The sequence below is a fragment of the Glycine max genome, chromosome 1 (genome assembly GCF_000004515.6).
Source record: "Glycine max cultivar Williams 82 chromosome 1, Glycine_max_v4.0, whole genome shotgun sequence".
Taxonomy (NCBI): Eukaryota; Viridiplantae; Streptophyta; class Magnoliopsida; order Fabales; family Fabaceae; genus Glycine; species Glycine max.
Window position 1 is genome coordinate 3,274,044 of NC_016088.4, and position 144,179 is coordinate 3,418,222.

At 30.9% G+C, this 144,179-nt stretch overlaps 10 protein-coding genes and 1 non-coding gene across 15 annotated transcripts in view; 8 read left to right on the plus strand and 3 right to left on the minus strand.

The window, feature by feature from the left end:
• Positions 1–7,154: 7,154 nt before the first annotated feature.
• On the minus strand, positions 7,155–11,429 carry ALDH2B1 (aldehyde dehydrogenase family 2 member B1). The gene is made up of 11 exons (NM_001367176.1): positions 11,290–11,429; positions 10,510–10,644; positions 9,998–10,140; positions 9,733–9,886; positions 9,236–9,465; positions 9,025–9,114; positions 8,617–8,790; positions 8,390–8,527; positions 8,132–8,269; positions 7,855–7,916; positions 7,155–7,766 (listed from the first exon to the last, which is right to left on the minus strand). The coding sequence occupies exons 1-11, from the start codon at positions 11,366–11,368 to the stop codon at positions 7,493–7,495; spliced, it is 1,617 nt and encodes a 538-aa protein (NP_001354105.1). The 5' UTR covers positions 11,369–11,429; the 3' UTR covers positions 7,155–7,492.
• Positions 11,430–27,569: 16,140 nt separating this feature from the next.
• LOC100790506 (spermidine synthase 1-like) lies at positions 27,570–30,744 on the plus strand. The gene is given in 9 exon segments (NM_001254596.2): positions 27,570–27,773; positions 28,321–28,397; positions 28,483–28,605; positions 29,115–29,219; positions 29,488–29,560; positions 29,652–29,723; positions 29,817–30,012; positions 30,128–30,251; positions 30,353–30,744. Coding segments are annotated over 9 exon segments (1,017 nt in total). The 5' UTR covers positions 27,570–27,592; the 3' UTR covers positions 30,419–30,744.
• Positions 30,745–53,478: 22,734 nt separating this feature from the next.
• On the plus strand, positions 53,479–60,454 carry LOC100793141 (potassium transporter 6). The gene is made up of 8 exons (XM_003517717.5): positions 53,479–54,753; positions 54,891–55,380; positions 56,142–56,195; positions 57,821–58,081; positions 58,166–58,218; positions 58,509–58,632; positions 58,722–58,976; positions 59,272–60,454. Exons 1-8 carry the CDS (start codon positions 54,688–54,690, stop codon positions 60,333–60,335), a joined length of 2,367 nt encoding a protein of 788 aa, XP_003517765.1. The 5' UTR covers positions 53,479–54,687; the 3' UTR covers positions 60,336–60,454.
• On the plus strand, positions 55,496–55,588 carry MIR10405A (microRNA MIR10405a). Its single transcript, NR_161662.1, has one exon. It is a non-coding gene; the product is annotated as a microRNA MIR10405a (primary transcript).
• An 8,227-nt stretch (positions 60,455–68,681) lies between the features above and the next one.
• Positions 68,682–74,080, plus strand: LOC100795250 (probable alpha,alpha-trehalose-phosphate synthase [UDP-forming] 9). Of its 3 annotated transcripts, XM_041004961.1 has the most exons (5): positions 68,682–68,844; positions 69,066–69,132; positions 70,890–72,913; positions 73,018–73,291; positions 73,396–74,080. In XM_041004961.1, exons 3-5 carry the CDS (start codon positions 70,929–70,931, stop codon positions 73,717–73,719), a joined length of 2,583 nt encoding a protein of 860 aa, XP_040860895.1. In that variant the 5' UTR covers positions 68,682–68,844; positions 69,066–69,132; positions 70,890–70,928; the 3' UTR covers positions 73,720–74,080. The 3 variants fall into 3 exon arrangements, with proteins under 3 accessions (XP_040860895.1, XP_040860897.1, XP_006573047.1); XM_041004963.1 differs by lacking the exon at positions 69,066–69,132 and having other exon boundaries at positions 68,682–68,893; XM_006572984.4 differs by lacking the exon at positions 69,066–69,132.
• A 15,855-nt stretch (positions 74,081–89,935) lies between these two features.
• Positions 89,936–93,119, plus strand: LOC100799483 (uncharacterized). Its single transcript, XM_006572985.4, has 7 exons — positions 89,936–90,281; positions 90,355–90,435; positions 90,517–90,693; positions 91,073–91,243; positions 91,365–91,577; positions 91,664–91,752; positions 92,117–93,119. The coding sequence occupies exons 1-7, from the start codon at positions 90,194–90,196 to the stop codon at positions 92,819–92,821; spliced, it is 1,524 nt and encodes a 507-aa protein (XP_006573048.1). The 5' UTR covers positions 89,936–90,193; the 3' UTR covers positions 92,822–93,119.
• Positions 93,120–100,515: 7,396 nt separating this feature from the next.
• On the plus strand, positions 100,516–113,526 carry LOC100802164 (AP-1 complex subunit gamma-2). Of its 2 annotated transcripts, XR_412663.4 has the most exons (19): positions 100,516–100,828; positions 101,980–102,282; positions 102,443–102,584; positions 102,929–103,102; positions 103,728–103,907; positions 105,539–105,693; positions 107,017–107,107; positions 107,195–107,358; positions 107,838–107,892; positions 108,664–108,786; positions 108,876–108,971; positions 109,667–109,794; positions 110,445–110,549; positions 110,633–110,892; positions 111,305–111,541; positions 111,630–111,805; positions 112,202–112,300; positions 112,962–113,169; positions 113,262–113,526. XR_412663.4 is itself a non-coding variant. In XM_006572986.4 (18 exons), exons 1-18 carry the CDS (start codon positions 100,797–100,799, stop codon positions 113,055–113,057), a joined length of 2,616 nt encoding a protein of 871 aa, XP_006573049.1. In that variant the 5' UTR covers positions 100,516–100,796; the 3' UTR covers positions 113,058–113,526. The 2 variants fall into 2 exon arrangements, 1 of the variants encoding a protein (XP_006573049.1); XM_006572986.4 differs by having other exon boundaries at positions 112,962–113,526.
• Positions 113,527–119,193: 5,667 nt separating this feature from the next.
• LOC100805154 (RING-H2 finger protein ATL47) lies at positions 119,194–121,143 on the minus strand. Its single transcript, XM_003517734.5, has one exon. It carries the CDS (start codon positions 120,658–120,660, stop codon positions 119,530–119,532), a length of 1,131 nt encoding a protein of 376 aa, XP_003517782.1. The 5' UTR covers positions 120,661–121,143; the 3' UTR covers positions 119,194–119,529.
• Positions 121,144–123,007: 1,864 nt separating this feature from the next.
• LOC100807284 (uncharacterized) lies at positions 123,008–125,025 on the minus strand. The gene is made up of 2 exons (NM_001317555.2): positions 124,963–125,025; positions 123,008–124,088 (listed from the first exon to the last, which is right to left on the minus strand). Exon 2 carries the CDS (start codon positions 124,031–124,033, stop codon positions 123,212–123,214), a length of 822 nt encoding a protein of 273 aa, NP_001304484.2. The 5' UTR covers positions 124,034–124,088; positions 124,963–125,025; the 3' UTR covers positions 123,008–123,211.
• Positions 125,026–131,083: 6,058 nt separating this feature from the next.
• On the plus strand, positions 131,084–137,797 carry LOC100809963 (TMV resistance protein N). Of its 2 annotated transcripts, none has more exons than XM_006572987.4 (6): positions 131,084–131,925; positions 132,813–133,905; positions 134,011–134,313; positions 134,460–135,948; positions 136,425–136,498; positions 136,662–137,797. In XM_006572987.4, the coding sequence occupies exons 1-6, from the start codon at positions 131,420–131,422 to the stop codon at positions 137,556–137,558; spliced, it is 4,362 nt and encodes a 1,453-aa protein (XP_006573050.1). In that variant the 5' UTR covers positions 131,084–131,419; the 3' UTR covers positions 137,559–137,797. The 2 variants fall into 2 exon arrangements, with proteins under 2 accessions (XP_006573050.1, XP_003517729.2); XM_003517681.5 differs by having other exon boundaries at positions 136,428–136,498.
• A 3,696-nt stretch (positions 137,798–141,493) lies between these two features.
• The window catches only part of LOC100812652 (threonine--tRNA ligase, mitochondrial 1), a 10,342-nt gene continuing 7,656 nt past the window's right edge, over positions 141,494–144,179 (plus strand). The window contains exons 1-6 of the mRNA XM_003517740.5: positions 141,494–142,054; positions 142,194–142,253; positions 142,360–142,449; positions 143,296–143,370; positions 143,568–143,696; positions 143,805–143,894. Of these exons, the coding sequence (XP_003517788.1) occupies positions 141,566–142,054; positions 142,194–142,253; positions 142,360–142,449; positions 143,296–143,370; positions 143,568–143,696; positions 143,805–143,894 (933 nt within the window). The 5' untranslated portion in view covers positions 141,494–141,565. The remainder of the gene's footprint in view (positions 142,055–142,193; positions 142,254–142,359; positions 142,450–143,295; positions 143,371–143,567; positions 143,697–143,804; positions 143,895–144,179) is intronic.

Here is a 144,179-nt window from a genome sequence, read left to right on the forward strand (position 1 = left end):
TTTAAACTTATTTTTCATTAAACTTTGATATCAAGAATAAAAAAAAATCATTAAAATTAAAATCTTAATTAAATAAAAGATATTTTAAAAATAATAACCTTAAAAGAAATATAACTAATTAAAATTTTCTTATATTTCAAATCAAGAGAAAAATGTTTTTTCTTCTTGTATTTGAAAATTATATACTGATTTTCCTTTTTGGTCTTAAACCCAAAACACAAGTTGGTTTCTAGGCTTATTTTGGGCTAGTGTCCAAATGGCCCTATTCTCTTTGTAGGGCTGTTGGCCCATCTCTAACCAAGGACCAAAAAGGCAAAAACACTTGTAAGTCATTGTTTGCAAGAAGTGGATGTTGCGGCAGTTATTTCATGCACCTTCAATTTTGCTTCCCGCACATTTTTAAGCTTCCAGAACACTTAATCTGAAATGTAAAATTACATTCTGAAAACACCTTTCCCAAATGTAATTTTACCTTTCAGATTAGGTGGAAGAAGCAACTAGGGAGGTACAGGAAGTAATTGCCGGATGTTGCTTGCTATTAGTATTAGATTTAGGGGGAAAGTGGATAGACAGATTGATAGACCAAATATTAGGCAAAAGGGAATATAAATAGATTTGTTTATGTTTCAAAAGAAGCATTTTTACTTACTATAGAGTTGGAAGAATGGAAATTAGAAGAATAATAGAGTAAATACAGGAGGTTTGGAGATATTCTCCCTAGTACATGATCTAAGTGGGTTTTGATAATGTGCCTAAATATAACACTACGTACAAAATAAGAATCTCGCAAGACATATGAGTGATGGCTTTGTTCCACTAGAATCTAATTTTACATAAATCTCTATTATTAAATATTGTACTCTACCTGCGTCATACTAATTTTATCATTTTTAGGATTTGTTTCAATGTGTTTGTATTATATTTTTACATCCTCAACTCTCTTGTTTGTCTCTTACTCTACATCCCCCACTTGTCCATATATTGTAATATGGGTCACCATTATTTTCTTTTTTATTTAATTGTTTTGTGATACATTCTTTCCTTTAATGTTCTTACCATTTTTATACTAGGAGCGAGGCCGAATTCATTAAGAACATTGTTAAAAATGCTTTACACAAACTGAAACTCATATACCCAATTGAATTGAAAGAACTTATTAGATTTAGGGAAACTATGACTGGATTGAATCATTATTGGAAATTAGCCCAATAGATATTCGAGAGATTGGAATGTGTATGGGGCATGTGAGTCATAAGTAAGACTACCCTGGCAATTGCTTTACATGCCAAACTGTTTTCTCAATTTGAAGGTCAGCTTTCTTGTGCAACAAACTTTTCTGAGTTGTTTCCAGGAATTTCTCAATACAAATCAACCTGATAGTGGACAGCAAGTTTGTTTTTTCAAAAGAAGTATCAAGACATCCAAATAAAGTATCAAAACATTTACAATAATAAGTAACTATCTTGATAACTATTTATCAATAATACATCAATAGTATGATGCATAACAAGTTTGCTTTATAGAATATATGAAAACAAGTATCAAGACTCATCCAAACTAAGTATCAAAACATTTACAAAAAAGCATTAAGTAACCTGCAGTTATCCAGATAACTACACAAAATGTCTATCACTTCAGATGCTTTGAGTCACGTGAATACCAAGTAGGTGCTTGATTTTAGCTGAGATTAGTACCTGCAATTAAACAAGTGAATACCACATCAGGCACTGTTTTTCTTACCAGAAAAAATTAAAAACAATTTTCTGAAAATTACAAAATCCAAAGAACCTTCGATCCTAAATCTTCGTTTTCAGCCATTGAATGGTGACCATTAAAAATACAATTGTGAATCCACAAAATCTCAAATGCAACAAAACTTCAATTTTTAAAACAAAAAGGAAATAAAAATTACAACAGCTTTAAACAAAGTTTGTAGTTGATAGATTTGAGATTGGAAATGAACCTTGAACATCCACCAACAGATTGATAACAAACCATGCACAGAAAACACCGAAACTGATCAATAATGGCTTTTATCTAGATAGTTTGTAATTTGTCCAGTAGTTTTTTGTGACTATTGCAAGTCTTACATCTTTAACAAGTGAATTATTTAGAATTTTATTTGTTTTGTTTTGGCCAGTAGAATTCCTATTCAATTCCCTTTTGTTTTGGTCAGCAGTTTGCACCTGCTAGAAGGAATGATTGTATAACCCTGCCCCCTCCCTCCACAAAGCATTATCTAATCTAACGTAGGAAGGCAAATAACCCAGTCTAAAAATGTTTACCAGGAGGTTCTTCCTTTACATGACTTCTCCCAAGAGTAAAAAAACATCTCAATCATAATCCTGTCACTCACTTTCTTATCTGTTATAGACCAACTAGTCTATATTAGTATATTTATATCATTTGGGTAACAGTGAGATTGTGATTTTGGCCATGTTGCCAAAACTGTGAAGGAATGAAGAAAACAGTGTTATAACTAATCATTATTTTCCATTTTATTACTTTCTGACCTATAGCACTACATTTATGTTTATGTTCCACTAATTCCTTCTTTAAGTGTCTTTTCTTGTCAATCATTTTTTGAACTTTGCACAAATAAGTATTCTTGGTGATAGAGACTATCTAGATATTCGTCTGTGTAACTACAGAGTTCTTTGGTTTGTGTGTTTATTACTATTTCACATGGGGTTCAATTGGTGAAATGTTTTTCATGTGCAAGACAGCTAGAGGAAGTGATGAATCCATAAGTGAGTTCAGGGGTATACCAAGATACTCAGAAAAATGTGATGAACTAACCACTCCTTCTCATAGTCTCATTTGAGTAAGAGTAGACTGCAAAACAACACAATACAACCATAAGAACTTGAATTTCAATCACTAACAGACAGAAATTACGTTGCATTAACCAAAGAAAAAAGAGAAAAAGGTTACCATGCTTGAAGTATAACATGGCAATGATATCATCTAAACCACACCATTTTAGTTAATTTCTCAACCTTTATATATTCTTTTTCAGCCAAATCATAGAGGACACATAATTTAAAATTCCTCATGCTTCAGTTAAGCATGTTTCGTCTCATTTTTTCTCTAAACTGCCTCAAGACCCACATCAGAAGTTGCCAGGCTCTAAACAACCATTTTTTCTTGCTTTAGTTTCTTAGTAACGTCAAAAGGATTCCAAATATTACTATTTTCTTAAAACTTTTCTTTTACGAACATTTCTTTCTTGCTCTACTTATAAACACAATTTCTAAGCATACTTTGTGAAATGGGGCTGAGAGATTTGGAAGGGGAAGGTGAGAGAGAGAAGAGTCCGTAAATAATTTAGAGGGGAAAAGGAAAGATAAAAAGATAGAGACTCGCAAGCTTTTAATTTCTAGTGAGCAGAGCGAATCGTAACCTGCGAGTTGTGACCATAAGGTAATATTATTATATGTAGTCTTTACAAAAGTAGGAAACTTTTTCAAAGAGAATAAGGATAGTATACTTCAATCTCTCTTTCTCTATATCTGTGCCATTTTCAATTCAATTAAAACCACCAAAAGGATAAATTTGAGAAAGTCTATGTTATTCCCTGGATCAAAATAAGTAACTAAAACTTGGGCAAATACAAGATGTATATTCCACTACCAATAAGATACTTAAAGTCAAAGGTATATTTTACCCAACTACCAAGCAACAAATCTAACAAACATAAATCTATCAGAAAGTTTTTTTTTTTTTGAAAAGGAACTATCAGAAAGTGTAATTGCCTACTGCAAAGGCAATCCTTTGCCTTTAAAAGTTTTGGGAACAAGTCTTTATTCAAGAAGTAAAGAAGCATGCAAAAGTGAATCTAGAAAGCTCCAAAAGACTTCAAATGTGAAAATTCTAGTGTTAAAAATGAGTTTTGATCACTTATATCGATCCTACTGAGCAGGACATAATTCTAGACATTGCATGCTTCCTCAAAGGAGAATTTAGAGATCACATAATAAGTCTACTGGAAACTTGAAATTTCTTTCCAGCCATTTGGGATAGAAAGTCCTTATAGAAAAGTCTCTTAATAACTATTTCACGTAAACATGTACAATAGAAATGCATGACATGATACAAGAAATGGGTTGGAATATTGTTTATCAAGAATCTATCAAAGACTTGGAAGACGAAGTCGATTGTGGATCAATCCAGAGGAAGCGTACGATGTATTGAAATACAAAAGGGTTAGAATGAGTTTAAGTTAAACGAATTTGAAAATTACACATGTTTGTGGTATCCAACTAATATACGATAACATTTACTAACTATTGTATTGTAAATCTTATATCAGTTAATTGAAGCAATAAAAGGCATAATTACAAAAGGCAAAATTGTATTTTTGGTCCCCAATTTATCTTTAATTTCGATTTTGGTTTCTCTTTAAAATTATTGATGAATTTTGTCCTTCTATTTTATCCAATCACGCAATCTTGGTCTCCCAATTCAGAATTGGACGTTAACTGTCACAAAGAAATATTGATCACCACGTGTTACATTCTTATTGAATAATGACTGCCACGTGTCATGTTCTGATTGGTCAATGACAACAACAATGCATTTCATTTTTCATAGATTCGACATTCAATCAGAATATCACACATGACAGTTATCATCCAATAAAAACATGACACGTGAAAGTCAATATTTCTTTGTGACAGTCAATGTCCAATTCTGGATTTGAGGACCAAGATTGCGTGATTGGATAAAATAGGAGAATAAAATTCGTCAATAATTTTAAAGGGAGACCAAAATTGAAATTGAAAACAAATTGAAGGATCAAAAATACAATTTTGCCTAAATAGGTGAAGTGTGTGATGCTCCTAACATGTCATTTGAATACTTGGTGGAAGATGAGGATGGAGAATGGTCAGTGGAGAGTGTAAAGGGAGTGGGTTCTACCCAATATATGCCTTTGAACATGGCTACTAGCCTACTACTCTAAACAAAAAGGATTGGAGTTAGAGTTTGGGGATACAAGAGAGAGGTATTGCTGAGTTAGAACCCAACAATGCTAATGATATTAATAAGTTGCAAATCAATGGATCTAATTACAACAATGAAGATGACGAGACTAAGAAATTGCATATGCTCCCAAAAAGAAGACTAGGATTGGAAGGAAAAATTAATGATTAATATTTTACTTTGTTTCCTTCAGTTTCAACAGCAGGTAGTACAAAGAGAAAACAACGAAATTTCAAGCATAAGGATTACTATATAAGTTCAATACCTGAAAATCAAGTGAGTGACTAAATTAAGAAATTATTTTCTCTTGTTTCTTACTACTTTATATATGTCAAATTAATTTGAGTATCTATAATAAACATTGCTCGTTAACACTCTTTTTTCTGAATTTGAAATACGTTATATTTATCAGATTATCCCCTTTGATACTCCAAGTGCATGCTTCCAACATCAATTCAAATCAGACTGTATAAGTGTTAGAAGAATAAGACTTGACCAACAATCAAGTTGACAAATGTTCTGAGTCAGTCATGTTTGATGAGAAGGCTCATGCTCATGTGGAGAATGACAATCCACATCTTCAACAAGATTAGGATCCATTGCTGAGCCGGGAGCATGTTAGTGTTTTGTTGAATTAGAACAAAAGATAAGTGCTTTGGTTTAGACTAGAGACAAGCTAAAGCGAGTCTTGGACTATTGTGATGTTGAATATAACAAGCTAAAGGCTCAGGTTGCAAAAAAACAAAGGGTGCCAGAATGCAAGACTATATCATCACAAACTTTGAAGGACTCAGAGAGTACATCTTATTTACAAAGTGGCCCTGACCAATAAGAAGAAACCAGAAAAAAAAAAAAAAACTTTTTAGCCAAACGATTATTTTAATTGTCGTGAATTTATGCACATGTTGATTAGGTCTTAGCAATATGCTCTTCTTTTACTGTTTTCATTATTTTGTCACCTTTTTACGTTGACAATGGACCATTTGGTTATTTTGATGTTGGGTCTTTATTCTTTCTGCTTTTTGTTGACTGTTTTATGTTCACACTGAACAATTTATTTTGCCATTTTAATTTCATTTTGGTCTTGGCAAAGTTAACATGTTGGTGTTATCGGATTTTGGTGGTCCTCACAAGTTGTCAATACAATAGTTTTAATTTTTTTTTTATAAAGATTTTTCATACTTGTGCTCATTTTAAGAGGGCACTGTTGAAGATTAATCTAGAAAAGTGTAGATATATAATTGGTGGTCCATTATCTAGAGAGTTCTTCATCTATGAAGATGTTGTAGTGTGTTAAAACTTCTTAATGAATGTAGAAAAATATCTTATTATCTAAAGTCATAGAAGCACCTAGAATATTATAAAGATGAATGATAGATGATAGATGAGTCTAGAAGATTTTAGGACTAAGTAGTATAAAAGTGTGTAGAAATCACCTATGTAACTTATATAAAGACATAAGTTGTAGCAGCCATGTAATGTATGTCAAGAAGTTAATAAGTACAATTCAAGTTAAGGTGTCAATTTTTTAAAAATTCATCCTCTTCCTACTCTCATCATTTTTACCATATTCTTCCATAAAAAAGACATAACAGCGTTCCATATCCTAACAGGCATCACAATAATATATTACTCATAACCTCTGATAAGTCATTGTTTGCAAAATCTGAAAGACAAAGGTTGATTTGTTTTAGGTTTTAGCATAATTTGTTTTAAAAGAATTGACGTTAAAATTTAATTTATAGTTAAAAAGTTGGTTTAAAAAATTAATTTGATTTTAATAATAAAATAAATTAATATAAACATATTTATGTGACATGTTCAAAATCAATTCTTGTTGGTGGTTATCTTATCCCAACCCGTGGTCTTCCTTTCTCTAGTGATGACTAGATTGATGATGGAGGTACATGATTGAGAGGTGGTAGATTTTCAACAAATATGAAATGAATTACTAAAATTTAATATAAGTTTAATGGTCATACACTAACCATGTAAAATATTTTTAAAATGTCATTTAACCATAACTTATCATTAATATGATTATAAATTGTAATTGGATGAAAGTGTAAAAAATAAAAATTTTACACGGTTAATTTATAGCCATTTTTTCTCATTTAATATATACAATGTGTTTTTGAATGAAATAACTACCAAAAATAACTCTTAGAATATGATACTGAATCGTTGTTAGTTGAATCACAGTTCAATCATAACACTGCCATTTACTAAAAACGAACAATGTCCTCTGAGAACAAGTAATATGAAGTTTACATCCATCATTATGCAAATTTGATTCCCATTCCAACCAGAAATTCACCTCTACGATGAATTTTACACCATAGTATATTTCGCGCTACCCATAAAATGCAGGGGCAAAAACAGAAAAAGAAAATAGATCATATTCATCATTATCAGATACTTTGAATGGAATAAACCCAATTTAATTATCTTTATTATTGGAGCCTATTTATTAATCTTTTTCATCAAATAAATCTAAAGCTAATGATGTTCAAAGCCAAGCAGGGTTCTTCAAGGATGTAACAACAGCCTTCACTTGCAAGTAGTTCTTGAGACTGTATTCTCCTTTTTCTCTTCCTTGGCCACTCATTTTGTACCCTCCAAAGGGAATTGCTGCATCAAATGTATCAAAGCAGTTAATCCACACTGTTCCAACTCGCAATGCTCTAGTCAAAGTGTTAGCTGTGTTAATGTTTTTTGTGAACACCCCTGCTGCAAGGCCATAGTGTGTGTTATTTGCTCTTTGAATCACATCATCAAGGTCCCTGTGATCAAACACAAAAGATAATTAGTGTTTGAAGCAAAAGTGCAAAGATAATGATATTATTTGCCAATAGGAGTCACTGTTCTCACTTGAATTTTAATATGGTTTGCACTGGACCAAAGATCTCTTCCTTTGCAATCAGCATGTCATCCTGGTTGTTTTTACAATTAGTAACACAAGAATTCACATTTTAAGCATCCTTGATACAATGAGTGCAATTAAAAATTATTATTATTAGAGAAATGCTAGCAAGAACTACATAACAATCTTTTAAACACACTTTATTATTCACTACAATATATCGAAAATTGCAAAAAGTTTCTAGTAGGGAGTGTGTTGCTAGCATTCCTCTTATTATAATTATACCTTAACATTTGAGAAGACAGTAGGCTGAATATAGAAGCCTGAGTTGCCAAATCTATCTCCTCCAGTTTCAAGAGTAGCTCCACTTTCAACACCGGACCTAATATACTTCAGTATTTTCTGAAATTGTTCTGAATCAATCTGATTTTTGGATCATACACAAAATCATCAATAGAGCAGACATTTTGAAACATGTAAGGAAATATCAAATTAGTGCAATATTTTCTCTGCATTTTGATACTAAACGTATGGGTATGTTACCTGAGGACCTTGCTCTATTCCCCCCTTGAATGGATCACCAACAGCACGCTTCAAAGCACGTGCCTTTGCTTTCTCAATAAATTCATCGTACACACGTTCGTGTACAAATGTTCTAGACCCAGCACAGCAGCATTGTCCCTGAATGTCACAAAAAACATCAATTAGCTTGTTTCTGAACCTTATGAAAGACAATTATTTTACAAGACAAACTTTATATTTGGATGTACCTGATTAAAGAATAATGCAAAGTGTGCTAGCTCAACAGCCTCATCTACATCAGCATCTTCGCATACTATAAAAGGAGATTTCCCACCAAGCTCCAGAGTAACAGGCTTAAGATTACTTCTAGCTGCCAATTCAAGGACAACTTTTCCAGTTTCGGTTGAACCAGTGAAAGCAAGCTGCAATAAAGTTCAACAAAGCAAAGACTTCAGTATATACACACACTTTCTAAGCTTCTATTTTGTGACTACACAAGAAACTTATTTCTTCCATGGTTCCACCATCAAAAAATCCTCACACTGTTTCACTAAAAGGGATTTGCCAATGTTGAGGAAACAAGTGAATAGCAGAGGGTAAAAAGGATCGACGAGGGGTGAAAATGAATACTAATGGAAAACTAAAAATCTCAATACCTTATCTATGTCCATGTGACTAGCAATGGCAGCACCAGCGGTAGGACCAAAGCCAGATATTACATTCAGAACGCCAGGAGGAAGTCCAGCCTGCCAGACATGATAAATTTGGTATGACCATTCAACATATATATACAAATCTTCCCATTTCTTTCAACAAAACAAACTAAAAGCAATCTCCTTTTAAAATAAAGCATGGAATGTGACAAACCTCATGAAGCAACTTTGATGCATACAAAGCAGATAATGGAGTCTGCTCAGCTGTTTTGAGAACAATGGTGTTACCACAGGCCAATGCTGGCCCAACCTTCCAGGCAAACATGACAAGAGGGAAGTTCCACGGAATGATCTGACCAGCAACACCAATGGGTTCATGCAATGTTTGCACATGATATGGCCCATCAGCTGGAACTGTGAGACCATGAATCTTATCTGCCCAACCTGAGCAATTCGGAATTAGAAGTGTTAGCACTAGTTTCATTGAACACCAAAGAGACAATCAGACAAGTTATTTCTGCATGAGTAACGTTAATTACACACTCTATAACACACTTGTTCTAACATACTATCTACAATTATAAAATTGAGTGGAACTCATTAAATGAGAAGTGAAACCTACAAAAAATTTGTGATTTTCAATAAATTTCAATCAATAACAAAGAATTTATTTATAAGAGTGTGTTGTTAGTGTTTCTCATTTCGACATACCAGCATAGTATCGAAATAGGCGAACCAGCATTGGAATTTCGATTTGAGCAGATTGTTCATATGGCTTCCCATTATCCCAAGTCTCAAGAGCAGCAAGCTCATCATTGTGCTTTTCAAACAGATCAGCAGCACGCAGCAATATCCTTTGTCTTTCCTACATGGTTACACAACAAGCAAACAAAACAAGGAATTAGTTGAGTGATCATGGGACCAAAGACCATGGATTTTGTACATTGTTCAAGAACAATTAGAAGGGTGAAAATACATAGGCTGTCATCTTTGGCCAAGGTCCATGGTCGAAGGCTTTGCGAGCAGCTGCAACTGCTCGATCAACATCTTCATGGTCACCCTCAGCAACATGAGAAATCACATCTCCTGTCCTGGGGTCCAACGTTGGAAAAGTTTTGCCTGATGTCAGGGGAATCACAACAGTAAGTTATGACCACCTTAAAATGCTTAATTTGTGTGCAAATGGTGTTTGGATTCGCATAGATTATCCAAAGTCATGTTGAAATACTAGCTAAAATGATCTTAGGCAAACAATTGAGGATCCAAAATTGATTTTTGCATTACATAACAAAAATGTATGTTGAATTTTTCTACTAACTTACTTTCAGAATAAAAACATTCAAATATAAATCATGTCCCATCAAACTCAATTTCAATCAAAGTCAATTTTGTAAAATCAACTTCATTCAAAATTAAATTTGCAAATGCTAACCCAACCACACACTTTATAGATGGGGATAAAACTAGGGTGAAAAAAAAAGGACTAACCAGTAGCAGCATCAACGAATTTTCCATCGATTAAGAGCTGGGTGTGTTCTACTTTAACTGGTGGTTTGATTGGTTCTTCAATTGCAGCAGCAGTGCTGAATTTACTGAGCCCTGCACCAAGAGCACCACTTCCACCTGAATATCAGAAGAAGAAAAAAGGGGCCAATTTATTAAAAATAAATAAGACCATTAATGAAAGCCCCAAAGCAAAACCAAGGCCTAAAAACACCAATCAAAAGGTATGATCATTCATCATCTTGGCATGTGACATAAATTGAAATGGTCCCAGGAAGTAGCCTCCAATTTATACACTAAAGTAATAACATGTACTTGAAGGGGCAGTGAAACTGTGAAAGAAACAGGTGGTAGCTGAAAAGGAACAGGGGCCAGACAAAAAAGGACAGTTCAGAATGCCTCACCACAAATAGCACTTTCACTTGTGGATCCTTTTAAAGTTTCAAACTTTTTATATCCTCTCTCCCCCACTTGGTCAATGATCATATAATTTTTTATAACACATTTCATTTTCTCTCTTTACAAAAAAAATAACAGCTGATCAATCCAACCATCTCCAAACAAATAGGTAACTATTATATCCTAAGGATCAGAAAATGATCCTATAATCCAAATCCCCCACAAACCCAGTTAATCAAATAAGAAAAATACAAAATTGAAAATCAATTCATTTTCATGCTCTACATGTTCTCAGAACCAAGCAGAAAAAGTAATCAAATCATCAATCACCCCAGGATCTTGGAAGTGATGATAAGCAATAAGTACCTCTAGAGAACAAAGGAGTAGTGGAAGCAGAAAGAAAAGAACGAGAGAGCAGCCTTGAGATCCTCATTGATGAAGCCATGGTCAATCTTCTTCTTTGGTTTCTCTCCCTCTCTCCACTACTGTTTATAGTCCAGTTTTATGAACTTTGTGAAATTCTTCCAAGATTATATAGTTACGGTCAAATGGGAAATCAACCCTCTAACCAATTGTGAACGTAATCGTAAATGTCGTTATCAATCACCCCAGAAATAATGCGACACTAACACGTGAGCCACCAAAATACGTTGACATCTCAGCTCACCACACCTTCCATAATGGGTATTTTTTCAATAAGGTTATCATTGAACTCAGACTAATTTTTAATTTTTTTTTTAAACGTAACTGATTATTTTTAATAGATTTTCTTCTTTTGTTTATATTTTTTAATCTAAAGACTTGAATGACACATCATGTACTCAGTTTTATTTAGACTAATATAATGTTGGTCTATTAATAGTTTTGAAAGATAATCCACATAATAGTCATGAGCTTTATATCTGATTTATCATTTTTAGTGAATAATTTATCTTTCTAATTAATTTTATTTTCATTAAGATTTAAATTAGATATTTTACTAAAGAAAATCAAATATAATATCAGCTACTTGTTAAGTATGTGTTTCTCTATATCAAATATTCTATTAATACTTATTATTCTGATCATCAGGTGTTAATGTTACATTTATAATTTTGTCCTTTTTTTTCTTGTGGGATATTAAATAATATTCAGTGTCGATTCTTTTATTTATTATTTTGTTACCGATGTCAAGAATTTATTAACTTTTCCAATACTTAATATTCGTACAAAAATATGTATTTTTCTGTAATAAAGTATTTATTCTTAATTATATTTTTCGATTTATAAAATTAAAATTTAAAATATCCAAATTCAATTTGACATGGATGAGCACACGTTGGTCGACCAGCCTTTATGATTGAACGTTGAATAAAGGGAAAGACTATTACGGTGGCAACCTCAGCCTTTATCTGTTTCCTTCGATTTCCATATTCCAAGGTTCCTTTTCTTGTTCAACTGTTCGCAGCTTTTATGTCTTATCCTTATACTGCCACACATTTTTATTCCTTTTTAATTGGGAAACCTTTTTATCTGTTATTTAATACAATCATCCTTTAAAGCTTTTATTTATTTATTTATTTATTTTTTTACTACTTTCTTGATTAACATTTAATGTAAATGAATGGGATCCAGGTTTTCAAAGATAAGTTTTGAATCATCCTAATTAATCAGTTTGAAATTTTGAAGATATTAAATTTAATGTACTTAATATTTTAAGACCAGAAACATTTTCTCTCTTTTTCATTTGATATTTTTTTTATTTAAATATTATTAATATTTTAAGAAGATATAGTATTTCTTTTGTACACGTCACTATGACTGTGATTCAAATTTCGCCGGAAATAGGTGGTTGTGATTGGCCAGCATTGTGTCTGACTGATTTGGCATAGCATGTTGTGATGACTAATCCAATTTTCCTTTTTCTTTTGTTATTTAACTTTTATTGGTTGGTTTTCTTTTATGTATGTAGATTGGATAGTGTGTATTTACACTTCATGCTAAATTATAAATTTAGTTCTTCTGTTTAATTAATTAGTTTAATTTAGTCTTTTTATTATTAAAAATTAATTTGATGTTTTAATTTTCAAAACTGATTAAATGTTCCTCTTCCACAAAAAATTGAAAGTTTTAATTTTCTGAGTCTTGGAGAAAATTTCACAAACTTAAATGAATCCATCATTGGACACCAATTAAAATTTTAGTGGTGCCATTAATATTAAAAACACTATTTAATAAAATTTTGAATAACTAAGATGAGTATTAAAAATAATAATGTGAGTGATTAATTAAATTAATTTGACTAATTGGTAATTAAATTGGGCTTGTATTATGCTTCTTTTGTTTTCTTTTCTTATTGGGCTGAAAGTAGTTCCTGAAGCACACATCACTATGTAGCTGGTTTTTGTTATATCCATTTTCCTTTTTTTTGTTAAGTACACTCTCCTCTTTTTTTTTTTATAAATTAAATTACTTAAATAATCTTCTCCTTTCAAACCTTCTCCTTTTCAGCAACAACATAATCCCTTTTTCATAACAATGCATTTTCTTCTCTTTCATCACACTCCCTCCTATCTTTCACTCTTTTCGTCCCCTTCTATGCTTGCTCAGGTCTCCTTTTGCTCTTCCCTTGCTCGGGCTCTTGTTCTATCATTAGGGTTTTTTCATCCTTCAAATTCCAAGTTGTTGTAGTGGAGTGAGTGCCTCTTAGATTTGTCTAAATTGAAGGACCAATATCAATTATGTCTTTCCACTTCAATGGTTTCACTATTGCACAATTTTTCCTTTTATGTGAGATTTTTAATGGTCCTAGTATTTTGCTTGACTTTTTTCTTCTTAACATTAAAAAATACTTTATGAACACAAAATAGTATTTTGGATTCCAGAATGTTAAGGAAATAAATTGTAAGACAATTTTATTTTTAAACATTATGAAAAGTATTTTTCGAACCACAATATAATATTTTGGAAAGTATTTTTTGGAATGTTAAAAATAAACTTTGTTCCAAAAATTACATTATGAAATAATTATCTTTTATCAATGTTATGGGTATATATGATAATAAATAAACAAAAGAATACTTGGAAAAAAAATGGATATGGCAAAAGCTTGATTTTTGTTTATTCTGGACTTTTTCCTCTTTTATTTTGGCGCATTGTTGCACTCAATCCATTTTTTTTTCTTACTGGGTTGTGGTTCTATAACTATTGCCTGAAAATCTGAGTGTGCGTTTTTCGTTTCTTCTTTGTTGGGGTTGTGACACCTTTTTAACCAAATTAATTAGTTTTTTTTTTTCGGGATCAGATATTACGTGTCTTTTAATTCAGGTCTTTTAATTTTGCTTGTAATATATGACTGTGGTTCACTTAAGAAAATTTTACATATAATAAAATAAGATTTAATTTGGACATAAATTAAATTTCAATTTATATAATAGAAAAGTATAATCCTACACTTGTTAAATGAAAATTGAATTACGTAAATTAATTGGATGGTATAAATTATATATATATATATATATATATATATAAGATTAAAATTTTATTTTAGCAATAAGAAGGATTATAAATCCTCTCTCCCCCACTTGGTCAATGATCATATAATTAAAATTTGATTTTAGCAATAAGAAGGATTATAAGAATGTTGTTTCGGTCCTTCGGATACCGAAGTGGGACATCAAACAGATTAACTTGATTTATAGTTATAAATTATAATGTGCATTAAAAAAACAATATAAATTATAATGCATTAGGTTTCGATGGAATGGTGGCTCAAATCTTGAGATAGACCATTGAGTAATTTATCATTTTCAAACTTGTCTTTATTACTCCTTTGATTGAGGATGTCGGCCTCTTTCCAAACAGTATTTTGACTTATTCCAAGATTCTTCATTCTAGGGCCAAATATAATATGCAGATATTTTACTACCAGTCATCTGATTTTGTTAATTAAAAACCTGTAAGGTTGTAAGAGTAACTTCAACCTTATTACTCTCTCTCTCTTCTCACGAGTCATGAGTCACGTGTTGGAAAGAAACAGTTGTTTCCACTTCTAATTGCATTTTACATTAGTTTCTCAAAATAAGAAAATCTAAAAATAAGTACTGAAAGTGTTTCAGTCACATTAGTTTAACTATATACTTTACATGTAAAGGGATAATATTAACATATTATTATGAATACAAAGATAGTAAGGGAGTGTTTGATTTGATTGTTTTTTATTTTTATTTTTACTGGAAATAGAAAATGGTGATGGAAATTTCAGTGAAAGCATTTAAATGCGTTTGGTTGAATTTTTAAAAAACATTTTCAGTGAACATATTTTTTCAAATGAATCAAAAATTAGAAACAATAAAATCTCATTTTTAGTGTTTTCAATTGAAATCAGGAATCTCATTTTGGGTAAAATGGGTAAAATGAAAACGTGGTGGTAAGAAATGTAATTTTAAGTAAAACTAAAAATACATTTTCTTTTGAAAGTGCATTTTCAATGTTTTTATTTTTTGAAAACAGAAACAAGAAGTCAAACCAAACATATTTTCAGAATTCTAATCTTTTGATTATGAAAATAGTTTTCAAAGAATGAAAACAAAAAATAAAAATACAAACCAAACACACTTTAAGTTTTTAAGTTTAGGAATTTAGATGATAAATTTAGGGATTTAGATGAAATAACTTGTACTTTTTAAAATCACCCGATAATAACGATTCATTATTCATGTGAAAGAACACATTAAAATTCTATGTTGCAGTGTATTTATTATTATAATTAGGTGCAAGTGGATAAGCATGTTAATCAAAAGTTTCTAGATCTAATAGATTAGTCTAGTCCTAATCCTCTTCATAGTCACTAACATCAAAACTAGTATACTCACTATTAGAATCATCTTTACCCTCTTAATCAAGATCTTCATTATCCCTATCATCAACTACCTCACCATCATCATGGACCTCAGCATCATCGGGCACCTCACCATCACTAGGCACCTTACCATCACCGGGGACCTCACCAACATTAATATGCTCCTCTTCACTAACCCTATAATCAATTACTACAACTTCAACCTCCTTAGTTTTAGTAAAAGTTTTATCTCTCTTTGTTGGTAGCCGATCATCAAGCATTGGTACATCAATTGAATGCTCCATATATATGTCAATCACGTCAAAAGTCTTTACAATTAAAGGCAAGTTGTAACACATTAGAGTCATTGTTTAATGGTTTCAACTCACAACTAAAAGCAAGCTTGGGATGTTGATACCAAAGACACTTGAACTGTTTGAACCCTATACTTTGAATAACCTTTGCCACGTCAATGTAGGACATCTCATCAACATCTCAACTCCATTTTCTTTGCTAATGCCCCTAACATACATGGTACAAGGCTTATAAATAAGCATTCCTAAGGGATGAATCCTCAACCTCACGATCTGCACATCACTGGGTGTATAAATAAATGACAAACACCACAAAACATGAATTTAATACACTTAAATGAATACAACAACACGTGATAAATAACCATCATTATTGACACCATAAAAAACACACACACCAAAGGACAAAACAAGGCAATAAAAAAATGCTAACAATTATTGACCAACAAAACAACAATTACAGTTTTCCCCAAACCATGTTATAGTAGTAGGGGTGGGAATAGGCCAGGTCAGGCCAGGCTTTGAAAGGCCTGAGCCTAACCTACGATGAATCTTTGAGGCCTAAGCCTGACCTATAGCCTATCAAAGGCTTTTATTTTGGCTCGGCCTGGCCTTTTTAAAAGTCTGACCTGGTCTGATAGCCTTTTTAAAAGCCTTCTTCACAATAAATATTTAATATTTTATGGAGTATGAACATAATAGGAAAGTTAAAGAAAAAGGAAAGTCAATCAAAATAATGAGAGCACATGACTCACACCTAAATTGTAATTAAAGTTCTTGATTATAGGAATAGAAGTTATGGAGCAGTAATGTGTAATCAAAGTCTGATAGTTTCAAAAAAAAATTAATTGTATCCAAAAAATAATATTATATATTGGTACCAAAAAAATAATATATATATATATATAGGCCGACCTATTAGGCTTTTTAATAAGCTTAAGTCTGATCTATTTAATTTAATAGACTTTTAAAAAAGTCTGAGCCTAACCTCTTAATTAAATAGGCCAGTTCGGGTCAGGCTTTATGTAGGTCAGGTCGTAGGTTTCTGTAGGCCGGCCTGACCTATTCCCACCCCTATATAATAGGGACTTATCTTGCAATTTTTGAAACTTCCATGGCTTAATTGTAATACACCAAACAAGAAACCCTAATCCACCATGAAACAATATCACACTCCTCATAATCACACACTACCAACACACTACATATACATAAAGAAATCATGAAAACCCACACCTTTCAATATTGTATGGCCTTAACCCTGGACCACACCAAATAAATAAACCCCGACACTTGCTCATGCTCAACAACCAAAAATTCCCTTTAGCATGTTAGGAATCTAACCTAGAACAATACACATGCTTGTGATTTTTGCTCGCCATCTTCCTTGCGTGAGATCCACAACCATGTCCACGTCGCTAGCCATCGATTTTAGAATAGGTCAATTTCAGAATAGGTATCTCAACGTCGAACAACAAACAATAACTCTAGCCTCAAGCATTATTTCCCTTGACATATCACGATATGACCACGAAAACTTCAAATAGGGATTTTTTGGAATATTAGGGTTCAACTTTGAAGTGTTATTATCCAACTCGAGAATAAATTTTACACACAAAACTCCACTTAAACTAATTGTTTAAAAAAATAGCACTACAAATATGCACATATTTACTAGGCATGATCAACGTTTGTGTTGACAGTCAAGACATCTTAATTAATTGTGTAACTAAAAGTGTGAATTTTATAAAGTAAAGGGATCAAATGCTCGTCACAAATCAAGAGGATCAAAATTATAATTTTCTGAAAATAGGAAAGTCAAATGTACAAATTTAGCCTTTTTTTTTAAGTATAATTTGTCCCTATATATAAGACCATTTACACTTTATTGTTTGTTTTTTCTATAAGACCCTCTTCTATAAGTTTAGTGTATTAATTATTTTTATCCTATATTACTCTTAATTAATTATAGTATTCTATCTCAAAATATTAATTATTCCGTTGTAAAAAGTAATTAAATGAAAAGAAAAATAAAAAATAATTTTGAAAAGGAGTATAAAGAATTGACAAATGATTAATTTATAAATTAATCACTTTTCTTAATGGATGTGAACTAATTAAAAGAAGAGTATATACAAGAACCATGATAGTATTTATTTATATATTATTTTCACAATTTTAATATAACTAATGATTCATGGTTTGATTAATTAATGAGCAACAACTCATTGTCATAACTTACTCAATAATGTGATGCTAGTCTTACAAAACTACCTGTAACACTTCTATTTGTTTGATCTACTTTCCACAAATAGGAAAAGTAAAGTACAATTAAAATACACCTTTGAGAATTAAATATTCAAAATATGTTGAAGTTCTTCAAATTTAAAACTTCTTATTTTGATTTCTCACTTTTAGTAATAAGAAATAACGTTATGTGTGAAAGTTGCGTTACGTTGACTTTAATTGGCCTAACAGCTCCATATTATATATGTTTGCGTAGAACTATTACTAAACTTATAAGTATATTGATAGACCAAAATATATTTTATCATATTATTTTATTTGGCATCATCAATATAAAATTTGAGTTATAGAATAGTTTGGCATTGTCCTAAAGAAAAGGTTAACATTGAAGGTAAATTTAGTAAAGTATAGTAAATTAATATTAAACTAATAGTCATAAGTTTTTCATCATATGTTTTAATGCCTACCGAAATTTAGCTTGTTCTCATCATATGTTTTGCCAACTGTGTAGATATGGTTTTTATGCAAATTTAAATTTTTTTCGAAGTTAATTACTTGAATTTGCTGCCTTATTTTTTGTGTTAACAACTGAATATTAATTGAGGAGCATTTAATAAGTTATATAAAGTATTTTTACTTACTTAAAAAAATATTACTACTAATTACTTGCTTAAAAAATTTAGCTAGTAACAATTTTTATTTTAATATGAAAATATTATTTTATACATATTTCTTTATTTTTTTAATTAATGCCAAAGGATGTCCATTAATATTTACATATAACATGGTATATAATATACTATGTAATAGTCACTAACAATAGTCTAGTGGTTAGAAACTTAAATAATTTGTATGAAATCATATCCCAATATCATTACAACTATATAATATAAAAAGCCAAAAGGGCGTGGTAGCATCGTTTTGTGATGTAAGGTCTGTGTGAGATTCTACCTCTCCACTACGTCGGTGACGAATGCAAATCAAAAAGCATGTTAGCCAAATATTCTAATAAGAAAGAAAGAAACCCTAATTGAAAGCCCTATCATTCCCACTTGTACTTTTCAAATTACTACCATGTATTGTAACACTAACATGTGCGGATCTTGGCATCTACTGCAGCCGAAAGCACATTCAAATGAGAACACACCCCAATGAAAAAAAAACAAAGCAGATTGCTTTTTACTTTCTTCTGGACCCCATTGGATTATCTTTCCTGAGGGAATTTATATCTTATGGTTTCAATAATTGAGCATATTTTTAACAAAATTAACTGAAATCAGAAAAATTAATTAATAGTAAAAAAAATGTAAGTTGAAAAATTAATTTATTAAAATATATGTGTCTAATAAAATTAACCGTTAAAAAATATAAAATTAAAAAATAATAAAATTATGATTTATTTAAAAGGTAATTAGAAAATTAGATAAATATATTAAGGACAAAAATGAAAGAAAATGTAAAAAACTAAAAGTTAACATTTTAAAAAAAATAATTCAAATAATATTTTTAAAAATATTAAATATTATTTATCGAATAATTAAACAAATTTTTTCATTAGTAAAAAAAAACTAAAAAATAATTAAAATATCTTAAAATTTACAAACACTTATGATGATATATCTCTTACTTGTTTTGTAGGTGTTTATGGTTAACTCACATTATATTATTAATCTTATTAATTATTTATTTCTTCTCCTTTTTTATCTTTCTCGTGATGTATACACTAATAATAACATATATATATATATATATATATATATATATATATATATATATATATATATATATATGAACAATTTTTTTAGATTTGAAGGTGTCTAATGTTTCGGTAGAATATTATTTTTTACTGTTCTTCCTAATTTTTTTAATTACTGTTTTTATTTTTATGATTAAATTTTAAATATCTATCATGAAATTATATACTTAGTATTAATATATAGGGATGAAGAATGTTTCAATCTCTTTATTGATTAGAAAGTTGTTGATACAAGTGGTGCATACTTGCATTCCTTCATCAAGGACTACTCAAATAGAAGTTTTCATATATTTATTGATTATACAAAAAATACAATAAAATTTAATCCGATTACGTTCAATATATATTCTGTTATTTCAAAAGTTAGATATATTTCACTTCTCTTGAAATTACATTATTATTATTATTATTATTATATTCAAGGTTATCAGACTCGCGATTCAATGTAGATTCGTAGAAGTTTTATAAACTCAACTCGTAAAATTAAATCATAAATTTATAAGAGTTTATTCAAATAAAAAAATATTTTAATATTCTTATATATAAAATCATAAGTAAATGATTCAACCCTAAAATAAATAAAAATAATAAACTTTAACAATAATTCAATAAATTAACATAGTCCAAAGTCCACACCCAATCAAACATAAATTCATACAATACAAAACATAAGTTTTTAAAATAAAAACACTTTTAAAACATAGAAATAGTTCAAATGTCCATCAATCTTTTAATAAAATCATCTCCAATATCACTACCACCACAATCATCTTCAAGTTCTTCCTAAGTTGAGAAGTGATCTTTCACATTGTCATTCAATACCAAATTGTTTATATCAAATGCATCCAAAGTTGGGTCAGTTAAACTTTCTCCAACCACGTCAATATTACTTCCACTACCACTTTCACCTAAAGGTTGCCCTTACTCAACTTGGAGATTGTCTTCATAAAAAATGTCATCTCCCTCTTCTGTTAACCACTCATCATAAGATCCCCTATCTTCAAAGAACAATAATTTTTCTTGTTTGTCTACTTTTCAGCTTCAAATTGTACATGACATATACTAAGTCATTCATTTTCTTTTTATGCAAACGATTTCTCCTTTTTGTATGAACCTATAAATAATAAAAAGTTGAAGTTGATAACTTAACTAAAGTCTAAAGTGTAAACTAAACAAAAATATTAAGAAACACAAATAAAGTCATGAAGTTCAATTACCATTTCAAATGAGCTCCAATTACGCTCACATCCATAAGAGCTACAAGTTAAGCTCAAAACACGAATAGCAAACTACTTTAATTTTGGACATTCGTCCTCAAACATTTCTCACCATTCTCCAGGTGGCATAGTCTTCCTAGAGTTTATTGCATTCTCTATAGAAAAAAGACCTTTGGCAAAATGAAATGCAGAAGTTGCCCATTAATTTTGTTCCTTACCCCAACATTCTTTACCAATCTCATCATACAAATAAACAATCATTCTTTCACTTCTCCATTATCTTTTTTAAAATCATCTTCAAAATGCAATTGAGGATTAAGATAATATGCAACTGCATGCAAATGTCTATAAAGTTGATTCTTCCACCTCTTATTAATAATTTTCCAAATAGGTTCATAACTACACAGATAAATAAAATAAAATAAATTTAAAATTAGACATAATCACATAGATAAATTAAGTAAACTATATTTTATAATTTAAAAACTTACTTTTTTCACATTATTGAAGTTGTTTTTAATCATTTCCTTTGCATGATCCATCTCAACATATATGAAACCCATGGCGGGTTGTTGATCAGAATCCACCAATCGAAGGACTACCATAAGAGGGGCAACAACTTTGAGACATATGGATACATTCTTCCAAAATCTACTATCCAAAACTGAATTTTCTACTTTTCCCTCCTCTTGTGAAGTTCCAAACTTACTTTTTTTCCACTCTTTAAAATTGAACAACCTCATCAAAGATGTTTTCATTTCATGGAGACAAGCTAAAGTCAAGTAAGCAATTTCAAATTTAGTCATACCAGGTCTAACCAAGTCCCTCCCATTTGTGTACTTCTTGAGCATGTTGATGAACATTGTTCTACCATATATATAAGTGGTTATCTTCCTTCCCTTCTTTATAGTAACTTCATGAATCTTTAAATGTTTCTCCAAGTCCTCAAGTATCAGACCAATGCAATGGACAACACATGGAGTCAAATACAAATTCAACCAAGTATGCATCAATAATTCTCTTACTACTTTGAAATTCGTAGCATTATCAGTAATCACCTGAACTACATTCTCTTCTCCAACAAATGTGACAACACCATCTAACATCTTAAAAACTTTGTCAGTTATTTTTGACATGTCAGAAGTATCTAAGGAATATAGGAATATTGTTCCTTTTGGACTATTCACCAAAAAAGTTACAAATTGGACGCTTTTTTTTATCCGTCCACCCATTAGATATTATTGAGCAATCAGTTCTCTTCCACTCATTCCTAAACTCTTGCAAACTGTCATCAGTTTTCTGCACTGCTAGTTTCAACAGCTTTTCTTTAACACCATGATAAGATGGAGGTTTATAGCTAGGTCTATATTTCCCGATCATTTCACACATCTTAAAAAATGCAAGATTTTTAATAGCATTGAATGGAATGACACTTGTGTAAAAAAATTCAGCAACTTGAGTATCAACTAAAGGTTTATCTTTTTTTTTTCATCAATTGATTCAAAGTTGCTTGAACACTGCCACTCCCATTACTTGCACTACCTTTTTTTCCTTTTGAACAAAAACCCCTTTGTTCCTGCAAGTTGGTTGCCTTCACCTTTCAGCACTTTCTTCATCTTCATCAATACTATTCAATCTCCTTTTCTTTTCTTTTCTTGCTTTAGATTCAACAACAATTTTCATCATCAGCAATTTGATCTCATCCGACACCGTAGCATAAGGCTCAGAATCTTTTCTAGTCCCAACAAGATGACGCTTGAATCTGAAAACTCCACCACTCGCAATCTTTGAACAATACTTGCATTTGACTTTCTTAACATTGCCGTCAACATCAATCCCATGTTCCCACCCAATATCAGTCTTATTCCCAGGGGCATTTTTGTATTTACTTCTAGCAACTGAAGAAGAGCCACTCGTAATTGTATCTCCACCGCTTGAATTAGACCCACTTCCACTCATTATAACAAACTAATAACAAATAACAACATGTTTAAGTCTATAACAATCAACATAAATTACAAACATAGAGTAAATAAACAAAAATTCCCATTCTGCCAAAATTTCAGCATCATTGTTGTTTATTTTACCAAAAAATAAATAAACAACAATTCCCTTTAAACAACCTTAAAAAAGTGTGATGGCTTTCAATGAAACAAAAAATTGGGAATAATTATGGAAATGGTGAACAACAAAACAAAAAGCGTGATCCACTTTCACTCATTATAACAAACTAATATAAATTATGAATATTATATCAGTCAAGCTTTCCAAAGGAATCCATAGAATTACGCAGGGATCACTTACATCGATGAAGTTCAATTATGTTGTATTTTGTGCTAGCAATTTGATTGCATAATGAATTCATTTTTGTTGACAACTGAGTTCAGTGAACATGAAATAGATCTTAAATCTTGATTAATTGGCCAAAATCAGAATGCAAGCAAAAAAACTAGTGCTACTACCATCAAACTCGACTAATTTTGCCTCAAAAAAACCAAACAAATGGGATTTTTATTAATGGTCATGTTAACACTTTTTTATTAATAACATAAATTTTATTCTAAATTTCATTCACTTTTATGCATCATTTTGCATAAGGTGCAATATAAAACACATTCAATGCTTCATATTTCTATCAAATTGAGGTTATTTATGACATATGATAGTAAATAGAAAATAAAATAGGTTTGACATCATTAAGGAGCTATGGATGCAAGAATTTGGAAATGACAATAGGTTATGAAATGATTTATTTTTTAAACATGATAGGAGGGAAAGAAAAAAGGACCCACTCCCCCAAATGTTGCCTATTAAATTAGAATCCCAATTTTTTCATTGGCTACTTGAAATTGAAGGAAAGCTTGAATTCTGCAATTTGTGGATCAAAATACTATTAATTTATCTTTTTTCACTCTTTAACTGATGGCAGGTGCTCAGTGCATGATGAACAGAGAGAAACTAATATCATAAATACAGTGCAACATGCCACAGTTACAAAGAGAAAGGAACGATGTGAATGTAAAACTACACAAGGATTAAAATTCATTCATGATGGATGAGCATATATTATTCACATAACTATAGTATGATCATCTCATCTCACTTCAACCATTCAACAAAGATAATCCTCCCACCACTTTAATTAATCCAAGAAAATGAGCATATTATGCTCCAAAATAATAGGAATTTCTCTAAATTTAGCATTTGCTATTGGATGAGTGAATTAATATTTTGGCAATTTGGTTCATATTCCATAAATAAATCATATCAAATACTCAATCCACAAACTGTATATAGCCAGTTGAAATGATAAACACCTAACTGAAATTTGTCACAAACTGGAGAAAGTCAATATATTTTAGCCACGTTAGAGAAAAATGCATAAATTGTAATGGGACAGGATAGTACTCAATCAAAGAACATCTATAATGCTGACAAAATAAAAGATTTTTGTACATAGAAAAGATTGTACCTTTGAAGTTGTGTCTTGACTCTTGATTATGTCAACAAGATCTTGAGTAGTTACACTAAAAATCAAGCAAACATTAGACACAAAATCCATACAAGGACATAAATTGACTTTTAATAATTGTGCAGGACAATCTTGCCTTCTAAAAATTTGTTTTCCTTTACCACCTTTATGTTTCACCTTGAAAGCCCCATCAATTTCAAAAGTTAGAGCAAGTTGTTGTGCCTCTTGCCCTCTTCTTTTACATACAAAAACGTAAACATGATTATCATGGAGCTTACATAATAGCATTCACATGGAGCTTAACAACATAACATTCATTTCCTAATCATATTCACTGATAACAACCTTATCTGCACATTACAAAGGATAAATTTTAATCGTTAATCATGATTCATGAGTAGAATCTTACATGCTCCAAAATAAAATATTAGAAGTAAAAGAACTAATGTTCATCTAACTCTCAACAATACTGTCATTGGAGCGAACTTGATTAGTGAAAAGGGAAAAACACTTGACAAAAATCAAAAAAGGAAAAAAAAAATGAAAAACACTTCACTGTCGCACACTCCCACTCCGGCATCGAACACGTCCCTTCACCATTGCACCCCACCATCGCACACTCATCCCTTCACCGTCGCACTCTGGCACTGACCGCGTCGCAACAAGAAGCACGAACCAAATAAGCACTGCAGACAGCAGTAGCACGAACTCGAACGAAGCAGAGAAAATGAAGCGCATACCAAATAAACAATGTTGTGTTGGGTTTTTGGTAAACCCGCAGACTCAGGGCAAACTCACGAGTCTACCTAAACTCTCCTGAGTCTGCGCTAACTCAGAAGAGTATACTCCGTTTTTTATTCTACTTCCTATTTAACTCGTTGAGGCTTAATGAAATCGTAAGATCGTACGATTCTATAATTTAAAATGTAATTTTGATAACCATGATTTTACTTACTATGATTTTTCTTCCGGAGAAGTAATTAAAATTACATTAACCTCTCTTAGAGGAGAGTGAAAGTACTTTTAAAATAAAAGGAATAATGCAACTCATATAATGGAGTTAAATTTAAGGAAATATTAGTATAACTTTTTCTTTTGTTTAGAAACTTTTGCATCAGTTGATTCTATCTTATTTAATAATAAAATATGAATGAGTTTATTTAAATTTTAAAATAAATATTTTTATACAATTTTTTTTATAAGTAATAACGATTTGTATTCTTTAATCAAATGGTCATAATTAATCTTTAGATATGAATTAAATTATATTAAAAAATTTCCTTTATATATGCTCGAAATCTCCAATGAAAATTTATTATTACGAGACAATTTCATAATGATTATAAAAATTAGATATAGCTTTTTGCACCAAAAATATGTATAACTGTTCCTTCTGGTGATATTCATGTTATACTGGGCACCATTATAAATTCAAGATAACTATATTTTCACGTCCGAGGACCCTAGCTAGAGAATTTAAAAAACCTTAATGTATGCCTGTGACCATTGATAATGATGGCAAAATAAGCACAGACAAAATAAGATAACACACGTGACAAAAAACTTTATAATTTTTTTACTAATAAGAGAAATATTATTTTAATTTTAAATGCGAAGTACATTATGGAATTTAAATTCAAAACACAACATAAATATTTATTTTATATCACTAAATTTATAATAAATAAATAATTTAAATAATTAAAAATTATTATAAAAATATTTTTGAATATAAATTATATTTTAGATTTAGGATAAATAATTTATATTGTGATATAAATTTTTTAACTATTAAGATTTTTTTTAAATTAGAATTAAATTTAAAAATAAAGATAAACATGATAGATGAAAGAGATAAAAAATCGAAAAATCTCTAGAATATGTTAATTAAAGAAAAAATTTCAAGAGTTCGTTTGATTTACTAAAATTTATCGTATCTGAGATAAATATTTTTGTTTTAGGTTTGATTTGAAAAAATATTATTGAAACTACACAAATTAATTAAAGCATGACAAAAACTTAACTTCTTGTTACTCATAAGACAACTTTTTGTCCTATATATAAAGTATTCAAAAGGCACATATATTTCTATCTCTCTCTTATTTCTCAAACATTATTTGCTAGCTACAATAATTATATCATATTTTGTATTTCAAATTTATATTATCTATTAGCTACATCATCTTATCTTATCATATGTTTTGAATATATATTATCTATTAGTTACAACAAACTTATCATATCATATATCAATTAGTTAATTTACTTATCTATATTTTATATTTTGAATTCTCATAAAATATAATAATAATATAAATTATATTAAAATAATTAATATTAAAAAATATATTTTAATAAATTTTATATTATTTTGATTGTGTCGTTGATTATTAATTAAATAATACTCAATAAAAAATTATCCAATAACTCAAATCTTTAACCTACACCGTAGTGCATAATAAACTTAATCTAAAGTCACTATCTGTGAAGATTAATTTAAAAAAAAAAACTGATTTAAAACAACTACTATTCCCTTAGTTAGTAAGTATATAAAAAGAATTTATATATTTAATGATATTTATTTATTCTATATAAAACAAATATCCGTGATTAATTGCATAGATTACACGTGTTGGAGCAGAAGAGAGAGAAAGGGCAAGGAGTGCGTGTGTCGTCGGTTGAAGATTAGGTTTCCTCAGCTAGCATGAAAGTAGCAGATAATAATAATAATAATAAAGATTAAAATTTGATTTTCACATAATCATTACTAATATCAAAATAACACCTATATAAGGGACTAGTAGTAGAAGAGTCCCTCCCCACTGAATTGAGTTCACAGAGAGAATGGCTGCGGAAAACGTTGTTGAGTTCACAGACTTACCCGTCAAGAGGCCAAGAGAAGAAGAAGAAGGAACCAATGGCGTCTCCAACGACGCCGTTTCAGCGCTCCCCAATGACCCTCAATACCCTGGCATCTCTGCGGTTATTCCCGGTTGGTTCTCCGAAATCAGCCCAATGTGGCCCGGTTAGTAAAAACCCTCTCTTTTTTCTCTTCCCTTGTTCACTCTCTACCTTCAATTTTTAAACTTTCTCAAACCCTTTTCAGGAACCGTGTGTAAAATAATCTCAAACCCTTTTGTTGATCGTTACCTGTTGGTTATTGTGTGAACGGAATGTTATATAATCTCTGTGTGTGCTTTAATGCTTTTTTTCATTGTGTTTTTCGGGTTCTGTTTTATTAGATTCTACAGTTGTTGGACCCTTGTGTCTTGGGATTTTAAGGATGCTCTTATGTCCTAATGTTCCTAAGTAGCTAGGTGGAAGAGTGATTTGGTACTAACTGATTGGTCGTAAGTTTGTATTTGTTAAAGATTTTACGAGGAGCGAATAAAAAATCAGTCAGAAATGTATATATTGGTTAAAGGGTGCATCTGTTATCGGTTACAGAAGTGAATCTTTGAGTTTTTTTTTTAAAGGCTCTTCGAGTTGTTGTATTATACTCTTGGCTTGTAATGTTTGTACTTGTATTTTGTAATGCCACTCATGAGTTGGAATCTGATTGTGATTTGCAGGGGAGGCACATTCCTTGAAGATGGAAAAGATTTTGTTTCAAGGGAAGTCTGACTATCAGAATGTCATGGTCTTCCAGGTATATGTTGTATATGTTTCTTCAGTCAATTTTTTTTTTATGGTTTTTGTTTTATTTATAATGTATTATGGATTTTGTTTTGCAGTCATCAACATATGGCAAAGTTCTTGTTTTGGATGGAGTCATTCAGCTTACAGAAAGGGATGAGTGTGCCTACCAAGAGATGATCACTCATCTTCCTCTTTGCTCTATTCCAAATCCCAAAAAGGTATTTTGATACTTTGACTCCCTCTAGCTTTAGGAATTTAGCATATGTCTAGTTTGCCCATTTTATCACCAAATTTTATGTAGTTAGAAAATACAATGATTGTGAAGTAGTGCTTAGTTTTTAATAATTGTATAGAGGTTGGCGAGAGGGGTAGAAGAATTTGTGAAATGATGTCTATATTGATTTGTTTACTCATATCATTGATGTGTCCATCATCATGCTGAATTGGGGTGCACTGTTGGTTTATATTTAGCATAGCATTATTTTTTCTGCAGTCTATTTGGTTGCTTTTACCTTTTATTAGAAGAGATCTGAATGGCATGTGTTGATGAGAGTAGGAATGATAGCACTCATGGAGTAAGGCATCTGAGATATGACCTGAACCATGAGAATGAAATGTTGGATAATTATGAGCAAGATTTTTTTTAGGAATATTAGCCTGTTATCCCTGCATAAAATTATGTGTATGGAATTAATTGATCTTTTCCTTGCTGCTTTCTTTCTGTTAGGTTTTGGTTATTGGTGGAGGAGATGGTGGAGTGCTGCGGGAAGTAGCTCGCCATGCCTCAGTAGAGAAGATAGACATCTGCGAAATAGACAAGATGGTTGTTGATGTGAGTAATGACACCCAGATTATTCTTTCCTATCTCTAATCAAAGCTAAATAATTATATTGACAAACTACTGTCCTGCATGTATATGGTTTCTCTTGCTCTCCATGTTTTTATAAGTTGAATGACTTTCTCTACTTAATGATATTGGTCATTCCATGTCTTTTCCCACTTGGCCTAAAAAAATTTAGTCTTTTTATGTTTAAGGAGTAAAGTGTTCTAGTATAACAATATAAGTCCAATATCAAAATTGAAGTTGTCACTCTTTGCAGGTCTCCAAACAATTTTTCCCCGATATAGCAGTAGGTTTTGAGGACCCTCGTGTAACACTTACTGTTGGTGATGGTATGATCAACTACTCTATATTTTTTATGTTCCTTAACCACTTACTGTTTAGGACAATTTTTCTCATGATAGATTATCTCTTAATATCCAGGAGTTGCATTTTTGAAGGATGTTCCAGAAGGAACTTACGATGCAGTTATAGTGGATTCATCTGACCCTATTGGTAGGGTATACTGTTGTTTCTTTTGTTTTCTGGTCTTTTGCAGTTAATATAATATATATTTTTTTAATTGAGGTTATATTTAATATCTTTAAGGTCCTGCTCAAGAGCTGTTTGAAAAGCCCTTTTTTGCGTCCGTTGCAAAGGCTCTCCGTCCAGGAGGTGTTGTGTGTACTCAAGCAGAAAGTATATGGCTTCATATGCACATCATTGAGGACATTGTGGCTAATTGTCGCCAAATATTCAAAGGTTCTGTCAACTATGCATGGACCACAGTTCCTACATATCCTAGGTATGCCCTTTCAAATTTTATTTTCCCATTTGCATGCTGTCTTCGAAACATACCCCTATGGGCTATGAATATGATTAAACCATATTTATGTTGTTTTTGCTTATTTTCATTTCAGTGGGATGATTGGTTTTATGCTTTGCTCAACTGAGGGTCCTCTTGTTGATTTCAAGCATCCAGTGAATCCTTTAAGTGAGAATGATAGTCAACAGTCAAGACCATTGAAATTTTACAATTCTGAGGTTTGATGCGCCAACATCTTCTTTCTTCCACTTCAACTCCCAACTGATTTTTCTTAACTATTATGTTTTGTCTCTTTTTTTTGTTTTTTTATGTATTTCAGATTCATACAGCGGCTTTCTGTTTGCCATCTTTTGCTAAGAGGAAGATTGGTTCTAAAACAAATTGAAAATATTTTTCCTGGGATTGAAGGAGCAAATGTGGCTGTAGGCATTCATCCTTTCACTGGATTGGTCCATCCATCAATGAACCTTGGAATAAGTTAATATCTTCAAGATGACATTGAAGAGCAACTTTACTTCTATTTCATGAAATGAGTTGAAGATGCTGGATTCAGTTGCTAGTAATTTACTTTATTGACATTATGGAACTTAATTAGCAGTTTAGCAAACTTTTTGTTTAATGCGTATGCTTGTTTTTTTATCTCTTTGAAATTAGTTGTTCGTAATTAGTATTTTAGTATTTTATATAATTAAAAGTTTAGATTTAAATATATTTTTCATACTTATTCGATTTTAGATTATTACCTCAAATTTACTTTTGGTTAATTATGTACTTATAATTTTTTTGTTTTGTTTTAACGTAGTACACGTTATTAGTCTCATTCATTCAATTAAGTGATGACGTGACAAATAAAATGTTATGTTATATTATTTTTTATTATTTTAAAAGTTAAATTATCTTTTTAAAAGAAAGATAATTGAATTTATTAAATAATTTAAATAATAAAAAATAATGTAGCACTTATATGTTAGTGATTAAGTTGGATTATATAACACTTTATTTGTCGTATTCATCACTTAATATAATGAAATTAATGATAAATATTTTGTTGAACCATAACAATTTATAATAAACAAATATATTTAAAAAGAATAGGATTAGAATATATTCAGAATACTTAAAAGGATTTTTAGGAGCTGCAAAATCATGAACATAGAAGGACAATAGAATTCAATTATAAAGCACGAGTGCTAAAAGTTCTTAAATTTCAGGTTGGCAATATTAAACTTTTCTTTTAATAAGAACCACATCTAAGATGAGTTCTTGTGATCTAGGAACATGAATCCCCACGTATTTGATAATATTAATTAGGTTTATTGGGCATGATTTGAATTTATCCAAGTAATGCCGTGATATCAAATGATAGAGGTTCAAAACTAAAAAAATAAAACACAAAAAGAACAGCTAATGCAGAAAACTTATAAATTGGACAGATAAATGACGTTATCCAATTAAGAGACCATCACCAGACAATTGCCAAAGAATATGGATCAGATATACTTCACTCATTTCATCTTATCATGCATAGGCTGCATTTGACACTTCAAAACATGGTTTTTTTTTTTTAATATACATCACTTTGGTTTTAAGATGAATGTGAATATATTCTCTCCTTTTTATTTTTTTAATTTAAAATATTATAAAATATAAATATTATATTATATAATTTTTTTTAATTGGTTTTAAAATTCTTTTTTTTAAAATTAAATTTTATAATTTTATTTTTTTATTTTTTTAAAGAAAATGATATTATTAAATGTAATTATTTTTGTTTTATTATTTAATTTGCTTAACATATTTTTTAGGTGAATATTTTTATTTAAAATCTAAATTTTGTAATATAATTATTTTTACAAACTAATTATATTTAGTAATATAATTAAAGTGGTGTGAATCAAAACACAAAGTCCAAAGTAGTACAAAGTAGTGGTTGTATATTGAAAAAAAAACAAGAGAGAGTCTATTCACAGAAAAAACCTCAAAACACCCCGAAATTTCAAAATTTGAGTTGGTTGTGTAAGTAATGACAAAAAAGTATTAATGTAACAAAGAGCCCAATAGTGTTAGACGCTCATGTAAACAATTTTGAAAAAACTAATCAAATTGAAAAAAAAGGTATAACCTTTTCCATTTATAACAATTAAATTCTTAATAAAATGGCTTATGGAAGTATGCTTGAAGTTTGAATTAAGCAAAGTTATACATTAATCCGTGGATAGGAAAAAAAAAGGGTCCTTAAGTATTCTTTTTTGGGAAATACTATCCAGTATTCTTAGGATATTGATTAATAAATTAAAAAAGGAGAAAATTTTTAATTGAGATGAGTAAAATTGTATTATTCTTAACTTTTTTTATGCTTTTCTCATGTTTTCATAATAAATACTTTTTTTAATTTCTTAAACAATTCTCTAAAGACACTAGTTAACAATATTTGTTTTGATAAATGCTAACTAGTATCCCTGGTTAATTTGCTAAAAAAGAATCCTGTAGGACTTTCTTTTTTTTAAGAACTAAATGACCCAAACCTACTGCAATGTCTAATAATACACTCAGATGTATACTATAATAATGGCTTAGAACTACACTTGAAAGCTCGATAGAAAAAAAATAAAATAAAGAACTACACTTGAAAGTGATAAATAATCAATGATATATTCAGATAGGATATTTTAGAACAATTGCAATCCAAAAAAATGGAAGGAAAAAACATAATAGTTGGTACCATAATAATAGGAAATGCAACAAAATAAAAATTAAAATAACTACAAAGGACATGAAAGAGCCAAAGATTACATCTGGTCCAACAACTTCTAGGGTTGCTCTTTTTCTGCAGCAAATAATACTCAATACTCCATACTTATATTTTCTCACCTTCTGTAAAATAAAAAATTAAAATTAAGAAAGAAGACTTTCTTACCTGTTATGTTGCTGCAAACAAATATACAATGTACAATAAGTATTAGCTATTATACAGATTGGTTGAAAGAATCAACCTCTTATCTTCTATCAAAGGTGCACACGTGTTCGGATTCTTCATTCTCGTTTTAAGGATGATATCAAAAAGTGCAAAGATAGATACGAGTTCACAAGGTACAGTACTGATCCTTGTTATCTTCGTGAATTTAAAAACCTTAGAGATGATCTTAATATTCTTCTTGCTCTAGAGGAATTCTTTTGGAAACAAAGGGCTAAAAGGTGACTGGATAAGAGATGGAGAAGCTAATACCAAAATTTTCCATGCCAATGCAAATTCCGGAAAGAAAAGGAGTTTTATTTCTAAGCTCTTTAATGAAAATGGTGTTGCTATTTCTAATCAGCAGGATATTTGTCTTCTAGCAAAGAAATACTTAGAAACCTTGTATGCTCACAGTGATGTAAATATTGAAGTCGAAAAATGGGAGTTCAAGGAAGCTGTCTTTCATGTGCATTCTGATAAATCACCGTGTTCGGATGGATTTAATCCTGCTTTCTACAAAAGATTTTGAAACTTACTTGGTGATGATATTTTCCAGAATATAGTAGCCAGGCTGAATCAAGGTTTTTACCCTCCAAACTTGAATGGTACAAATATTGTTTTGATTCCTAAAATTGATTACCCAACTTCTATGAAGGATTTGAGGCCTATATCATTGTGTAATGTTCTGTACAAAAATGTCTCTAAAGTGCTAACCAACAGACTTAGATATGTGCTTCCGAAGTGCATTTCAAGGGAGCAATCTACTTTTGTAGAAGACCCTTCTATTCTTGATAATGTGTTGGTTGTCATAGAGACCATTTATCACATGAAATTAAAATGTGGGCTAAGGAGGGTGAAATTGCTTTGAAAATTGATATAAGCAAGGTGTTTGATAAGGTGGACTGAAGATATTTACATGTTATCCTCCTCAAATTGGGTTTTGATAGCACATGGGTTAATTGGATGAGAATGTGTGTGGAATATGTGGAATTCAATGTTTTGGTAAATGGAGAGGGTGTTGGACCTATTCTACTGGGGAGATGACTTAGACAAGGCACCCACTGTACCCTTATCTTTCTTTGCAATGTATGGAGGGACTCACTTCCCTTCTACAAAATTTTGAGAGAAAAGGAGAGATCCATGGTGTGAAAGTGTGTAGAGGAGCCCTTCTCCTCACACTTGTTTTTTCTAACGATTGTTTTCTTTTTTCAAGACAACTAAATCAGAAGCTAGCACCCTTCACTCAATTATTAGTTCTTTTGAAGCCTCTTCAGGTCTCTATCAATTTTCAGAAACCGGAGATCTTCTTTAGCAGAAACACTCCAACTCAAATAAAGGAACATATCACAACTAAATTGGGAGTAACAGAGTGCCTAGGGACAAGAAAATAACTTGGCATTCCTTCTATGATTGGTAAGAAGAAAAAAAATCTATTTTTGTCTACTTGAGAGATAGAATTTGGAGGAAAAATCATCATTGGTTTGGAAAACATTTATCTAAAGAAGGAAGAGAGGTTCTAATCAAATTGGTAGCACAAGCTATACCTTCATATTGTATGAATGTTTTTCTTCTTCCTTCAACAGTACTGGACGAGATTTAGAGGATGATGAACTCATTTTGGTGAGAGAATAACAAAAATGCAAGAAGAGGCATAAATTGGCTTAGTTGGGATCGTTTAACCATCAGGAGGGAGAATGGAGGTATGGGATTTAGACATATTTATACTTTTAATTCGGCTGTTAGGAAAGTAAGGTTGAAAATTAGTTCCTGACCATGATGTTATAATATCACAAGTTTTCAAAGCTAAATATCATCCGAAGGGAGACTTCTTGGGTTCCTTTGTGGGTCACAACCCCAACTACTCATGGTGTAGCATTCACACTTCACAGACTTTGGTCAAAAGAGGCACAAGACAGAGATTGGGTGATGGGAATTCTGCAAAGGTTTGGTCCCATCCATGGTTTAGAAATCCTGGCAATTCTTTATTGCTTCTCTTGTGATTGATGGTATTTAGTAGGATGTTCAAAATTGAACCAAATCATTTGTAAAGGGTGAAATCAATCCAAAAAAATAAAAAATTGCAAAAATAAAAAATCGTATATTTTTTGTGATTTGATTTAATTTTTGAATCTTTTCTAAAAAATCAAATCAGATCGAACAAATTACATATTATAAATATATTAATTTTTATTGTGATAATTAATAATAAGTATTATATAATTTATTATTTTTCTTTTACATTATAATTTATATTTTACTTTTATATGTTAAAAAATGATATACTAATATTATTAAATATCAAGTTATGTACAAATTATTATTATGTTAAAAAAAGAGTTGATAATAACATTTTATATTAATGCTAAATAGAAGTAAAAATAATAATTTTTAATTAAAATATGATAAAAAAAATTAATAAAAATAAAATAATTTTTTCAAATAATATAGCATATATAATAATTATAATAATAAATTAAAAAAAGTCAAATCAAACTAAAAAAATTGATTTGATTTAAATTTAATGTATCTTTAAATTCTAAAAATTAGAACAAACCGCATGGTGAACACTCTTAGTCTTTAGGATCTAAGGGTAAGTTCTTTGGTAGAGTTTTCAAAGGGGTCTAGCAATGAAACCCTTTTTTATGATCTTTTTCAGCATCAAGATATTACTCGAATTCTCTTTATGCCTATTCATCTGTCAGCGGATCCGGATAAGCTTCTTTGGAAATTCAGAAGAGATGGCCTTTTCTCTGTAAAATCCGCTTACTTCCATGCATATTATGGAAAATATGTTAGATAGCTCCCACCTACGTGTTGCTCGTGGATGCACTATCCTTTCTTCCCAGATAGTAGAGAAAATGATTGGTACATCTTCATTGGATGTGATCAGCCAAAGAAAGCTAGGGCAGAAACATTACTTCAGCAGCCGGTGAATTGTTGGCGGAATCTTAACGATGAATGAACAACCACATAAAAGAATTTGACATTATACTTTAATTTATGAGTCTTCTCCTCACTTATATGATATGGTACTCAACTTTTTTATTTTTACTCGATGTGAAATTTCACCTCACACTTGTACTCAAGACAATCTTCTTTGTCATAGATTTGAAGGAGAATTCTAATTTCAATAACATCATTTTGGAGTCAGACTGCAAGTACCTTGTTGACTGCATCATTGCCAAGAAATTCCAAAACAATGAAGCTGGAGAAATCATTCGTAATTGTGTTCTAAAGTTATCATCTTTTCAAAACTGTTGTATTCGGTTTGTAAGCCGTCAAGCCAAAAGCGAATTTAGCTGCTGATTCCTTAGCAAGAGCATCTTAATTCTTTGATTGTCAGCAGTCCTTTGATCACTGCCCGTCTTGTATTGATTTTATTATTCTCAACGATTTGATATAAGTTTTTTTCCTTCAAAAAAAAGTTATTATATAGATTGTGCAAGCTTATGACAAATTCATCAACTTGCAATTAGTATTAACATCTGGTAAAATAACAACAAAATATAGAAACAACACCATATAAAAAAATTTAAAACTATAACGAAGAGGATTCAAACTTATTTTTCAAAATATTTCAATAAAGATGGACTTTTCTGAATAGTAACCTCATGCTTAACAAAAATAGAATGTTTGACTTGTACCAAAAACCACCAAAGGGGCAAAAGGTGAGCTTTTCTGCGAAATAAATTAGAAAGGCAAAGGAAACAAGGGAAAATGAAAAATTAAGGATTTTCTCACCTTAATCATTGCAAGACTGAAACAGTGCGTTAAGGAGACGCAAAAATAGAGGATTGGTGAGAGAGCTTACCTCAGTTCAAAAGATGTCACTACAATTGAAGAAGGGATCATGGTGAATATAGTTAAAATCAAAGGGTAAAATAATGTACTTGATATTGGGATCATTAGAGCCATTGCTGCAACTAAAACAAACATAGTAAGATGCTCCAAATAATGTTTTTTTACATAAGAAATTTTACGTAAAAAAACAATAAAAGAAACGAAGAGGATTGTGAAGAAGATCACTTGCTTGGTGATGATTGTCTTCTATGTGAATCTCGATTCATAATTGTGTCACATTACAAATCCAAACCCCACAATATAAAAATACAGTTCAAGAGGAAGAGAAATTTATGAGTGAAAAGAAGGGGAAATTTATGGGTTTCATGTTTTCGCATACTTGCTTTATGATTCGTTTATGTAGGTTTCATTGGAATTTAATTATATTATAGTTAAGCATGATATCATTGTTTTGAGAGCAATTAATCATGGTTATAATTACTATTCCATCCGTTCCAAAATAATGATTTTTAAGATTTTCACACACTGATTAAGAAGCATTCAATTGATACAAATTTAAATCAAAATACTTTCAATTTTTCAACTACTTTTATCATAAATTATCCTATTAACCACCAATAGCAATACTTTCTACTATTTATCAATTTTTTATGACAAATATCTCTTTTCAATGCAAGTATTAATTGATCTTCTTAATAATATTTAAGAGTATTGTTGAAAAAATAATTTAAAAAAAAAACCAAAAAGAATACTGTTTTGGAACAAAAACAAAAAGTTAGAAAATATCATTATTTTGAAAAACATGGAGTATTTTTTGGTGATAAAAAAAAGATTTTTTTTAACAAAACTGCAGGGTCAGATCTTGGTGGTTGTGTTGCGTAGTACAAATAAATCTTTTTATGACTTTCATGCCTTCGAATCTTGACTGCACTTGATTGGCATAATTAATGAAATATTTACTTGCAACAAAGATTTGAAGTTTCCTTCAACCCTCGCAAACATGTTCTTGGCTTCTTCACTCATGATTAGTCCATTTGCAATATTGTCCATATTTTTCATTTTTTTACAAGTTAGGATTGTTCTTGAAGTTAAGATTTGTGATCCCTTATATGAAATCATAGGCTTAGATGGTTCATTTAGCCCACACTGGTATGTTAATGATTTTGTCTCACGTCTATAAGGATAAGCACCGGTATAAAGGACATAGGTAAAAGTGTGAAACTCATTGAAATCCTAGCGATATATTATAGCAAGGTTAGTTACATGTTGTATGCCACCTAGCATATCAAGTTAGTAACAAAGTAATTATGTTAGAAAACTATATAAAAAAAAAAAACATTTCTCCTTTACTCCGTACCAATTTATAAGAATTACTTAATTTATAAAGATTAAGAAAATTGATTATTTTAGTTGATAGAAATATATTTCTCTTAAATTTATAATTTTTTTTAAAATTATTTTTATCGTTAATATTTTTCTCTTTTTTAATTGTTTGTCAATATATAATCTTTCTTCTTTTTAATCAGGAATAATTTTAGTCTAAAAATAATTAATACAATGAACAACATAGATTAGATTTTATAAAAAAGAATGAACATTATTTTAAATTTGGATCTTATAAATAAGAAAAAAAAATTATATAAAAGTTATTTAATCATGTAAAAGTAAGTAATGCATGTTTGGTCTATTGACTATCTAAGGTTATGTTGGACAAAATTAACTAAAAAGTTAATTGGACACTGAATACTGAAAATTAAAAAATTAACTTATTAAAATATTCAGTAAAATTAATCATTCAAATAGTTAAAAAGTATAAAATGATCAAAAAAATAAAATTTATTTAAAAAAGGTAATCGAAAAATTTGATAAATATATTAAAGATAAAAAGAAAAAAAATATAAAAAAATTAAAAACTAAAACTAATACTATAAAAAAATACTATTTTAAGTAACATTTCAAAAAATATTAGACTAAAAAATTATTAAAAAATATTTGTTTACCCAACCATCAAATAAACTTTTCAAATAAAAAAATTAAAAACTAACTAAAATATTTTGTCCAACCTAATTTGATTTTTTTAATTAAAAAAAACTTTATTAATATATAGCTAAAGAAGAACAAGATATATCTCAAAAGCTTCATACATCCAGCATACATAACAACCCAAGACACGAGAATACAGACACGGGGGAACTTTATCCAACATAGCCTAAATGAGAAATTTGTGATGCCTTGGCTTTCTGTACATGGTTTGTGAGACCTCAAATTGTTTTTTTTTTGTTAAGACAACCAGTAACTTTGCTTTATTAAGTCCTTTAGGCGTTTCTTGTAACAGTTGTGGCTTGGCTTTGGACCAAGAATAGGGTGTTGCTAGGTGCACCCAGCATTATTACGGTGCACCCAGCACTTAAAATGAAATGATAAAAATATCCTTAATTCATTATCCTTTTAAGTTGATCCGTAAAAGGTTTATGGATCAACTTGATCCGTAGAAACCTTACAGATCAATTTGATCTATAAAAGTTTTACGGATCAAGTTGATCCGTATGTTTAATATCAACATACAGATCAATTTGATACATATCAATCTTACGGATCAATTTAATCCGTACGATTTATGGACCACTCTCACACACACCCATCACAAATACGAAAAAAACACAAGGACAATTTTGATATTTTTAAAAAATACTGAATGCACCTAACAACACCTTTAGTGTTTTGTTCGTCTTCAAAATGGCGGCACATATTCTTTTGAGAGGGGTTTTTTGGTGTCTACATGATAGATTTCCATGGGCCAAGGAGGAAAAAACAAGACATTTTGATGGGCTGAAATCTACCCTGGCCCTGTTTGTCTTATTTGATTAATGAATAATATAAGCCCTCATAGTTTAAGAGATCTCTATATCATAATCATAATTATAACAAACATGCAAAAGATAACTTCGTAATTTACTTACCTCCTCAGATTAGGTCCATAAATGTCAGCATGAAGAAGTGTCATTTGGTGAGGATATCACAGCCGGAACTTATTCAACACGTATATATTATTTGCTATGCAATGGTAGGTTGCTTTGACAATATAAGTACGTGGAGTACACTGCATGATTTTATGCCATATTTAAAATATTAGTTAGTATTAATATATTTTTCCAAAAATAAATCAAGAATTGCAAAAATAAAGAAAATCTAACTTATACAACTTATATAGTCTTTGTCTGTCTCTCCTTGAATTTTTTTTTTGGGGATAACTGTACGCCATTAATTGTTTGTTTAGTTAGGTGTATCCGACCCATTTTTGTTTCTTTGGCATAGTTTTTAGATTAATTGAATGTGATAGAATAGAATAGAGTAATATAGTATTTTAAGCTATTTTATAGTTGGGATTATTTAAATTATAATGGAATGGGACTATATAAAATGATAAAATGGATTCTATTCCATTCCATTTAAAACTCTTGTTTCTTAATTTGACGGATATAAAATGGAATCATAATATATATTATTTTTACTTTTTCGCAATCACAATTTTATCCTTTTTAATTTAAACTCTCATTCATTTGTAATTTCTACATTGTATCTTTTTCGAGGCATTCGGCGGAAGGTAACTAATTTTTCACAAATTGCTAATTAAATTTCTTTTTATCTATCTTATCATGACATTTTTGTATTAATGCTTTGCACCTACCATTTTCTCGAGTTTCAAATTTTTTTTTCATTTTTTGTATATATATACCACTATCCTATCAACGATTTCTATTAAATAAGATGTAACCGAAAAAATAGGAAAAGAAAAAGAAAAAAAAAAGTTATATAGCAAGTTGTGGGTGTAATTTCCCAAGGCTTGACACATAAGAAATATAAGATAAAACCGACAATAGAACATTTTCAGAGTAATTAGATAAAAACAAAATGATGTATGCTATGCCAATATTTAGAAATGCTTAATAAAAAATGCATCATCTCAATTTCTTTTTTCTTTGGTTTGTACTTGAGCAAGTCAAGCTTTATTATATTCTTTTAAGTGGCACCTCAATTTTTTATTTTTCTTAGTTTCTAGATTTTTATCATTGGTTTTCTTTCGTTATGCTCTTTTTCTTTATCTCAACATGTCCTTTTGTTGTGTCACTACACACTAATGATTCTCATGACGAGCTGCAACAAAAATACGCAAAAGTGTCATAAATTTGAGATGCATGAATCAGTTCATATTAACGGATCAATTCCCAGAAATAATATTTTTAAATTTTTTTACAGTAAATTATAAAATTAGACAATTGTTTTTTTTTAATAAATCTAACTAAACGCACATTGGTTACCCTTCAACGTTGATTATTCGTTATCTGATACGCCCATGATACTCACACAATAAAATTACTAAATACAAAAAAGGAAAAATTAATCCTACTAGAACATGAAATTAGATGGTTGATGATAATTAAATCATCACTATTGTCTCGTCTGATTTTTTTAGCAGCTTTACGCGCTAACACAGCTTCAAATCACCGGAATATCTTGCAATTCAACGGCGTAGATGATTGAAAACATTGATTAAATTATATAAATAAATAAGTAGGGACTTTTCATATTAAGGGTGGTTGCAAATTTGTCTAGAATGATCATGCCCTTTTCATAACAGCTTAATGAGCAGCTCAACATCAAGCTACTCTGTCCTCTTTGTTGAATGGAGAAAATGAAAGCTCCCAATTAATTAAGATTAATGATTGTGTTATGATGGTAAATAATAAGAGAATTTATGAGCAGCTAGAAATTTATTCTCCAAAAACAGATACTAACTAATAATGCAATTGAGCAGCTATGGGTTGAGGGACAGCTTATGAAAAAGACATGATAACAATGTTTATCCATATTAGGGCTGCCCCCAAAATTGGATGAAACTTGAATCCATGCAATAAAACCCAACACTATACATTAGTCATGACAAGATTATAAGATAGACTGAGCATTTGATCCCTCGGTCTGGGGTGCATGATGAAACACGTGTATATTTTTCCTTCAAAATTGGGTTTGGTGTCCTATTCGAATAATAAGTTTGGAAAGAATAAATAATAATGAATGATGTTGAGAAGTTGAGATGCGTGTCACCCTACTTATAGAGGCTATTTTATTATCTATTAGATCGCATATATCATTTAAAAAATAATTCTGCTGCAATTATGTAAAATTATTATAAATGACAAGTTTTTCTTCAATATCTTTAATATAGCAGCATATTTATAGCTTAAAATTATAGATTATTAATTAAGTTACAACGCTAGTATAAAATGAAAGTATTGTTTCACATTTTATACTGAAATTATTTTACAAAATATTTCAAGGATATCTGCATAATTTATATATATATATATATATATATATATATAGTATCATAATTTATAAAAACATAGAGTCAAGTGCATATTACTAAAAAATAGATTTTCTACATCGATTATCACGCGTCATTGTAGTTGATGTCGTTGAAACACAATCGTCCTACAACGACAGTTGACCAACCGATGTAGAATTATGCTCATTCTAAGACGGGTTTGGATGCCAGATTTTTACATCGGTTTGAGAAGATTTGTAAGCTTATTACATAAAACTCATTGATGTTGCGTAGATATATTCAACACAAGTTTGAGAAGATTTGTAAGCTTATCCCTCTCCCCCCTATTTTCTCTTTAATTTTTCAACATGTTAATCTACTCCATTTCTCAGTTATGCTAATCACCTCCATATCAGTGTTCCTAAAGTACATAACAATGGCTCCTAAAGTACCTAAACACAACATCCATTGCCCTTCGACACAGATACATAACTATTTTTATTTTTTAAAAAAAGAGGTCGATTGTGACATAGCTCCAACACAATTACACAACAAGCATTTTTTAACTGTTCGTGATTGTCGTGAAAAGCACAACTACTTTTAGGTGGTGAAATTAAAATCAAAAAGCAAAAATTTCACGAAAAGCGAAGATACAAAAATCACTTACAACTAAAAACAGTTCCAACTCACGATTGAGAATTGGAATAACGGTATTTATATATAAAGAAAGAGATTGAATCGCGAAGTAGCTAACCTTGGAGATTGCAAAACAAGTTATCGCAAACATAGCGGGAGTAATCGGGGTCATTGTGGCCGTCGTAGACGCCGACAAAGGTGCCGAAGGTGCCAAAGGCGCCGAACTCGATCTAGCTTTGGTCCTCGATGACCTGGTTGGCCTGGATGATGGCCATGGAGAAATTGTCGGCTGTAAACTTTTCGATGTCGCGGAACCAGAGGAGGTCGTCCTTGCATTCTCTTCCAGCGACGACGTTACCGGCGTCGTCACCGTGCCCAAACGGCTTAAAACGGCGCACGATAAGGCTCATCAATGCATGGAGCATCCCACATCTCTCAAAAACCCTAACCCTAGGCCCCAGCACCGGAACCTCTTTTCCCAATAGGGGCACGTGCGGTGCTCCGAATCTGAGGAAAAAAATGGATAAAGAAGGGGTGCACGAGATAATCAGGGGGCATAGGTTAGCGCGAGGCGAGGAAGGAAGCAAAGAGCATGTGTGTGTTCGGTGGTGGAGAAACAAGAATGGGCTCATTCGATCTCTTGTTGGGAGAGGATGGCCTTAATGATAGCCGACGGCGAGACCATCTCGGCAAGACGTTCAAAATCCCAACGAGAAAGAAGCAGTCGCCACGCCTCAAACAAGAAGTGGAAACACTTTGAGAGATCCACTGGGCCAGCTCTTGAAGCTGGTTCTCGTACATTTCTACCAGCAGCAACAATAGCTTCTCTTTCTAGAGAAAACACTAACCAGAGGTGGATGGGCTTTTAGGGTTAGTGAGAGAAAACGAAGAGGTGTGCAGAAGAAGAAGAGAGTGATTTCTGGGAAATAATAATAATAAAATTGGGAGTTGAGGTTCTGCGCACGCGCTTGTTTTTTCCCCCCAATTATGTCGGTCTTCACCTCAAACCCATCGTAAACTTTATTGCATATAACATTCTAAGGCAATTTTTAATAATCGTCTTAGAATGTGCGTCGTAAAATGTAATTTTTTATAATAATTACAAAAATGTTACTACACCACTTTTTAAATCAGTTCTATAATAACCATCATAAATCACGCATCGTAAAAAGTATTTTTTTTAATAGTGACATATGTCATGATTATAGTCACATGCTAAGTGAATAATCTTAGCGTTGATGTTAATATATGATATCTCCTCCCAGTTTCATCTAAGGTATTATTTTGAACTTTCACCAAATGATTTTTTTTTCCTTTTGACCATCATGTAATATTGAGATTATACTATCAAGATTAATAGATTAATTGTTACAAGAAAATGTTGTTTGAGGGTTAAATAAAAAAGTATTTCAATTTTACATAATATGAAGTTTTAAAAGGAGTGATTAATTATGTATATTGACTTGCGAGTACTGAAGTTAATGATTCTTAATTAGAGGGAGTAGTGGAAGTCTTCTCTTTAGTTTTGCTCCATTTTACAAGCTAACACTTTTGGCAAATTATTTCAAGAAAATGGTGTTTGAGAGTTGGATAAGTATTTCAATTTTACTTAAATGAAGGTTTAAAAGGAGAAAATATATATGTATGACTTTCGAGTGCTGAATTTAATGATTCTTTTCATTAGAGTGAGTAGTACTGGAAGTTTCATCTTTAGTTTTGCTCCATTTTATAAGTTAACACATATGGTCAAACTACGCAAACTTCTGATATACTATAATTATTGTAGATTGATTTTGTGTGTGTGTGTGGCGTTATTTTTATTCTATCTTTGCTTTGTGTTTTGATATGTACTTCTTCTATCTTATTTTGTTTGACATTTTAGAAGGAAAAAATTGTCTCATTTTGATTGCCATTTTACATTATCAATCAAACATTAATTTTTTTATATTATATCTTTAACTATTTACTATGCAGTGAGCAAATAAAAAGAAATATACATGAGAAAGAATCTATTCATATGAAAGATAAGAGATATATTAAGAAATAAAAAAAATTAGGACAATCATTTCTTCATAATCTATCATATATATATATATATATATATATATATATATATATATATATATATATATATATATATATATATATATATTTTGTTTACTTTTAAAATAATTATTTTAAAGTAATTTAAGTGATAATTTATTATTGAATGATAAAATTAAATTATTTTATTCTATCAGTGTATATACATTAAACTCTAAAGAAATTACATAATATTTTTAGGAATTACTATTTTTTTAAGTCCTTAATATATTTTCAGATTTTTACTTTTAATCTTTAATCTAAATTTAAACTAATTAAAGTTCCCAAAGTTCTTTTTCCATTATCACATTTAGTGGTAACAAATGATGACATGACATCTACATTGAAAGTTTATTAACTTGTCATGTTATCAAAGAGTTTAATGAAATGATCAAGTTTTTTTTTTTTTTTTTGGTACAAACTGGTTTTAATCCTTCATTAACTATATTTTTTTATGACATGACAAATTATTGAATTGTTAATGTTATTATTACATCTTCAATTAATATTGTTAGTTGATAAGATAACTAAATGTGATAACAAATAAAAAGTTCAAGGACTTTAACAAGTTAAAATTTAAATTAGGGACTAAAATTAGAAATCCAAAAAAAGTTTATGGATCAAACAGATATTAAATCCATATATTTTGTGAAATCCAAAATATTAATTATATTTTTTAATTCCTAGACCAAAATCTTAAGCGCTCATTTGTTAGCCAAAATAATATAAGCTAAGGTATGATAATTATCCTATTATGTTGTAATTCATTGTTTAACTATTAGGATATAATTTACTTATTTGATTGCCTACCATATCCTTAGCATAGTGAGTTTCTTATTTTAAACAAGAATTTGGGTTAGAAATAACAAGATAGAGTAATTGTTATATGTTGTCTCTCTTTCTCACCACCCCCACTCTTGCCCTTGCACCACTATTGTTTCTATCATTTTCATCAACATCATCACCATTGTCTTTATTATTATCCCTATTATCATTATCATGCCACTACCTTAATTATCATCATTATCATTATCTAGTATGTGTTAAATACAGAATAGAATAACTCAATAATATTATTTTATATACATCAATCAAACTCAAATATGTATGATTAAAATTTATTTTATTCTTATCCTATCATGTTCTTATTATATTCTTATATTAAATTTTGGAAAGAAAAAAAAGCTTAAACATCAAACATAATGGAATAGTGTCATAGAAGGAGTATATAAATACTAACATAAAAAAATATGTATAGGATCAAAATAAAAAAGTATTTTTTTATGTATAAGGAAAAAAAATTAAAGCTTTCTCAGACATTAGAAGTTGTGTCAAAAATCCATTAGCTTTATTAAACATGCTCTATTAGTGTTATAATGTGAGGTGATAATAACAGGGACCATTATGAAGCTCTTTGCAATCTAGTTAAGACTTTACTTAATTTGAGTGTAAGTTTCCATAGTAGGAAAAATTCAGACTAAAAATCTATATTAATTAAAATTATATCTAAGTTATCAAAAAACTTTATTGCAATTTCTCATATTAATTAAAACTTTACTTAAATTACCTTTAAGTTCCCATAAGAAAAACTTACTTGAAAGTTTTCTTACTATGCCAAAATATTGTCGTATTATCAAATTTTTTCTTCTAAAAGGTTACACAGTTTTTAGACAAAAAAATCACTCGTGTTGAATACTATTAATTATGTTATATATATACGTCGGTGTGAATTAGCTACACAATGATTAAATTCCAAAATCCTCTTCTTCTTTTCTTTATTGGTCCAACGAGATCCTCTATTGAAATGAACACTGACCACTCAACAAGGTACTGCTAAACATAACTCGTGTAGCTGGTCAATATTTTTGTTGACCCATCTTGCTTTGAGACTTAAGAATATAAAAAGACAACATCATTTTCATACAACTTTTTATGTTAGTAATATACACCTTTCGTAAAATCCCCCCCCCCCCACCCCCCCAAAATGGGTAAAATAATCTCGATTAGCTGAACCTAAGTTATATTTTAGTGTACGTTAAGCTCCAAAAAATTGTAGCTAGGCTTGTAATTAGTTATAAACCTAATTAAACTATTATACTAAAGATAAATGTGTTGTTGCCATGAGGTACTTGCTTATGTGTATAGCTCCAAGCGTCTTGACCTAATAATTAATACGTATGCACTGACAACTAAGTTGTTTAATTGAATATTCATCATCTAATCTTTCCCCCGATAGGTTTTTACCTAATTAGGCACCCAATGAAGCATCTAGCTTAATTTCATATTAATAGTGGGCCTTCGTATAAGTTTTATATATTAATTGTGAATGAGAAGAATGATGTAAATTATTACGGTGTCATTTTCTTTGCAGAATTTTCTAAGTTTGATTAGGTTTGATAAACTCCAAAAGGCCTACCTTTTGGTAACATATGGAGACAGGGTAGAACATGAGATCAAATAATCCCATTAAAATAGTGTGGCACTTGTGTATGCGCACTTGAAACGGGAAGAAAATGATGTGCACAACAACAATCCATGAAAATTAATTGAGTAAGGATGCGTTGAGAACTTTGGTGAGTGGCTAAATTTATATTAGATATCCAATTAATTAAACATCTTGTTTGTTCAAGTTCAGGCCAAATAAACAAACTTTCATTCGTGACGGCTTAGCATCAAGTTTTATATGCGTTTTACATTTTTAAATTAATTAATTATTTCATGCATATGTGTCACATGATAAATTGTTTCGATGTATTTAGGGAAATTTGAAATTCCTTATAGGGCAATTTATTTACATCTTTATAGGCCAATTTTAAATTCCTTAATTTATATTTAGGTTATATTTGTTTAAAATAGTTAGAAAGTCAAAAAGTTAACTATATATATTTAAAATTGTGAAAATAGCTTATTTAGTTATAATTATTTATTAAAATAGTTTATAAATACAAAATTACATAAATGGACAAATGTTTAGTAAAATTATAAACAAGGTTATAAATTTAAAAGTTTAAGTAAACTCATGAGAACTTCATAAATTTGAATGTCAATTTGTAAGAGTTTAGTTAGTATAAAAATAATAATAAAATATTTATAAGTAACATATCAATTAAATATTTTTACATCATAATAAAATAAAATAGTAAATCATAAAATTCACAATATTTAAATAACAAAGTCTAATAATGAATCATTATTAGATAATAACTTACATAAGTGATAGTAGCAGGAGTATCCCAATCAAAGATTTGATATCGTTAAAAAGTAAGAATTTGATATTATTAGAGGCAAAAAAAAATTTCAATTCAGGAAAACACACAAAATAGAAATATATTGAAGTCTAAACGCATAGAAAATAATATGTAGTTTTTTATTATAATAAAACTATAATATTATGTTTTTAAATAATATTTTATTTGTTGCTATTATTATTATTTAATTAATAAAAGTTCGATCATGATTGTACTATTGAATCTTGAATGAGTTCTTTTACCAGTTGAAGGTTTTAAAAATATTAATTGAAATAATTTGTTTGATAGTGTATATGAGAGAGAAAGAGAGAGAAGATTTATATATGGAGCTAAGGGGTAGCCGGGCAGGGAAACTTATACTACATGTTTTCAATGAGGCTAATGCTTGTTGTGCGGGTTATCCCCGACACCTCATCCTCCATTATTCTATGTCTAGAATCCAATGTAAATGAATGAGGAGATAACCAAAACAAAAGTTTTTACAATTATAAGTAATAAACTGATAATCAGTTTAGCTCATTCAATTATAGTATTATTATTTTTAAAATTACTGAACGATAATTAGAATTTCAAAAATTATAAAAATTGATTAGAATATCAATTTTTAATATACTCATTACGCATTCTCTGCAACTTTTTCATGTATCAATTTATGAATCATCATCCTAGCCACTTTGTCTTAATTTTCTAAGGAGCCAGGTTTTGAACGACATTTTTGTTTGGCCAGGTTCGGGATTTGACGTTTGTACGTACGATAAATGTTTTAAGAATCTTCAGAAAATCAATTATGTGTAGATGACTAGATGCCGTCATATTTATTGAATTTCATGCACAAATTAAACTACTTTTTGTTAACCATTACTTTTAGAATTAAGAAGTTGATTAAAATAATGTAATAATAATAATAACATTTTTTGTCAAAAAAATATAATATTTAATGTGATTAATATAATTTAATTTTAATAAAAAGTATTTATATAAGATATATTAGTTATTTTCCTTTGTAAAATAAAGTTTGTCTTATAATTGATCAATTTAAAATTACTACAAATATATATTTAAGATAATCATTATAAAAAATTAACTATGATATTAGATTTCTTTTATAAGCTAATATTATCATAGTTTAATGGCAATGCATTATTAATATAATTTTTTTTTTACATTTCCTATCAACCAAAAAATATTTTATACTAATTTTTAAGGTGATTATTATAAAAGTTCATAAATTTATTATTATTATTATTATTATTATTATTATTATTATTATTATTATATATAATAATAATAATTTGTTAATAATAATTTTTCTTTACACTAATCTATTTTTGTATTCTATTATTCATTATAATTTATGATAGGACGATATTTACTTTTACTGTATTCATGGATGATAGTTAAATTCATCATAATAAACAGAAAATTAAGGAAAAACACTGTTTTGTGAATTCCGAAAACCAAGTCAACAGAAGGACATCAGAATTATTTATATATATAGCAAATCCCTTCTATGGCCGACCATAATGCTTTCAGAATGTTGTTTATCACCTTCTTCAGATTTTGGTAGACAAAATGTTCAGTCAAATGTCAAACCCTGCCCCCCTATGTGATCAAAACAAAGAAAAACTGGACTAGATATTTTCATGGATCCTGCAATTGGTTGGTTACTTTTCTAACCTAACTTTTTTTTCTTGTGAACCTTAATAAACTGAGGAAATTGAGAACCATTTAGAATGTTCTTCTGCCTTTGTTTTTGTTTTCTTCTCCTTCCCTAGTTTGTTTCATTTCAAGGCTTATATTTTATATTTGAATAAATTAAATATAAATTGATAAAGGCAAACTGCTAAAATTATGTTGGCTGATTTTATACCTAAGCGCATGGATGAATCACTATGAAATTGTTGTATATTTAGAGATTTTTTTTTGAATATATACATATTAAGTATTTAGAGAAAAAAATTGTTATTCATAATAATCTTAGGTAACTCAAGTTCTAAAGTAAGATTGTGTCTTATAAAAAAAAAAGTATTTGTGATTTGTAACAAATTAATGTTGGCTGAGTTATAAACTATTGGTAATTAGACAAATTGCATAGATCTATATATTGATAATAAATTGCTCGTAAATAGACTAATGAACAGGCGAATCTGTAGATTATAGAATTTATTTTAGTTTAACTTACAATTTTAAATTTGGATCTATCTAACCAACTCAAATAAAATATTCCTGTGAAAAAATACATTTGATCTCGTACTATTTTTTTTATCATAAATAATTAAATATTTTTATGGACGTTTTTTCCAATAAAGTTCCTGATTTTATCCAAGAAGACAAAATTGTTAATTTACATCAAAGTCGATTAGTATTTTTTATGAACGTTTGTTGAGTGTGAGTCTTAACTAGTAAACAACCTTTTTTAAATTTGAACCATTTCATCCTTTTCAAATAGTTTATTTACAATATTTGGACTGTTTTACGATATAAGTACTTCTATATGTAAGTGTTTCAAAAGATTTATGAAAATAGCTTATATATATTTATAAATTATAAGTTATTTTTAATTTATTTCAATAATTTTTTTAAAATAAATTACAATTTATATACAAATAATTTAGTCTTATTTTCTCTCCATTATAAAAATTTGTACATAAATATTTACATAATAAATAATATTTTGCAAACGTTTAATTACTTCAATTATTTATCCACACATACTCACTCTTTGTTCACAAAAGTAAATATAATTTTATAATAGATAACACCCAAAAGTTTATAATTAAGAAAAAAAAAATAGTTTTGCCGTACATGACTATGCATACAGATGCGTGTCGAAGCATAAATTTGTAATGATGTAACTATGCTTCATGATTGTTTGTGTTTAATAATAAAAAATTGATTGTTTTGTGTTTTCTCAAAAAAAATATATGATTGTTTTTTGTTGTTAGATATTATTTTTTATAAGGTTTTGAAAAGGAATATAATCAGAATATCAATAATACATATAAATATTTCTACATTATCATTTAATTATAAATTATTATATATAATAATATTATTAACTTATACATATTTTGATTAATTAAGTTAGATGTTCTTGATTATTATTAATACATATAATACATGCTACTACAAGAAACTTAATGAGAAGAAAAAATGGCATCATCACAAGGAAAATATTTTCTTTTTGGTACTACTGCTTTTTCTACTCTTTTTTTAAATGTAAATGACTAATTTAATCATTAAAATTATATCGTGTTGTCACATTAGTTCTTAAAATTAAGATTTTTTTTTATTCTGGTCTTTATATGTCGTTGTTATCATTTAATGAAAAATTTTAAGGATTTATTTAAGTTTTTATTAGTTTCAAAGATTAATATGAAAATGAAATACAACTTAAAAAACTAAATTGGACATTTTCTTTTTTTTTTTCCTTAAGGTTAGTATTTTTTTCTCTCCGTTTTTTTTTTGTCTAAAGGTGAAAATTGATTTTAAAAAAAGAGAGTGGTGGTTATTGTCAAATATTAGGTTCTGAAAAGACAAATAAAAAGAAAATAGTGTTAAAAAAGGGACATGTAGACTTTCCCAAACAACGAATGATGCTTTCTTTGAATGTAAGATTCCACTACGGCGAGCGCACATATATAGGAAATATGAGCGTCTGCTTATACAAAATCAGAATCAATTTGGTAATATACCTCTGATAGCCTATCACCTCTAATTTTGGGTCAACACCATATTATTCAAAACAAAACCATAATCATCTTCAATTATTTTTTTATTGTTGTCCTTGTTAGTATTAGCTTAAACACAAAGAAAATTAAAATGCCCTTTCATTAAATGTTTTAGCCTTATGAAACTGACAAAATATCTCATATCAAAGGCCAAAGGGTCTCATTCTTTGTACCCCATTTTTCTATATCTCTCTCCATCCTTTACTAGAAGATTATTGCATTTATTGCTGTTCTGCACATTTATATATTCATAACTGGATAGGACGAAACAGATTAGAGAGATTATTACTGGCCATGACAAGATGACGAGTTTATTACCAAAAGAAAGAAAACTACGTTAGGCACTATCAATTTGAATGAAGCATAAAATTATCTAAAAGAACTCTTTGTGATGTGTACCATACATAGCTGATAATATAATAGCATATGTGTGGTTACTGTTACCAAAACAATAGTATGTTGCCATCAATCCTCTTAATCATTTGGAGCAATAGAAAAAGTATTTTAATGAGGTCCAAAGATTAAATGATATAATTATTTTTTATGGGATTTAAACAATGTTGACATACAAATTAATATTTTCACTTGTAGAATGTATAGTTAATAAACTTTTTATGTGTCAACTCTGACATAGATCTTTTGTTTTTTGAAAAATCTGGCATAGATCCTTATCAGTATACTGTAGGAGCATTTTTTGCTTTTTAAAAAGAAAGTTTCACTAATTTTAGTCCCAAGGCATGCGTTTTTTGTATTTTATTTTTACTGCATTTTTTAGCAACAAAATCAAATGCTTTTCATTATTTTAATTGTGTAATTATAATTTTAAAATTAAATTTTATACAATTGTCTTAAAGTTGCTAAAGGATATAGAACTTAAAAATATGAAATAAAAACAAATGATTTTAACTTCCAATAATTCTTTATTTTTTTAGTAATAAGTAATAAGAAAATATTTTTCAAAAAATCCTAAGAGAAAACATGATTATTTTTTCATCCTTTGAACTATAAAGTAACGATTTTGTGATATATCAAAATGTGCCTGGTGTTTAAGAAACCTGTGAGTCGGTTTTAGTATGGGAATAATAAGAATAAATTTTAATTTCTTTTTTATTATCATTAATTGATAAAAAAAAAGTGTTCACCAATAACTAATTTTAATGAAAAAAATATATTCTGTCGTGATATTACAATAAATTTGTAATTTTACTTAAAAGAAACTAAATCTAATTTTATTCATACTAACATGTTGGTAGAATAAATTTTAATTTAATCAAGTCAAAAGCCTGGACTTTCAGAAAATACAATCCAGTTGCCAGTTTTTCCCCGACCAAATAACAGAGAAATTTTATAAAAAACGGAAGCAAAAGGAGAAAAGGGATGAGATAGATCCATCACAATAAACCATAAAATAAAATTATAAATTTTTTAGTAGAGATTATTAGTAAGATTAAGTTTTTTTTTATATATAAACGTACCTGTTATATTTGTTTTAGCATCTTGATATAGACATTTTTATATAAGGAAAACTTTTAATTTTCTCTATTCCGTTCATTATTTTATTATTTTGAATTTAATATATTTATATTTTTCCAAAAAAAAACTCTCAATTACAAAACTAAACGTAAACATACTAGAAATACTAGAAATATCTGAATTGCAAATTGCCAAATTCAACACACTCCACCTCGAGTTTGAGTTTTATCTTTATCTCCATCTCCACCTCTTGTCTATATCCTTATTTTCTATTCATTTTAAGTAATTTGCTGTTTTACAAATTTTAACCACTTACTTACTCTACTCTCTCTCTCTCTCTTAACTCTTTATGGGAAAATCTCAAATTCCCTTACCAAATTCCAAAAATTAACATATTCCGTGTCACTCTATTCCTCTCATGTAGAAAACATCATGCTCTTATCAGCTACCCCTAATTGCCCCAAAAGCAAAATAAGACTAGCCTATAAATTTTTTCTCTACCAACCCCACCACTAGCTTATAAGTTCTTCTCTCTCCCTCATAATAATCCTTCACTTTCTCTATTAAAATACACGCAAACCACGGTTTAGAAAAGAGAAACATACTTGTACAATAAAACTTGTAATAAAAAGAGAGAAAGAGACAAAAGTAAGAGGAGAAATAAAATTTCAAAATGTAATAAATGATATGACTGAGAAAAAACAAATACATAAATGTCATATTTCTTTTTTTAAAGAAAAAGCCTTTGAATTTTGATGCAAAGAATGTCTGGCTTTTCGTGTGATTGCTCCCAACCTCTTATTTGTTGTATAGGTTGTTCAACCGCTCTAGAGACGATAACTTCTCATATAAGAGAACTTGTTTTTTTTTCTTTTTTTTCTTTTTTCATTTACCTTATTTAAATTATTATATTTAATTAATCGAATAAAATAATAAAACCGATATTTCGTGTGCATCTTCGCATCCTATTTTCCAAAAAATAAACCTACTCTATTTGCAAGCTGAGGGGGTCGTTTTCCCAGAGTTGAATCTTCTTATTTTACTCAGAGAAATTGGATTCCTTGAATTTGTTTAATACCCCATCATCGATCTGAAAGTTACTTCATAGATATTATTATTATTATCAGTCTTACATAAACCATAATTATTATCATCATAATTACAATTAAATTAAATTTTAAAAGAGAAAAAAAACATGTTTAATTTATTTCTCTCTACTTTCTAATTAAACCATTTCCCACTCTAAATATATAGTTATATACTACTACACACACATGTCTTAAATTTGTGTTCATTCCAAGTGAGGAGGTAGTTTCCGCCATTTTCCGATCATCAAATCAAATCCTCTTTATTTATTTATTTTGGCTTAATTTACAAAAAAAAATAATAACAAATGGTTCTATGAGACTCACGAATACGCATGCGATGGATCTAGAAGGTGGAACAACTCGTCGAAACTCCGTTAAGGTAAGAGAACAGAGCCAAGCCTGCTCAATGTTTCAATTCCTATTTCGATTTAAACAACGTTGTTGTTGTTGGTGGTGGTGGTGGTGTCTGAGAATGTAGGCTTGTCTTTGTTTTAATTTTTGTTTTTGTTTTTGCAGAGAGAGTCGTGGAGAACGGTTGTGACTCTGGCGTACCAGAGTTTAGGAGTGGTGTACGGTGATTTGAGCATTTCGCCGTTGTACGTTTTCAGAAGCACGTTTGCGGAGGACATTAAGCACACGGAGAGCAACGAGGAGGTTTTCGGCGTTTTGTCGCTGGTTTTCTGGACCATAACGCTGGTCCCGCTGCTCAAGTACGTTTTCGTGGTGTTAAAAGCTGACGATAACGGCGAAGGAGGCACTTTCGCGCTTTATTCCTTGTTGTGCCGCCACGCCAGAGTGAGTTCTCTCCCGAATTGCCAGGTGGCGGACGAGGAGCTGTCGGAGTACAGAAAGGATTCCCGCGGCGCGGCTCCCGAGAGCAGCTTTGCGGCGCGGCTCAGAAGCACGTTTGAGAAGCACAAGGTTTTGCAGAGGGTTTTGCTGGTTTTGGCGCTGATTGGGACTTGCATGGTCATTGGAGATGGCATCTTCACCCCGGCTATTTCTGGTGAGATTAAAGAGTAATGACTTTGGAGAAGAAGAAGAAGAAGAAGCAGTTCTTTAAGTGCTTTTGGTTTTTTTTCTCTAATTAGAATTGGAGTTTTACCTCGACAATCAATGTAATACTCCCTCCTTTTCTTTTTTATGAGAAACAACTTTTTCAGTATAAGAAATACATTGAAACTTGTTTCTTATAAAAAGGACCGGAGGTAGTATATGTTTGCATTGAAGGTCAACACTGGTTCTTGAGGTGAAACTCTAATTCTGATTGGATTGGAGAACATAACCAAAAGCACTTAAGGAAGTGCATGTAAGTTTTGTTATTTGGCTTTCGAGAAAACTTGGATGGAGTTCTTTATGTGTTTCTGATGTTGTTTTCTAATTAGAATTGGAGTTTCACCTCGATGATTCGCCTAAATAAGTGTTTACATGGAAGGTCAACATGGGTTCTCGAGGTGAAACTATGATTCTGATGGAAGAATAGTGCCAAAAACAAATAAGGTGCTGCATGTAAGTTTTGTCCTTTGACTTTAGAGAAAACTAAGATGCAGTTCTTTATGTGTTTTTGGTGTTGTTTTCAGTTAGAATTGAAGTTTCATCTCAATATTTCGTTTAAAAAGATAAGCACAGGTTCTCAAGGTGAAACTTCGATTCTGATTGGAGAAAAGTACTAAAAGCATCTCAGAAACTGCATGTAAGTTTTGTTCTTTGAATTTTTGGGGGTTTTGTTGAGGAACTGTGTTGAGTTTTTTGGATGAGTGCATGCAGTTTTCTCGGCTGTGTCTGGACTGGAGCTTTCAATGTCCAAGGAGAAGCACGCATGTGAGTTGAACTTGATTTTTTTCTGTGTCTGAGTTTAGTTTGTTTAGAAGTTAGATATGAGTCATTTTTGGAGATTTCTGTTGACCTGAACATGTTTTATTCCATGAAAAAAAGAGAGTAGAAGAATAAGGTCTTTTCTTAGTTGTGTATACTATACTTTTCTCAGCTTGGTGGTGTTTCTTGATAGTTAAAAGTTGAAACTTAATAATACTCATCTTGTGAGTAACTGTGCATTAAGGACTGGTCATGGTGTTGCATTTGTCGGTGCACTTGTAGGTTGACCTATATTTGTATCCTTGTTGAAATCCTCATGAATCACATGTGAAGGCCTGCAATCAGAGAGAGGGCTTTAGGCAATGTAGTTAACATGTAACTTAAAAACAGTCTGATAAATTGGCTGGACTCTTAAATAATTTGCTGTAACTTCTAACTTTGGTAGTTTCCATACCGGTCTGTCTATATTCTGGCGTTAATTGAAACTTGAGTTATGTATCAAGCATCAATTCTGCATCATCAGCCTGATTTTGCAGCAATAACCTGCTATACTGTTGCTACAGTGAGGAACAATTCTTTCAATGTGACAGGGTGGGATTAAATATCAGATATTATTAAAATTATAAATGGATACAAATATATAGCTAACCTTTTTTTGTGATTTTGTTGATCCAACATTATGTGATATTGTATCCTATCTGTTTAAGCTTTTTCTTCAGAAGCTATTATTTTTAGCTTTTAAGAAAAACACTATTTTTTAAAAAGGTTTAATTACTCCCTATAATTTCATGATTTGTACCTTTTTGGTTCCTATACTTGATCTTTTTAGCCCCTATAATTTATATTTTAATTATCTTTTAGTTCCTATAGTATAAAGTGATATTTTTAGTCCCTATAATTTATATTTTAATTATCTTTTGGTCCTTGCTACAAAAAAAAAAATATAAAAATAATTAGCTACAAATTAGTTATAAATTATCAATTATTTTTTTTATTACAAATTATTTTGCGATAAATTATTTATGAATTACTTGCTAATATTTTTGTAGTTAATTGTAATTGATAATACTACTTATATTTTGATGATAAGGATTAAATGAGAATTAAAATATAAAATATAAAATTAAAAAGACCACTTTCAAACTATAAGGACTAAAAAGACCACTTTCAAACTACAAAGACTAAAAGAGAATTAAAATGTAAATTATATGGACTAAAAAAACCACTTTCAAACTAAAAAAGACAAATTATGAAACTATATAAATCAAATGAGTAATTAAATTTTTTAAAAAATATATGAGTATAATTATTTTAATCATTTATTTTAATTAAAAATGTTCAATAAAAACACAAACATTCCTCTTATCTGCTGAGGTAAGATTGCTTTTGCTATATAGCCAGGACTTCCATAAACTTGATGTCCATAACCAATTTTATTTTTTTTGACAAATTAGAGATTGGTTCTTGAGAATTAGAGAAGAAATGTCAACGAAAATGCTTTAATTTTTGTTTGTCCATCATATATCTTATTTGCTTTTATTTTCACTTAGAATTTTGATATCACTCTTCTCTATTACCTGAGAAATGCGGAACATTCCTTGCTGATATTACTTATGAAACTTGTTTGGCAGATGTCGAAGTTCCAGCTGCATGCATCATATTGATAGGCTTGTTTGCCCTTCAACATTATGGCACACACAGAGTTGGCTTCTTGTTTGCTCCTGTAATTATCACATGGCTTTTCTGCCTTAGTACCATTGGGATATACAATATATTTTACTGGAATCCTCATGTATACAAAGCACTCTCTCCATATTATGCTTTCCAACTTTTAAGGAAAACTCAGAAAGGAGGTTGGATGGCCCTTGGTGGAATTTTGCTGTGCATTACAGGTTGGTCTGTCTGCTTGATGATTAACTTGGATGTTATGCCAATTTGATGTTAATATTCATACCATTTCAATTTTACTTTTACAGGATCAGAAGCCATGTTTGCTGATCTTGGGCACTTTACACAATTATCAATCAAGGTATGCTATTTTAAATTCTGTCTCATTTGATATAAGATAAGTGAATCTACCTAATCTTGTATACTACAAACACAATACAGTACTATATTTGACAAAGTGACATCTTGAAATTTCACTCCTGTTGGGTTTGTTATCGTGATTGATTCACTCCACAAGTTGTAATTTATGTTCCTTGATAAGTGTTAGCATCTCTTCTGAGTCAGATTAATGCACTAAAAAGTCTTATCCGATTTAGTTATATAGTTAAATAGATTTTGGAAATGCTTATTTATTTAACCTCTCTTCTGCAGATTGCTTTTACTTCTGTGGTTTATCCATCTTTAATTTTTGCATATATGGGGCAAGCTGCTTATCTATCTAAACATCATAACATTGAGCAAGATTATCACTTTGGGTTTTACGAATCTGTACCAGGTAGGTGCTGTAACTCATTCTTTTTGAGGGAGAAAGTAGATGTGGAGAATTCTCAGCTAATTGACAGTTTTCATTCTTTTGCTTTCCAGAGAAATTGAGATGGCCTGTTCTCGTTATAGCGATACTTGCTGCAGTTGTGGGAAGTCAAGCCATTATCACTGGAACATTCTCAATCATCAAGCAATGCTCCGCATTAAGTTGTTTCCCAAGAGTTAAAGTGATTCACACATCATCCAAAATTCATGGACAAATATATATCCCCGAGATCAATTGGCTATTGATGATATTGTGTTTGGTAGTAACTATTTGTTTCAGAGACACAAAGCATCTGGGTAATGCCTCAGGTATGACACTGATTGCTATTTATGTATACATTAATTTTGCAGCAATATGATATGGAACTAGAAGCATCAAGAAGATGCATTTTTAAGAGGATGCAATCATAATTTTTCTGGGGAAGAATGCAAATCAAAGTAACCTGCGAACTTTTCTGAGTAGCATGGTTTTATGTACTTAGTAGGCATTTGATTCTCTTTTTGGGATGGAATCATAACTAGGAGGAGGGAGGATGTTAAAGTAGTTAGTATGTACTTTTTTCTGACAAGAATATGACATAATATACTTTACTTTTCACAACAGGTTTGGCAGTTATCACAGTGATGCTGGTGACCACTTGTTTGATGTCACTGGTTATTGTACTTTGCTGGCACCAGAATGTTCTCCTTGCACTTGGGTTTGTTTTCATATTTGGCTACATTGAGGTTCTCTTCTTCTCTGCTTCTCTTATCAAGTTCCTGCAAGGAGCATGGGTGCCTATAGCATTGGCACTTGTGTTTCTGACTTGCATGTGTGCTTGGCACTATGGCACACTCAAAAAGTATGAATATGATGTTCAAAACAAGGTTTCCACCAACTGGCTACTCAGCCTATGTCCCGGCTTAGGTATTGTCCGAGTGCGTGGGGTTGGCCTTATACACACCGAGCTAGTGTCTGGAATCCCAGTAATCTTCTCCCACTTTGTAACCAATCTCCCAGCCTTCCATCAGGTCCTAGTTTTTCTATGCATCAAGCACGTGCCGGTTCCACATGTTACACCTGAGGAACGGTTTCTAGTTGGTCGCGTTGGTCCAAAAGAGTTCAGACTCTACCGGTGCATAGTGCGATATGGATACCGTGATGTCCACAGAGATGATGTTGAGTTTGAGAATGATCTTCTGTGCTGCATAGCAGAGTTCATACGCACAGAAAGAACTGGGTCGAACTCTTCAAATGATGAGCCCGTAAAGGATGACAGAATGGCAGTTGTAGGGACATGTTCTACACATTCCCTTTTGATGACTGAGAATAAAGTAGATAATGTGGAGAATGTAGACTTGCCAGGACCATCAGAACTAAAGGAGATAAAGTCACCCAATGTGATCCAGCAGCAGAAGAAAAGGGTAAGGTTTTTGGTACCAGAGAGTCCAAAGATTGACACAAGTGTAATGGAAGAGTTGGAGGAGGTGATGGAAGCCTGGGAGGCTGGGGTAGCTTACATTATAGGACAGACACACATGAGAGCAAAATCAGGGTCTAGCATGTTGAAGAAAATAGGCATTAATTTAGTGTATGAATTCCTTAGAAGAAATAGCAGGGCACCCTCCTTTGTTACTGGTGTGCCTCATGCATCATCTCTGGAAGTTGGGATGATGTACCAAGTTTAATTTTTGGTTTGTCTTAGGATAGAGCTATAATGTACATATTGCATCTTATAGATAGTCAAAAGCCATCAGGTGTGAAGGAAAAATAGTATAAAAGTTTTGATCATTTTTGCCCTTGCAAACCTCCGTCTCCAAGAGAGAACATCTTGAAGGCCAATTTTCAATAATCACAATTTAACGACCACCAACAACATCTGAGGTATAATTGACTCAAAAATGAAATAACTAAAACTCAAACTTTAAGTGTATCAATAAAAAAATTATTTACTATTAATTTTTATAAAACAAAAATTTATTATATGCTGACAAAAAAAGTCACATACCAGTGACATATAACTCTTTCTTAAAATATAATAAGTATCTCTTCAAATTTACTTTGGACTTAGATATCCATCCCATTGGGCCTGCATAAGAGGGGGAGTACAAACAGTACAGATACCACAACTCAAGCACCTGACAAGAGAAAGAGGGGGAGTATAACTGGTGAAGGAAAAATGTTAAAAGAAAAAAAAAATACTGATACATGAACATTCATTAAGTTTAAAGACCTTATTAATATATTTTTTTTTATTTTTTTTCTCTTATCATATTACTTATCATGTTGATAATATTTTTTTTCTCTTTCGAGGAGCCAAATGACATTGTGGGTGTCTATCAACATTTTTTCTAAAAAAAAAGGATAAATATTCATTTTAATTTCTGAAGTGTGAGACAATGATAGATTCACTCCTAAAATATGAAAAATTATAATTTAATTTCCAAAAATAAAATAAAAAGTGACAAAACTAAATCTATTGTTAACTTTTTTTTTCATTAACATTGATAACGTGTGTGCCTATGTAACATATGACCTCAACAATCCCTGTGTGCTAATATGATGTTACGTGGTTGCCTTGCCTAATGTGTTAGACTAAATTGTCTGTTTTTAATGTTTTTACAACGGCCTCCTCCTTCTTTACCGTTTAAAGGCCAATAACAGTGACATTAATCTAGTCCTCACATCATTACGGTACACCCTACACACCATTTTTTTTTCTTTTTCCACTATTATCCCTTGCTTCGGTGTGTAACTCGTTGACTTTGTGCTCCAACTTCCGACGGCACCTTCGCCGACAAAAACATCTCTACTAGTTCAACGACAATACTCTATTCAAGACAACACCATCACAACAAAAATGTCAAACATATTATTGAAAATAATACCCCAGATTGATAGTTAACATTCAAGTATGCAACCTTTGAGAAAAAAGACCAGAAGAATCCCTGAGACACTGAAAGCATCATCTTCAGATTCCTTGGTCAATGTTTTTCACTCCTCAGGAGAAACATCCCCAAGTTCATCTCCTGGGTTTTTTAGCTCCAGAACAAGAACCCCATTCTGAAGTGAGTGATCAAAAGGGTGAGCTTGCAAACTCCAAAAGTTGATAAAAAAAATATAGCTTGGTGGAGTGGTCCATGGCTTTTGGGTGGACCTCGATTGTTTAGGATGACGAGCACGGCGGCGCCACCCAAAGGAGGAGCTGAGTCACGCTTTTGGACTCGGTGGTGTCGCTGGAGAAAAGAGGTTTCTAGGTGGTTTAAGTTACTTTAGGTGGAAGAGAACATGATTTAAGTTAATTTTTCAAAATGTGTTTGGTTATTGTTGATATGTTTTTTAGAATTAAATATTTATATAAAATATGTAATTACTTTTTTTCCACTAGACTTAGTAACTGAAAATAATAAAAAGTGAGTGGGTATTAAAAATAAATGATAATAAAAAAATAACAAGAAACATTAAAATAAAGCATCTCAATAGGAGTAATTTATTTATAAGTCTAATTCTTCATTTAGTGACTACTTTTTTTAAAAAACAAATCCTATGTTTTATCTTTGATTTCTAAACATTTTTATTATTATTTCTTGAAAATTGATAAAAATTTCATTTATTTTTCCGATTATAGAAAACTACATCCTATTATTCTATATAAATAACAAGAAGAAATGATAAAAATTAAATATGAATAAAACAATAAAATCGGATTAACAAAGAGTGAAAGTTGAATTTTTCTCCTTTCTTTGGGATTATTTTTGCATAATATGAAATAAAATTAATTCTTAGAAATCATAATTTCCTTATATTTTTTTATTAATTACATGTAAAACATAAAAATCATAATCTTTTACTTTAAAATTCCTGAAAAAAAATCATCTATCAAACACCTTCTAAGTGCCACATAAGTACATAAGAGAATTATTCTAAGCGTCACATAAGTACATACTTAACCGGATTAATTTGTCGGTCTTCTTTTACTTTTATGAACTAATTTTTTTTTCATATGTAACATTTTTCATGACCAAAATAAGTATTTGTCCAAAATTAGAATGAAAGTTGTTAATAGGAATTGGATCTCAGCCCTCAAAATTTTTAAATGCCACATGTCATGTGGAGGTGAAAAGAAACGAAGATGAATAATGTATAGGATCTGAAGTCCATTGTCACACTTTTTTTTTTATCATTTTCATTTTGCGGATAGGATAAGTCTCTCTCAGAAACTGAACTAACTTTCTTTCTTTTCCTTTTTCTTTATTTATTTTAAAACCATTTCCTTGTAACGCGGTGACCGGATAAGCCGGGCCCCGCATCCCCTTTCATCTACCAATAAACGCATCACATTCACGTGCTCGCCACGCGTTTCACACTAACGGATCCATCCACGCTGGCACGTGCCGGCCCCACCAAGATTGGTCATCTCGCACGTGCGAATCCTCCGTACAGTTCCACCCTGAGATGGCGCGTGTGATTCTGGCGATCTTGACGCGTGTGCTTTTGTGATTCTTGTACTTTCATGCGATGTGGAAAATGGTAAGAGTTGAAAGCATCTTGTTATTTTTTTTTTTTATCCCCACCTTGAAAATTTACCTTCACAAGTTATGAAGTGATGTGATGTGATATCATATTGAATGACCCTGTTTTTTTTTTTTTTTTTAAATTTATAGATGAATTAATTTATAAGTAGGTGATTCATTTTTTAGGTGGTGGTCAAACTAATTATTAGGGCAATTTTAGATTGAAAATGACAAATATATAATATTTGACCCTAAGATAAAATTTCTTAAATTACAACTAAAGCAAGCAACTCAAATTAAATTAATAAAAAAAATTAAATGGTTCGCATAAAACTATAAATTCAAATTCTAATGTCATCTTTGTAGAGATAAAATTGATTTTGATGTCAAGGTGAACTTCTATTATATAATCTTTTGTTATTCATTTGTGTTAGCCACCAACCTAATTACCTTTTGATATTTAACTAGTATTATGTTTAAGATGTTATCCATCCCGCTGGATTAGCTTTCTATTTAAATATTATGTTTAAAGTATCAATAAGATATAATATAATATAGTTAATAAATAATTGAATTTTTAAGTATGCTAATAGAGATTTGATTTCTTGATCATACATATAAAAAAAATTATTAGAAAAGACAAAATTTACTTTTTATAATATTTAGACCGTAAAGATTAATCTCATAATTTCTAACCGTAAAAATATCTTATTTAAAAAATTGTTATATTTAAGATTTGTTTTATTTTTTTGTTGCATACTTACTTCGCCCTTAATATCACTGGCTGCATGGTAATCCATCATCTTTTTTACCATTCTTCATTTATTTCAATCGTAATTTACTAAATTAGTCATTGTATGGTATTTTGGCAAGATTCTGCGTTGAATTTTTTAGGGTCCAAATAAAAGCAGATAACTATTTTTATTTCTCTTTTAAAAAAATAAAACATTGTATTTAACAAGTTAGGCGGGAATGTGATGTGATTTCCACCGTTTTATCATTCATGTGCTGACCAAAATTACTAATCTAAACAAAACATATGCAAAAGCTAACACTTCTTTTGGGGGTAAAAGGCCAAAAAAAATATAATAAAAAGAACTTCTTGTAAGACCCCTCTAATAGAAACTACAAAGAATAAAATGAGATTTTCATACATATATTAAAAAAACATTTTTTTAGATAATTATTTGAAAAATAAATAAATCTATATACATAATAGTTTATGATTGAACACACACAACATATATTTTTCAGTTTAATTAAGATTATATATATCTTTTATATGAGAAATAATTTTACTCTATTTAAATAATATCAATGTAGAAAAAACTTTTTTTTTGCAAAAAAAATTAGTGCAACTTTATATCATTCATCAAACTAAAACAATCCATCACGAGTTAATTCATGCACTAAGTGATAATGAACCGTACATATAAATATTTACTCATAAGGTAGAATGTTGACTTACATTAAAGAGTTGAAATTAAAACAATGGAGGAAGATGGAGGAATGGTGATTAGAAAAAAGTTGGCTGGGGAAGAAAGTGTAAGGATATTCTATTAAAGTTGAAAGTGGAAAAATATTAGTGGCTGTGTTAAATGGCGTATGGCATATGGGAATATGATAATTGATATGCTTATCCAAAAGGAAACTTAGACTCAGAAGTGCTGCATTTTTGGGGGGAGTGTCAAGCTCACTCATACCCTTTCTCTCCTTCCAAGAGCTTCCAGTTTGGTAATTTGGGATTTTTTTTTCTTTTTCTTTCAAATTTTATAATGTTAGCTTCCTTAAAAATATCAAATGAAAAATTTAAATTTATGATTCTTTTTCTTTTTTTATTTTTTTCATAATCATTTGATTTGCCTTACATTAGTATATTCAATTTGGGTTTAAATTTGTTCATTGTGTTTTAATTTATTTTAGATTTAATTTGAATCTTTAATTTTTTTGTTTAATTATGTTTTTTAATTTTAAAATTGATTCAATCTAAAGTGGACGTACGTCTACATAAAACTAAAGGTGTTAGAAATATGCTAGTATTATTATATTTTATATTTTATGATGATTTAAAATTATTATTATGTGAACATTTTGTAATATTCCTCGTTTAAATTAAATTAATTATAGAAATTAGAACACTAAATTAAACTTGAAAAATCGAAAAAACCCAAGTGGAACCTAAAAAAATATATTAACAGAAAAAAAAAACTAATTTTTGTACAGTACGTACGTGTTCAAATTAATTTGCAAGATCCAAACGCGTTATACTGTCTTTTTATTTTATGTTACTTTTACCTAGCTGGCATTTACTCGCTCACAGCTTATATCTATCACATTTCATTTTCACTTTCCAACTCCTCCTTCCCTACATCAATTTTGCCTTTTGCTCTTCCCTTTAATTAAATTGTTCACACTCTACACTTGCACTTACACTTCTACCCTTTTCCATGTGAAAGTTTTTATGTATGTATATATATATAAATTTGATGGATTTTATGTAAATATGTTATATGAGCTAGCAACCAATAACTTCGTATTGTCCCAATTTTACGCTTGTAATATGCATCCACAACTCAGGATGTTCTTGTGCGGTTAAGTTCCATGCCACCTAAAATGAATATGATAATGCGCATATTTGTATGGATTTTAATTTTAATGAATAACAATCATGTAAGATTATTAGTCGAAGTGAATGAGTTGTGACGTGTGGCTTCCATTCATCACACTATGGCGTTACCAACTTTATTAGTAGTTGTCAATTGGGTGAAGGAATTACTGATCAAACAAGTGAGTGATCAAATTTAATGATCCCACATATATTAAATTTTTTCAATAAATTCATAGTTTCAATACTTTGAATTTTTTTTAAAAAAAATTGCATAATACATCGTCTCATTCAAAATTTCGTTCGGTCACTTATCTTGTAACATTTAAAATCCAACAGTGATCGTGATGACACTGACAATATTAATGGTTGTGGCAACAATGTATTATTGGTAAGCAATATTGGTGATGACAATGTTGGTAGTACTGACAGTTTTGGTAACCGTGACAAAAATGGTATTGTTGGTAATAATAATAGTGGTGATGGATGTTGGTTGTGACAATGGTGATAGTTATGACAACATTAATGGTAATTGGAGTGGCAATTACAAAGATGGTGGTATTAGTGATGATAATAATGGTGACAGTAACAATAACATTGGTGGTGATAGCCATGCTTATAGTCATGGTGGTGATAGCTAATTATAACAATGACAATGATGATGGTGGTGTGACAATAGTGATAACAAACAATATCATTAAACATGAAAAATGTGTGTTTTTTTAAAAATTAAAAGTGAAATTCACAAATTTTTTGTCTTGATTTTAAAAATGAGTAAAAATATTTTAAAAATCATTTCAATTTCATTTTTACTAAATACATTTATTTTAAAAATTATATTCAAAAACCAAAACTAAAAACTTGAAATTAGTAACATAAATATTACATTAGTATTTTAACTTTATCATCTTTATAATCCTTGAAAAAAGTCATGTCCGTGCCTATTTAATTATGATTTAAATAATAGCTTAGCTCTTAAGAATTTTTGCTAGAACCATGATTTGGAGGTTTAATTAAAATCCGAACAAATTAACAACATCAGTAGTTATTTTTCCATATATAATGAAATTGAAAACAAATTATTAAGGTGGTCAATGGTTAAATGTTAGTTACTCTAGTACAATGATATTAATTTGCCAAAATAGATTGCTTATCTCTGTATCTAAATGATATAAGAGCTAACTTTTTTTTTTTTTACCGTAATTATATTCAAGAGTTAGTTAGCTAAAAACAATAGAAGGCTCGTTTTGTGGTTCATATTCGAAATTTCGAAAGGCCATTTCATGATGTGTGAAAAGTGAAATAGAATTTAAAACTCAGCATTGATACGATAATTAACCAGTAATGTAATGATAAAAATAATAACAGTAAAGAAGGACCACTACCGAGTGCAACCCTTCTATGAATTTGACAATTATTTTGAAATAGTTTAAGTAGGTTAAACAACACAATAATTGATTAAGAGGGCCAACACATGTTGCATAGTAAAGAGTATATCATATGGACGAATCATGGATAATGTTATAATATAAAATGTTTTGTATCCACTGGGGAGGAGTAGGTGATGTAGTTGATTTTTTTTCTTCTTATTTTTCTTATTTTTTTTTAAAAAAAAGAGATTAGTGTACTTAGAACACACTTATAGATAAGAATGCAGATAAACGATCAATAACTTGACAGATCATTGTATTATTGCAGGTCTTTCATTGTCAAAATATTTCAATTTCAATTACCATGTTAGCCGAGAAAAGATTAATATCATTACTTTTGTGACCAATAATAGATACAAAATTCTTTACATATATACCTACTCTAAGGTTGAAGAGTTCACGAAGATAAAAATTAAAGTCTATTCATGCCAATTGTAGTAGGCCAAATATTCGTTGTTTTTCCTCTTCTTCTTTTTTTTTTTTTATAAAAAAAATACAATCGAAGAAGCATTATAAAGATTAAAGTAACATTTGATTTAATTTTTGCATTCCATTTTTTTTTTTTAAATTTTTTCTTTCATTTAGAAAATGGATACAATTTTTTCATGTTATAAAATCATATATAAATTTAACAAAAGGTTCATTCTTTTCAGCGTACACACTTTACATGCCTAATTTTACCAAATTATTTACTGAATTTTTTAAATTGTTTTCTGTCTGAATTGACATATTAAATATTTCAAATTATTAAAAAAAAAACAAAAATAGGTTTTCATGTCCACAGTGTAATAAATATTCTTTCTAACAAAACATTCTCGTTTTAACTTTTTATCTTATATTTATAACTCGTAATAAAGGAACTTAAATCTCTTAATGTTAACAAATGTACGTACTTTTTTTATCAAGCAAATGTACATACATATTTAGAAACTTCTCCTTATAAGCATATGGACAGTTAATTTAAATCAGAAGATCCCATAATCTTACCTAATTTTAAAGTAACAATAAATTCTTACCTTTCCACATTATAATTTTTTCTTTAAAAAGGCAACATTGAGATTTGGCATTACACATTTATTCATAAACACATTCCTTCTACCACACATCTTAATATGAATTAAAATTTATTAAAAATAAAAAAAAGAATAATTCTGAAATTCATAAAAATTTATAATCTTTTAATAAATTTGAAGGCAATAATAAAAATGTTGTCAAGAGATTGTACTAATCCATTTACATGCAAGGGTAAAAGTGTAACTTCCATATCGTCAAAAAGGAAATCCATGTTATCCATTGAATTGAAAAGCTTGCAATTGTAAACTTTGACATGGACATCTATTATAGCTAGCTAGACACAAAACAAAACAAATGGAATTTTTTTAATTCCCCATTTATATTTTATTTTAAAAAGAAAAGAATAATTCTATCCACTCAAGTTGTAGTTGTACAGTGACCCTTGCTATATAATATTAGCTCTTCGCAATCTGCTTCTCCTTCACTCCCATCAAAACAACTCTCTTTCTCTCTCTCTCTCTCTCAGTTCTTTGTAACGAAACGCAACGCAACGCAACGCAACGCAACACAAACGCACCCTTCCTATACTCCGCAGATCACTCTGGCACCGTTAATTCGGCGTCGCCGTTTCAAGGTGATCGATCCTTCACTGCTAAACTTCGGTTTTCTTCTCTTCTTTATAGGTTTCTAATTTTTCTTATAAACTTTTATCACTTCCAATTACCTGCTCCTGAATCCTGATGGTTCGCGTTTTTAATGCTGTTATTTTTTATTTATGGAATATTTTGCTCTTCTTTTTTGTTTATTTTTATTTTGTGATTGATAGTTATTGTTACGAATTTGATTTTTCAACAGGAAATCGATTATTGAAGTCTGGTAATGTTGTGATTGAATATTTATTTAATGCTTGAATTTGCTTAAGGTGCGAGTTTCCATTTATTTTTTCAATTTTCAAACCTCTTTTCTCTATTTATTTATTTATTTATTTTTGTTAGTAATGTTGTTATTATTATTATTAACTTGTTATTTGATGGAATATATATATATATATATATATATATATATATATATATATATATATATATATATATATATATATATATATATATTGTATGATGATGAGCATATCTTTTTTTATTTTTTAATATTATTTATTTTTGGAACGCGTTGGAGTGATTTTTATTTTTACTTTGACTTGATTTGAGTTTCTTGGGCTTCATATGAATTTTTCAACGACGGGGTGCTATTGTCGATTCCATTTTGATTTGTCTCTTTGTTTCTATTTTAAGATATATGCTATTGTCCCCTACACCATAGAGTATTTTACCTTTCGGCTAAATAGAATCTCAACTCAACCAATGTATTTTTGGCTTTAATTTTTTTTGGACCGATGTGTATTAATTACTTGATTGTAGTTATCGAATTTCATCATTCTACAGAATCAATGGTTTCCCGGTTATTGTAAGTTTAGTAGTCTTTTTTTTTTTTTTTGTATTTCAAGCGTGTTTTGAACTCATCTGAAATCTCAAAATTCTTAACAGTTTCTACCTGTTATTTTGTTGATAATTGTACCGGTTTTGTTGTTTCAACTTTTGAGTCAATTCTCTGAAAATGGGTGCGTATGCAACCTGTGTGGAATAGAATTTGTGTGTATTGATATTTCTATTATTATTATTATTATTATTGGCATTGAAGGCATGGCTATGGAAAGTGGATCCATCTGATTCATGATATGAGATTTACATTTAAACAGTGTAGACAAGCTATTAACAGAATTGAATTTCCCGTTTAAAGCCACATCTTCTACCTATTCTTGTCGTTACATAATTCTTAATCTAGAGTCCAACAATTGTTTCTTATTTCTAGTGTCATTAAGGATGAGGTGCTACAATTATGTTTATATGGATGTGTAGTTTAGTTTGACTCTTGTGTCGTTGATGTTCCCTTTTGGTAGGAAGTGAAGTCAGCATGTTCCTTTATCTAGTGAAAATTACATCATATATCCAATTAATGTTGTCCATTGTTAAGTTTTTATTTTTTGGCCTTACTTTCCAGAGATCTCAAATATCGTTATTTGTTCATTTGCTTTTAGTTTTCTCTGGGTTTGGGGAGCCTAGATGTAAATAAATGTTACCTAGTTATTGCTAATTGCTTTCAGAATAATTGTGTTATCTTTACAGCAAATAGCAATCCTAATGACCCTTTTAATGTTGTCCTGACTGTTTATCATAAGATCCATTAATATTAGAGTTAGCATTCCTTGATGAATTATTGCAAGGCACCTTCTGCTGTTTATTAGTCAGTAGTCCACAATCTGAACTACCTTGATCATCAATTCATCATTGTTCTGTGGAGAATATCTTATTGTGTTATGTAGGAATACTTGTAGCCTGGAAATCTATGTTTTAAGTTGCAACTTATTATTGTGTGCATTAATGAATGGTTTGTTAACTATTTTTTTTAATAAAAAAGAAAATAAATGTTTTGCTAATTGCTATTGTTCAAGTAATCTGTCCAAGTTCCTTTATAAACTCTAAGAACGAAGCTGCCAAATGTGCCTGGAAAGAATCACAAGTGAGAATAACAGTAGATAAATCTGCATAATTATCTGTTAATATTTGGTAGGATACTGGTTAGAATTTGTGTTTTAACTATTTGTGTGTGTGTGTGAATTGATAGGAAAAAAGGCATTAAAGAAAAGATTCCCTTGGATCATTCATGGCATCAAGATCATATGTTAATCTACTAGACTTAGCTGGAGGTTTACTGGATATTCCTCACACGCCAAAAACTATTCCAAGGATTATGACAGTTCCTGGAGTTATTTCTGATCTGGATGTTTGTGGTAGATATGATGGGGATTCTGATGTTAGCTCTTCTGGTTATCGGGAGCGGAAAATCCTTGTGGCAAACATGTTGCCATTGCAGGCCAAAAGAGATATTCAAACTGGTAAATGGTGTTTCAGTTTAGATGAGGATTCTATTCTGTTACAATTAAAAGATGGTTTTTCTTGTGACACTGAGGTGATCTATGTGGGATCCCTCAAGGTTGAAATAGATGCTCATGAGCAGGAAGAAGTTGCTCAGAAATTACTGGAGGACTTTAATTGCATACCTACCTTTCTACCCCATGATGTCCAGAAGAAGTTTTATTATGGCTTTTGCAAACAGCAGCTTTGGCCTCTCTTTCATTACATGCTACCTATGTTCCCTGATCATGGTGATCGGTTTGACCGCTCGTTGTGGCAGGCTTATGTTTCTGCAAACAAAATATTTGCGGACAAGGTTATGGAAATAATCAATCCTGATGACGATTTTGTTTGGGTTCAAGACTATCACTTGATGGTCTTGCCGACATTTCTGAGGAAGCGGTATAATCGCGTGAAGCTTGGATTCTTTCTTCACAGTCCTTTCCCTTCATCTGAAATTTACCGAACTTTGCCAGTAAGGGATGAAATTCTGAGGGGATTGTTGAATTCTGATTTAATTGGTTTCCATACATTTGATTATGCTCGCCACTTCCTTTCTTGTTGCAAAAGAATGCTAGGTCTTGACTATGAATCTAAACGAGGACATATAGGACTTGATTACTTTGGCCGTACTATATTTATCAAAATTCTTCCTGTAGGCATTCATATGGGCAGGCTTGAATCTGTATTAAATCTTCAATCTACATCAGCTAAATTGAAAGAGATTCGGGAAGAGTTTAAGGGTAGGAAGGTGATTCTTGGTGTTGATGACATGGATATCTTTAAGGGCATCAGTCTGAAGCTTCTAGCTGTTGAGCAGCTACTGCAGCAGAATCAAGATTTGAAGGGCAAAGTTGTCCTAGTACAGATTGTGAATCCTGCTAGGAGTTCAGGCAAGGATGTTCAGGAAGCAAAGAAGGAAACAAATTTAATTGCCCAGAGGATTAATGATACTTTTGGTTCAAACAATTATCAGCCAGTTATTCTCATTGACCGTCCTGTTCCTCGTTTTGAGAAGAGTGCCTATTATGCTGTAGCAGAATGTTGCATTGTCAATGCTGTGAGGGATGGTATGAACTTAGTCCCCTACAAATACATTGTCTGTAGACAAGGAACTGCACTGATGGACAAAGCTTTGACTAGAAAAAGTGATTCTCCTCGTACAAGCATGCTTGTTGTGTCTGAGTTCATTGGTTGTTCTCCTTCTTTAAGTGGAGCAATCAGGGTCAATCCCTGGAACATAGATGCTGTGGCTGATGCTCTGTATTCAGCTGTTACTATGAATGATTCAGAGAAGCAATTGAGGCATGAGAAACACTACCGGTACATCAGTTCTCATGATGTGGCATATTGGGCACGCAGCTTTGTGCAGGATTTGGAGAGAGCATGCAAAGATCATTACACCAAAAGATGCTGGGGAATGGGTTTGGGCCTAGGGTTTAGAGTTGTTTCTCTTTCTCCTGGTTTCAGAAAATTGTCTGTTGATCACATTGTTTCAGCTTACAAAAGAACCGGTAGAAGAGCCATATTTCTTGATTATGATGGTACTATCGTACCAAAATCTTCCATAAATAAGACCCCCAGCCCTGAAGTCATATCCGTGCTAAATGATATGTGTAATGATCCTAAAAATACTGTGTTCATTGTGAGTGGAAGGGGAAGAGATTCTTTAAGTAAGTGGTTTACTTCATGCAAAATGATTGGACTTGCAGCCGAACATGGATACTTTCTAAGGTGTGTATTTAAGTGTTAGAAAGATTTGGGAACCATATGCCCTTTTCATTTTTTCTTCCTTCCAAAACAAAAAATAAAACTGGCTTTTCATTTTGTGGTTTTAGGTGGAGTAAAGATTCTGAATGGGAAACCAGTCCCTTGTCTCCTGATCTTGATTGGAAGAAGATTGTGGAACCTGTCATGCAGTTGTATACAGAGGCAACTGATGGATCTAATATTGAAACTAAGGAAAGTGCTTTGGTCTGGCATCATCAATATGCAGACCCCGACTTTGGCTCATGCCAAGCCAAAGAATTGTTAAATCATCTGGAAAGTGTCCTCGCTAATGAACCTGCAGTTGTTACCAGGGGCCGGCATATTGTTGAAGTCAAGCCACAGGTAAAGTTCGTTAAATATCTCTCTATCATCTTCCTCTCTCTCTATATATTCACTCCGAGCTCAAACTTATTGGACTTATCAAAGTCTTCTTCTATCCTCTGCAGGGGTTAAACAAGGGCTGGGTAGCTGAAAAGGTTCTTTCCAATATGGTTAATGATGGTAATCCACCAGATTTTGTGATGTGTGTGGGAGATGACATTTCCGATGAAGACATGTTTGAGAGCATATTAAGGACAGTTTCATGCCCTTCATTGCCAGTAGTTCCAGAGATCTTTGCCTGCACTGTAGGTCAGAAACCTAGCAAGGCCAAATATTATCTTGATGACCCTGCTGATGTCATGAAGTTGCTTCAAGGCCTTGGTGCTTCATCTAAGCCAAAGCCAAGGCATCTAGCACAATTCCAAGTTTCTTTTGAGAGCACGGTTTGAGTTATTGGTTCCTTGTGCTTCTTCTCTAGTTGGGAGGATTAATATTCTTCACATGTGAATCAGGGAATGTTAGGTTATTAATGGTTCCCCTGACATATATGGTGGGACCTTGCTGTTGCAGATAGGATTCTTTGCACCTGAACGGGTTTTTAATGGCTTGTTTTTTTGTGTTCAGTAGTGCGGTTCATGAATGAGCTTTGACAAATTCTTCTCACGTACATGGTTACATCAAATTGTTGTATTTGCTGGTGCCTAGAACTGTAGAACATGTAGTTGTTTGCATTGAACATGAGGCACCAAATAGCTTGTACAGTTACACTATTTTTCTTTACTATACATAATGGCGATCTGGTTTGAGATATCTTGCTTCGGCCTGATGGTAAAGGGTAATCCCTGACCTTGATAAAATAAATGAAATTGCTAGGAGTGGTTATGGATACATGAGAAGTGAGGGGTTACAGTCGTATTAAAAAAAAAAAACTATTAAGATAGACTTGACCCACTTTAGAAAATAAATAAAGGAGTTGCAATAGTTTGTTTTTTATTTTTTAACTCGAGTTGCAATCGTATTAAAAAAAGTAACTACGAGCTAAATAATTTTACACACCATATTTAGCTATCATTATCTTTTCCGAGAAGTAATTCTGTTTAAATTGGGTAAGATTATTTGATTTGATGAAGTTATTCTTTTAAATATTTAATTATTATTTTGTAGTTAATAATTACAATTCATCACTTTACCTTTTTGAAGTAAAACCCTAAGAATCAAATTCGATATATTCCATATTCTAGGTAATAAATGTAGTAATGAGTGGTTTGGACTTTGGAGTCTTCTCAGCGCATGTGCACCTATGGAAACGTTTGTGGAATATGGATATCCGTCTGAATACTAAGCATTTTGTGTGGAGGGTCATCAACTTGTTGGTTGTTATTGCCCAATTTTGACTAAGAACAAAAATTAATTAATATATGCAGTTATAAATTACATATATTCCATCAATAGAATATACTTAAAAAATAACAGGAAAAAAGTCAGTACGGCCCATAATTCAATGTGAAGCCCATTAAACTCTTTTTTCGGCGAATTCAATGAGTGGCTGATGCTGTGATTTTCTAACAATGGTAGTGCAAATACAGACATCGTGTGTAGTTAAAGCATGACATAATATCAAAGCTTTGTTGAACATCGCATATATGAAGATAATATTGTAAGAATCTTTCATCAATGGATACACCGTTAATATAAAAACTTACGCCGTAAACCAATAAAAAGTTACTGTTAATATGAATTTTAAAATAATTATTATAAAAAATAATAAATTTATCATATGTTATTATGTGTCATTGGATTATAATATAAAACTGTATGGTATTATCTCAATATCACTGCATAATCTATTTTTTTAATAACTAAATAATAACTAATAATGATATATTTAATTTTGAGAAAAAAATAAAAGATAATTTTTAAATTAAAATAAGTGTAATAGATGTAAATCTACAGAATAAAATACACAAATTATCTAATATATTATTTCTTTCCTGCCAAACAAACACATGCTAAAAGATCAAATTACAATTTAAATGAAATTGACAAACATTATACTTTTACTTTTTTCTTCTTCTCAATTTTAAAAGTAATTGGCATAGTAATAATGACAATTGACAAGGATGTTACGAGATATCTTGATAGACAAGGCTCACATCAAATCAAAATGAATAAATGTTGGTGATGGATGTACCTTTGTAATGCAGAGACAGAATCCGTGGAGGAATTGGCATGTCACTGCACTTATAATATGAATGAATAATGCTATGTTAAAGTTAAAGAAAGACATGGGCGGTTAGCAATGGCCATTGTTGATGGAGGCAAGTCGTGGGTTGATAGGATGCAAATGTGCCACAATATTAAAAGCAACACCATGACCAAAAAAGTGAGAGAAGGATGTGTCCCATATTTTAATATATTTTTACATAATTAAAAAGAAGAGAAAAATGTTAAATTGGGTTAGTAATCAATATTTTCACAAATAAAATTATTCATATTTATAAAGGACCATAAGAATATATACAAAGATTACATCCTAAAAAAATAATGACAAATACAATAATTTAACGTGGTTCGGCACCTCTTGTCTGCCTCCATGGAATTATCTCAAAAATATTTTCTTATCACAAAAATGATTACAAGATTATAATACTCCAAATAATGTATTACTCTACAAACCCGAGTACCTCACTCAATGGTTACAAGAAATGATAATACTCTCACATAAATACACTATTCTCTCAACAAACTAACTTTGTTTCACAATCTCTCTTCTCACACATTCTCTTTTTATGTGTTGTGTTTCTCCACTAATTTTCTTTTTTATTTATAGTGAAGATTGTCACCAATTATAATAAATAAGCTCTCTTGGAAGTTTAAACAAAAACAACTTTTAGTGCATCCATTCAAATAATCTTCATCCAATAAAATGTAATCTTCTACTTTGCATTTAAGTCACCTAAACTTTAGTGATAAAAATTTAATTCTCAATATGAATGCACTTTATCTTTTTGACTTGAAACTCTACAAATGAAATACTTATATGGTTGGAGATCAAGATAAAAAAATAAAATAATGTAGAAATAATATAGCCCACAAATAGAGAAGCCTGTTACTACCTGTCTTTGGGGAAAGGAGATCAAATGTGGATCATGCATTATTTTGATGATTCACTTCATTGTCATCATCAAAATGGGGGAGAATGTGAATGTATGTATACATGATTTTGATGATGCCAAAGATAAACGCTTCTCAAGTTTGATCCAAGTCAAGAATTTAGAAATTCAGAAAATAACTCCTAAGAGTCACAACTCTTTAGAAAATAACTCCTGAGAGTCACATCTGTTTAAGAGATTTTTGAATGGTCATTAAAGACCTATAAATAGGTGACTTGGGACACAAAATGTATGAGAGATATTCCAAGAGAACTTCATTATCAAATGCTCTCTCAAAAGAAACTCTTGAGCAAACACTTGCAAATCCATTAAGAGTTTATCCATGGACTTCAATTGTAATATTCTTCTCTTCAAGAGAGAATTCTTCTTTCTTTCTTCTCATTCAAAGAGATTGATTAAGGGATTGAGGGTTTCTTAAGTTGTAAGAATTATTGAACACAAGGGATGGATTGTCCCTGTGTGGTTCAGAAGTTGTAAAGGAATTTACAAAGAGAAAGGAAAATCTCAAGTGGGTTGCTTGAGTACTGGACGTAGGCACAGAATTTGTCGAACCAGTATAAAACTATGTTTGCATTCTCTCTTCCCTTATCTCATTTATTTTGTTGCAATCAATTTTGTCTTGCATGTTTAAAGAACATTATTAAGTTGATTGATGCTTCTTCTGCATTCTAAGTCTATCCCTCTTAAGTTATTGAGGTTGCTGGTCCAACAAGTGGTATCAGAGTAGGATTTTTGTATAAAGTTTAAAAACTTCAAGAATAGATATGACTTCATCTAACTTTTCATTTTCTGAGGGAAATTCTATTAGTAGGTCTCTGATGTTCAATGGTGAGGGTTATCATTATTGGAAAACCCGAATGCAAATCTTTAAAGAAGCCATAGATTTAAAGATATGGGAAGCCATTAAATTTGATTCTTTTATTCCTACAATGGTAGATTTTAATGCAACTACATAAAAAAAACTAGAGAAGAAATAAGATGATGATGAAAGAAGAAAGAAGAAGATTCCTCCTTAGCCCCAAAATGTTGAATGCGATCAATCTGGGCACATGAGATTCAATTGTCCTGTCTTCAAAAGAAGAATGAAAAGTCTGACAAGAGAAATTTCAAAGAGAAGAAAGAAAAGAAAGGATACATCACTTGGGAAGATAATGTCATAAATTCTTCGAGTGATTCAGAGAATAAAATCATAAGTCTGGGTATCATGATGAAAGACTATGAAAACGGAGAAAAACAAAGTCGGTACATTGATAGCAAATTCTCCAAACACATGGCATGCATCAAAGTTTATTCATATTTCTCCCCAAGATAAGTGGATATGTGATTTATGAAGACAACAAACAAAGGTCACATTTCTCCCCAAGAAAAGTGAATCTCAAGAAAGTGAATATGTGATTTATGGAGACAACAAAGGCCATTTGATCAACAAGTCCAACAAGTGATATCAAATGATACCAACAGGTCACTTGCCTTTGATTGATTACTTTTGATGCTTGTTTTCTACTTGAGTTTATACTGTTCTTGATGATTGTGATTGAATTTGATTGATTGTGTTTGATGATTGATTGATTGTGTTTTTTGAATGATGTGTTTGTCTTTGCTTGATTGATATTCAATGTTTGTTAGTTTGATTGATTGATTATATTTTATATTTGATTAATTGTGTTTGATGATTGTTCTTGATTGAGTTTTGATTGTCTTTGATGGTTGTTCCTGATTGAGTTTTTGATTGTCTTTAAAGAATCTATTAAACTTTTCAAATTAGTTTCATATTTTAAGAAAACTATTTCAAATTTAGAAAAGGAAATTTTGAAATTGAAATTTGAAATTTGAAATTTGAATTTGAAAAGTTAAATTTGAAATTAAAATTTGGAAGTTGGAAGTGGAAGTTACTGGAAGTTGAAGTTGAAAGTTGGAAGTTAGAAATGAAAGTTATTGAAAGTTGAAAGTTGGAAGTTAGAAATGAAAGTTATTGAAAGTTGAAAGTTAAAAATGGAAGTTGGAAGTTGGAAGGGAAATTACTGGAAGTTGAAGTTGGAAGTTGGAATTTGAAATTTAAAATTTAAAATTTGAATTTTTTTTGGATAGAAATTATTGTGCATAATTAGTTGATTGTTAATTAATTAATTTGATTTGAAATGTTTGATGATTGATTGTATTTGATTGATGTGTTATTGTAATTTTTTTTGCTTGACTAAAATTGAATGATTATTTTAATGCCTTTTGGTATCATTTGATTTTCATACATTGCAACAAGTGATAAAAATTTTCTCCTCTCTATTCATAATTTGTTTTTGATGTTGACAAAGGGGGAGATATAGATAAAAGATATATGAAATCTTTATGAGACAGTTTTTTATATATGAAATTTTCAACTGTCTCATATAAGCAATCATTGCAAAACAAATGGGGAGTAAAACTATATACAAATGGATATTTTTTTGTTCTTGTTGCTCCTAACCTACATGTGGTTGTCATCATAAAAAAGGGAGAGAATGTAAATCATGAAGATTTTGATGATGTCAAAAAGATCAAACTTTGGATAATGAGTGTCATCATCAAAAAGGGAGAGAATGTGGATCATGCATTGTTTTGATGATGTCGAAAAAAAATCACTTGATTGTAATCATCAAAAAGGGGGAGAATATGAATGTGTATATACATGATTTTGATTATGCCAAAGATAAGCGCTTCTCAAGTTTGATCCAAGTCAAGAATTCAGAAATTTAGAAAATAACTCCTAAGAATCACAACTCTTCAGAAAATAACTCTTGAGAGTCACATCTGTTCAAGAGATTTTTGAATGGTCATCAAAGGCCTATAAATAGGTGACTTGAGACACAAAATGTATGAGAGATAAGAGAACTTCATTGCCAAATGTTCTCTCAAAAGAAACTCTTGGGCAAACACTTGCAAATTCATTAAAAGTTTCTCCATGGACTTCAATTGTAATATCCTTCTCTTCAAGAGGGAATTCTTCTTTCTTTCTTCTCATTCAAAGAGATTGATTAAAGGACTGAGGGTCTTTTAAGTTGTAAGAATTCTTGAACACAAGGGATGGGTTGTCCCTGTGTGGTTCAGAAGTTGTAAAGGAATTTACAAAGAGAAAGGAAAATCTCAAGTGAGTTGCTTGAGTACTGAACGTAGACACGGAATTTGCCGAACCAGTATAAAACTGTGTTTGCATTCTCTCTTCCCTTATCTCATTTATTTTGTTGCAATCAATTTTGTCTTGCATGTTTAAAGAACATTATTAAATTGATTGCTGCTTCTTCTGCATTCTAAGCCTATCCCTCTTAAGTTATTGAGGTCGCTGGTCCAACATCAAAGACAAAATTGGCTTCTCTGCTATCCTTTTTCGTGTTGTCATCGTGTTGTTCCTTCAAAACGACGTTGTTTTGAAAGTTGTGTTTTTAAAACGGCGTCATTTGGAATCAAAACTACGTCGTTTTGGAGGGACAGCACGGGGACAACACGAAAAAGGACAACAGAGAAATTAGGTCTGTCAAAGATACATCTCATTGCTACTCAACATGAAGGTTGAAACCTTTTGGCAGGCCAGGCTTATCAGAGTTGTGAATGTGATGATGATATAACATAGCACTTTAATGTTCCTAGATGTGTGCTTTTGTTGTGACATTTTGAAACCTTGTATTTGACAACTATTTTCTCTTTAGGACAGATTAAGTTGTAAGTATGTAAAATTGAGAAAGGATAATTTGATGTTGAGGATGTGATTAAACTCCGATTTCTAACTATTCTTTTTTCCCGTTTTCTTTTCCTTCCTGGTAAAATGATTGTGAAACTTGTCATTCAATTGTATACTTATATCTCATAATGTAATCTAACGCATAACAAAATTCTTTGTGTAATTAATCCCTCCATCAATATTGTGGTATTAAGATTGATTCTTTTAAATAAGATTTTAAATTTGAATCTTATGAATGAAAAAAAAAAACGTGATTGAAAGAAAAAATTCTACTAAAGGTGATAAGTTAAATTTTTTAACAAAAATTAATCATTAAAAAAATTTGTGAATATTTCGTATGAATATTATAATGATCCAAAAAATATATAAATCAATAATTCTAAATTACAAAATATATATATATATATATATAATACAAAAGGATATAGAATTACCCGAATATGCATACAACATTGAATTCATTCGGTGCCTATGAGTAAGGAGAGAAAATATATATCTCTATTTTACAGTACCTTAATCTTCTGTGTACACGTAATCTCAATGGCGCCAACTATACTGCACAGTGGAAAGAAATAAAGACCTTTCTCTGTATTAAATTGCTATGGGTTTATTTACACAAGATCCGTCACATGATCTTATTACTAATATAAATTTTTTGCAATAATAAAAATATTAATTCCAATAAACATTAACATAATAATCACGTAATTGGGACTAATAACAATACGCTCTAAAATTTTGACATCTATTGATCTGGATTAGGAAAAATTAATGACACTAGCTATAATATGCAAATAATCCACCAATATGTACATGGAAGCAGGCAACTGATGGATCTATATACTAAAATTGTTGTCTATCTCCTTTATTATAAGTTTCTAGCAAAATTTATGAATACTTGTAGAAAAAAGAAATACAAACACAAATTTTCACGTAATAAAGTGTTATTATGAAATTTTAACACAAAATATTCCGCTTTGGGGTGCTGGTGGCACCATCAGTTTAGGCCTTGCCAAACAATTGTTGAATCACTTGGAAAGCTATCTTGCTAATGAACATACAGTTGAAGTCAAGCCACAAGTAATGTTCCTTTGTTTCCTTCTTCTTCTTTTTTATAGGCAAATGTTAATTTCGTTAGTAGGAGAAAATGAATTCTGCTCTTTTGTTTCCTCCATGTTGTCTTGCTCTATTTATCATATTATTCATGCAGAACTCATACGCTAATTGGACTCATCAGAGTCTTGTTTTACTCTCTGCAGGGAATAAGCACAGGCTTGGTAGCTAAAAAGATTCTTTCCAGAATGGTGGTACTCAAGCAGAGTTTGTGATGTGCATTGTTAATGATATTTATGATGAAGACATGCTTGAGGGCATATAACATATTAAGCACCAACAACATAGAATATCGGACCTGAGATTACTCTAACTTAACCAGATACTTTAAATGTATTAAATATTTGAAAAGAGAATTCAACAAAAGTCATGTAACATATATGTGGTTTTTTTTTTTTAAAAAAAAATGTAACATATTAAGCATAGTCTCATGCCCATCATTAAATGCAGTATTGATAATTGGTAAGAAGGCAAAAGCAAGTTATCTCAGTCAAGGCCTTGGAGCCTCTTATAATCCAAAAGGCCCGCAACTTAATTAGCCCAATTCCAATTCCAAGGCTTCTTTTGTGAGCAAAATTTGGGTCGGGCATCACTGTTAATTGCCATGATTCTTCTGCTAAGACTGAATTTGTAATGTTATACTCTTCATATTGACATGAGAGTCGAACCTAATTACATTGTCAGAACTCATGTTGTATATTTAAAACATGTTGACCTCCTTGTTTCTCTTGTGTTGCAATCCTTTTATCACTGAACTTCCTTTCTCATCGGTCCACGGAAACAAAATGTAAGACAAGTATCAACACTTCATCACGAAAGAAAGGACTAATTGAGTCGAGATCACTAACTAAACCGAATTTAATACTAATCGAAAATATTAGTAGAATATAAATAGAATTGTCTTTTCATATAGATATTCCTTTAACACAACATAGTTCATCAAAAGGATCTCGAAGACCCACCAACACATGAAAGTCGGGATCTTTCAAAAAATGAATTCATATTCAAAGAGTGCATAACCACATGGATAAGCTTACACTAACCCATCAATTTGGAATCTAATTAGATTCCTTACGAGGTATCAGAAAGAAATTTTGGAATGTAATAATATTGATTCATACATCTCTATCAAGATGACATATCCATTTTATGTTCTGTACCTTCGATAAGATCAATTAAAACAAGTCACACACTCATATTCTGAAAATATAGAAACAAAGAAATTCCACTATCAAACTACCAAATCAAAATGGAATAGGTTAACAAACAATAAGAAACAAAAATGCTTAATCTTCTTTTCTATTAAAAAACTAATTATCCGAATGTGAATTTAATTCATAGAAATTATGTCGAGTGAAATGGACAAATTATAAATCTCCAAAATAATGGATAGAAATATCACAATAGAGTCATTGTAACAATCATCAAAGGAATAGTTTTCCACCTAAGAGGTACTTTATCATATTTTGAATTTAATGATTTTAATAAATTCTTTCCAACAATCAAATCTAAAATTATCCTCAATGATTTATATAGCCATAAATACTAATTTTTATTCATTTAAATTTGTTGACTTTGTATATCATTTAAACATAAGGATCTTATCCTATAGATCTATTGTATTATAATAATGAAAATAGCAATCCTAATTACCATCTCTACATGTGGTTTACTTGTAAATTTTATTGGGTATGTCTTGTATACTTCGTGATTTTAACCTGACAGTGTGGGACCTAGCTGCTGTTATTCTTTGCACCTGAACTCGTTTCCATGCCTTCTGGAAGCTCTTTATCTACGAAGAATGCTCAAAGAATCAAAAGTATATTAACGAAAAAGGAAAAATTATGAGAAAAATATTATGGATTGAAAGTATAAATTTTACATGATGATTCAATCATAACTCATCCTGTAACGGTGAATTTATTGATAATAATTATTTTTAAGTAATTCAAGTAATAATTTATGATTAATATAAAACTATTTTACATTAATATTACATATATATTAAAATCATAAAAGAATTAAAAATATTTAATGAAATGTATTAGACAGAGTTTAACAAATAATACTTTTAAAAGTATTGTTAACCAGACTGCTTTTTAATATCCAGAAAAAAAATACTGCTTTTTAATAAAATAGCGCAATTTAGGCATTGGCAGATGACTATTCTTCCTGGAGTAATGCTATTTTTATAATACATTTTTACAATTTTTCTAAATTGATCTTATTCGATATTTTCTCTTCTCTTTTTTCTCCTTTTTTATACAGATGTGTTGTAAGATTAATAAGTATTACTGTTCTTCTCGTGTGCAAAGTAAACATCAACGTTTTGAATTTGCTGGTGCCTCCTAGAGCTGTAGTTCGGAGGAATAATCAAAAGAGAATAATTTCATTTGAATTAATACTCAAATTGAGGTAAATCATAAGGATTTTTATGATTTCTACCTGAAGTCATCAAACCTCCAACAACTTTAATTTTTTTTAAGAAAGTCGTAAACTTTACAATAAATTTAAAGTGTTCTAATTTTTTTATTTTTAAGTTAATATTATTTGTTTCAATGTTTTTAATATTTTTTTACAGATATTAACAAATAATATTAACTTAAAATTTTTCAAATAATATTAAATTTTTTAAAATATTTTTAGTTACTTTTTACATTTATCATTAAGTAAATTAATAATTTTGTACAGTATTATTAATTAATTTTATTTGATAAAGTTATTTTAATATTAACAATATAAAATAATTTTTAAAATAAAAATAACATAATACATTAATATAAAATAAACAATACAAATTAAACACAAATATAAAATTAAAAAGTAGAAATAATATGAACAATTACCTTACATAAACAATTATTATTATTATGTCATTCAGTTTTACACGATGAATTAAATTTAAGTCTTTTATATTATTTTTTAATTTACAAAACAAATAATAATCATTAACGTTAGTAATAAAAATATAGAAAATATAAAATAAAAAATAAAAAATATAAATTAAAACTAATTTAGAGTCCGTTCAAAATTAATTTAATTTTTTAAAAAAGTTTAGCACTTTGAAGTCGTTAAACATTTTATGACTTCACATAAATAATTAAAAAAATAGAATAATTTTAAAGTCATTTGTAAATTAACTTCATTTAAAAAAAGACCGAAATGTTAATTTTTTACGATTTTTATATTCGGACATCATAAAAATTCTTATCACTTACTCTTTTTAGATATTAATTAAAAAATTATCTTCATTTAATAAATTTCAAATTAATTACCTCCTTTTGGTCAATCCCCTGCCGTAGTTCAGTATTTGTGCTTGATTTGTGGACCCTATAGTTGTTTGCACTGAAGAAGGGGAACCCTGCAAACTGCATAACATGTTCCGTTAAAATTTTTTCTTTAACTGTTACATTTTTTTAATGTAATTGGATTAATAGTTTAAGGTTTAAGCATGTATATTTAATTGAGTAACACTTATTGAATTTTAACAATTACGTATTGTTAATTTGTTTTAAGATCTCTTTCAATCTGATGGGTTATCTGTGACCATGACCAAATTAAACTCAATTCCTAGTGAGTAATATAAATCCCATTGAGGAAGAATAATGTACATAACAAGGTAGTATTACTCAATAAATGATCTCAGACAAAATTGGAAAATGAGGGTGAAATAATGAAAATATCAAAATATTGCAATGGAGAGTTTCTGGCAGTATAGATAGAGTGGAGTTTTTGAAAGAAAAGAAAGTGAAAGAATTTGAGCGTTTTAATTAAGCTGAAAATTAATGGCTGGTTGGCTTGCATGATGACTGATGGTTACCATTTACCAACCTATGGCCTGTGGGTGGCCGGCAAAGAATTTTCAGCTGTTTGGCCTCTGGTAGGGAAGAATTAGCTGTGTTCCAATACAACTAGGGTAAGACATAGGCCATACTAAATTTATTAATAATATTAGATTTTTTTATAACTTTTTTTCATTTCTTTCTACCACATTAATTATTTTATTATATATGAGAAAGCATTCATATACTCATCATCTAAAATATTTTTACGTTGTTAACTTTTTTATCCGTCATAATAGTAATTAGGAATTGAATGATTTTGTAAAATAATTTTATAATACTAATGTATAATCATTAAACTTATTTTATATTTTCATTTTGTTACATCTTGTAAAAATTATAAAAAAATAGAATTAGTAAAAAATGTACATTAAAAATCCTATAAAAGTACAATTTAAAATCAGAAGATAATATTCTCTCTATCCCTAATTATAAGATATTATTGACTAATTTAAGTTTATTAAAAAAGTTTGTTAATTAATTTATTAACATTAATTTTTTTATAATTATTATTTTTATCAAAATTACCTTTAAGTAATTAATGTGTGGAGAGAGAATAATAATAATAAAATTCTAATTTTTAAAATTAAACTCTTTCATCTTCAATTCTCATAAGAGAGAAAAAGATAATTCATAGCACTTGTTTTTTATAAATTGAATTAATTAAGAATATTTTGATAAAAAATAATTACCGTTGGAGAATAAAAAATTATTTTAAAAAATAAATAAATTTTAAAACAATATCTTATAATAAAGGATGAGGAAGTACATTTTTATGTATCTTAATAAAAAGAAACTTATGGTTCTACTTCCTTTGGCCTTTGTCTAAATATATTTTATCATATCAACGTATTGTACTGTACTCTCCCCATTCTATTTTATAACTAAAGCAAACACAGTTTTTTATTCTCTTTTATAAATAAATTTTGATTATTTTTACTTCATTCAACGAGATTATGTTAAAAATATTATTCGTTTAATAAGAAACTTATACTTAATATCAAATTCTAATAATTTTTTTAAAAAAATTTGTTTTTAATTAAAAATAACACACTTTAATAAAATTAATTAACTTTTCAGTAAGTACGAAGTCATTTTTTTTCTTATAATAAAGAACTAATGGAGTACTTTTTATTCTTAGGCATTAGTAACTGTTACCATTAACCTATCACCACATTGTTGAAATCCAAGCTAGGCATAGGGAATCACAAAAAGTGTCCAATAGTAGTTTGTTCGGAATACTCATCACAGTTGACAAAAGGACACCACACTATAAGACAAATCACCCAAGCAAGGGACTCTGTAGATTATTGATTTCCGATTAGCAGTATATATATACTTTGTGCTTAGTGATAGATTCATAGTAAATTATTTAAACTAAAAATGAATTTCATGTAATACATTGTAGACTCATACACTCCTACCCTTTATTGGTTAGTTGCACTAACATATATATATATATATATATATATATTCATTCTATTATCACCTGCATGAGGGCTAGTTGAGGTGGCACGTGTTGATCTCCCTCAAAATGTTATATACTCTACGATGACCCTTTTATGTTTATTTGTTTTAATATAGTCTAACTTCTCTCCATTGATTAATAGCATTGGATATGCAAGACTATGATGCATATTGTTGTAATGTTTCTGTATTTTTATAATATATATATATATATATATATATATATATATATATATATATATATATATAAGATTTAAATTTAAAATGATATTTATTTTTTTATAATATTTTTTATAATGATTATTTTTAGATTAATAATAAGAAGAGAAAAAAATGTTTCATAAATTATTAGAAGAGAAAGAAATATTAATAATAAGAATAATTTTTAAAAAATTATAAATTTAAGATAAATTTATTATTATAAATTAAATTAATTGTTTTTTTAATGTTAATGAATTAGATAAGTAAGATTTGTACAAGTATCTTAATTGCTGATAAAAGCAATTGATAGCATTGGATCGGAGTGCAAGTGACCAGACTTTTTAAAACGACCTACTGCAGTAAAATTTGTGCATATTATACAACACGAATGTGAGTGCAAATGATGTGTGCCAATCATTGACCAAAATGCTACTGGCACATTGATTTATATTTTCACTCCTTACAAACTTGATTTTGGCAATGGGAAAAAACATCGATTATTTTTTGTTTTTTTTAATAAAAAGGTTCCGTATATTGAAAATATTCCATGTTTAATTTTCACAAAGAATATAGTACCCGAATAATGGAAAACATATGGGATGAGTGAATGGCCAAAAACAAAATAAAGGTTGCATATGTACTAACTAGAGATGATGAGTTAATGCTTCTTAATTGATTGGAATTGTACCATTGTATTTGAAGCTGCTTACAATGAGGAACTGACTAAATGTTTTAATTTCCTTTCTTTTTTTTTAACAAAATTATAGGTAAACTAGGTCATAGGGGCTCATTAGGACTAGAATAAGTCTTATTGATAATTGGAAATACACCAAAAAAACTGAGGATCAAAATGACCCAGCCTATGGCATTTTGGGAGAAGATAGTCACTGCAGCAACTAACCAGTTGCATAAATTTGTATACAAATTTCTTTTTTTTGTCTACCAGCTAGTTCAGTATGACATATCTCTGTTTAATTTGCTGATACAGCATTAGGAAAAGAAAAAGGAAGGAGACTGTTTTGTAATTTTGTTGTTTGTCTCGTGAAGGAATATAAAATTGTCCACATTTGTCTTGCACTGTCACAGTGTCACTATTTGCTTTCTCCTTTTGGGGGATTTTATATATATATATATATATATATATATATATATATATATATATATATAATGTTATATAAAATGTTCAATATGATCTTGATGAATTCAAGCATCACTTGAATTGGCAATAGCAATGCTACACAACAGTCTCATCACGTGGCATGACATAATTGCCAGCTATGTATACATACACAGCCAAAATTATTGGCTAATACAGCTTGGTCTTGAAAACCATCATGATCATGGTTTGTGTTAACTAGATCTGTCCCCATGATCATTAATTAATTGTATTTGCTGATTGCACCATAAGAAAAAGATGTAGTGGAATTTTGATAGTAATAACTAATTCTTGGTGTACAAATTCATCATAATACTAATCATTCCTTTGCCCTTGTGTGAGATTCTTAAGTTATCACTACTAGTCAAGACTAAAAACAGAAGAAAAAGTAATGATGGGTAGGGATGAAATTAACCTCATGTTCATTCGTTGCTCCATGCTGGTCTGGACCACAAAACAACTCATTTATGAAAAAAAGGGTAGCTATGATGATACAAATTGTTATAAGATATTATATGAAAAGAGAATGCCTATTAGTGAGGGCATCAACACTCATATGTGAGAATGCCTATTAGTGAGGGCATCGACACTCATATGTGATCTATGTTATTTCTTTCTTGTGTGTGGGTAGGAGAGGGGGTCCAGTATCTATTTTGATATACTAAAAATTCTAAATGCTATTATAGCTACAAATTTTACTGGGAAAAAGCATGTCGTATGTACAGCATAGTAAATTCATTGTTTCAGTTTCTATAATTTTAAGAAAGATGTTGTCAATATATATTATTCATTGTGCCACTTAATTAATGTATACTTGGATTTGTTTAAATTATAGAAAAAGGATTTTAAGTTCTTCACAAATATTATAAATTATTTTAAACAAGAAATAAGATCATTAAGGCACTCAATATTTTTACGTATTTTTATTTTTTAAAACATGTTAATATTTGCATGCAAGCCTAGCTACTAATTAATAAGCTCTTCTACACCATGAATAAAAAAAACAATAATGATTTAAGTATTTTCTTTTATAATCAGCGGGGCCCCCAAAAAACAGTAATTTTTATTTCCAATATACATGGTACAAATCATTTAATAAACCAACAAGAAAACACACTCATTAATCAATGCAATGTTGAGTGTTGACATTATCAATGTGAACCACTACCTTCTATATTTAACTATAATTTTTTAGGGGATATTTAGCTATAATATGAGAGATTGATATTCCTTGCAGAATATATAGCGGGGATTTTATGTTAAAAATGTAATTTGACAAGAGAAAAGAAACTAATGTGAAACCCTTTTACAGCCTTACCACATGCAAGCGGTATTAGCTAAATTTGGCAAGAGAGAATGTTTGTTTGCCACTAGTGCTTATTATTACCACAATGACATGTAATAGTAAGGTTTTGTTGGTTTTAAGGGAAGATCAAATTAATTTTTTAAAAATTATTTCTAAACCATTAAATATAATTAAAAATGTCTTCAAATCAATTTAATAAAAATAACTATGAAATTGTGTATAAGTTTTGTACAATTTTAATTAGTTAATAGTACAATAGTTACACTTATATAAATTAGTTGAATTAATCTAAGGATTAACACAATAATATAAAATGTTGATAGTTTATATGCGGAAAATTATCTATTTTTCAAGAAGAATTATATTCAATTTTTCTTCTGTGTATAAAATTACTTAAAATTAATTATGAATTAATATATGACACGTGAATTGAAAAATATAATAAGTTTTGACTTAAAAAAAACCTTAATTATATTGACATTGAGAATATACCAACAAGTGATTAATCTATGTGGTACTAGACCAAATTCCTTAAATAAGATTTTAGATTTCTTAACAAAGATTAATCATCGATAAAATTATAATTATTCATAATGACATTATTAAAAATAAAATACTGAGACCATGAGAAATGAAGGTAGACAATAATGGCGGTTCATGATTCTCTCCATTTACTATTAGTATGACTCTCTCTCTCTTGCTATGCTATGGTCCACTAGTCCCCATTTGCTTTTTCCGTTTCTTTTTCTTGTCTCTTTTGCCTTTCCCCTTCTCCTTTTCCATTCACACACCACACTCTCCAAACCCACTGTTTCAGTTTCTGCTAACACCCCTCTCTCAGTGCCCCCATTTCTTCAAGCTCAATGTGTTAGGGTTTCCCTCCTTTTCTCAGAGCTTGCATTTCCCAGCTACACAAGAAGAACCCTCTCTGGGTGCTTCATTACGCTCCAGGATCAATGGCAAAGCTCCATTTTGCGTTGAGTTTCACACTTTTGCTTCTACTCTGCAATGCCTCAGCTGCACCATCCACTACTTTACCCGCCAGTGGGTACCCCATTTTCTTCTTTCAATTCAGTTTCACTCATTCAAGTTCTTAAAAGTTTGTTCCTTTTTGCAGAGATTGTTAGTGGGTTTCTCTCAAATGCCGTGCCTGCATTCACCAAATGGGTGTGGTCACTCAAAGCACCCACCAAAACCGGTATGAAACTATGCAATGTAGATTGCATTCTTTTTTCTTTTTTTTGTTAGTTTTTGGTTATGTGGAATTGAAATGTTGCAGCGATTGGTGCGAAGTCGATGATGAAGTTCGAGAGTGGGTACACTGTGGAAACCGTGTTTGATGGAAGCAAGCTTGGAATTGAGCCTTATGCAGTTGAGGTGTTGCCTAATGGGGAGCTTCTCATTCTGGATTCGGCTAATAGTAACATTTATAGGATTTCGTCCTCGCTTTCTTTGAGTAAGTGTGTCTAATTGGTAGGATGGTAGCTTAAGTTTGTGATCTGATACATTTGATTTATTCTCTGTTTAATTTAATTTTGTAAAATCAGCATAACTAGGTTGTTAGACTTTTTGCATTATGGGATCACGAAAGATTTGAATTGATGTGCTATGTGCTAAGCATGATATCATGTCACTCTAGTTATTTCATATGAGACATATGAAAAAAGATGTATCACACTTTTATAAGGTAACTGTAATACATTTTGAACCTGTTGTGTCTGTGGGACTTCAGACTTCTCTTTTTAATGTAATTTTTATGCCTCACTTGAACCAATTTATTTGAATGTGTACATTTTCTTTACTTGAAAAATGGCATGTGCAATGCAATTTTGCAGATAGCAGACCGAAGCTGGTGGCAGGATCTGCTGAAGGATATTCTGGACATGTTGATGGAAGGTTTAGGGAGGCGAGGATGAATCACCCCAAAGGGATAACGGTTGATAACCGAGGAAATATCTATGTTGCAGATATAATGAACATGGCAATTAGGAAAATTAGTGATTCAGGCAAGCATTATGTTATACTCTGAGCAATCCTTTGTCCTCTTCTACCCCATAAGACTCCTTTTCTCTCACATTAGAATCAGAGGTGGGAGCTTTTTTATTGAGTTAAGGTTTCTGTTTTCAGGGGTGACAACAATTGCTGGAGGAAAATGGAGCCGGGGAGGGGGTCATGTTGATGGTCCAAGTGAAGAAGCTAAATTTTCTAATGATTTTGATGTTGTTTATGTTGGAAGTAGTTGCTCCCTACTTGTCATTGATAGGGGGAACCAAGCCATCAGGGAGATCCAACTACACTTTGATGATTGTGCTTATCAATACGAAAATGGATTTCCACTTGGTAGGCTATATCAGTCATTCAATCCAAATTCTTTCTCTTGAAAATATTCTAATTAAAAATGAAGATTGATTGCAATCAATTTGCAGGAATTGCAGTGCTCATTGGTGCTGGCTTCTTTGGTTATATGCTTGCATTATTACAGCGTAGACTTGGTACAATTGTGGCATCTCAGGATGTAAGTGCCCATTCTTGTCTTCTGCCTTCTGCCTTCTGATTCATTATAGTAAATCTGATATAGACATCAGAACGTAATTGGTCATAAATAAATATGATTGTCCGTTGATAAAACTTCAATCTATATGCAGTAGATATCTGGAGTTATTTTGGGAAGTTCAACTGTTCTCAACTTTCCAATATATGTTATGCTATAGTTTTCAAATTATCATTTTTTCTTTTTAACTCAAGATTACCTATATATACTAGCCACATAATTTAAAGTTGTCCTTTCTTCTCTAAAACTGCATAGTCTAATGTTGCTAAATTTGTTATGTGAATACATATGAAGTCTTGAGTCATTTATTCATCTGCTGCTTTTGTAGGCTGAGGGTGCAGCTATGTCTGGCATTTCACCAAGTCCATATCAAAAACCCTTGAATTCTGCCAGACCTCCTTTAATTCCATCAGAAGATGAATCGGATAAGCAAGAAGAAAGTTTCTTTGGATCCATTGGGAAGCTTCTTACTAATGCTGGGGCATCAGTAGTGGAAATAATGGGAGCCTTATTTCCTGGTTTCAGAAAAAACCCACCACAGAGCTATGAATTTCAAAGCCCACCACTGTTCCAGCAACCTCAAAAGCAAGTAAATGCTTGGCCTGTGCAAGAAAGCTTTGTGATTCCAGATGAAGATGAGCCTCCTTCAATTGACCCTAGAACACCAACACCACGGAAAACGTATGCTTTCATGTCGAAGGATGCAGAAAAGATGCAACAACTTTGGCAAAGTCGCGCATTCTATAGTGGATGGGACGGAGATCTTCAGCAGCAGCAACAACTAAAACACCAACAGCAACAGCAGCAACAACAACTAAAACATCATCGCCATCAGTACCATTCATCAGTCCCTCACACTTACTATGAGCAAAGCCATGAGGAAACCAATGAGATAGTATTTGGGGCAGTGCAAGAGCAGGATGGGAAGAAGGGCACTGTGGTTATTAAGCCTGTGGATTATGGTCAATCTGTCTATGATCATCACTATATTCGACCTCGAATCAGTTCTATGGGTCATATCAACAAGTACTAAGTATATACAACCACAAAGACTAGGATTTATGAATCCCCAATCCAGCTTTAATTAGAGAGGGGAGGATGAAATGAAGTACAGGAAGTATAATTAATTATTACTTTTAAAAAGTGTTATCCTTATAAGGAAAAGCTGGTCATCCGAATTGTTCAATCAGTTTTGCCAAATTGTAGGTCACTCTGGCCACATTTGAGGGTAAGATTAAGAAATTTTGGCATGCTATTTCTTATTGTGATGGTGTTTAATGCCCAGCAGAAGTTCTCTGCCATAAAATATAAGAAATATTATATGTAATATATATACTCCACTCTTTTTGTCCTTGTTCCGCTGAAAAGTTCTGACTCGTCTAGAGTTCTTCTTCTAGAAGTATAAACACCGTTTGATAACTTTACTTTGTACTTGTTATGTGGGTACCATACAAACATCTCATGTTTGTTATGATTCTAGACAAAGAAAAACTCTACCTAGTGGAGCATGTCATAACTTCTGTTTGATTTGACCAATTCTTCAACTACCGTTTTGCAGTTCTACCAATTTCCAAATACAAACAATTCCAACAAATGGAACTAAAACTAGGAGCATACTTGGTTTGCAGTTCCAAAATTACAATTAAGACAAAAATAATTGTCAACAAATCAGGATTTTTACTTTGGTGTTTATTTTAATCAGGATTTTTACTTCTGTGTTTATTTTACTTTTATCTAATAGATTTACATTAAAACACACATTGCAACATTTACAATTGTAAATTAAATGTGCACTACATTTTGAACATGCTAACGTAATTAAAAGTATGCTGCTGAATTGAATTTCTCAATATAGTTAGATTGACTGACAAGGGTTGTGAAGGTGATAGAAGATATTAATAGTGATGACAAATGAATGGAGAGAATTGAAGGTGGTAATAATTGAGATTTGAGAGTAATAATAATTGAAGGTGGAAGCTGATAAGGCGAGTGACCACAGGAGTGTGTCAACTCTAAAATTCCTCGCAAGTGGATGACATGACATGCTGGGAGCCCCCACAAGCCACTGCATGTGAGTGAATTATGACATTTTGCATTATTAAATTCTTAAAATTTTAACTCTGTATTAAACAATTAAAAAGTAATGATCGAATTAGATTATTTTATATGGAAAAAAATAATTAAAAAAAGTTATAATTTTAAAAATTAATTTTATATCATTAATTAATATATAAATTTTATTGTTTATCATTAATATTATAAGAAATATAAATAAAAAATAATTAATGTTACATTAAATAACTTAAATGATAGTTTTTTTATACAATAATTACAATGAGATGGAAGGAATAGTAGTTGATTAGTTAATTTTATTGGATCTAAAAGCAAAATACCTTTAAACTAATTATAAAAAAATTATCTAAATTCATTTTCAAATTAAGATGGAACTTATAGCTGAGTGTCAGTTATGAATTATGATACGTGTCTACTTTTCATTAAGATTTTAGATTTAAATTATATATATATATATATATATATATATATATATATTTTTTTTTTTTTTTTTTTTTTTTTTTTTTTTTTTGCTGTACTACTTTGACTATTGTATATTAAACACGTTAAGGTACAACAGCAACCTAATTTGTGGTTGTGCTGAGCATTTTTATGTTTATAGTTGACTCTTCTGAATATATTTTTTTCAAATCTATAATTTAGTTTATGAAGTAAATGCGACTTTTATATTCCAATTTTTATGTCGTAGGATTATTTTTATTTTATCTGGATATATCTACCAATCATTTACTTGGTCGCCAATAACCATTATATTAAAGGGATAAAGGAAAAGATGATAAGTAACTTAGTGCCCCGTTTCTGAAATGTTTTTTTTGGTCAAAAAATACAACTTTTGAAAAAATATGAAAAAATTAATTAAAACAGTAATGACCTCTTTAAAATATGTTAAATTAAGCATGCACTTAAAAATATTTCCATACTAGTTACCATTCGTAATAAGAATGGCTTGGGAGGATCTCCCATTTCAACACGTAGCAAACAGATGGATTATATAAATTTTAAATTTAATCAGTATAAAAATAAATCGTTAATTTATTTAATTCAAGGGCAGTAAAAAATGAATTAAAAAAATATAATTCATTAATGACTCATTTAATCATAAAAAATATAATCTATTAAGCATCTTTTATGGATGGATATTTGACCTATCTATTAGTTTTTCTAAAAAAATTATCAAATAATATATATATATATATATATATTATCTCAAACATTGTAAAATCTAGGACTAGGGATGAAAAGTATACTCAAATCTTATAGATATCCACACATATATATTATATATAATTTTTATAAAATAGTTATATTTTTTATGACTAATAATCTAAGTTTTTAATCTCTAATAGTATCACTATTAGAGAGTGGAAAATATTAAACCTTTAATTAGAGTTTTTGTTAAGCGATTATAACATCAACTTTAACAACTGCTATATTGAATGATCATTTTTATAATTTTATTTATTTACGATTTGAGGTTAGACAAACTAATGCTATGCTTATTTGTTTTAATTAAATTATTTTTATTGATTTATTATCATGAACCTTATACATAAGTAAAGTACAATTTACATGTGCATGTATATGTATATAGGAGAATGAAAATTAAAATTGTTACCTCCATAAGTATGAAACCAAATACGAATATTATTTTAAATGCAGGTGTGAAGATGAAAACTATTTGAACCCTACCTATTTTCAACCATATCTAGAATTTATACTCTTAAAATCCTATATATACTCATCTAATGAACTTTGGACTACTTCATCTACTCAATTACAAAATATTGTAAAATCTAGGATTAGGGATGAAAAAGTATAATCAAAACTTATGAATATCCACACATATATATTATATATAATTTTTTTAGAAAATAATTATATTTTTTTATGACTAATAGTCTAAGTGTTTAATCTCTAATAAGAGAGTGGAAAATACTAAACATTTAATTAGAATTTTTGTTAAGTAATTAAAAAATCAACTTTAACAACCACTATATTAAATTATTATCTTTATAATTTTATTTATTTACGATTTGAGGTTAGACAAACTAATGCTATGTTTGTTTGTTTTAATTAAATTATTTTTATTGATTTATTACCATGAACCTTATACATAAGTAAAGCGCAGATTACAGGTACATATATATGTATATAGGTATCAAGCTGGTATGAGAATGAGAATTAAAATTGTTGGCTCCACAAGTATGAAACCAAATACAAATATTATTTTAAATGCATGTATGAAGATGAAAACTACTGAACTCTACCCATTTTCATCCATATCTAGAATTCATACTCTTAAAATCCTATATATACTCATCTAATGAACTTTGGACTACTTGATCTAATCGATTACACATTATGTTGAATGACTCATTCTCTATCCAATAACAAATGGTCATCCAATTTATAAATTCATTCATTATTTATTGATCAAATTAGTTAAAGTTATACATAAATGGATTAAATAGTTAGTGAATAAATGATTTGAATTGGCCCCTTTATATTCCAACAGGAAAAGTATGAGATGAAATCAAATAGATAGAAAATCTCAAGTTTGAATTGTTATAACAATATTCATCAGCCAGAAGTTGTAGGGAGGCGTAAAAACTTAAAAGGAAGGAGGAATGTGGATTGGGTTAATACATCCTCCTAGCTGTTGGGCTTGTGGACATGTGACTTTTTTCAAGTGGGAAAGTTCGAACATTTTTCAGTTGACAAAAAGCATTGGGGGTGTTGCTAGATACACCCAGCATTATTGTTGGTACACCCAGCATTTTTAAAAAATATCAAAACTGTCCCTGTGTTTTTTTCGCATTAGTGATGGGTGTGCGTGAGGATGATCCGTAAATCGTATAAATCAAATTGATTCGTAAGGTTGATACGGATCAAGTTGATCCGTATGTTGATATTAAGCATACGAAATACTCTTGATCCGTAAGCCTTTTATGGATCAACTTAAAAGGCTTATGGATCAAGAGTATTTTGGTCATTTCATCTTAAGTAATGGGTGCATTAGCAATAATGTTGGGTGCACCTAACAACACCCAAGCATTGGTTGTAAGTAGGGATATTACTATTAGGACTATCACTTTTTCTATTGGCACTAGGTACCTTTTTGTTATATTTCTAAATTGTCCCTTGGGCAGAGATACAATAGAAACATGTTTTCATTATGTAAATGGAGGTAAAAAAAACAAAAAACAAAATAAAGACATGATACAATTGCATACTTTGATATTTACAAAATGAAATCATTGTTTTTGTTATAATATTTTCTGCTCAATCCTATTTACACAACAAAAATACGATTCCATGATTGACTTGTATAATTATCAAACAAAATCATTTTTTGTTATTTTGTTTCTTTGCATACATTTTATAAAATAAAAATATATTTCCGTTTGTTATTTTGTTTCTTTGCATACATTTTATAAAATAAAAATATATTTTCGTTGTACACTTGCACAACGGAAATATATTAGCATCTTATAAAATCTGTGAAAAAAAAAGTAACCACTTCTGTTGTTTGTTTCTTCCCGTCAGCCTCAAGATTTAAATGGCTTACAAACTTGGCCCATTATTTTTTTTCTTTGCACAAATTGGAGCACACGATATTTTATTAAAGAAATATCAATAAGTTGAATTTGTTATGTGAGAAATGGCAACAAGAAAAAGGTAAGCAGACAATTATATGTATATATATATCAGATAAAAATAATCAGTTGTGTCCAAATAGGCCTACACAATTTTTGACACAAAAAATCATATCAAATAGTTGAATTAATTTTGTGAGAGATGAGGCACCAAATAAAGGATACGAGACAATACATTTTCTAACACTTTCTGTACGTTTTATATTAGATAAATTTATATAGCTTTATTCAATAATAAATTTAAAGGAGAAAATAATATAATTTGATGAATTTCACGAATGATGGTTAATCATGTGTTTCTCCCTAAACTTTTTTGTAAATTTTAATTTTAGTTTCTAAACAAATTTTTTAGCATTTTGGTCTCTATATTTCCCAACCAAATTTTTGTCCATATCAATAACAGTCTTCCAACTTGTTTTTCAACTATGAAAATTCAACCTGAACTCCTAATAAATTGTTTTTCCATTGCCAACCTTTTCTCTTCTATTTTTTTTTTTTTGTTGTTGGTGGCAGAACAGGGTTTAATGTTGAAAATATAAATCAATTGTTAGACATAAAACCCAATCACAAACCACCATTAAACAACTTAAACTGGTGATTTGGTTCATGAGATGGTATCAAAACATGTATTACCAAGTGGGCAAGAGTTCAATCTTTGTTGACCCCATTCTTTCAAATAAAAATTGAATTTCAGCACAAGATATAGTGGGTGAATAAATTGTCATGCTTCAAGCTCAAAGGATTATTGCATCAAACAATTATATTTTAGTCCCCTGTAAAAAATAAGACATTTGCTCTCTTATTTTTTAAAATCAAGGATTTGGGTGTTGAACTGATGATTGTTAATAGAAAACCTTACTGCTAAATTGCTAACGTAACACTAATATATTTTTGGATTCTGTTCATATTCCTTATATATCTACAAATAATTTTGTATATTATGATCATCATGCTGTGGAGATTGACTTCTTTCACTAAACCCAACGCTTACTGGTAATTATAAATGTTGAGTTTGAAATATTTTGTGACTAAATTTTATTATTTGATTATGAATTATATTAGGTTGGTTTCATATTTTGGAGTCAAAATGAAGTTTTGGTTATATTGAGTAATTTTCTTCTTATATAGTGAGGAAAAAAATAATAGTTTTGAAAGGAAGTTATTACTTTGAACAATAAATTTTAATTTCTATTTTTTCAAAAGTGAGAAACAATTTTTTTTTATAGAATTTGTACAATTTTAACAAAACGATGTAAAATATTGTTAGTATATTCTTTTAACAAATTATGTCTTATCGAGCTTGTGATTGTAAAAATTTTATAGGGTGGGTCAAATTTATAGTTATTGGCTCATGAGTGAATATACCATTATGGGATTTAGATTTTTCAATTTTATGTATTAGAGATTTGAATTTGATTTGATATTTCTTTTTCTATATTTGCATATTATCATATATTTCTATTATCTTCTTTTTTTTGTATGAAAATTTGAAAACAAAGAATTTTTTATAGATAAATTCAAAATAAAAATACACACATATAATTTTATAAAATTAGTGCATCACATAAACTTGTATACACGTATATTTATTTATTTATTAATCTTCAATAATAATATTACTTTTTTTATCACAATATTTTTCTCTAAATTATATCTCATTATTTTAATACAATATGTATATTAATTTGAAATGATTTTTTTAAATTTTACGTTTTTTGTTACATAATTTTGTTAGTTATATTACAAATTTATTTTAATAAAAAGTATACATAATAAAAATTAGATTTATATGTTGTCCTTTAGTAAAATAATCATATAACTAAAAATAAGTTGCTTTTAGGGATGGATCGAGAAACCTGTTAAAGGGGAGATAATTTTTTTTCATTTATAGTTTAAATGTGTAACTTAATAATTTTTAAAAATATTAAACATTTTTATATATAAAATTAAAATTAAAATTTATTTTAAATGATAATAACCTGAGCCATTATTATAAAAAAAATAAGCACACTTTTTTTTACACAATTTTACTCTAATTATCACCTTAAACATTACAATAATAATAATAAATATAACTATTTTTACATAATTTTATACTAACTAATCTTAATTACCATTATAATCATTATAATAATAACATAAATAATTAATTTAAAAATACAATTATATATGAGAAGTGTCAAGGGCGCAGCCCTCTCCATCCCTCCTGGTTACTTTATAAACTAAGTTGAATTAGATTGAAATTTAAAATTAATCTAATTAAATAAAAAGACTAATAAAATTGAATTAGCATTTTTTAAAAACTACAAATCCAATTCATTCAATAAACACTTTTAATATTTTTCCCCAATTAAAAAATAAAAAAACCCAAGTTAAATAACGTCAATGCACCCCAATGACCACCAAAATAGGTGTACCAGGCACTCCTCTTTTCTAACGGTTGGTCTTTTTGTCTATTTCTAACAGTAGTTGAAAATGCACACATTTCAGAGTTTTTTTAAAAATTAATTATGAGTTTGCAAACTCTATCAACATGAAAAATACATCTCGCTTAAATAAGTTATTTATCTTAAATTTAAGTTTTATAATATCACCTAAATTTAAAAATTTTATATAAAAATTTATTTAAATATCAAAGTTGTTAGATTTAATAATTAACTTAAATCACATTAAATTTTAAATTAAAAAAATATTTTTAATAATTAATTATATAAGCAACTCACTTAAAAAAATACACTATTAAATCATTCATTCCAATAAAAAATTATAAAAAAATATTATTTAACTTTAAACAACCCTCTGATGGCAGATGCAGTAACAAAGTCTTCCTCCACAGAATTAAATTAATACTCAAAGTATCATCTTCCATCAGAAGATGAGAACAACCGAGGAACATTTTTTTTTTTTTAATTTCTACTATAATCAGCTTAAATTTACGAAACTGTCCCTAATTCACATTTTTAATTATTCGGCATTTTCTAATTAATTTTCCATTTCAGAAATTCCAGTGACTGAAACGTTAAAATTGTAAAATCGTTGCAAAGTGGAAAAGAAGAGAAAAAAGGTGCGGTGGTGTTGAGTTGTTTTGTTTCCTCTGAAAATTCACAGAACTCGCTCACACACAACGCAACGCAACGCAAACACTCTCTTGCTTCGCATCAGATCCAAATCTCTCTTCGTTTCGCCGATTCGGATCTCCGATTGATCTCCGCCTCCGATTCCTTCTCCTCGCAATTGGATCCGATTTGAGCTTCTCGCCGTACACAATCATCGTCAATCATGAACCCGTTCTCTTCAGGAACGCGTTTGAGGTAAGCAATTCAATCCTTCTCTTCTTTGCTTCTTCGAGAATTGGATCAACATCGAGTGCACAGACACGCGCACACGCACGAACACACTTTCGCATCATGTACAATGCGTTTGAATGCTTGTTATTCTTCGTGCTGGTTTTGTAGTTGAGTAGGGCTTTGCGTTTCGGAGAATCTTAAATCATATCTGCATTTTTATTTAATTGAATTTACTGCTCCTTTAGTTGTACGTTCACGATTTTGTGTTTTTCTTTTAGCTGAAATTAGTGATATATGTTGACAATTCGTTTGGTTGTTGTATTTTGTTTTGCTTAGCTGGTTGAGGTTTTCTCGTAGTATCTGAATCGGATGTTGAAATTGAACTCTAGATTCTAGCGCCAAACTTTAATAAACATTGCACATCTTCAGAGGTTCATTCGTGTATTTGTGAAAGCGTTGGAACAATTCATTAACAATATGTATTTCTGTATATTGTTAGGATAAGGTCTTATGCATAGAGACGTGTTGTTCCAACATTGTAAGCGACTGAGTGATATATTTTTATTAGTTTTTTGTCTCCCTCATCCATGGAATGTTACTGATGCTGTTCCTATTAAGTACTATGACCTACAAGATCGATCATGGATCTGAATGATTGAATCTGATGTCAACAGTCGTATAGGTTGTTCATGCTTATTTTATTTCATTATTCCCCTTGTGAAGCAATGAATTTGCATATTAGCATAGCATCCTATGGTTTTGGTTGCAATATGTGGCCAGTCTAGAGTCTCCCAATGAATTTGAAGCATTTTGTTTACACACTTATCTAGTTTTGGAAGGGGGCAGTATGCTATGCCTTAAGCACTCTTGTATTGATTTGCTTTGTTAATATTGAGAGAATCTCTTGTCCTCCCCTTCTATTTTGACTTTTTGAGATAAAACATTGCATAAAAGAATTGAAATTACAATCCTACTATATTTGTCACTGATAAAAAAATGTGATTTGTGATTGACTTTTTATTTCAAAATTTGTTTGGTTTGCAAAATCAAATACGCTTAATTTTTCCAGGTTTCTTTCAAGTTGCGAAGATAATACATGTATAATATATAGTTTCTGTTTGTGTTTAATTATAATCAATATCTTTTACATATCTGGTTCATATCCCAACTTGTAGGGACATGATTCGGGCCATACGTGCTTGTAAGACTGCAGCAGAAGAACGAGCTGTTGTAAGAAAAGAATGTGCTGCCATTCGTGCTGCAATAAATGAAAATGATAATGACTATAGGCATCGGAACCTGGCTAAGCTAATGTTCATCCACATGCTTGGTTACCCCACACATTTTGGTCAAATGGAATGCCTCAAGTTGATAGCATCTCCTGGATTTCCAGAGAAGAGAATAGGTTATCTTGGCCTCATGTTGCTTCTTGATGAAAGACAAGAAGTTCTAATGTTGGTCACCAATTCTTTGAAACAGTATCCAGTTTTTAGTCAAAGTTCTGTTTATTTTTTTTATTTATATTCCCTGATTTTTACATTGCATTTTACAAATGTGTTATTTTGATCTACTTACTGAAATAAAATGAGGGAACAAATATTAATAATGGGTTATAGCAGAGCCTTAACTGAATCACAGAGATCTTAATCACACAAATCAGTATATAGTGGGACTTGCTCTTTGTGCTTTAGGAAACATTTGTTCAGCAGAAATGGCTCGTGATCTTGCACCAGAGGTTGAGAGATTGCTTCAATTTCGAGATCCAAATATTCGGAAGAAGGTGAGTTTCATTGTACATTTGTACTTCATGCATTACATCACAGTTTTTATCTCTTCTGAAACATTTAAATTCATACATATAGTGGACGTCTACCTATTAACGTCCTTCTAAGTACTTAGCATGTCCTTCTAAGTACTTAGCATGCAACAATTGGTACCATAGCCTTGTCTATATTATCACGTGTCAGTGTTTTGTGATCTCCCTATTTTCATTTTCCTAATAATTATAACCTTATAATGTAGTTTAATGTTTGGGTTATTAATAAAACTGCTCCCATTTAACTGCATGAATGACGACTAATCATTATTTATTCTCATAAATTAACTGTGCTCACTGTTATATAGGCAGCATTATGCTCTATAAGGATCATAAAGAAAGTTCCCGACTTGGCAGAAAATTTTATCAACCCTGCTACTTCCTTACTCAGGGAGAAGCATCATGGGGTTCTGATCACTGGGGTTCAGCTTTGTACAGATCTGTGTAAAATTAGCACTGAAGCTCTTGAACATATTAGGAAGGTAGTTTTTCATCTCTCATAAATTATATTGTCAATCACGTAGATGTAGTGTATTTTCCTAGAACTCATTTTGGATATTGATTGAAGATTTGAAGTAAACTTATCTACTATAGACTTAGCATGACAGATTTGTGTTGCAAATCAAACAATCCATATATATGTGCATTCTTCTTGGTATTTGTGACTTGTAAGTTAAAACGTCCATGAATTCTTGACAATTTTACAACTTACAAGTAATTTAATGAAGTTATATTCCGCAATATGGAATTTGTAGATTATATTAATTTTGAAACTGCCTTGCAATATTTGAAATGCTTTAGTTATTTTTTTTTAGTGTTTGAGCATTTCTCATTAGCTAGTATTACGGGGTTTGTAAACTCATGGTTTAAAAAATTATCAGTTTTTTTAAGCTCACAGCACTGTGTCAAGTTTTTGCAAGCAAGTCTGTTGGGTATAAAATATCAAACATGTGAACTGTTAAGGGATAATAACAAGGTTCGTACATGCAACTTTATGGTGTAAAAGTTAACCTCTGATTGCATATTTTTATGAAGAACTCTGCACATTGAGCCATAATTTTGGACAGCTTTTGTTGTAACAAAACATTTTGTGAACAATTATTACAGAAATGCACAGATGGTTTGGTCAGAACTCTTAAGGATCTAGCCAATAGTCCATATTCACCAGAGTATGATATTGCCGGTATCACAGACCCATTTCTCCACATCAGATTGCTTAAACTTTTGCGAGTGTTGGGTGAAGGCAATGCTGATGCTAGTGACACCATGAATGACATACTTGCCCAGGTCAGTTGTGTGTTATGGTGCACTTTATGGTATTATATTATTATAGTGTTCATGCTGCGATGATTGGGTTATTTGCAATTTCTGCATGGCTCTGCTGTGCATGAACTTGTATGTTGAAAACCATTTAGAATATCTTGTCCACTTGCATGTGATTTGAATTTGATTAAGGCAAACCTTAGTACAAGCACAAATTGATATGGACATTCTAGGAAAGATTGAAAAGTTTTACTTGAGAGAAATTTTGTTTATAGAAGAAATTTTTTATTAGATCAAAGAGAAGTATCACTAGGGGTAGGATACAATATCCTCCAAATTGAAAGAAAAACCAGACACGTCAAAGAACAAGAAAAAATCAAGAATTGCAGCATGGCTTCCTAGTGTCTATACACATCTAAAATAGCAACTCCCTTGTAATTACCATAACTCCGGAAGCACGATTCCAAGAGAAGCCATGAACATAGTCCTGCCTGCAACAACAAATTTAGGGGCAAAGAGACATCCTTAATGCTACAAAGGGCTATACAATTTGATTCATATGGCATCAAACATTTATTGTGAGTTGGATGCTGGTGTGTTTGGGTGGCATTGGCCAGAAGATGTTTCATTACACGTTTATGTGCTGGAAAGCTATGGGCAAAAGGGGGCATGTTGAAGTTGTGGGAAAAGAAGGGTGTGTTGAAGTTCCACATTGTGGTGGGTAGCCGTGACCAAAATGGGACATGTTGAAGTCCCACATTGACTAAAGATAGTGCCGAGGTAAAGTATATAAGTGGGAAGCCATCCTCACCTTACAATCCGGTTTTGTAGGGTTGAGTTAGGCTCATAACCCACGTTTTTAACATGGTATCAGAGCCTATCCTAGATCTGTTAAAAAGTGCTAGGTGTGATTGAAAAAAATCCAAGTCCCACATTGGCTAGAGATAGAGCCAAAATAAAGTATATAAGTGGGAGACAATCCTTATCCTTTGAGCTAGTTTTAAGGGTTGAGTTAGGCCCAAACCCACATTCTAAAATTATGTAATGTATGGTTGTTCAGTTTGGTTTTGCACTAATGTTGATTACTTTGTAGAATATACTTAAAGTTGAAGATTTTTAAAAAAATTTTGTATTTTTTTTTTCTTTTGTGCATGTGCATGTATGTGTAATGGGGAGAGCCAGGGAGGGGTCTTGTATTGTAAGTAACTGTTGAAATAGAAACCCATTGAAAAGCAGGATTTTTTTCTATCTTTAAATGCACATTTAGCTGTATATTTATATCTAATTCTTTGAAGGATTATAAGGAGGGTTGAAAGAGAATGGAGGGGCTTTTGTTGTCGATGTATAATTGTATGCTATAAAAATGAGTTTTATTTTTGGTCAGGCACTAGAATTTATGCTGTAAGTTTACATGCATGATTTGGTCACTGTGAGATGCACCAATTAACTTGCCAAGCTAAGTTTTTTAATTGTGTTAACCACTTGCTGTAGTAATCAAGAGTTAGATAATTTGTTTCAATATTCTTAGGTTCTGTTTGCTGTTTACCAAATCTGTTATGTGAGTAAATGAATTTTAATCTACTATTGCTTATTATTGGTGGTCATCTCTTCGGAAATTCAAGACTGATAATTTTTACACTTGCTGCCTGGTTTAGGTGGCTACAAAGACTGAGTCAAATAAAGTTGCAGGGAATGCCATTTTATATGAATGTGTTCAAACAATAATGAGCATTGAAGATAATGGTGGCTTACGTGTACTTGCCATTAATATCCTGGGAAGATTTTTGTCAAATCGTGACAACAATATCAGGTTTATTTCTGGTCATGGCTTCTCTTTCATAAATAACTGAATTTTGATTAAGACCTACTAACACGAGCACGTTGAGTGTTCACATTGCAAAGTTCCACTATAAAAGCCAAAAGAAGCACAAAAACATAAGCACTGTAAGAGGTCTAAGATGTCTCCTCCAACTTGGGAATAATGTTTGTTACAGTCCAATGAATTGATACAAGAATCTAGGAAGTGCTCTTGATTATTAGGATTGATCTCTTGAGTCCTTCAAACATTCTCCTGTTATGCTCCAACTTACAACTATAACACTCATGGCAAGTGACTTAGATCTGTCAGATGCCTGCAAATCAGTATTTTGACTGATATTAACTGAATATGAAGAGAGTAATCACTTTTTAATGTTAGTCCTTGTAAGCTTATAACTTGAAATGGAACATCTAGGATTTTGTTTTTAACTGGTATAGAAATGATCCCATTTGTCTATTACTGATCATTAATCATTATGTCATGTTTCCCACTTTTCCTAATGCCTTTCTATAGTTGAATGCTTACTGGATATGGAAGTGTTTGTGTGTGTGTGAGGGTGAGTGAGAGAGAGAGTCTTGAATGAATGACAACAAAGTCTATAAAATCATTAGCATAATGATCTGGTGGATGTATTCTCTCTCCTATAATTCTGTGATTGATGGATGAGGTATGCAAAAAAAAATTATGATTTAAGAAAGACTAGAATCATTGGGAACTATGCTGCTCAAGCAATGAAATGATGTCTTTGCATTCTCTCTATTGCATATGTACAATGGTTTGGTGATTTTTGAGATGAGCTATAGTAAACTGGACGCAGTCAATCATTTAAGCAATCAAATTATTGTCTTACCAATTTTACTATCTTCACATTTAAAAAGAAATTAAAAAAGAATGGGATCCCCAATATATTAATTACAACATTTGCTTGATTATAACAAAGACTGGGTTTGTGGTTTGATTACATTTAATTAGCTGATACTTGCAGTTATTGGCTGTATTCTGAAATTTCTGTAGTTTGAATTTATTTTGGTCACAATTATGTTTGTAATATACTGTTTGAGAAATATATGCCAGGCTGTGACTAATATTGTGGCTTTGGCTGTTGACAGAAAAGACACCTCTAACTTAAATATTACTATAAAAGATGAAATTGTGTGCTCATTCAATCTTTAATTTAGCACGTTATGAAGGCTGATAAAATAATATCGCATCTAGTGCTCTTCAAGCTCTATATTCATCCCGTCCCTCTTTTTTTCTTTTTCTTTTGAGTTAAATTATTGAGGTGAATCTTACTATTCTACCTTCTTCCCTTAGATATGTGGCATTAAACATGCTAATGAAGGCTGTAACTGCTGATGCTCAGGCAGTACAGAGGCACCGTGCAACAATTATAGAATGTGTGAAGGTATTTGATTTGTCTTCCCTCATTCAGTGACAAAGATGAGCTTTGTTTTACAATCCAAGGAGTTGATCATTTGACTCTTAACTTCAGGATTCAGATGCTTCGATTCAGAAAAGAGCCCTTGAACTTGTTTATGTTTTGGTGAATGAAACTAATGTGAAGCCCTTGGCAAAAGAGCTTATAGATTATCTGGAAGTCAGTGATCTTGATTTCAGAGGGGACCTTACTGCCAAAATTTGCTCCATTGTAGCAAAGTGAGCCATAAGATTCTGAATGGAATTCCTTTTTCAGTATACTTCATTTGGTTTTAGTTCTATTATTATTATTTTTTTGTGCAAGGAGAGAAGGATACCAACTATATGCACTTCATCTCATTTTTTTCCAGTATCCAATAATTTCTGGACCACTTATGATATTCCATCAACATAAGACGTTTGATTTGTCACAGGAACTGAGTTTATTATTATTAGTTCTTTTAGAAGTATATGATTGTTTTCTCATGTTAGTGATAGTGAACATGTTACCTATGTTGGTCATGCAATTCATAGCATTTTGGACATTTCTTTTCTCGCTCCTTTCTTTGGTAAAATGAAAAAGAAGCCATTTGGCCCATTTTTCATTGTTCTTTAACTTTGTCACCTCCTGTCAATTTAGAACTGATAAGTAGAGATTTTATTTAAATTGCACAACTAAATATATTTGGTTGACTAACATTTATTTATTAATGCTTCAGGTATTCCCCAGAGAAGATCTGGTATATTGATCAGATGCTCAAGGTTCTGTCTCAGGTATAAATCCCAAAACATGTTTGCTTTTTATTTTAGGGTATTCATGATCAGTGATGTGTGTTTATATGTGGATTTAATTCCTCTAAAGTGAAAAGTGAGTCACTATAGAGAAAAAAGTGAGACATCTCACCATAAATGAGAAATTAAGAGAGTAGATTTTAACAAATCCATGATTTGTTATACATGTGCATTTTATACCAGTCATTGATGGCTTATACAAAAAAAATAACAGTCATTGATTTTCTTATCTATGGCTAAAATTTCTTGACTTTTTCTTCTAAAGTGAACTCTCCACTTTAGAGGAGCTTAATCATTGTATGTGAATGTGATAGTTCATTTGCTTCCCATTTGGCATGCAACATCCTATGAAATCATTTGGATGCTTAAAATCAGCTCTAAGGATAATGTTGATATTTTTCAACCTTCTATTATCATTTTATGATTTGGTGCTTCCATGTGTTGGTCACAAAATCTGCTGATGGTGTATTGTGATTATTGTTTGGAGGGTGTGCCTTGACACAATAGTAAGGTTGCTGCCTGATAACTTGGTGGTCACAAGTTCTAGTTGTGGAAATGACCTCTGTGGTCACAATTGTGGCTGCATTTTACCTATCAAGGCCCCCTCAATGTTGGGAGCTTCGTGCATTGGGCTGTCTTTTTATTGTGATTATTGTTTTGGTGCTTGCTGTCTCCACTCTCCACATTGAGCTATTCAATTTAGTTATATATGTATATTGGGTGCATGTACTGATCTCTATTCTATGTTAGTAGGCTGGAAATTTTGTAAAAGATGAAGTATGGTATGCCTTAATTGTTGTGATAACCAATGCTTCTGAGCTTCATGGATATACAGTAAGAGCATTATACAGAGCATTTCAAATGTCAGCTGAACAGGTGCTCACTTCTGCTTTGACCAAATCTAGGCACACTGTTAATTTGCTTTTGATGCCTTTCATATAATATTACCTAATTCTTTTCATCAGGAGACTCTAGTTCGAGTTACAGTGTGGTGCATTGGGGAGTATGGTGACATGTTAGTTAATAATGTTGGAATGCTTGACATAGAAGATCCAATAACAGTGAGTGCTACTGCTTGAAAAGTTTATACATTTGTCTAAACTGTTGCTTCAAGTTTCATGAATATGATATATCATTTGACCACAGGCAATAATTTAACAAGTTGATCTATGTATTGGTTGAAAAAGCTTCTAGTAAAAGATGTTCCAACAATCCCCTTCTTATGATGATCCTTTTTGTATGTCTCCTATTTGGATGATGGGTAATGACCATGATAGAAACTAAATCCCCTGGTCTCAATACTACTTACTCATTGTCTCTTTTGTTATTCTCCATTATTGTAATTTGGATGAGGTAAGACGGGATTTGGTTTACATGTTTGATTGGTATATTTAACATACTATCTGGCAGAAAATGCTCCAAATTATTTGCCAATTTAATGAATTCTGGACATGATATGTTCTTGGTGCTAAAACCATAGATGTTAGGATTGTGACTTGCCTTTTTCATTTTAATTCTTATTGCATAGGTTGATTGTTTTATACAGGGGAAAGAGTTTATACCCCTTCCTGTTGTGCCTTTTTATTCTTTGTTAGAGTTGCAGCTTTATTTAAGATTGAGAGGACTACTAATAACTGATGCCCAAGTCTGCTTGTATATTAGCAGCACATAGGAAAATCTAAAAACATGATCTTTCATTGGATATAATTTTTTTAAAAAAAATTAGTTTTTTCCTTATTTTTTTTCATGCTAACAGGTGACTGAGTTCGATGCAGTTGATGTCGTAGAGATTGCTATAAAACGCCATGCATCAGATCTTACCACAAAATCGATGGCTTTGGTTGCACTATTAAAGCTCTCTTCACGTTTCCCTTCATGTTCAGAGTATGATCTGTTTTTCAAATGGTTTATTATCTATTACACACACCACAACGTAAATTGGAGTTTGCCAAGAACCATTTGGCTCAAAAGCTTAAGTTTGGTGAAACCTCATGAATGGTTTTGTATCTAGCAGGCTGCCTCACAAAAGAGTCCTTTTGGGCTCTTAAGTGTAGGAAATGCATAGGCCAACCATACTTTGGGCTAAAATTCAGCATTTATTTAGAACAATGGAGGTGGAAAGGATTGAATTGATGACCACTTGGTCATAGAGGCTTTGACAGCATATCAAGAACCAACTATCCCAAAAGTTTAAACTATTAGGGGAACATTCATGAATGATTTTGATTCTATTAGTGTTGTTTCTTCTTTTCCTGCCTTTTTTTTATTTATTTTAGAGGCATTGAGAATGTAATTTTCTAGTAGAAATTCAGCAGACCAGGTTCAAGGTAGTTTTAAAATGTTTAATTTGTATCCATGCAATTTGATCTATATGAGAAATCAGGGGAAACTTTTTTCAGCCTTGGTTGTCCTCACTTCTTACTCCCCACGCATTAGACTTGTGCAACCAGTGCAAGTTTATTTATTTCCTCTTATATTTTGTATATTTGACATTTTGACCTGGAAGTTTTATTCTCTTTTGAATATGGATATAGGAGGATCAAAGAAATTATTGTTCAGTTCAAAGGGAGCTTTGTGCTAGAATTGCAGCAGAGAGCTATTGAATTCAATTCGATTATTGCAAAGCATCAAAATATTAGGTGAGGTTAATTAATCTGCTTATTATATTATATCAAGATCATGGAATTGTACCACACTTTCATAAGAAACTGTCATTGTGCAGGTCTACACTTGTAGAAAGGATGCCAGTTTTGGATGAGGCAACTTCCATTGGTAGGAGGGCTGGGTCTCTACCAGGTGCAGCTTCAACTCCAACTGCACCTTCATTTAATCTTCCAAATGGAACAGCCAAACCTGTGGCTCCTCTTGTAGATCTACTTGATCTAAGTTCAGATGATGCTCCTGCACCTAGCTCTTCTAGTGGAGGAGATATTCTTCAGGACCTTCTTGGTGTTGATCTTTCACCAGCATCACAACAATCTGGTTAGTATTTGTAGTGTATCTTATAAATTATTATGATTCCTGAAAACTAATTTTTTTTTGTATTTAATAATTACCATCTTTGTTTATGCATCTCTGCTTTTCTTCAAGATAATTGGTACTGTTTTATGAGGTCTTCTTTAGTTTTTGAGCCACTTGATCCATAGGAAAAACCATTATGAAGAACCCTTTTCCCAATGGTTTTATTGAAAATTTAGTTTTTGATAAAACCCAATGACATTGTTTGATCCATGTAACTTACCCCATCTAATGGGATAAGGCTTTGGCCGGGGTGCTTGTTTCCATTTTGATTTGTTAAAGAAACATGCAAACTTATTCATTTTTCCTTATTGTGAATACTGAATAATTCCATGAAACATATTTGTAGCATGTCTGACTTTATTTGCATTTTTAGTTGCTGGCCAAGCTTCAAAAAGTGGCAACGATGTTCTTTTGGATCTTTTGTCTATTGGATCACCTTCTGTCGAAAGCAGCTCATCTACAGTAGACATCTTATCCTCCAATTCGAGTAACAAAGCACCAGTTTCCTCGTTGGATGGTCTCTCATCTCTTTCACTTTCTACAAAAACAACTTCAAATGCTGCTCCTATGATGGATTTATTGGATGGATTTGCCCCCATCCCGCCAACAGGTTGTAAACTTTGTTTAGCATTTGGGCATTGTCATTGAATGAAATATAGTCAAAGTATTGAATTCTTGTCCTTTCTTATCTTGAGTAGAAAACAATGGACCGGTTTATCCATCTGTAACTGCATTTGAGAGCAGCTCCTTGAGGTTGACATTCAATTTCTCAAAACAACCAGGAAACCCACAAACAACAGTTATCCAGGCTACTTTTATGAATTTGTCCTCCAATACATATACAGATTTTGTTTTCCAGGCAGCAGTTCCTAAGGTATTCCAATCAGTATGCTATTAAGCTTTCTGCATGCAGTGCTAAGATCATCATGATTATTGTAATTATAAAGATATCATTTGAATTTACTGCTTTTAACAATATCATAATCTTCATTGTTATAATGGTAACTTAAAGTTCCATGCTGGCTGTTTGTTTCTCTCTAAATGGATTCTAGTGATAAAAATGTTTGTAGCTGTCAATAGCTTAATAATTTCCTTTATATTAGTCTAGTTAGTTATCTGACCTTTTGAGTGCTAAATAGTTACATCTATTCTTTAATATTCAATAATTGTGAGCCGTTCTACTGGGTGCTTTGTTGGAATTTCAAAATCTTTTGAACTGCTTTGTTACCTTCCATCATCTAGTACTTACATATTTTGTTTCAATTTTCAGTTTCTTCAGTTGCACTTAGATCCAGCTAGCAGCAATACTCTTCCCGCAAATGGGTCCATAACCCAAAGTTTGAAAATTACTAATAGCCAACATGGGAAGGTAGATGGTCTTTGTAACTATAGCTTTACTGTAAATATCTGTGTTCTACCATGTCCTTGTATGATTTAAATTCTAAACAGAATGTTGATCACTGGCATTTTGCTGCGAAACAGCTAGTTTATGCTTTATTTTTATATTTGATATTAAGTGCTGCAAAACTGCTTATTATTTGTGTCTGGGGGTTATTGAGTGATCACTACTTTTCTGATCGTTCATCAAAGCCAACAATGATATTTTAGTTAACTGCACAAACAGTGAAACTGTCATTAGGCATCACATTAAATCATATTTTTCTTTGTTTTTTATAGTCTGGACTTTAGATTATTAATGATGAATAATGTCTTTAATATTGGATTAATTTTTACTGTTGTGAAATTATGTAGCGTAAGGGATTTATCCTTGTATTTATAATCTTTACATAGTGGCTATCCTGCTATTTGCAATCTGCTATACCATTTTTGGGGTTTGCCACTTCATGGCATCATCTGGGATTGACAATCATGGATTAAACTCCCCCCACCCCCTCCTTTTCTCTGTTTGTGCTTTGTGAGTATGTATATGGTGTACACTTTCTGAGATGATTTTCCTGTATGTACATTTAAATGTAAATGTATAAGTGCTTCTTAGAGAAGACTTGATTGCTAGCAACTATTTTTTTCAGAAATCTCTTGTCATGCGTATAAGGATTGCATACAAGATAAATGGCAAGGATACACTGGAGGAAGGACAAGTTAATAATTTTCCTCGTGGTTTATGAAGCCCAATCAATGATCAGGGGTCAGTAAGGTGATGCACAAAACCCTTCGTTTTCCCCGGCACTCTATAGTTATTGGTGCGGTTTTCATGTTTCATTCCTTCAATTGAGGAAGGTATGGTTCGAGAATCTGGACCACTTTTTGGCTTAAATTTGAAGTCGATTTGGTGGCTTCACATCGTTGTTTTACCTTTTTCTTTTACTTAGGTGATTTATGTACATTAGTACAACATATTCCTGTATGAAAATGCCATAGTCAAATTTTGCCTCTCAAGGCGCTGAGAGTTGTGTCATGTTGAGTACTTGAGGTGCTTTCTTGCTATTTTTTCGGAGGTAGTTGCTCGGTCTTGCTGTCTAAAGTTATAGTGTTGTTGAATGCAATTTGGTATCTTTTAGACGATTGGTATATTTGATTTTTATGTAACTTTTCCCCCTCAAGATTAATGAAAATGTAATCTCAAAATAATGTCAACTTTCTTGTTCGGTTTTTGACTGTTTAATTGAAATTTGAAAGGGGATTATCCCACTGTGACGTATGTTATTCATTTTATCATCACATATATATTATACTTGACTAGTATTTTATGTTCTGAACACTAACGCTCCAGGAATGCTTTTATCTTATAAATATCATTTCAGTGTAGGGAAAAATTAAAGTTCCAACAAATATAATAGGTTAAAATGCATACAAGCCCTTCCATTTATAGGTCAATTGAAGAAATTTCCATGGTTCAAAATTCAACAACTCAACTCTGAACTTATCAAGTGTAAGTTTATCCCAAGTCAATTTGCAAGGATTGGTAAGTTTAAACAATTCCATTGAGTTTTGAACCGCAAACGGTTTTCTGCAACGCTGAAGAAAATTCGACGAATTTTAGCTAATAGTAATACTAATATTATCTAGCACCGTAGCCCTTTCACTTTGATTGGTTCTTGGAAAGTCCAACTTCAAGACCGTCACATGGTGATGTAAGTTCCGATCAAGTTGTTAAATTCATTTAAGAATTCCGTGGGTTCATTGTTCTGTAGTTATTTTTAAATATCATTGCAAGTGAGAGTACGAGACTTGTGACAATATCAACTATCAAAACCCCTAGAAACATTTTAGTTTCACGGATCCAAGGTAAATAATTAAAAGACTCATTTATTGCATTCAGCACTCATGCACCACACTAAAGTACTATGCTTTTTTGGGTGTAAGATCTTAAGATTATTTGTATTGGTACTATAACTTTATTTTATTAACATGTAGAGAGAGGATAATTTTTTTTAGTAAATTGCCAAGAGTGCATGGGATTGATTAACTTACGTTGAAAATATACAGGAAAACATAAGATGATTAAATTGTGTTTCAAAAGATTTTTGTAAAACGGAACTTTTGTCAAACAGAAAAATGTTCAAGACAGTTAAAAACAAATAGTCTAACATTATGAGTCTTTGGAATGATTGTCTAAGGTATGAGGAAATACTCTTGATTCTTGAATGAGTTTGATACAAATATTCTTGATATTGGTTTACAAAACTTGTTCACAAAATTAGCACACTAATTAGACAAAGAAAAACATAAATACCGAGAAATACAAGAGCACAGGAGATTTATCCTGATTTACTTTCAAAGTACCAAGTTATGTCTAGTTCCTGACACAGATTGGGGTTTTTGCACTATAACCCGTTTATAGATACAATAGATATCTAAGTATTCTCTCCACAACCTTCTCTAGACTCCATTTCTTGCTATCTTTTCTCACAAACCTCTTCGGGATCTTTCCCAAATATTCGTTTCTTATAAGTCTTGATCTTCAAGCTCTAAACACACTAACAATGTTTAAGATACTAGTGATTCCTTCCATTCTAGATTATATGATATTTAAGGCTTTGACACATCTATTTAGGAATGTAATTAATTTATTGAATTTTGAAGAAAATATTAGATAATTTTTTAATATATCTTTTATCTCTTTAATTAATGAGTCATTTACTATTCTTATACACTACTCTCATTAAATATTAATTAAGGATAACCTTGAAAAAAATATTTAATGCAACATTAATTTTCTAAAGCAGCGAAACATTTACAACTATAACAGCAAGGACAAACAAATGAATGGAGGGAGTATGTTTAATGCCATAGCAAATAATTCCTTTTTTTTCCCCATAAACGTTTCCTTTTATAATTTTTCAGAAAAAATAAATGTTGTGAAAGAAGTCTCTAAGGTTATATAAATATTCTACATCTTCACATAATGCATGGGAATATTTTGCCGTAGTTATCTTATTATAATGTCATAATAGTCTATTTTATTTCATTGTTCAAAAGGAGTGTATAAATACAATAGTCTAACAAGATGTACTTGTTTTTTTTTTTTGAGATAAAAATACTTATTTTATTTCATTCAAAAGGAGTGTATAAATACAATTTAATTCTTCTTAGCACTTTTTTTTTAATGCATTAGTATTTTTTTTTAATTTTGTGCAAGGCTAGTACATTTAATATTCTCCTTTTATTTTGTCACTTTTTCACTGAGTTGTGTAAAAGTCTTAAAATTTAATTTTGAACGACATGACACAGGTTCTAAAAATATATTTTAAACGATTTTACTCAAGTTGTAAATGGTTTCTGGACAATCCTTAAAAATTTTCATTAGAGACTTCATAGAGTTCAGATTCCAGACAATCACATTTATATCATCTGAACATGTACACTTACCAATTCTTTTAGATTTCATCCCATCTTTAAAGATATTATAAAACTTACGTTCTTAATTCTAAGATTGGTGATATTTGAACATTTTATTATTTTATATATCTAACTATCATTGTTTTTTATTATACATATCACCTATAATACACAATTTTTTCTTTCTTTCATATGTCTCTCTTTCACTAAGTTTTGAATAATATTGTGGTTGTCTATTAATTATTATTTTTTAATTCCAACTACGTCTTCTCATGGGAAACGCCTTCTAAATTCTAATTCATGCTTAACCACCTCGTTTCTTTTCTTTGCCCCACCTTAGACCCACCTCAAAAATTGCAAAAATTGTCCTCCATCACACTGAATCAATTTGAGAGAGACAAACATCATTAGCCGATATCTTTCTTGGCACAATATATATCTCTTAATAAATAACAAGTAGACTATGCAGAGTTGGTATATTTCTATATGAGATCCATCCTACCACCAATACTAAACTAATTTTCTTCTTTCTTTTTATCCCCCTTCTTAAATTTGGGGTCACATTGTGCCTCTCTGTCACTTTGCTAAGGTATAGTCGGTGATCATATATAACAGATGTACCCCATTATTATTATGGGTCAATAATGAGGAGGTGGACAACTTTACCTTTTCCCCCAGGCCCCAGCATCAAGGTGTGTGCACTGTTTCTTACTCTTTCATTTAGCCTTAAGAACTTAACCCAAAAGAATAATAAAAGCCTTGGCGTAACCAAGGTGGAGAATCCAGATATGTACTCCGGTTACTACGTGCTTTTGTCTGAAAAGAGCAAGCAAAATATCAAAATTTAATTTCCTAAAGTCTAATTCATAGATTATTGCTACTCCATCCGTCCGTTCGAAAATAAATATCGTTTTAGATTATTTTATCCCGATAAAATAAGTTAATAAATAGATAAAAAAGAATAATAATTTTATAAAATTAATCCTATTAAATAAATAGAAAAAAATAATATTAATATTAGATTAAAAAATTAGAGTTAAATTTATTAAAAGTATGGTATAAAAAATAATTAATGTTATATTAAAAAGATAAACGACGATACTTGTTTTCAAACAAAAGAAGTATATATATATATATATATATATATATATATATATATATATATATATATAATTGCTAGCATACTTTTCTTTCTTTTTTAGTTGAAGTAGGTTAGTAATCTACACCAAAATATTTGAAAAAAAAAAATCCAATTATCTCTTTATTATTGTAGTTACTTTATTTTAAGGATAAATAAGTAATTTAGTACTCAGTTTAAAAAAAAATTATCTTTCCTCCTCTACCGTTGAATCCATTTCTCTCATATCTCGATTTTCTCCTTCATTTATCTTTAAACATGTTGATCCTCCATACCTCCTCCACTTAAGGGATGTAGAAGCAAAAAAAGTCTTCCTCATATCTCATATTATCATTCAAATTAACATATATAAATCATAAAATCATATGAAAAATAATGTAGTGGCAAGAAATAAATCAATGATTCAATAAAGAGGCATATTGATGAAACTTGAGAGTACGGTGGTTTGGAGTCTGAAACAACAACATCCATGTCACCTGAAACTTAAGAAATCCAATTGAGACTTCAAATTCAACTTCAACATTTAAAGAGTCTTCCAAAGTTCCTCCAACAATGACGTTACACACTACACTGCTCAAGCCTCAAAGATGAATGCGCGAGAAGCAAAGAGATTAAGAGAGGAGAGAGAAGGTTTTTTTTTTTTTTTTTTCAAATTAAGGATCAAATTACTGTTTTATCCTTAAAATAAAGTAACTCAAACAAAGAGATGATTTAATTTTTTTATCCAAATATTTTGATATAAATTACTAACATACTCTAATTAAAAAAAATAAAAAAGAGGTGAGAGTATGTCAACAATCATATATATATGTATATATGATATTGGATCAGCAATGTAGTGAGAATTGGCTTTTAATGTAGGATTTTTCAAAGAATGAGCAAATGGTGAATATTATTTAGGATAGAAGGATTGTTATTTTGGTAGACAGTTGGAGAAAGGAAGTTTTCCCGTTCCAAAATTAGGATATACGACTAATCTCAATGAAAATTTACATGACAGCCTATAAATATCACCTGTTTATATTGGTGTACTCGTAGATCTGACTTGTTAACAAAATATTACTAAAATATGAAGTGAACCCAAGACTTTATAAGAGTTAAAGACAAAATTGAATGCTAGATCAGTAGAGGAAATAACAGAAATGCGTGTAATTAGCATTAATCAAGTTTTCAAAAAGAGAAATATAAAATATAAAGATGTGTTTGGCTTGCTTTTTGTTTTTAGTTAATATTTTTTTATTTATAATTATTTGAGTTTAATACAAATCAATGTAAAAAATTTTAATCTATCGAAATGCATAAATCATTCTTATTCTTATTATGATTTTAAGATAATTATTATAAAAATTAATAAATTTATTAGTAGTTTGTTATTGAATCACATTATATGCATTATTTAGACTTAAATTTATCAGACATATTAATTGATCACCGAGTAATTATGATTTTTTTAAAATAAGATGATCAAATATTTAATTTTAAAATAAAAGCAGCAATCGAGTAGAATAAATGAATCAAAATTACATTTAAGTCCATTATTTATTTTGGTTAAAAAACACATTTCATATTTTTCATATTTTAAAAATTCATGAAAAAACAATTAAAACAACTAAAATCTTCTTTCCTTAACTTTCTTCACAAATCCTAAAAGCTTGAGAATAATAAAACAGAAAACAAATAAAAAAAACATCTTTTAGATTGAGAGCACTCTACGAGTCTATAACCCCACCACAATCTTGATCTGAAAATCTCTTGCACCCATTTGGTCATCTTGGTGTGTCATGTGCTAAGCCATCCAAAAAGGATACACTTCCATAGAGAGTCGTCATACACAAGAATGAGCTAACAGAAGAAGGAATAGAATCCTTCCTTTGTAACACTTTCATTTCTTTTTAACCCAAAAGCGAAAAAAGCAAGCCCCTAGCGAAAACCACAGCATCCAAAAAGCAACCCCAATTTGACTTCACTTTCATCTCCCTGCTCCTTGAAAGAAATTGCTACTAAAAACCACTTTTGACACTTGAACAAATAATCACATGGCATTAGGGGCCACCTTCAAATATTATGTTCGAGACCATATGCTATGATTTTTTTCCTAGCACTAACAACTTTACTCTTTTTCCTTACAACCTCTACTAGCTTATAGCTTTTCATAAACTCTCTGTGAGCAAAACAGGTGCTTGATTCTGGTCATGGTAAGATAATCATTATAAAAATGATTAAACTTATTATATATGGTAATTTATGATTAGATATCCATATAATTTTTTTAACCCCATTAGCGCCTAGAATATGTAGATTTTGTGTCCTTTTGACTAAGGGTGTAGGGAATATTGCAAATTCAGTTTTCCTCCCTCCTTTTTACCATGTGTAAGGGTACTATAAAAAACGTGATGCGAAAAGCTATTTGCTGTGTGACAAAATAAATACATAATACAATACATGATAGAATTAAGAGTTATATTCCTTACACTCTCACTCAAGATTAATTCTCGTTCAAAGAGCATTGCCTGAAATTATGTTATGGTACAATTACAAGTTCTGTCACTACAAATAATAAAAAAGGGTAAAATCAAAGTGAGAGGAATTGCTGGTGCACAACAAATGGATTCCTTCAATGAAAATGTGAAATTAGTTAAAATACAAACTAGCTTCATGTGTCAAGTACCTCTGACTTTATTCATCCATGGCAAAGTCGAAGTGACAGTAGAGTTATGGAAATGAGCATCTGATGAGCCTGTCAACTTATCTTTCCTAGAGCATTGCCAGATCTTGGAAACAGAAAAGCTTTCACCTTTCCTTGCAATGTTGATTTTCTTGCCCTCAACAGCATCTCCATCAAGGAAAGAACTTCCATTTGTGGCTGCTCTTCCCTTCAGTAGTTGTCTCATGCTGCCACTGCTAGGGCCTAAAGCCACTCTCAGATCTGAATCAGCCACAATATACTGAAAAGACCCCATTGAATAGCATCTCCTCACATCCAAATTAACACTACTACTCTCTCCTTCACCTCTCTCCACCACCACATCTTGATTATTAGTGCTTCTAAAATTTCCAAGCCTAACAGAAAACACCCTTTTCCCATTCACTATGTAACTTTCTGTAGTTTTGTTAACAGAACCAACTCCACCACTTCCTGACACCCCATCTTCCTTAAGTTGACTTTCAAAGTCAAAAACTGAGTTCTCAAAGGCAAAGCCTGGCGAATAGAGAGTCCCTCTACAAAGAGGGCAAGTTGAATTGGACAGCAACCATGTGTCTATGCATTCAATATGAAAAGCATGGTTACACATGGGAAGCAATCTGAGCTTGTCTTGTTCCAAGAACTCACAGAGGCAAACAGCACAATCAAAAGGCTCCTTCAAGCCAATTATCTCTTTGTAAAAAAAGACTGGGAGAGCATCTATGAAAGCCTGATCCAGACCTGAGTCATGAAGATGGAAGAGCTGCTGTAACTGCCTCTGGTAAGCATCTGATTCAGACATGTCAGGGTATCTATTTGATTGGGAAATTGATGAATTGGAGGAAGACCTTTGCTTTATGAGAAATCTAACAAGCAAGTGAAGGAAACCCAAGATGAAAAACACCACTGCTAAAATTACTATGATGACAAGAATTGCAGGGCTTATTCTATTCCCAGATGAAGAAGTTGGGGATGGAGCTGTTTGTTTCTGGTAGTTAGAAACATAAGGCACTGAGGGTGAAGAAGAAGAAGAAGAATATCGAGCAAAAATAGGGGGGTTGGTGATAGCACCATTGCTTTTAAGGATTTTAGAGTGAACCCTATACATTTTGAGAGATATGGTATTCTAAATTCAAATTAGAGCATGTCTAGATTTTGAGGTTGGAATGAGAGAGAAAAAGAGAGTGGCAGTGTGGCACTACCCATGTGGTGGTTTTGAACAAAGTTATTATCTTTGCTTGTTTTGGGATTAAGGCCAACTCATGGATTGTGGAAAAACAAGCAAAGATAAGGAAAAAAAAAATAGCATTAAGGAAACATGACTGAGAGAAAATGTCAACGTTGAAGAAGCAGTTGACCAACCATTGTTGTTGAAAAATTTGAAATCTTAGCAGACACCTGACATAGGTTTCTCTTGTGTGTGAAAAAGAAAACCCTAATGATGATAATAACAAGGAGGAAGTGATGGTGGAGTTGGAGTGTGCATATCTAATAGTGTTGCTCCAAATCTAATGCTAATAGTGACCATGTGAAAACAAAGTCACTTCCAAAACCCAAGGTTTTTGGGTCCCCTACAACTGCAGACTATAGTACAGACCATAGACCTGACCTGACCAAAAAAGGCAAAATGTGAGGCAAAATTGTCATTTTCCTCGTTTGACAAGTTGAGAGAACCTTCATACACATGTCCCACATTTTGTTCATCTGAATGGATTGCATCCTAAAACATTTCATAAGGCCCCAGATGAAGTTCGTCCATTTAGCCCAAAGGTGCAAAGCTCTCCTCTGTTAGACGCAAGCAAGCAAGCCCAAATTGGGCTATGACTAATGACCATGATCACTGAAGCTAAGGAGAATATTTGAGTCTTTAAGACAAAATTATTTAAAGTTATTTTAACTTAGAATTAATTAAGACACATAGTAAATTTTTTAATATGAAACTAAATATATCAAAATTTACTTAAAATCACATTAATTAGTATTTTAATATAATTTTAACAAATTCAACCTGAAACCGAACAGGCACCAAGAGTCTCACACACATTATATTGGATAAAAAAGGAAGATACACACAGAGATTATAACACCACCATTCGCCCCAAAAAAATGTCTCAAGGTGCTGCACTACTAATCCCAGCAAACTTAAAAAAAAATTATAAGTATATGTTTGGATGAATGTTGACAAAATTGATTTTGAATGAAATTTTAAAGTAATGTGATTTATATTTTGATCTTTTATTATAAAATTAAGAGTAAAATTCAATACAAAATTTTGGATCCAATGCAAAAACTACTCAAAGTTACATTAAATCAGAATCAATTCTGGACCCAAAATCAATTATGAATTTTTTTCTAACATAAAATAAAATATATGGAAATATATCAAAAATCAATTCTGAAATCATAATTAATTCTTCAAAAAGTCAAACCAAACAAGCACTAAGTGGATGTTTTTTTTCATCTTAGGCATCAGCAGAACCTATATAAATTTAGAAAGAAAATGAAAAAGTAGGCATTATTATTGTTTTTGTCAAGGACTAGAAATAACCATAGATTGTGGGATGAACAATTATAAATTTCTAGTGTTTGACTTTGACTTGAGATTTTGTGTTTTTAAAATTTTTCAGACAGCTTGATACACCTATCATTTGATCATCGTCATATGCTTGTTCAACAAAATCATCTTCCTAGGCATTTTTCAAAAGATTTTTTTAAAAGAAAAGAAAATATAGTTCAACTCATTTGTTCTTTTTTAGAAAGTAATTCCAGCTTTGATTTGTAATATATGAAATTACCTATCATCATTTGTATGTATGAGTATTTAAAAAATGTTAAAGTGTAAGGAGTGAAATTTATAACTTAGAATGTAACATCAGATATCATTACTAAGACGTTAAAACAAAGTAATAACTGAGGGAGAAACTAACATATGTGCACCGTCCCTCTTTTTCTTTCTCGATTGTTTCCTCTTCACTTTCCTTTTCATCCTTTATTCAACAGCAACACCTACAATTCCCAAACATTCTTCACCTCTTTCACCTTATACACCCAAAGATATACCGATTTTGCTGCAATTTTTTGTGGTGTTGACTGTTGAGCTCTTAACAAGGGCTTTTGATGCCTAAATTTTCTGTCCAGGTCTCCTTAAGGCTTTTATTCCATGTTTCCATCATGTCACTTGTGTTTGGTTTCAGTTGTATCTTTTTGTTTATTGAAAAATCAGAAAACAAAAATCACATAATTTGAATCCGTTTAGTAAGTTAAATTAAAATTTTGAGATTTCAATTTCAATGAATTTTGGAAAACTTTAAAATGCAATCAAGTCAAGATTAATAGAAGAGTACAGTTCAGTTTGTTTTGTATTAGTTTGAGAGTCCAACCTAAATAGTAACTGCTAACTGATATTTTGTCAGATCAAAATAACTGAGAAGAAAGCATGTTCGATAGTCATAAAATTGTCAGAAATGAAAGTGAATTGGCAAAATAAATAATTTGATGTGAACTTAAACAGATTGACAGATAGCAAGGAAAATTGCAATGCAACATCAGAGAAACCAAATTTTCATTGTCAGCCTAGAAAGGTGACAAAATAATGAAAATGGTGAAACAAGAGCATATGGCTAAGACCTAATGTCAAGATATGCATAAATTGAGATGATTCAAATCTTATTAGCTACAAAGGTCTTCTTCAGATCAGCCCATTCATCTTCGGTTTTCCTCTTATCGGTTAGGGCCACTTTGTAAGAAGTCTCAGACTCCTTCAAAGCTGTGATGATACTCTTGCATTCTGGCACCCATTTTGCAACCTGAGTCTTTAGCTTGTTATTTTCAGCATCACAAGAGTCCAAGGCCCTCTTTAGCTTGTCTCTAGTCACAACCAAAGCACATAACTTGTGCTCTAGTTCATCAATCTCAGAATTGATCTTTTCAAATTGTGTCTTACCTTCTGAGACTTTCAAATTAATTTGGTCCTGTTGAGCTTTGGCACTTTCCAATTGCTTTGATAGAAGAGACCTTGACTCGAGCAGCTGATCATAATCTTGGATAGTTTTTTGGGCAGTCACATATCTGATATCAACATCTTCAATAAAACTTTTTAACTTGTAAATCACAGCATGAAGCCTGACAGGGACTTGATCTTTAAATTGGCTAAGTTGCTCCAAAACATGATGGAATTGTTGCTTGACTTCATCATCAGAAGAGAGAATTTCAAGGGAGGTCTCCAAAAGGGTCTCCAATTTTTCAAGGATAGCTGCCACATTTGGACCATGGACTTCAATTTCTGAAACAGTTGCTGAGTGAGTGGACATGGAAGACATATTATAACTATCAGATAAGATGCTATCAAGTTCAGCAATCGGATCCCAATCTGGTTCAAGATGCAGATTGTCAATCTCCATAAGTGTATGAAATCTCTCCAACATGACTGGCTCAGAAAATGTATCCACTTGATTGTCAGCTGAGTCCTTTTCTTTTGACATTTCACTAGTCTGATTTAATCAATGTTGGTAGTACTTGAAGTGTCAAAGGGATAATCTGAAGAATAATAAATATGAAATGTCATTTATAAAGTATTGACAAGAAAATTGACAAGAAGGGGATTAGTACTTATGGACAACAAATTAAAAATTATTATTTTTTTCATCAAAAACGTGTTTCCATTAAATTGCCAAACAAGGTTGAAGTCCAATAAGCTGGGTTCAACTTCAAAGATTGCACTAGAAGGGGTTTGGATAGTTAAAAATATCAAAGCAAAATAGTACGTGCTGCTAAAACATTAAATTATGCTTAAAAAACCTTGACTCTGACATCAACGTTGACAACAAATGAAAAAAATAACTTAAACGTGTAAACCACATGTGTTAGCTTTCTAAGGAGAGAAACCATACTTCAATTATTTCAAGTTTTGCAGCTCAAGATCATGTTAAAAACTTCACAGTCATACTCATACAGATGGCAGCAGGAAATGAAAACTCAAAGCGTTTGCATAGTCTCTACTTTCTAGCAATTTAACACTTGCTTAATACATAATTAGGCTAAAAATATTAAAACCAACATATTAATCACAATTCAGATGAGAGGTATATCTAGACTAGCTTAGATTTAAAGAAGAAAATTAGATGTACCAATTTGAAAGAATGGGAACATTTCGAAAGTCCACGTTCCATAATTTTTTTTACACAGACAAGACAACATTCACATGTACAAAACGGAGAAAACTCTTGACCCATTCTCTCTCAGCCAAAATGGGACAAAACAAGAAGCAATCAAATTAGCCAAGTACACAGATTCTTCACTGAAACAGGAGTTTCTAGGGCGCAACAGGGAAAAATTATACATGAGGTTATAATTAACGGAAAAAAGTGAGCTAAATAAAGGGAAGAAAAAGAAAAGGAAAAGCATATATTACCTTGTGGAGATCAAGCCATGTTGATCACGAGAGGCTGATCCCTCCAAAATCAAGCCCAAAAAAGATGAGAATTGATGATTAGTTCTCTTGGTGTTGCCATCTCCTCGAGTTTTTTAAGGAATAGTGAATAGGTATTCCTAGAATCCACATAGAAGTTTCATGAAAATTTCCTTCATCAATTTGGTCAAGGGGACTGATGCAAGGACATTTCTTGGCAATTACTTCATTCCAAAAGTATGTAATTAAGTGATTTTTTTATCCTAAAGTAAGAACAAGAAATGTTCCAACTAAGCATTAGCAATGTTTTTACATATTTTTGCTCACAACCTAAAGTATAAGATAGTGCAATTTAATTATTGTAGATCTAAAAAAATCATGAGTAGGAATTTCAATGATGTCTTGAGAGCCAATGGTGAATAGGTATTCCTAGAATCCACATAGAAGTTTCATGAAAATTTCCTTCATCAATTTGGTCAAGTGGACTGATGCAAGGACATTTCTCGGCAATTACTTCATTCCAAAAGTACATAATTAAGTGATTTTTTTATGCTAAAGTAAGAACAAGAAATGTTCCAACTAAGCATTAGCAATGTTTTTACATATTTTTACTCACAATCTAAAATATAAAATAGTACAATTTAATTATTGTAGATCTAAAAAAATCATGAGTAGGAATTTCAATGATGTCTTGAGAGCCAATGGTGAATAGGTATTCCTAGAATCCACATAGAAGTTTCATGAAAATTTCCTTCATCAATTTGGTCAAGTGAACTGATGCAAGGACATCTCTCGGCAATTACTTCATTCCAAAGTGCATAATTAAGTGAATTTTTTTTTACCTAAACAATAATACGTAGGCAAGGAAGCCTGAGACTTTTTTTACTAAATTGGTTATTTCAAAAAACTATAGTTTGTAAATTATTTACATGTCAGGGTGATTTTTGCTATTTTCATGTTTTGGTATTTTGCATGAGACGTCAGACTGAAATTTCACTCGCCTTTAGGTGTCCTGTCGGTGAAAGTGGCAAAATCACCCTTGACATTACAAACTATGCTACTTTGGTAATTAGTTTACAATTCACCTAAGGTGTCAGATCAATAAAAATATAAGCAAATCAATTTACTTCTTCGTATGGTTTGCCCCACAAAATCCTTTGTCTCCATTCCTATCTCCTCAAATAGAAATTTCATCAACTAAAAATTCCAAGTCACGTAATCTTCCTTGTCAATTTCTTATGACATAATTGACTTATTAGCTCAGTTGATTAAAGCGTCATCTTAATAATGTGAAAGTGACAAGTTTGATTCTTGCTATGCACAATTGCTAGTACACGAATTTCTGAGGTAGTTTTAATTAGTTGTGAGGTAGTTTTAATTAGTTGTGAGGGTTAGTATATAATAGCTACAACAAGTTTAGTTGTAACATTCACTTCTTATTTTTTAGGTTCTCACTTAGAGTACAAAGCAAGTTTCTCTCTTCTCTTCTTTCTTTTCATTTTTTGTTCATCCTTCCGTTGCAACTTGATGATTTTGGTAGTCTTTAATGTTGATTGTTATGAAAAGCTAAACCCCTCCATCAATTCAAGGTTCCAAGTGCGGTTAGGCTTTGAATTCCCAATTTCTTTCTTCACGAATTCTAATCGTTTCTTTTCTTTTCTTTTCAATTCTTTATGTGTTTCATGATATTGAATTCGTATTGAGGTTTGAATTGAAGTAGTTTTGGATTGGTTAATCCAATCTAATCAAGGTTACGTAATTGATTGAGCACCCAAATCAATTGTTAATTGAGTCTGAATTCACTTTAATTAGGCGTTGTGATTGTGATTTCAATTTTTGTTAATGAATGTTAGAAGATTTTCTAATCAAATTCAGTTTATATGAATTTGCATCTTTATGGAATCATGATAAGTCTACGCATGAAATTGGATCCTTCGGTTGATATTTCATAATTTTGTTGTTGTTCATTACAACTATGTCATAAGTTGGTGGCATTTTTCTTTGTCATGAACATTTTCTCTCTTTTGGGAGGTATGTTGATCTAAAATTGAGGTCAGCACCCGAAGATACTTTATTTGCCAACATGTCATTCTCCATCATGCACACACACAAGCATATCAAGAGAGAAAGGACATTAATTTTCTTTCCTCTCTAGGGCCACAATCCCAAACCCTTCAAATGGAATAATCCACTTTACAAAATTACACACCACCACATACATGATTATCAAATCATTACAAGATATTTAAAGTAAACAAAATTACACACCACCACATACATGATTATCAAATCATTACAAGACATTTAAAGTAAACTTTTGTTGAGGGTTGGACACCCCCGGACCCAATCCCAAAGCACAACAGTTCATAATTAACGTCATTAATAAACTCATATACATAACATGCAACATGTTCTACCAAGTGGTCACGTTCATTTGGTCTTACAACATATACCATAACAATTCTCATAATTCCACATTATAAAGTCTCCATCAAAGTAAACAATACATTCTAAAATTCACATCATTAATTTCATGCATTTCATATGCATTCATGACTAATTCTCTTAATTTCACATTATAAAGTTTCCAGCAAAGTAAACAATACATTCTACAATAGACATCATCAATTTCATGCATTTCATACACATTCATGACCAATTATCACAATTTCACATTATAAAGTCTGCATCAAATAAACAATACATTCTACAATTCACATCATTAATTTCATGCATTTCATACACATTCATAACCAAATCTCATTTGGAGTCACACATCATTACTCATTTTAAAATCAATTTTCCCACCTATATAGAAATTTATTTAGGACAAACCATATATACATGTCAAGGCTTTTAAATACGAGGAACTCAATTTTCAATTCAAAATTTCCTAAAACTACTACCATATATGGCCCTAAACCAAATTGTCATGCACCTAGTAATAAAATTTCATAAAACTTATTTTCTAATTTCTAAGAGTTGTAGAAATCCTTTTTGTGCAAAATTTATATCAAACACTATGTTTTCAAAAATGAAGAATTGTTTTCCAATGATCAAAGTCTATAGAAATGAAGCCCACAAGTACAGTTTGAGCAAAACAAAGTAGACTTTACTAAAAGAACAAAACTTGAAATTATGATTCCAAGAGTTATACTAACTCAAATGGGGTGTATTTTATGTCTAACCCTAGGTTTTTGGACCTAGTGAGTTCAATTTTATGGTCTATAATCACATATTCCAATCCCAACTTTAAAGTTTTTGAAAAAGGAGGTATATGCATACATAATTTGCCCTAACAACTCCAAATGAGACATGTCATTTATGGTTTCCTAGGTTTTTGGGGTCAAGGAACTCATTTTGTAGTCCAAATCACCATATTCTAACAGAATAATTCGCACTGCACCAAACAAAACCAAATACAAAATTTATCACAAACTAACAACACCATTTGGGAAACTTAGCTTCACCAATTCAACCAATAGGTTCCAAGAGTATGGAAAGACTCCCCCATACCTTGTAAGCTTCTATGAAAATGAGATCCAAAGTTAAAATGAAAAACATCCCCGTATAGCTCTTGATGCCCTCTACAACATAATTGAATTTGGTTGGATGGGGCTTAGTGGTTGTGAAGATAGTCTAGAGAAAAGATTAAGTTTTTTAGAGAGAAGGAAGAGAGAAATAGAAACTTGGAGAAAGAGGCTAGGTTGTTTGTAACATGAATGAATAAGAGAGAGTAACATAACTTTTATAGGGACTCCAAATTAGGTCTAGGAGCTCTTCAGTCATTCCCAAAATGTGATTTAAAAAAATATTTGTCATCTCTAATTATTCTATTTTAATGAATTTGATTCCAAATAAATACAACATATTATCATAAATAAATTTATGTGTTCAAGGCTTATGGAATCCCTCAAAATGAATTTTCTATGATTAAAACACTAATTATGCTCAATGAATTAATTATTAATGCATAATAAAATATTTCCTTGAATGAAAATCATGAAAATTATTAATTAAAACTAATTTTATCAAGGCGCTTGATAATTTTTAGCCTCAAAAGTCACATAATTACAAAAATATCATTAATGAGGTGATTCTCTTACTTTAACTTTTCTTTGAATGGTTGACAAGATGTTGACCAAGGCTTCTCAAGTCTAAAACACAGTTTTTTAAGCCTAAGGATGAAAATTCTAGAGCACTTATCCATTTAAGGATATCACACACAAAACAATTATTTCACTACTTAAAATGATATAACATTAACTATCATTCAAACGTTATTTGTTTCTACTATAAATTTTCCATGGTACAAAAATCGGGATGTTACGATACAACGTGTAATGTCTTAAAATTTTGATAACTGAAAATAGATGTTTGATGTATTTCTTGTATTATTTAATTACTTGATTAATTTGGATTAGTTGAAGTGTTGTGTGAATCATCCCTGTGCAACTGCGTTGTGTGAATGTTAGGGGTTATGTGGAGTTTGATTTATCTGCATTGGAACAGTTTGCTTAGCGACACCAGCTCGCTAAGCGCACTTCCATCAATAAAAAATAATTCTCTTAAAGACACCAGCTCGCTAATCGCAATTCCAATTAGACGAGAAATTATACTTAGCACGAATGTTTCACTTAGTGGCAACCTTCTGCGAATTTAAGTTAAATTTTTCTTAGCGACACCAGCTCTCTAAGCGACTCTTACATGTAATAAATACGTCCAACAATGTGAAAAATATGATTTTCTACCCCCTCTTTTCCCCAAACCCTAAACCCACCTCCTCCTCCACCCACTGCCACCAGCAACCACCACGAGCTACCACTTCTTGCCATCGCACACCACACAAAGTTGAACTCTTTGATCAAAATAAAATATACAAAAACCAACTTGTAGATTTGATAGAGAATGAAGCCCCTGACCCTTCTTTCGTGATTTCTTTGAGATAATCATTATTTCTATGCCTTCTCCTTGTTAGATTGAATCTATCATTGTATCTCTTATGATTTGGTTATTGTAATTGGATGTTCGTTTCCTTTGGAAAAATCCTTAAAAATAAGATGTTATAAATATCTATGTTACTAATTATTTTTGTTTTAATTATGTAATTTTTATAATGTAACTTTTACCAAAAAATTTATATTTTAATTATGTAATTTTCATGAAATTAGTCGTTATATGAAACTAGTCGTTTGTTTACTAAAAAAACTACCTGAAAAATTATGTTTTTATTGTGCCCGAAAAATATTTTAAATAATAATAGACTAAAAAATTGTAATTAAAATTAAATAAAATAATTGTAAGATAATAATAAAATATAATGGAGGTAAGTTTTTTTTAGATCTTGGAAGCGCCCAAAAAGAGTTGCTTGTAAAAATATAGTACTTAGATGTGCTTGTATTGGAAAAAGTAAAATATGAGTAATGCATGTAAGTGGGTCCTATTGAAAGTAACTTAGGAGAGTTGTTGCATTATAGATGCTCTAAGCTTGAATTTGACTGGTTTAAATAATTAAAGTCAACTCAAATTTGGATTTATTTATTTAATTAAAGAAATATGAGTTTGATCAAATATTTAATTAATTGAGCTCAAATAACTTAGTGCATTTATGTCCTTGTTTATAAACTTTATAGTCATCCCTACTTAACGGTGTATTTGTTTCTTGACTAATATGAATGTGTTTAATGCATTTTTAAACAAAAATTAAGTGATAGTATTTAAAAATTGACTCATGTAACAGACTTACAATATTTAACCTTAATTGTGAAGTGTCGTTATAGTAGGATTTGTAATGTATATAAAGCCTGAGGATGTTTGTACTAGAAAAGGATAAAAGTGGGATTAATCCGACGGTTTGTAAAACAAAAAATTAAAAAAATTATTTGACAAGGTGAATTTTTTTATCAGAAATATTAGATGAATTTGTTTAAACTTAAAAAAATCAACAATTTTAAAATAAGTATTTTTTTATAAAAGTGTTTTTTTTTACAAAAATACAGTAAAACGAATAAATGTTATGGCTAGACTTTACACACGTAAACTTTTCGTACTGCGTACATGAACTAAGTCAAGCATACGAATTTTCTTCTTATGTGAAGCATATGCATACTACATTGGCCATTGAATTTTCTTCTTCCTTTGCCATTTCTTCTTCACGCAACGAATCTTTCTCAACTATTTTATTTCTACTGGATCACCCTTACCAATTACTGTTAGCAAAATAATGTTTGTATAGCACACAAAATTCATTAAGTCTTAATGGCTAATAAGCAAATAGTCAACCATGCCTCTTCTTCTTCTTCTCTTCTTCTTCTTCTTCTTCACGTTGACTTCTATTCTTTCTTCCCCATCTCATCTCTCTCAACTAGCATTTTGTTTCTCCTGAATTATCCCTTACTAACTCTAAAGCAAAGTAATGTTCGTGTAGCACTCTAAACTCAAAAGTGGTCGATCCATCGTAATGGCTAATCAGCAAATAATCAACCATGCTTCTTCTTCTTCTTGTGTGGCCTCTCTCAAAAGATATGATGTTTTTCTTAGCTTTCGAGGAGAGGACACTCGCAAAATCATCACAAGCCATCTCTACCATGCTCTCTTCCAAGCCGAACTGGCAACCTACATAGACTACAGGCTTCAAAAGGGTGATGAGATCTCGCAAGCTCTCATTGAAGCCATTGAAGAGTCACAGGTATCCGTCATCATCTTCTCAGAAAAGTATGCTACCTCCAAATGGTGCTTGGATGAAATCACCAAGATTATAGAATGCAAGGAGGGTCAAGGACAAGTTGTTATACCCGTCTTCTATAAAATAGATCCATCACATATAAGGAAGCAACAAGGGTCTTTCAAGCAAGCGTTTGTGGAACACGAGCAAGATCTTAAGATCACAACTGATAGGGTGCAAAAATGGAGAGAAGCTCTCACAAAAGCAGCTAATTTGGCTGGGTGGGACTTTCAAACTTATAGGTACTACCATACCACAACTCTACCTTTCTTCTTAATTAATTAATGATCTTGTTTTCCCAATCCCAGCAAAGGAATATGATCTTGGTTTTCTTTCTCTCTTTAAGGTTTATAAAATCCCAACATTTCATATGAACTACTAAACTTAATAAAAATATACTTTAAATCATTTGTCTTTTTCTTTTCAAACTTTTGTTACCTGAACAAGAATAATGTTATTATAATTAAGATGACGAGATTCTGATTCGGGTACAAAATATGTATATAACAACTGAAATCATGGAAGTTATGATACATGATTGCTATTAGGGGAAAAAGGAGGTCAAGACAGATCTGCAATCCGCATAAAACAGATTGTCATACCAAACAGTTTATGTTTAACTGTCCACAGTTTCAAATGAAGCATTTATTCTTACTATAGAGTTGGGAGAATGGAAACTAGATGAATAATAGAATAAAGGTAGAATCTCACAAGACATACTAATGAGTGATCACGTTGCTCCATTAGAGTTTAATGCTACGTAAGTTTATATTATCATAGTACTCTATCTGTGTGTCATACTATATATTTCTTTTTTTTTTTGGATTTGTCCTAATGTGTTTGTACTGTATTTGTTGATTTGTATCTTTTAGATTTTTATATTAATACATGCATAACCTCACATGCAATTGCTCAGTAAGCTAAGGGGGCTGCAGGAATGTTCTGCCTACTAAAGACAGAAAAAAAGTTATCTTCTTTTAGTGAATTTATCATTTCTAAACTCTATTTTTGGTTGAACCCCGACTCTATTATTGTGTCTCTCTTGCTCTACATCCCCCCACTTGTCCATATATTGCAATTGGTGGTACATTCTTTCCTTCAATGTTTTTACTTGCCATTTTTATGCCAGGACCGAGGCTGAATTCATTAAGGACATTGTTAAAGATGTTTTACTCAAACTGAATCTCATATACCCAATTGAATTGAAAGGACTGATTGGAATCGAGGGAAACTATACCAGGATTGAATCATTATTGAAAATTGACTCAAGAAAAGTTCGAGTGATCGGAATATGGGGCATGGGTGGCATTGGTAAGACTACCCTGGCAACCGCCTTATATGCCAAACTGTTTTCTCGATTTGAAGGTCATTGCTTTCTGGGAAATGTAAGGGAACAAGCAGAGAAGCAAGGTTTAGATTTCTTACGCACAAAACTTTTCTCTGAGTTGTTACCAGGAGAAAATCATCTTCATGAAAATATGCCCAAAGTTGAATATCATTTTATAACCAGAAGACTTAAACGAAAAAAGGTTTTTCTGGTTTTGGATGATGTGGCTTCCTCAGAACAATTAGAAGATCTAATCGATGATTTTAATTGCTTCGGACCAGGAAGTAGAGTGATTGTAACAACTAGAGATAAGCACATATTTAGCTATGTTGATGAGATATATGAAGTAAAGGAATTGAACGACCTTGACTCTCTTCAACTTTTCTGTTTGAATGCCTTCAGAGAAAAGCATCCCAAGAATGGATTTGAAGAGCTATCAGAAAGTGTAATTGCCTATTGCAAAGGTAACCCTTTGGCTTTAAAAGTTTTGGGTGCACGTCTTCGTTCAAGAAGTGAACAAGCATGGTACTGTGAATTGAGAAAGCTCCAAAAGATTCCAAATGTGAAAATTCATAATGTGTTAAAATTGAGTTTTGATGACTTAGATCATACTGAGCAGGAAATATTTCTAGACATTGCATGCTTCTTCAAAGGAGAATATAGAGACCACATAATAAGTCTGCTGGAAGCTTGCAATTTCTTTCCAGCCATTGGGATAGAAGTCCTTGCAGATAAGTCTCTCATAACTATTTCTCCTGAAGATACAATAGAAATGCATGACTTAATACAAGAAATGGGTTGGAATATTGTTCATCAAGAATCTATCAAAGACCCAGGAAAAAGAAGTCGGTTGTGGGATCCTGAGGAGGTGTTTGATGTTTTAAAATATAACAGGGTTAGTACAAGTTTCATTTTCATTATATTTGGAAATTCATGCATGTTCGTAGAATGCAGCTAGTATGATGGTATTCACTAACTGTTATCCTGAATTTTGTGTCAGGGAACTGAAGCAATAGAAGGCATCATTTTAGATTTGTCTAAAATTGAGGATCTACATTTGAGCTTTGACTCCTTTACAAAAATGACTAACGTAAGATTTCTTAAATTTTATTATGGAAAGTGGAGTAGCAAAGGTAAAATTTACCTTCCTAAGAATGGTCTTAAGTCATTGTCTGACAAATTAAGGCACCTTCAATGGCATGGATACTGTTTGGAGTCTTTGCCATCAACCTTTTCTGCTAAATTCCTTGTTGAGCTTGTCATGCCCTACAGCAACCTTCAAAAGCTTTGGGACGGAGTTCAGGTACATGAATCTATCTATTCTTATTACTTTTTGTTTTTAAATTTTTACAGAATTTCCACAAAACCATTGCTTGCGTGATGTGCCTATAAATACTCAATTTCTTGTTCACTCGAAGCACTGCATGTGACACGTCTTCCTTGTAACAGAATCTTGTGAATCTAAAGGACATTGACCTTAGATACTGCGAAAACCTGGTTGAGGTCCCAGACTTATCCAAGGCCACAAATCTGGAAGATTTATCTCTTTCTCAGTGTAAAAGTCTGCGTCAGGTTCATCCATCCATTTTGTCTCTCCCAAAGCTTCAGAGTCTGGATTTAGAAGGCTGCATTGAGATTCAAAGTCTTCAAAGTGACGTTCATTTAGAATCTCTCCAAGACCTTCGTCTCAGCAACTGCTCATCCCTCAAGGAATTTTCAGTGATGTCAGTGGAACTTCGAAGATTATGGTTAGATGGCACACATATCCAAGAATTGCCCGCATCAATTTGGGGTTGTACAAAACTCAAGTTTATTGATGTACAAGGTTGTGACAACCTTGACGGTTTTGGGGACAAGTTGTCTTATGATCCAAGAACAACATGTTTTAATAGTCTGGTCCTTTCTGGGTGCAAACAACTCAATGCATCGAATCTAGATTTTATCCTTGTTGGTATGCGGTCTTTAACATCGCTAGAGTTGGAAAATTGTTTCAACTTACGAACACTCCCTGATAGCATTGGCTTGCTGTCATCATTGAAACTCTTAAAACTAAGCAGAAGTAATGTTGAGAGCTTGCCTGCAAGCATCGAGAATCTTGTAAAGTTGAGAAGGCTTTATTTAGATCACTGCATGAAACTTGTGTCCCTGCCAGAACTTCCAGAGTCCCTGTGGTTGTTAAGTGCAGTTAACTGTGCATCTTTGGTGACAAACTTCACTCAGCTGAACATACCCTTTCAACTTAAACAAGGACTTGAAGATCTCCCTCAATCTGTTTTCCTCCCTGGAGACCATGTTCCTGAAAGGTTCAGCTTTCATGCTGAAGGGGCTTCAGTAACTATTCCGCATCTTCCACTTTCTGACTTATTATGCGGCTTAATTTTTTGCGTCTTTCTTTCTCAGTCACCCCCACATGGAAAATATGTTTATGTTGATTGCTTTATCTACAAAAATTCCCAAAGGATCGATGGCAGAGGCGCCAGACTTCACGATCAGAATTTGATTTTGGATCATGTGTTTCTTTGGTTTGTTGACATAAAACAATTTGGAGATGATTCCTTGCTTAGGAGGTTACAAAAAGGTGAAGCGTGTGATCCTTCCAACATATCATTTGAATTCTTGGTGGAAGATGAGGATGGAGAATGGTCAACAAAGAATATAAAGGGGTGTGGTATCTATCCTATATATGTCCCTGGACATGGTTATTCCTCTAAACAAAAGGGGTTGGAGTTGGGGATTGAGGATAGCTCTAGAGATATTGTTGAGTTAGAACCCGACAGTTCTAATGATATTGATGAGTTACAAGTTAAAGGAACTAATCATAACAATGAAGATGACCAGACTAAGAAATTGCAGGAAGTTGTGCACCAAACAATTACTACAGGTTTGCAGCATGTAAAAGTGGACTCAAATGACAATTCTTCATGTCACAGTTTTGTAGGTATGAAACTTCAATGACTCCCTCTCGATAGCTCCTTATTTTTGCTTCATTTGCTGATCAATTCATGTGTGTTGGTATCCACTATCTATAAACACAAACAAAATAAAAAATCGAAGAGGGTAAAAATAAGAATGAAGATATGAAAACTTATTGGCTTATTTTTGCTTCATTTGACCCAATCACATTTGTGAGCTGCAATTTGAAACAACGAAACAGTTATTCTGATAATTCTTCCTTGGCAAGTGGCTTTTTGTATGCCTCTTAGAGGGGCTAAAGGATCTAATGCCTCAATCTTATGATGCTGTCATTTGAGATTGGATTATTGTAAGAATTTGGAGGTTAAAATCACTACATTATTTACAAAATTTCTCTTACTTGCATTAGCTTCAACAATTGTCTTTTGTGTTAAGGTCGACTAGGATTGGAAAGAAAATTTAATGATTAATTTTTTATTTTGTTACCTTCAACTTCAACAGCAGATGGTACAAAGAGAGAATCACATAGTTTCAAGGAAGAAGATTACTATATAAGTTCAACACCTGAAAATCAAGTAAGTGACTAATATGTATTAGTAGTATTGTTCTCCTCTTTTAGCTAAATTAAGAAAGTATTTATATATGTCAAATTAATTTCAATATTTATAAAAAAAAAACTTTGCTCATTATCACTCTATTTCACTTAATTTGACAAATGACACTAAACATATTTATCAGATTATCCCCTTTGACACTCCAAGTGCTTCCAACACCGATTCAAATCTGAGTATTGAAGTGTTAGAAGAAACAGACTTGACATACAATCAAGTAGACAAATGTTCTACTCCAATCATGTTAGATGAAGCTCGTGCTCCTGAGGAGAATGACAATCTGCATCAAGAACCAGATTGGGATCCAATTGCTGAGCTTGAGAACATGTTATGTGATAGTTATAAGAGTTTTCCTATGTCAACTCTCTCAACTTCTATTTCAGGTCCAAATGTGGCAGCTATCCTTGAAAAATTAGAGACCCTTTTGGAGACCTCCCTTGAAAATATCTCTTGTGATGATGAAGTCAAGCAACAATTCCATCAAGTGTTGGATCAACTCGTGCAATTTGAAGACCAAGTTCCTGTTAAGCTTCGCCCTGTAATTAACAAGTTAAAAACTTTCATTGAAGGTGTCGATGCCAGATATGTTACTGCCCAAGAAATTATCCAAGATTATAATAAGCTTCTCCAATCAAGGTCTCCTCTATCAAAGCATTTGGAAAGTGCCAGAGCCCGACAATACCAAATTAATTCTAAAGTCTCTGAAGCTAAAATACAAGTTGAAAAGATCAATTTTGAGATTGTTAAACTAGAACAAAAGATAAGGGTTTTAATTGAGACTAGAAACAAGCTAAAGAGAGACTTGGACAATTGTGATGTTGAGAATAACAAGCTAAAGACTAAGGCTGCACAATGGTTGCCAAAATGCAAAACTGTCACCACAGCTTTGAAGGAATCCAAGACTTCTTACAAAGAGGCCATAACCAATAAGAAGAAAGCCGAACATGAATGGGATGATCTAAAGAAGAACTTTGTGGCGAAAAGATTTGAATTGTCACCAGCTTATGCATATTTTGACATTTAGGTCTTTGTAATATGAACTTGTTTTACTATTTTCATCATAGAAATGTTATTTGTACAACAACTTTTATAACTACGTAGAGAAAAAGAAAGGAAAGAGAGAGAAATATGACATGCAATAAATAATATAATGGAAGGAAATAGACAAAAAAATGATGTTATATAAATAAATTATTGTATGAACAACAGACTCTTTTCATTATTTTGTCACCTTTCTTGGTTGACAATGGATGTTTGGTTATTTTGATGTTTGGATTGTTTAATTTTCTTTGCTATTTCTTAACTATTAGTATACTTTTCAGTTGACCCTGAACAATTTATTTTGCTGGCTAACTATGCCCTATTCATGGCCACAGCCATCAATTGTTTATATCTACGAATTCATGTGCCCTGCATCAAAATTGCTGTTATATTACACTAAAATATTATTATATTACTGTAGTAGACTTTTTTTCTTGAAAGGTTACCGTAGTAGACATATTCACCAAAAAAATAGGTCTTAATGAATTAGATTAAAAACAGTGCCTCATGTACATGGATTTTAATATTATGACTAATCTTGCCTAATTGTTCTTCCCTTGTTCTGCACTGTTTCTGCATCGTCCTTCCACTTCTCTAACTCTAATAATGTTGGCAAATGTTATTAAGTAAATCCTCCCTAATTTTATTTTTTATCAGCTGTACATTCATTTTTTTTTTCTTTCGATGGGTCCCTGAACTTATAGTTGTTTCTTAATAGGTTCAACAAGGACCCAATATGAACCTAATTAAAAATTAAATATAAGTTTAGAAACTCGATTATAAAAAATAATTCAGGACCTATTTAAAAATAACAAATGATTCAAAATTCTAATTAAAAAACTATCAACCTTACCACTACAAGCCGGTATTCACATTTTTGTAGAGATTCACAGTTTTTTAATTAAGTTCCTAAATTATTTGTCATTTTTAAACAAGTCCTAAACTTTTTTTTTTCTTTTTCTACTGGTCCTTAAACATGTATTACCCCGGTTCTTATTACAAGATCTAAATAATTAATTTACCAGGATTAAGAAAATTGGTTAATTTAATTAAAAATATTAAATTTGTATTAAATATTACTTTTTTTCCAAAATTAATAAATATTAATCACTTATGTTTCTCTCATTGTCATAACATTCTAAGACAGGTTTTAATTAGAGGTATTTTTTTGTGAAAAATAATTAATGCTAAAGATATTTTAGGTTGGATCTTATAAAAAAAGATTTTTTAACTTGGACCTTACAATATTGGAGGTAATATTTGTGATTTTAATTAGGTCCAACAACAATCTAATTAAAAAATTAATGCAAATTTAAGTACCAAATTGAAAGAAAATAATACAAGAGGCTAATTAAAAAATGGATAAAAATTTAGGAACCCTAAGAGTAATTAATCTCCTCTCTATAATAATAATATTTTAATTTTTCACCACTTATCAAGAAGATCATCATAGGTTCAAATTTTAGTGTGATCATTATTCACCAAAAAATCAAGAAAAGTAAATAGTACATATACTAATAATGTAAAATGTTTTTATATTGCAATCTAATTTAAATCTAAATTATTATATATAATAAGATTGTTAAATTTTAATATAATTGCTTCAAAAATCATATTAATGATGATTTTTAATTGATTAATAATATAAAATTATCACATATAATAATGTATAAAAATTAAACTCACTTATCAAACAACAATATATGAAAATTAAGGGAGTATTTGGTTTGATTGCTTCCTGCTTTCATTTTAGAATGGTGATGAAAATGTGTTTGGTTGAATTTTTGAAAACATTTTTAGTAAAAATATTTTTCCAAACGAACCAAAAAATGAAAACAATAAAAACTTGTTTTCAGTATTTTCAGTTGAAAATAGGAACCTTATCTTGACTAAAATGAAAACATGTGATAATAAATATAATTTTAAGCAAATCTAAAAATACATTTCCTTTTTTTTGTCTTTCACACGCTTCTCTCATTTTTCGACAAAGCAAAAAACAAAAGTGAAACTAAATATGTTTTCATAATTCTAATCCTTTGAAAATGAAAACAATTTTAAAAAATGAAAACAAAAATTAAAAATAAAAAATAAAAATACAAACCAAATACATATTTAATGTAAAACTTGAATTTAAATTTTTTTAGCCCAAATTAAATGTAAGCTTTATATATCGGCCAATAATGCAGGCTAAGCCCACAAAAAATCCATTAAAATCCTGCAAAACTAGACTTTGATAGGGTTTGGATTTCATTTTTTAAGCTCAAATTAAATCCGGATTTTCTTGACCTAGTCCATTACAGCTGTGCATGAGACTAGCTTGATGGTCAGGTAACCCGTATTGTTACCCATATAAATTTTTTAGAAAAAAATTCATCTAAGCAATGAACTTAAAAAAAGTGAAGGAAAATTTGTAACGTAACACTAATTAATCTCCTCGTCATATTCACAAACGTAATTAGTCTCATTTATTTCTAAAAAGAATAAAAGCGTTACTAGTAATATGTGCATAACGTGTCAATCAACATACAATTATCCTAGTAATTCTGAATTTAAGTTTCAATATGCAGTAATACAAAATACAGCGCATTAATATTATTTTATTGTTAGATATGAAGCTTGAAAATAGAGAATTTGAGAAGAGAATTTTTCACTGATATTAATTTTATCGAACTTGATTAAAACTGTCATTATAAATAAAAAATAATAAATAATCAATTTGATTCCTATATTTTCTACTCACGACAATTTTCTGTCTGTTATTGTGAAAATAATTAATTTATTCTAAAATTGTGTAAATATACTTACAATTTAGTGTCATTGTCAAGTCCTTCCATTAACATTGAGTGCTTTTGTTGATAACACGACAAATGCAAATTATTTTGACCTAATATTCCGTCTTGGTTTAAAATCTTATTCTTCGCAGACAACGCAAAGAATCGGGAGTCAAATCCTTATGCTTTGTTTGGACCAACGCCAATTGTAATTGCAACTGTAATATAAAAGTAAACTGTATTAAATTATGGGACTTTACGAAATTTCAATTCTATTCTATTTTTAGAAATGTTATTTTAGGAATATAACATTTTAGTTTCATTCGTGGATAAATAAGAAAAACATGTTTGATTATATTTTAATATTTTTGTGAATATCTTTTAAAATTTAAAATAAAATATTTTAAAAAATTAATGATATTTTAATAAATAATTCCCCATATTCCCATTAGAATATATTATTCACCTCCCTCCTCATGGAAATAATAAAAGTGTAGGAAACTGTGATACAAATTAAACTTATTACATTCATAAAAATCAATAATATTTGAGAATAATTTTTCAAAATTTATAATAAACATATTCCTATGTTACATTCCTAAGAATAAACTTTTATTCGGTGAAACAAATCCACTTTATACTATTAGTAGTAGGTTAAAAAAAACATATCATAAAACAAATCAAAATATGATAAATTATAATTTTAGTTCATAAAACTCAAAAGCATAAAATGTTGTCATATTAGTCAGGAAAGTAAAAAAAAATTCAAAATAAGTCATAATGTTATAAAATATAAAAAAATAATGTAATAATATAAGATCTCAATATATTTACCATGAGAATTATTTATTTAAGGAAAAAATTCATATTTCAAATTTTACTACATATTACCATTTTAGTTTTTAAAATCAACTCATACATCCTTTTAAATTTTGGACTAAAATTAGTTACAAGTTACATCTTCAAGAAATTTTTTATAAATTTTATTATTTTCAAAATCTAAAATGATACTGATACCTCACTTAGGAAGAGAAAACCGAACATTTACCCAACCAAAAACCCTAGAAACCTCTCGCGTTACTCAGTCACTAGGAACCAAAGTAGCGCGTAGCCGTACCGTAGCACACAATTTCCCTCAATTTTCATTTCCGTAAATAAAAAAGAAAAGAAAAATATTTCGAAGCCGAAACCAAAACCCAAACCCACAGCACAATATGCTATGCTATGCTCTCTAATCCGTATCCGCCGTCACGCTCCTTTCCACCACACTCTCCGCTCTCTCTTGCCGATTAACCGTTTCTCCTCCTCCTCCTCCTCCTCCGCCTCCGCCGCCGCCGCCGCCGCCATGGTTGCTCACGCGAAGGACGAGGCGTACCTTAGCGCGGCGATTCCGAAGCGCGTCCGTCTCTTCGAGACCATCCAGGCGGAGCAGCGCACGCAGCGCCTCTCGCTTTCGCCGGATCCTATCAAGGTCACTCTCCCCGACGGCAACGTCAAGGACGCGAAGAAGTGGCTCTCGACGCCGCTCGACGTGGCGCGCGAAATCTCGAAGAATTTGGCCAACAGCGCGCTCATCGCGAAGGTCAATGGCGTGCTCTGGGACATGACGCGCCCTCTCGAGGACGACTGCCAGCTCCAGATCTTCAAGTTCGACGACGACGAAGGCCGCGACACCTTCTGGCACTCCAGCGCTCACATTCTCGGCCAGGTTCAGTTCATTTGTTTTTTTATATTAATTTTTGTTTCAATTCGGATTTTGATGAATTAATCATTATTATTGTTGTTGTTGTTGCTGCTGCTGCTGTTGTTATTGACTTATTGCTATTTTTTGTTTTGGTTATTTGCAGTCACTTGAGACGGAGTATGGATGCAAGTTATGCATTGGGCCTTGCACTACAAGAGGAGAGGTTTGTGTGTGTTTTTTTTTTGTTTTAATGTGATTGTGGGCTGTTTGTTGTCTCTGTTGTGATGTTTTTGTGTGTATTGATATAGAAAGTGAATGTTTTTGTTTAGGGGTTCTATTATGATGCGTTTTACGGGGACTTGGGTCTCAATGACGATCACTTTAAGCAGATTGAGGCTGGAGCATTGAAGGCTGTTGCGGTATTCTTCTTCTGCTTCTTCGCCTTCTTCTTGTTATTTATGTGTTTCTGCTTTTTCATATTTATATGTTTTTTTAATATTTACTCTGCTTATATGGCTATTTATTGCGATTATATCTGGTTACTGTGATGAACAGTTGTTATAATACTTAAACGTTTTTCTGTTTATGTTGATGTTGATTTCTCCTTGGAGTCTTGTCTTATTAGAGAAACTTTGTAGTTGAACAGCTGCGTGGAGTGTAATATCAAGCTGTATTCCAAATTTTGGTGTCTTTGTGTATATTTTCTTTATCTGTAAGTTTAATGTTCACCAGGAGTGTATTTGGAATGTTTTAAATGGGGTTTTGATTTGATTTGTAAACCAAATCTTGGGTTTGGAATGTTTAAAGAAAAGGAAATGATTTAATTTTTATGGAAAATGCTCTTCTGAAGACAAGTTTTCTCCAATTTGAGTGCAAGTAATGGTGTGTCCATCCTTGAATTATAGTAGGTTAAGGTCTCATTGCATTTTTAACTGAATAAAAGGTAGATTCTCATACACTCACTCAGTTTAGAGACAATTTCACTTTAGAGGGGTCTTATTCAATTTTTCTAAATCCCATGGATTTCATTGCATTTGTTTTAGGAGTTGTCTCAAATTTGGAATGTTTCAGTCAAAATTGATTTGATTTTTAAATTTAATTATTATATTGATTGACTGTTCAATAATGTCGTGTGATCTATTTTGCTGGCCTCATGTAGTGGGATAATGTTATTATTGTTGTTGTTAATATGCATTGCTCATTATTGTGATAAACATTACTTTTGTGTTAATATATGTGATGGATGATTAAGATTGTATTTACAGGAAAAGCAACCCTTTGAGCGCATTGAAGTTACACGCGATCAGGCACTTGAGATGTTTTCAGATAATAAGTTTAAGGCAAGTATAACTTTTTTTTCTTCTTTGAGGGTGAGGTGGGGTGTGGATAAGCTTCTTGTTTTCATGATCTTATCTATTGTTTTTTGAATTACATCATCTTATTATCTGAGCCATGTTTCCTATTTTCTTCCACCAATTTTTTTTATATCTCACAAATTAACAATTTAGTGCTTTGGCTCCATGGTTATCATGATCAGATCGAGATTATCAATGATTTGCCTGCCGACAAAACTATCACAGTATACAGATGTGGTCCCTTGGTGGATTTGTGTCGTGGGCCCCATATACCTAATACATCCTTTGTCAAAGCAATTGCGTGTTTAAAGGTATGCTTAAACTATCTTATCATGCAACCATTTCTACTTTTGATTTATCCATTAACATATCAATGACAAGTACTTTGGTTTAATTGGTTATCGTGTTTGGAATTTCAGGCTTCATCAGCATATTGGAGGGGGGACAAAGATCGGGAAAGTTTACAAAGAGTTTATGGCATATCTTATCCTGATCAGAAAAGTCTGAAGGTGATTTTCATTTCATATGTTATTTCTTTGAGTAAACCATTCAGCTATTCAGACTGAGCTGTGGTGGATTGAATGTTCAATTGCAGTTCCTTGTGGAATGAGTAAATAAATAGCTAGTAGTTGTTAATAGTGTGTTATAGCATTTATCAGTGCTCTTGTTCGTCTGCACTATGCTACATGCTTACTGTGGTATTTTTGAGATAATGCGTGGATGTTGCTGCTGTCTCTGTTATGGTTAGAGCAGAATTGTGTCTGCCTTGAAGATTATGAGAAAAGACCACCAAT

Bases quoted from the DNA above. Each gene is read 5' to 3' on its own strand.
- LOC100795250 (XM_041004963.1), top strand. From the start codon at position 70,929: ATGGCATCAAGATCATATGTTAATCTACTAGACTTAGCTGGAGGTTTA. The intron at 72,914-73,017 runs GTGTGTATTTAA...TTGTGGTTTTAG, and splicing joins GAACATGGATACTTTCTAAG to GTGGAGTAAAGATTCTGAAT. The intron at 73,292-73,395 runs GTAAAGTTCGTT...TATCCTCTGCAG, and splicing joins TTGTTGAAGTCAAGCCACAG to GGGTTAAACAAGGGCTGGGT.
- LOC100802164 (XM_006572986.4), top strand. From the start codon at position 100,797: ATGAACCCGTTCTCTTCAGGAACGCGTTTGAG. The intron at 109,795-110,444 runs GTATGATCTGTT...ATATGGATATAG, and splicing joins CGTTTCCCTTCATGTTCAGA to GAGGATCAAAGAAATTATTG. The intron at 111,542-111,629 runs GTTGTAAACTTT...TATCTTGAGTAG, and splicing joins TGCCCCCATCCCGCCAACAG to AAAACAATGGACCGGTTTAT.
- ALDH2B1 (NM_001367176.1), bottom strand. From the start codon at position 11,368: ATGGCTTCATCAATGAGGATCTCAAGGCTGCTCTCTCGTTCTTTTCTT. The intron at 9,115-9,235 runs GTTTGTCACATT...CATGTCTGGCAG, and splicing joins CATCAAAGTTGCTTCATGAG to GCTGGACTTCCTCCTGGCGT. The intron at 8,270-8,389 runs GTAACATACCCA...TCCAAAAATCAG, and splicing joins GAATAGAGCAAGGTCCTCAG to ATTGATTCAGAACAATTTCA.
- LOC100805154 (XM_003517734.5), bottom strand. From the start codon at position 120,660: ATGTATAGGGTTCACTCTAAAATCCTTAAAAGCAATGGTGCTATCACC.
- LOC100807284 (NM_001317555.2), bottom strand. From the start codon at position 124,033: ATGTCAAAAGAAAAGGACTCAGCTGACAATCAAGTGGATACATTTTCT.
- LOC100793141 (XM_003517717.5), top strand. From the start codon at position 54,688: ATGAGACTCACGAATACGCATGCGATGGATCTAGAAGGTGGAACAACT. The intron at 56,196-57,820 runs GTGAGTTGAACT...CTTGTTTGGCAG, and splicing joins GTCCAAGGAGAAGCACGCAT to ATGTCGAAGTTCCAGCTGCA. The intron at 58,633-58,721 runs GTAGGTGCTGTA...TTTGCTTTCCAG, and splicing joins GTTTTACGAATCTGTACCAG to AGAAATTGAGATGGCCTGTT.
- LOC100809963 (XM_006572987.4), top strand. From the start codon at position 131,420: ATGGCTAATCAGCAAATAATCAACCATGCTTCTTCTTCTTCTTGTGTG. The intron at 133,906-134,010 runs GTTAGTACAAGT...ATTTTGTGTCAG, and splicing joins ATGTTTTAAAATATAACAGG to GGAACTGAAGCAATAGAAGG. The intron at 134,314-134,459 runs GTACATGAATCT...TCCTTGTAACAG, and splicing joins AGCTTTGGGACGGAGTTCAG to AATCTTGTGAATCTAAAGGA.
- LOC100799483 (XM_006572985.4), top strand. From the start codon at position 90,194: ATGGCAAAGCTCCATTTTGCGTTGAGTTTCACACTTTTGCTTCTACTC. The intron at 90,694-91,072 runs GTAAGTGTGTCT...GCAATTTTGCAG, and splicing joins TTCGTCCTCGCTTTCTTTGA to ATAGCAGACCGAAGCTGGTG. The intron at 91,753-92,116 runs GTAAGTGCCCAT...CTGCTTTTGTAG, and splicing joins CAATTGTGGCATCTCAGGAT to GCTGAGGGTGCAGCTATGTC.